The 141,423-nt window shown below is 39.6% G+C and overlaps 1 long non-coding RNA gene and 1 pseudogene across 1 annotated transcript; one reads left to right on the top strand and one right to left on the bottom strand.

Annotated features, from left to right (window-relative positions):
* The first annotated feature begins 37,325 nt into the window (after positions 1 to 37,325).
* LOC114106507 (uncharacterized) lies at positions 37,326 to 138,321 on the top strand. The gene is made up of 11 exons (XR_003585203.2): positions 37,326 to 37,464; positions 39,916 to 40,033; positions 44,376 to 44,530; positions 44,867 to 45,019; positions 70,970 to 71,046; positions 71,280 to 71,481; positions 73,104 to 73,131; positions 77,256 to 77,417; positions 90,932 to 91,030; positions 135,347 to 135,417; positions 135,753 to 138,321. It is a non-coding gene; the product is annotated as an uncharacterized lncRNA (long non-coding RNA).
* On the bottom strand, positions 46,641 to 56,980 carry LOC114106479 (ubiquitin-conjugating enzyme E2 variant 1-like; annotated as a pseudogene).
* Positions 138,322 to 141,423: the final 3,102 nt, after the last annotated feature.

Genomic DNA, 141,423 nt, shown 5'->3' with positions numbered 1-141,423 from the left:
AAATAAATCTAATCTAGAAAGTAAAATATTTCCACAGGAAAGTTACAGAACACTGAAAAAAGAAATAGAAGATGAGAAGTCCTCCCATGTTTATGGATAGGCAGAATATCGTTAAAATTGTCCATATTATTAAAAGCAACCTATGGATTCAATGCAATCCCCATCAAAATACCAAAGACATTCTTCACCAATTTAGGAAAAAAAGTTCTAAAATTTGTATGGAAGAACAGAAGACCTAGAAGAGCCAAAGCAATTTCAACTAAAAAAGAGCCATGCTGGAGGCATCACAATACCTGATATCAAATTATACTATGGAACTATGGTAACTAAAATACCATGGTACTGGCATAAAAACATACATGTAGAACAGTGTAATAGAATAGAAGAAACAGAGACAAACCCAGAGATATACAGTCATTCCAAACTTGAAAAAGATGCCAATTTTTTTAGTTCTTTGTATACTCTGGATATTAGGGCTCTATCTGAAGTGTGAGGAGTGAAAATTTGTTCACAGGATGTAGGCTCCCTATTTACCTCTCTTATTGTTTCTCTTGCTGAGAAAAAAACTTTTTAGTTTGAGTGAGTCCCATTTGTTGATTCTTGTTTTTAACTCTTGTGCTATGAGTGTCCTATTAAGGAATTTGGAGCCCGACCCCACAGTATGTAGATCGGAGCCAACTCTTTCTTCTATCAGACGCAGAGTCTCTGTTTTGATATCAAGCTCCTTGATCCATTTTGAGTTAACTTTTGTGCATGGCGAGAGAAAGGGATTGAGATTCATTTTGTTGCACATGGATTTCCAGTTTTCCCAGCACCATTTGTTGAAGATGCTATCCTTTCTCCATTGCATGCTTTTAGCACCTTTGTCAAATATAACATAGTTGTAATTTTGTGGATTGGTCTCTGTGTCCTCTATTCTGTACCATTGGTCCTCCCACCTGTTTTGGTACCAGTACCATGCTGTTTTTGTTACTATTGCTGTGTAGTATAGTTTGAAGTCTGGTATTGCTATACAGCCTGATTCACTCTTCCTGCTTAGAATTGCTTTTGCTATTCTGGCTTTTATTTTTCCATATGAATTTCATGATTGCTATATCTATTTCTACAAGAAATGCCATTGGGATTTTGATTGGCATTGCATTAAACCTATAGAGAACTTTTGGTAAAATCGCCATTTTGATGATGTTAGTTCTGCCTATCCATGAACAGGGTATATTTTTCCATCTTCTAAGATCTTCTTCTATTTCTCTCTTTAGGGTTCTGTAGTTTTCATTGTATAAATCTTTCACCTCTTTTGTTAGGTTGATTCCCAAGTATTTTATTTTTTTTTGAGGATATGTGAATGGGGTGGTTGTCCTCATTTCCATTTCAGAAGATTTGTCACTGATATACAGGAATGCCTTTGATTTATGTGTGTTGATTTTATATCCTGCCACTTTGCTGAATTCATTTATTAGCTCTAGTAGTTTCTTTGCAGACCCTTTTGGGTCTTCTAGGTATAGTATCATGTCATCCACAAATAGTGATAATTTAAGTTCTTCTTTTCCTATCTTTATGCCTTTAATTTCTTTCTTCTGTCTAATTGCTCTGGCCAGTATTTCAAGAACTATATTGAATAGAAGTGGTGAGAGAGGGCGTCCCTGTCTTGTTCTAGATTTTAGAGGGAATGACTTCAGTTTTTCTACATTCAGAATGATGCTAGCCTGAGGCTTAGCATATATAGCTTTTACAATGTTGAGGTAAGTTCCTGTTATCCCTAGTTTTTCTAGTGTTTTGAACATAAAGGGTTGCTGTACTTTGTCGAATGCTTTTTCTGCATCTATCGAGATGATCATATGGTTCTTATTTTTAAGTCTATTGATGTGGTGAATAACATTTATTGATTTCCGTATATTGAACCAGCCTTGCATCCCGGGGATGAATCCTACTTGATCATGGTGCACAATTTTTTTTATATGCTTTTGTATCCCATTCGCCAGAATTTTATTGAGGATTTTTGCATCTAGGTTCATTAGAGATATTGGTCTGTAGTTTTCTTTCTTTGAAGTGTCTTTGTCTGGTTTTGGAATCAGGGTGATGTTGACCTCATAGAATGAACTTGGGAGAGCTTCTTCTTTTTCTATTTCCTGAAATTACTTGAAAAGTATTGGTATCAACTCTACTTTAAAGGTTTTGTAAAACTCTGCTATATACCCATCCGGTCCTGGGCTTTTCTTGGTTGGTAGTCTTTTGATGGCTTCTTCTATTTCCTCCTTTGTTATTGGTCTGTTTAAATTGTGTGTATCTTCCTGACTCAATATGGGCAAATCATATGACTTAAGAAATTTATTGATATCTTCACTATCTTCTATTTTATTGGAATATAGGGTTTCAAAATAATTTCTAATTATCTTCTGTATTTCTGTAGTGTCTGTTGTGATATTACCTTTTTCATCCCGTATGTTAGTAATTTGAGTTCTCTCTCTTCTCTTCGTTAGCATGGCTAAGGGTCTGTCGATCTTATTTATTTTTTCGAAGAACCAACTTTTAGTTTTGTCAATTTTTTCCATGGTTTCTTTTGTTTCAATTTCATTGATTTCTGCTCTGATTTTAATATTTCTTGCCTTCTGCTACATTTGCTGTTGTTCCCTAAAGACCTTAAAAGAGCGTACTATAGGGATTCTGCTACAATGATGTTCATAGCAGCACAATTCACAATAGCTAGACTGTGGAACCAACCTACATGCCCTTCAATAGATGAATGGATAAAAAAATGTGGCATTTATACACAATGGAGTATTACTCAGCACTAAAAAATGACAAAATCATGGCATTTGCAGGGAAATGGATGGCACTAGAGAAGATTATGCTAAGTGAAGCTAGTCAATCCCTAAAAAACAAATGCCAAATGTCATCTTTGATATAAGGAGAGTAACTAAGAACAGAGCAGGGAGGAAGAGCATGAGAAGAAGATTAACATTAAACAGGGACGAGAGGTGGGAGGGAAAGGGAGAGAGAAGGGAAATTGCATGGAAATGGAAGGAGACCCTCATTGTTATACAAAATTACATATAAGAGGAAGTGAGGGGAAAGTGGAAAATAAAACAAGGGAGAGAAATGAAGTACAGTAGATGGGGTAGAGAGAGAAGATGGAAGGGGAGGGGAGGGGAGGGGAGGGGGGATAGTAGAGGATAGGAAAGGCAGCAGAATACAACAGACACTAGTATGGCAGTATGTAAAAACGTGGATGTGTAACCGATGTGATTCTGCAATCTGTATACGGGGGAAAAATGGGAGTTCATAACCTACTTGAATCAAATATATGAAATATGATATGTCAAGAGCTATGTAATGTTTTGAACAACTAATAAAAAAAAGAAAAAGAAAAAGATGCCAAAAAACTAAGTAGGAAAAAAGACATCCTTTAAAACAAATGGCACTGGGACACTGTATAGCCATGTGTAGAAGAATGAAACAAGACCCTTATCTCTTACCCTGAACAAAAAGGCAACTCAAAGTGGATTGAAGATGTAGGAACTAACTGAGAAATTTTGAAACTCCTAGAAGAAAACTTAGGCTCAAAACTCCAACTTACTGTCACAGACAACTTCCTCAGTAAGACTCCTGAAGCTCAGGAAATAATACCAAGAATTAATAAAAGGGGTGGCGTCGAATTAAGAAGCTCCTGTATGGCAAAGGAAGCAATTGATAGCATGAAAAGTGAGTCTACACAATTGGAGAAATCTTTATTCCTCTGACAGAGAACTAATATCCAGAAAATATGAACTCTAAACCTTTTTTTTTAATCAAGCAAAATTGATTTATTAAACTTACTGCAACCAGGAGCATCATCATCTTGTAAGAGTTTCAGTAGTATCTTATGAAAGTTATTAGGGAAATGAATTCATATATTTTGGGGTCCAGGTTAAATTAGGATTAAGAGGGGCTTTCAAGATGAAAACTGATTGGAACTGGGCAAAATTTATAATATTTTAAGATTGGTGGACTCAATGAAGCAAGGTTTTGTTTTGTTTTGTTTGGGGTTTTTGTTTTTTTTTTTTTTTTTTGAGTAATCTTGAAAAGTAAACTGGTAGATGGAACTCCAAATCTAAACACTTTCTCTCTCTCTCTCTCTCTCTCTCTCTCTCTCTCTCTCTCTCTCTCACACACACACACACACACACACACACACTCCAAACAATAAATGGACAAATAATTAAATAGACATTTCTCAAAAGAAGTACAAGTTGCCAAGGAATTTGTGAAAAAGTCTTCAACATCATTATAAATTAAAAAATGTGGGGTTGGGGGTGGTGAGATAAGATGATGGATTTGTGGGAAGTGCCTCTTCTCACAGCTCCATGACTCTACTTCTCTGGGATGTGAGTGAAAGAAAAAAGCACTCCACTGGTACTCAATGTTGGCCAGAGGGCCTTGAAGACTGGGAAATTTGGGGTACATAAGACAAAGCTAAGGAATGTCAGGGGTTTTAGCCTCCCCCCCCCCCGTCTCCTCCTGACCAGCGGGAGAAGCGGGGAAAGCACACCCCGATCAAGACTAGCCAAGAGAGGTAAAGGTTGACTGGCAGCCTGCACCCAGCCTTCCCTTGCAGGAGGACAATCAGATGCACCAGGGAGACAAGTCGAAGCAGGATCTCATTTAATGAGGAAGTACACACAGCTTATATACTGCACAGGAGCCAATCAGATATATATATATCAGCCATAAATAAGAATAAAATTATGGCATTTGCAGGTAAATGGATAGAACTGGAGACACTCATGCTAAGTGAGATAAGCCAATTAAAAAAAAACTAAAAGACAAATGTTCATTCTGATATACAGATTCTAACACATAATAAAGGTGGGGGAGGGAAGAATAGAAGTTCATTGGATTAGACAAAGGGAAATGAATAGAAAGGACAGGGGATAGGAATAGAAAAGTGAGTAGAATGAATTGGACATAACTTTTCTCTGTTCATATATGAATACATGACCAACAAAGCTCTACAACATGTACAATCACAAGAATGAAATCCTAATTAGAATAAGTTATACTTCATGTATGTATATGTCAAAATACACTGTTCTGTCATGTATATCTAAAAGAACAAATAATTTTAAAAAAATAAAAACAGAGTAATAGTCATTCGTCCTGTAGAAGACACTACCAGCCTGGAACAGACAAGCTGCCAATCTCCTAGGTGTATACATGATTCTTCCCTTATGAATAGACAAGGAGGTGTGTGCATAGTTCCAGCCCATTTGCTCCTTGGTTTGAGTTATTGCTCCTGGAAAATATTTCCAATATTGTGATCTTTGCAAGCTCTCCTGACAATGTCCATCCAAACATCCTCCTTTCCAAAGGCTTCTCTTTCAAGAGGCTGGTCAAATGTGCTCCTGGCTGCCACAATTTTCTGCTCAAGTCAGGATTCAGATAATTTCAGCTGAGCTTTGGTTCTTAGAGTCAAAAAAAGAGCAGTCTCTAGAAAAATAAGTCATGTGTCCAAAAATGAGGGGGAGTAGAGAGGAGAAAAGGATTTATAACCAGGGCAGGTAGTTGATTGGACTGGTGTTTGCCACCCGAGATCTGTGTATGGGCTTTATTAAATCTTAATCTAGGCAGAATTTTGCTTGTGTGTATGTTTCTGAGGCAACATTCTTTTATTAGCTTTCAACACCTTCTATGGTTGTTACAAATTTCATTCCATCAGCCTCCTTGTCCATCACTCCTTCTGCATGAAGTGAGTTTATTTTCCTTTTAAACCTGATATGACCTTATTACAGCTAATAATTCTGTCCAGTAACAGCTCTCAGAACTTTATGTTAGGATCTGGAAAGTTTCCCCTCAGTTTTTTCCCCAGTTATAATATAGAAATTTACTGTGTCATTTATTTAAGAGAGAAAGATCTATTATGTGTATTTATTGTGATGCTGGACTTGAAACTCAGTAACTTGAATGTTCTAGGCAAGTGTTCTCCCACTGAGCTATATCCCCACCCCAATCTATTGTCTTTAAATTGAGTTATCTGATGAACCCAGCCTAATTCCATTTTAAGATTGGGAGCCATCTCATCACAAAGTCATGAAAAGTAAATTTCTGTTTTACTATAAATTACTGTGATTTCTAAACTTGTTTGGAATTCCTGCCCATGCCTTGAACTCACCCATGCCTGGCCTTCCCTGACCAGATAACAACCCTCTCTAAAACTTAGTGGTGCCTGATAAATTCTGGCTCCCCCTGACCAGATAACAACCCTCTTTGAAAACTCAGTGGCACATCATAAATTCTGATGTTGGGATTTGAATTTTCTCCCTACCTTAAAATGTCATGCCATGTAGATCATTAACCTGTTATCTGCCTTTGTATTATGCTTATCAAAATCCTGTTATCTGTAAGTTCTCAAGACACCCTCCTTTGCAACTTTTTGTGCTATAAAATCGTGTTCCTGGAAAACTGGGGTGCTGATCTCTAGCCAGGAGATTTTAAGTGAGATAGTCGCTGGCCAGCCTTTGTGTACACAAATACAAGCTTGCTTAATTTGATTTAAATTTGAAGTCGGTGGTCTTTTCTTTGCGTTGGGATTCAACATATCTTCAATGTTTGGGTTTTTTCTCAGAGGTAAAAAAACATTATTCATATGAGAAAAGGGTCCTATGTATCATATATGACCTGTTCATTTTGTTTTGTTTTGTTTTTTGTGTGTTTCTATTGACATGTTCCTCTTTAATTAGCTATTAGTAGTAGAAAGTTGTTTTGAGATTTCTGACATTGAAACATGGTCCTCAATGGCTTCACCCTTTGTAACTCCCACTACCCCATCACTGTGATCCTGTGTTGCTGAGCTGAGAAGCTACAGGGGCATCAGGGTCACCGAAAGTAGCAGCCTTGAACCCAACTACATACCCTCTACTTCTCAACCTTTTCTTGATGGCTTTCTGGATATCAGGGTCAGGAAGGACTATAGAGTACCTACGTCCAAACCCTAACCTTGCTCCTTTTCCAAAGCACTCCTGGTTAGTGAGAGCTAGCTCCTCTTTGAAAACCCCTTTGACATGGCACTCGCTCCTAGGACCACCCACTTCATTATATGGTGGTTTTAGTAGTTGCACTGAGTTTCAGTCCCCTTCCTGGGATTATATTAATTCTCCTTCAATGACAGATCCCTTTAATAACATCCTAGCTCTTATCTGGGTGAAAGATGCTTAGTTTGCTCTTCCTCTGGGCTTGTATTTATCAGATTCCATATATCTATGTACCCAAGATGAATACATTGGTTTCCTTGGAACTTGAGGAATGACTTCACTGAAAGCTGCATCTCAGGTGCCTCACACCTTGTCAACACTGTAAACCTGCTGCATATATCCGTACTGTCAAATCTAACCCCTGAAGTATGAAAATAGTGATATCTTATGCATATAACCACTTGGCTGAATAGTGTACTCCCTTGGGGTTCATTCTTCACAAAAGAAACACTGAAGTTGCAGAAGTGTGAGCCATGAAGAGGAGCTTGTTCTTACCTCTTTTTTTAAGTATTCATCAGAAAATGAAACTGTAGCCAGTGTGCATGAATGAAGGAATGTGCCAATTACTATGCATGCCACAGCTCTGGAAGATTTGCTCCTTTGAAAGTACTTTGCTTTTCTAAAAGAAATTGGACATGACATTGTTTCTGTATTTTCCACCAAGTCAAAGGTTGGCATCAATAGCCACCTCCTGTGATTTTTGTTGGTCCCAATTTCAGAGGGACTTTTGTGCTGCCTAGTTACCTGCATGGTGATCCCCTTCAAGCCCAGCTCTTCATCCTGCTCAACATCAGCTGCATACTTAAAGAGGTCAGTAGCATCTGCCTGATGGTAAGAGCTACATCCCTCTGGAGGTTCCGTCTCAATGAGTAAGGCAACTCCCCCTAACAACAGCTCTGTGTGCATCTAATCAACATATACTAGTGAAAGAAGAGAGCCTTTCTACTATGGCCCCAAAGCATCTGAGTTTCCACACTAGTTCTTCACTTAGTGAATAAATAACCCTTAATATCTCTGAACCTTGAATTCTTTATTCCTACAACAGGATTGGCTAAAGCTTCTATGTTAACTTGAGAAGGCCATCTTAAGGCCTAAAGCCATGGATGGGAGCGGGCATCATGCACTGTAACTCTAGCTGCACTGCTGTCATCTCAGGTCATTCTTTTGTGTGCTCCAGCCTAACCAGTTTGGGCTGCAGGGATTTGAACCTCATGGGAAACTTGCATCTGCTATTCTGTGCAAAAATACCTGAAAGGGGGGTATTGAAAGCAAAACAGGAAACAGTATCCTATTGTGCAGAGCTGCATTATGTCAGCCCCTGGGATGCTGCATGTGGCTCAAATCCTACATCTCAAAGAAGACAAAGAAGAGCGGGGCAGAAGCTCAGAGGATAGCAGGACCCAGTTCAGCCCTTCCCTCTAGAACAGGGTTGTCCATCAGAAAGTGAGCACATGGAGCCCATCCCAACCTACCACTTGGCACTAGTCCTCCAGGTTTAAGACATATCAAAGGAGGAGCTCTACACAGCACACCACTGTTTATCACCACGCATTCATTGCAGGTGAACACATATGTAACTCCTAAAAATCTCCCCTGAGTTCACAGATGATTTTTTTCTAAAAATGAAAATCCAAAGTTGATGTCTTTGGATACAAAGTCAAGAGCCGTTGGATACAAAGATTATGAATGTGAAAGAAGTAACTTTTGATGTAAATGAAGGGAGATGCTCTTTCCTGTGCCCTTATAAGTCTGTGTCATGGTCAGTAGCAAAAAAAAAAAAAAAAAAAAAAAAAAAAAAAAAAAACCAGAGGATGAGGACATTTTACCAGGTGGAGCTGTCTAAGTTCAGCATTCCTGTATTTTTCATGAGTCAGGCTGCCCTATGCGAACAAACAGCTTTACTTCAGAAAGCCCAGCTCCATAAGACACTAACTAAAAAAAAAAAAAAAACTATACATAAATAGCAGAAAGATCAGTGGAGCAAAAAGAAGAGGAAGGGGAAGTGCTGGAGACTCAATTAGAAGAAATTATATCCCATGCTTTTGTAATTATGTCAAAACAAAACCTATTGTCATGTATAACTAAAAAGAACCAATAAAAAATAGGGCCTATTTGTGTATTTTTTCTTTATTGCCTAGAAGACATCTTTGTGTTCTAGGTGAGATTCACAGAAAATCCCTTCATGCTGGAGGCCATGGACTTTGAGATGTATAGAGTTTACAAATGCCCCTTCACAAAAAAATAGTTGTTATTGTTGTTGTGTCGTTCCTTAGAAGCATTTAAGTTTTGTATTTGTACTTTAATATGCACCTTTCAATTTTTGGCATAAAATGACATTACAGTTAGTCTTATGTTGAGTTCTGGCAGCTCACATTGGCTCCTGAGGACTCATTGCATATCTAGACCCTGCTATAGCTTAAGGGAAGGGATGATGAACACACTTCTGTCCTTTCAATGACCTTGGGATGGAGGCAGCTCTTTCCCCAAGCAGGTAATGTGGGAAAGCAGAGTATAGGCTCAGTGAGAAATAATTGCCAAGAGTAGTTAGGGGTGCAGAAGCCAAGTTTCAGGCAGAATTACAAACCTTATGATCACAAATCAGCCTGAATATTTTTTTTTTTCCTTTCAGGCTTAGAATCAGAAACTTTGGGATTGAAATGTACCTTTTTTCAGGAAGTCATTGCACACAGGTTTGTTAGCAAGAAGTAATAGTAGGAAGGAATCATTGTTTATTGGATAGGAATAGCAGCTAACAAAGTGAAACCCTATTTGTTTTGTTCCTGGGGAAAGGGATCTCTTCCACTGATGACAAATTAGCTGCTTATCTCCAACAGGATTCTTTGCCTTGGTTTCTGCCAGATTTTGTAGTTGTTTTTCAGACCTCATTGCTTTCTTCCCATTGAGGGAAGATTTTAGAGCTCTCTCCTTAGCCTCCAACAAGAGCCTGAGACAAACTATCCAGAAGATAATGTGAAATGAAAATTTGTAAATTTTGTCATGAGACCCTCTTCCATGTTGAAAAGACAATGAATGGTTAAAAAGCAATAGATGAACTTGTAGTTATTTCTTGACACCTAATGTGTGTGCCAGGAAAAGCCTTCCCTAAACTCAGCTGTCTCCCACAGACCAGAGCAGCAAACCACACTGTCTCCAGGTTTCACCAAGTCAGTATCCAGTTGCTACTTCATATTAACCATGGTGAAAACAAAGCCTCCTATTCATGCTTCAGTGGCCTTCTTGCTATACCTTCATCAATGTCATATCATCTTGTTCAGACATCTTCTACTGTTGTCATCTCTTACCCACACCCCAGCACTCACATATGAAATCCAGACTCTTCAGCCTCAGCCTCAGTCTAAACCTTGGCTCTGCCATGCTTTAGACCTTATGCTGACTACAGAGTCTAGACCTAGTTCAGGTGCTTAGAAAATGCTGTCAGATGAATGTTTCCCTGACTTCCACCTTCCCATAAGAGGGTATAGATTTGGGGCAGAGCAGAAGGAGCACAGTGGTCAGTGGAAAAGGGCCTTGAATTGGGAAGCAGACAGGCCTGGCCCATCCTCCTTTCCACCAGCATCTGATTGAGCTGTGGAAGTTCCACAGCAAGTCCTGGAACTGCAGAGCCTTCATTTTCACTCCCCCAAACAAAATTATTGGGTTCACCTGTGAGTCCATAGAGAACGTTAGTCATTAGGAAGACCCCAGCTCATTGAAGAGTTTGTAAGCAACTTGACACTGCTTGCCTGGTGCCTCATCAAGCAGTCATTGCACTACACTGATGATATCTCTGAGATGTGACCTCTGTGTGCCAAATCTGCCTCCCCCCCCGCCCCGCTTCACAGTATTCTCTTCTGGGTCTCCCTCAGCCCAGATTCTAGTCATATTTTCTCTAAGTTGTTGCCCTTTATTCTTCATCTTCATTGTCCCACCTCTGATTTTCCTATGTGTCTTCCAAGTTCCTTGTATCACTGTACCACTCTACTAGGTGTCACCTTCCACCTTGTAACCTGAGCCTCTGTTCCCTCAACACCTGTCAAAATCTTCCCTCACCAGGTTCCTCCCCTCTGAATTCCTCCTTTCATTTCTCCTGAACATTCTGTCAATCTATTACACTGATTTGGGGCCCCTAGAGAGCAAAGATATATATTTTTCTCATTTTTTGTTTCATTCTACAATGCTTAGCACAGTGCCTTGCCCAGAGTAGCTGTTTTTCTTGTCAGTTTTGCATGGAGTGGAACTCAGTGGAAATGTGGCTCTGAAAATATTCATTAGCCCATCCACAGATCTGAGGATGGAGACTGCCTACATCACTGACTTCCTTACATAAGCTTCTCATACACAGGTCCACCACAGACAAAGTAGAAGTGTCCATCTTCCCTGGATCCCCTCTGCTGTGACTACCAGCTCCTTCATCTTCATCTGGGTAAGTTGTGAGATAATGGGATAGCCCCTTCCCTGGCAGGAGCCTCTGGCTTTCACTGCAGAGCTGTCCTGCATTGGAAATGGAAAGGGAGACAGCCAGGGACCACATGATTAAAATTGTGAGGTCATTTGTTGTTGTTGTTTTTGTTGTTATTAGGACAAATGACAAAGGCAGGAAATGGGAAGCAAACCTCAGATCAGCAGGCTTTTCCTTATTCAGTATTTAGTAGTGGAGTCAATTAGCGGAATCTACCACAACTCATTTTCAGGGCAGATAATGGTGGCAGGCTGAAGCAAGGGTCTAGGTTATATAGGCTTCATTTAGGGTAAGACAGGGGCAATTTGGGGGTACACTATTTTGAGGTCCTCCTCACCCACTAGAGTAAGACAGGAATGTAAATATGGAATTTCCTGAGGCTTATTGGTTTGGCATTAGGGTGAGAGACCAGGTACCAGTCAGGTGCAAGTTCCTTTTGTGTTCTTTTGTTCTGCCTGAGGCCTGGGATTTTAAATGACAAATCTTAGGGAAAATGTCCTTGGACTCATTTTCCATATCCTTCAGCTGTTGTTTGTTTTTATTAAATTTTTATTTTAATTGTAGATGGACACAATAACTTTATTTATTTATTTATGTATTTATTTATTTTTATGTTCTTTTTTTTTTTAATTTTTTATTGTTGGCTGTTCAAAACATTACATAGTTCTTGATATATCATATTTCACACTTTGATTCAAGTGGGTTATGAGCTCCCATTTTTACCCCATATACAGATTGCAGAATTACATCAGTTACACATCCATTGATTTACATATTGCCATACTAGTGTCTATTGTGTTCTGCTGCCTTTCCTATCCTCTACTACCCCCCCTCCCCTCCCCTCCCCTCCCCTCTTCTCTCTCTGCCCCCTCTACTGACATTCATTTGTCCCCCTTGTATTATTTTTCCCTTTCCCCTCACTTCCTCTTGTATGTACTTTTGTATAACTCTGAGGGTCTCCTTCCATTTCCATGCAATTTCCCTTCTCTCTCCCTTTCCCTCCCACCTCTCATCCCTGTTTAATATTAATCTTCTTCTCATGCTCTTCGACCCTACTCTGTCCTTAGTTACTCTCCTTATATCAAAGAAGACATTTGGCATTTGTTTTTTAGGGATTGGCTAGCTTCACTTAGCATAATCTGCTCTAGTGCCATCCATTTCCCTGCAAATTCCATGGTTTTGTCATTTTTTAGTGCAGAGTAATACTCCATTGTGTATAAATGCCACATTTTTTTTATCCATTCATCTATTGAAGGGCATCTAGGTTGGTTCCACAGTCTTGCTATTGTGAATTGTGCTGCTATGAACATCGATGTAGCAGTGTCCCTGTAGCATGCTCTTTTTAGGTCTTTAGGGAATAGACTGAGAAGGGGAATAGCTGGGTCAAATGGTGGTTCCATTCCCAGCTTTCCAAGAAATCTCCATACTGCTTTCCAAATTGGCTGCACCAATTTGCAGTCCCACCAGCAATGTACAAGTGTACCCTTTTCCCCACATCCTCGCCAGCACTTGTTGTTGTTGGACTTCATAATGGCTGCCAATCTAACTGGAGTGAGATGGTATCTTAGGGTGGTTTTGATTTGCATTTCTCTGACTGCTAGAGATGGTGAGCATTTTTTCATGTACTTGTTGATTGATTGTATGTCCTCCTCTGAGAAGTGTCTGTTCAGGTCCTTGGCCCATTTGTTGATTGGGTTGTTTGTTCTCTTATTGTCTAATTTTTTGAGTTCTTTGTATACTCTGGATATTAGGGCTCTATCTGAAGTGTGAGGAGTAAAGATTTGTTCCCAGGATGTAGGCTCTCTATTTACCTCTCTTATTGTTTCTTTTGCTGAGAAAAAACTTTTTAGTTTGAGTAAGTCCCATTTGTTGATTCGAGTTATTAACTTTTGTGCTATGGGTGTCCTATTGAGGAATTTGGAGCCCGACCCCACAGTATGTAGATCATAGCCAACTTTTTCTTCTATCAGACGGCGTGTTTCTGATTTGATATCAAGCTCCTTGATCCATTTTGAATTAACTTTTGTGCATGGCGAGAGAAAGGGATTCAGTTTCATTTTGTTGCATATGGATTTCCAGTTTTCCCAGCACCATTTGTTGAAGATGCTATCCTTCCTCCATTGCATGCTTTTAGCCCCTTTATCAAATATAAGGTAGTTGTAGTTTTGTGGATTGGTTTCTGTGTCCTCTATTCTGTACCATTGGTCCACCCGCCTGTTTTGGTACCAGTACCATGCTGTTTTTGTTACTATTGCTCTGTAGTATAGTTTGAAGTCTGGTATCGCTATACCGCCTGATTCACACTTCCTGCTTAGAGTTGTTTTTGCTATTCTGGGTCGTTTATATTTCCATATGAATTTCATGATTGCTTTCTCTATTTCTACAAGAAATGCCTTTGGGATTTTGATTGGCATTGCATTAAACCTATAGAGAACTTTTGGTAATATCGCCATTTTGATGATGTTAGTTCTGCCTATCCATGAACAGGGTATATTTTTCCATCTTCTAAGATCTTCTTCTATTTCTCTCTTTAGGGTTCTGTAGTTTTCATTGTATAAGTCTTTCACCTCTTTTGTTAGGTTGATTCCCAAGTATTTTATTTTTTTTGAAGATATTGTGAATGGAGTGGTTGTCCTCATTTCCATTTCAGAGGATTTGTCCCTGATATACAGGAATGCCTTTGATTTATGCGTGTTGATTTTATATCCTGCCACTTTGCTGAATTCATTTATTAGCTCTAATAGTTTCTTTGTAGACCCTTTTGAGTCTGCTAGGTATAGAATCATGTCATCTGCAAATAGTGATAATTTAAGTTCTTCTTTTCCTATTTTTATGCCTTTAATTTCTTTCGTCTGTCTAATTGCTTTGGCCAGTGTTTCGAGAACTATGTTGAACAGAAGTGGTGAGAGAGGGCATCCCTGTCTTTTTCCAGATTTTAGAGGGAATGCCTTCAATTTTTCTCCATTCAGAATGATGCTAGCCTGAGGCTTAGCATAGATTGCTTTTACAATATTGAGGTATGTTCCTGTTATCCCTAGTTTTTCTAGAGTTTTGAACATACAGGGATGCTGTACTTTGTCGAATGCTTTTTCCGCATCTATCGAGATGATCATATGGTTCTTATTTTTAAGTCTATTGATGTGGTGAATAACATTTATTGATTTCCGTATATTGAACCAGCCTTGCATCCCAGGGATGAATCCTACTTGATCATGGTGCACAATTTTTTTGATATGTTTTTGTATCCGATTCGCCAGAATTTTATTGAGGATTTTAGCATCTATGTTCATTAGAGATATTGGTCTGTAGTTTTCTTTCTTTGAAGTGTCTTTGTCTGGTTTAGGTATCAGGGTGATGTTGGCCTCGTAGAATGAATTTGGAAGTTCTCCCTCTTTTTCTATTTCCCGAAGTAGCTTGAAAAGTATTGGTATTAGTTCCTCTTTAAAGGTTTTGTAAAACTCTGCTGTATACCCATCCGGTCCTGGGCTTTTCTTAGTTGGTAGTCTTTTGATGGTTTCTTCTATTTCCTCAATTGATATTGGTCTGTTTAGGTTGTCTATATCCTCCTGACTCAATCTGGGCAGATCATATGACTTAAGAAATTTATCGATGCCTTCACTATCTTCTAATTTATTGGAGTATAAGGATTCAAAATAATTTTTGATTATCTTCTGTATATCTGAAGTGTCTGTTGTGATATTGCCTTTTTCATCCTGTATGCTAGTAATTTGAGTTCTCTCTCTTCTTCTCTTTGCTAGCATGGCTAAGGGTCTGTCTATTTTGTTTATTTTTTCAAAGAACCAACTTTTAGTTTTGTCAATTTTTTCAATTGTTTCTTTTGTTTCGATTTCATTAATTTCAGCTCTGATTTTAATTATTTCTTGCCTTCTACTTCTTTTGCTGTTGTTTTGCTCTTCTTTTTCTAGGATTTTGAGATGAAGTATGAGATCATTTATTTGTTGGTTTTTTCTTTTTTTAAGGAATGAACTCCAAGCAATGAATTTTCCTCTTAGAACTGCTTTCAATGTGTCCCATAGATTCCGATATGTTGTGTCAGTGTTTTCATTAATCTCTAAGAATTTTTTAATTTCCTCCTTGATGTCTTCTATAACCCATTGATCATTCAGTAACCTATTGTTCATTCTCCAAGTGATGTATTCTTTTTCCTTCCTTCTTTTATCGTTGATTTTCAGTTCCATTCCATTATGATCAGATAGGATGCATGGTATTATCTCTACTCCTTTGTATTGTCTAAGAGTTTCGCTGTGACATAATATATAATCTATTTTTGAGAAGGATCCATGTGCTGCTGAGAAAAAAGTGTAACTGCTTGATGTTGGGTGGTATATTCTATATATGTCAATTAAGTCTAGGTTATTAATTGTGTTATTGAGTTCTATAGTTTCCTTATTCAACTTTTGTTTGGAAGATCTGTCCAGTGGCGAGAGAGGTGTGTTGAAGTCTCCCATGATTATTGTATGGTGGTCTATTAGACTCTTGAACTTGAGAAGAGTTTGTTTGATGAACATAGCTGCACCATTGTTTGGGGCATATATATTTATGATTGTTATGTCTTGTTGGTGTATGGTTCCCTTAAGCAGTATGTAGTGTCCCTCTTTATCCCTTTTGATTAACTTTGGCTTGAAATCTATTTTATTTGATATGAGTATGGACACTCCTGCTTGTTTCCGAAGTCCATATGAGTGATATGATTTTTCCCAACCTTTCACCTTCAGCCTATGTATGTCTTTTCCTATCAAATGCGCCTCCTGTAGGCAGCATATTGTTGGGTCTTGTTTTGTGATCCATTCTACTAGCCTGTGTCTCTTGATTGGTGAGTTTAAGCCATTAACATTTAGGGTTATTATTGAGATATGGGTTGTTCTTCCAGCCATATTAGTTTATTTATGTTACTAAACATGGTTTGTTTTCCTCTTTGATTATTTTTCCCCCCTTTACTGTCCTACCTCCCACTGTTGGTTTTCATTGTTATTTTCCATTTCCTCTTCCTGTAATGTTTTGCCAAGGATGTTTAGAAGAGATGGTTTTCTAGCTGCAAATTCTTTTAACTTTTGTTTATCGTGGAAGGTTTTAATTTCATCTTCCATCTTGAAGCTTAATTTCGCTGGAAACACAATTCTTGGTTGGAACCCATTTTCTTTCAGTGTTTGAAATATGTTATTCCAGGATCTTCTAGCTTTCAGAGTCTGTGTTGAAAGATCAGCTGTTATCCTGATTGGCTTACCCCTAAATGTGATCTGCTTCCTTTCTCTTGTAGCTTTTAAAATTCTCTCCTTATTCTGTATGTTGGGCATCTTCATTATAATGTGTCTAGGTGTGGGTCTCTTATGATTTTGCACATTCCGCGTCCTGTAGGCTTCTAGGATTTGGGATTCTGTCTCATTCTTCAAGTCTGGGAAGTTTTCTCGTATTATTTCATTGAATAGATTGCTCATTCCTTTGGTTTGAAACTCTGTCCCTTCCTGTATCCCAATGACTCTTAAATTTGGTCTCTTGATGTTATCCCATATTTCTTGGATGTTCTGCTCATGGTTTCTTAACATTCTTGCTGAGCTGTCTATGTTCTTTTCAAGTTGAAATACTTTATCTTCATTGTCTGATGTTCTATCTTCTAAGTGTTCTACTCTGCTAGTAGTATTCTCAATTGAGTTTTTAAGTTGGTTTATTGCTTCCTGCATTTCTAGGATTTCTGTTTGTTTGTTTTTTATAACCTTTATCTCCCTGTATAGTTGATCTTTTGCTTCTTGGATTTGTTTATGTAATTCATTGTTGACGTGATCTTTCATTGTCTGATTTTGCTGTCTGATGTCTTCCTTGAGACTCCAGATCATCTGAAGCATGTATATCCTGAATTCTTTCTCTGACATTCCATCTGCTGCAGCTATTACCTCTTCTAACGTTGAGTTGACCTGCATTGCTTGTGGTCCTTTCTTTCCTTGTCTCTTCATACTGTTCGCGTTCCTTTCTACTTGGTGAAACTGTAGTGCTATTGAATTATCCCCCTATATATTTATATTGGTCTTGTATAGTTGCAAAGTCTCCCTCACAGGCGTGGGCGGCGGCTCTGCCCCTCCTCCAATTGGGGCAATGTGCCTACCACGCCGGCAGGCCACTGGGCCTGCTCTGCCGGTCGGTAGCAGGTCCGCCTACCTTGCAGGCGCGGGCGGCGGCTCTGTCCCTCTGCGGGCCGCTAGGCTTGTTCTGTCGGTGGTCGCAGTTCTGCCTACTTTGCAGGCGCAGGCAGCAGCACTGCCCCTCTGCAGGCCTCTGGGGCTGTTCTGCCAGTGGGTCGCAGGTCTGCCTACCTTGCAGGTGCGGGGGGCGGGGGGGCTCTACCCTTCCTCAGGCCACTGGGCCTGTTCTGTCTGTCGGTTGCAGGACTGGCCTGTTCTGATGGTGGTCACAGTTCCGTCTACCTTGCAGGCGCGGGGGGAGGGGGCGGCTCTGCCTCTCAGCAGGCCGCTGGGCCTGCTCTGTGGGTGGTCACAGTTCTGTCTACCTTGCCGGTGCAGGGGGAGGGGGCGGCTCTGCCTCTCAGCAGGCCGCTGCTCCTCTTCTGCCGGTGGGTCGCAGGCCCGCCTACCTTGCAGGAGTGATTGGAAGCTCTGTCCCGCCGCAGGCCACTGGGCCTTTTCTGTCAGTGGTCACAGTTCCGCCTACCTGGCAGGCGCGGGGGGTGGGGGGCGGCTCTGCCCCTCAGCAGGCCGCTGGGCCTGCTCTGTGGGTGGTCACAGTTCTGTCTACCTTGCCGGTGCAGGGGGAGGGGGCGGCTCTGCCTCTCAGCAGGCCGCTGCTCCTCTTCTGCCGGTGGGTCGCAGGCCCGCCTACCTTGCAGGAGTGATTGGAAGCTCTGTCCCGCCGCGGGCCACTGGGCCTTTTCTGTTGGTGGTCACAGTTCCGCCTACCTGGCAGGCACGGGGGGTGGGGGGCGGCTCTGCCTCTCAGCAGGCCGCTGCTCCTCTTCTTCCAGTGGGTTGCAGGCCTGCCTACCTTGCAGGAGTGATTGGAAGCTCTGTCCCGCCGCGGGCCACTGGGCCTTTTCTGTTGGTGGTCACAGTTCCCCCTACCTGGCAGGCGCGGGGGGTGGGGGGCGGCTCTGCCCCTCAGCAGGCCGCTGGGCCTGCTCTGTGGGTGGTCACCATTCCCTCTACCTTGCCGGCGCAGGGGGAGGGGGCGGCTCTCTATTTTTATGTTCTGCTGAGAATTAAATCCAATGCCTGACAGATGCTAGACAAGCACTTTACCACTGAGCCAAAATCCCAGCCCTGTTTTTTTTTTTTTTTTTTTTAATAAAAGATTTTCCTGGTGGGCTGGGGCTGTAGCTCAGTGGTAGAGAGCTTGCCTAGCATGTGTGAAGCACTGGGTTTGATCCTCAGGCCCACCTAAAATTAAATTTCAAGAAAGGTATTGTGTTCATCTACAACTTAAAAAATTACCAAAAAAAAAAAAAATAAAAGTAAAAGACTTTCCTGGTGACCTAACAAAGAAATGAGGCAAGAATAGTCTGGTCAGGTTGATCATACTGAGTAAATCAGTAGGTTTGTCTAGAAAGTAGAGAGAAAATAGCAAGGATAAAGTCCAGACTATTCCTATACAGGATTGAAGCAAACTACAGATAAAGAAGTTCACAGTGCACATTTGCATATCCATTTTGTAAAGCAGACAGGGGCGGGTGAGATCAGGAACCATGGAACAAGAATGAGTCACCAAAAGAAGGCTCATTGGGGGGCACTCCCTGGCGAGGTTTACTGGTCAGTGGTCAGTGAAAAGGTGAGGGCCGGGGAAGTCATGGGTGGGAAAGGCAAGAACAATGCTAATAAGGGAAGCTGGAGGTAGGAGGGCCTAGGCCATCTAAATTGCAGCTACTGACAGCATGTTGGCCAAGCTGAGTTTAGGGGCATCGTATCTGTCCTGTTGCTGGTTGGTCAGGACTGATATAAATTGACAGGGTGATTGCTTCAGCCGGCAGAAACCCGTGGTGATTGGGGTCCACATGTCATCTTCTAATTGGCCATTTCGGGTCTCCTCAGCCAGGTAGAAACTCCCTGCCCATGGCTGCAATGGAAGGGGAGGGAGAAGGGAAGGCTGCTGGCCCAACACATTTAATTTGCACATTTGACTTCATGTACTATTTAGTAAATTCTTATGGAGTACCAGAGTAATGCCAGCAGCTTAGATAGAGGCTACAAAACATCCCCTCCTGGGGAGCTCAGCCCAAAACGGGCAGTTTACCTTCCTTAGCTCTTCTATATCACTGCCTTCCTTACATAAACCCCTCAGACTTTGAAGGCAGGAGCCACATCTGTTGGCAGGTCCTTGGTAGCTCTTAGCAGGTAGGGCTATAATAAATGTGCTTGATGGAAATTAAGAAACAGAAATAAAATAAACTATTGATGAGAAGGGGAACAGAACAAGTCATAGATGAATAATGGCTACTCCTGCCAATTTCCAGTATGCAGGAAATCAGAGAGTCCCAGACTGGTGTTCCTCACTTTTAAGAAAAATATTTCAATTAAGATATTTCATTCTATTTAAATTCAAGGACTTTATTGAGAAATTTCTACATGTTAGCCTGAGACATTGTGGAAAGGGAGAGAGGTGTAGTTAAGGTAAATTAAGATGAGGAATGTATGTGGGTTGATAGATTCCAGCAAGAGGCAGAGAGAAGGCCTGGGGTGACTTGGGGGAGAATGCACAGTAGGGAGTGCTGCTGGGGCATCTGGGGGATGTGGCAGGAGAGAGTTGGCTGGATGAAGAATACAACAGGTAAGAGGGCTTTTGTTGACTGAAGTGACATGGTTGACCTGGGAGATAAAAAGTGGTGGGGCACAGGACAGCAGGAGAGTCACAGTGTCAGAAGAGGTGAAGGTTGGGGAGGGTAGAGAACAAAAATAAGCAGTCTGCAGAGTCACTTTAATGAGATCATTCTCGGTTCTTCATCTCAGGCAGAGAGTCTTATTAGCCTAACCAGTGTGCCCTCCTGTCCTTCCCTTAGGATTGGATTTTTACAAGATAAATATTCTGCCTCTGCTTTTAACTTTATTGCTGCAAACAAGCCTCAGGACATCCACATTACAGGAAAGAAGCTTTCAGCAAAAAGTTGATTATGTGGGACCCTGTGGCAGATGCATGAGCCCTGGAGTACCTGGGCCCCTTCACAGAAGTCTCTTTTCCTTCATCAAGCCTGTGGTGGAAGAAGCACCTCAGCCATCTCCAGGTGCCCTCCTGGTGGCTTCCACACAGTCCTGCCCTTTCCCTTCAGGAGCACTGTTTCTGCCGCTGCCCTACTCCAAGTGTAGGTTTCCTGGGTCAGCCACAGTGGTGGGACTTCACCATCTACACCAACCAGAACATGTGATGTGAGAAAAGATCAGCTACAACTGAGCCTACAACATCATGCTCACCAAGATGTGCCCTTGTCACAGGAAAGCAGGGAGCTAAAACTCCAAACCTTGGATCTTACATTCTGAAGAAAGAAAATTTAAAGTCAGACACCAAAAGCCATGCAAGATAACTTTATTACAAGTGAAAATGAGATGAAAGTAAAGTGAAAGCAAAGTAAGGCTCAAGCAGGAAGCACTCTCCAGAGAGAGAGAAAGTAGGCCATCTCTGAGCAGATAATGACAAAGGAGACAACTCTGTCTCTAAATTTACTACTCTTTGACATTTACCAGGAGAATTGGGGTCCTCTTTCAGCAACCTTCACCAATCAGATATTCAACTCCTCCGTCACATGGGGCAGTGGAGTTTTTGACCTTAGTTGTTTCTCTCTCAACTGTCATGGTGGCCATCCTATTTAGGGGGCTTCATCTACAAGTCAATCCCATGTAAATGTGGGCACTGGGGTCAGTAGCCAGTCAGAAGATGCCTTAGTGTACCTGTGCTACTAAAAGAATCTTCCTTCCCAGACAAAGACACCTTTAGCCATAATTCCTAGCTTCACAGTGACCTCAATGGACCCTGGCAAGGGTTAGTCCCATTAATTCTTTTATTTTGACTTATTTTTCCATAAGCTCCTTTGCTTCTGTTTATTTTATACAAATTAACTACCACCCTTTACTTTCTCAGCCACTTTGAAAGTAGTTGAAAGACCCTAAACAAATTTAAAGAAGATTTGTGACCTTGCCATGCATTTCACTGCTCATTGCTAGCTATTTCCTAACACTCTAACACCACAGGGGATGAGAAGTTGGCTGACAGGCTGCTGAAGGAGTCTACAGACTTCTGTATCAACTGAGTCACCAGTTGGTCATGTTGTGGATGAGTTACCTGGAGAAGATGCACACTAGCACCCATGAAGCCAGGTATACCAGGCTCAAGATTGTGCACACGCTGGGGGCAGGGGATTCTAGTAAGATTCTGAGCATCAGGTATCAATTTGCCTCTGTGGTGAGAAGGGACCACTGCTTCTTTTTGGCCCTCCCACACGTATTCTATTCTTCTACTCAGGAAAAAGACTTGGGAAGCAGCTGCTGTTACTACCACTACCCAGGTCCTGTCCACAAATACCTAGAGCAGGTGGGAAGCACAGATTTTCTGTGGGAGGGCTTCAGTGTCTGAGAAAGAATACAGGCAGCTTCTATGGATATCCTTGAAGAAGGAATGTTCTCCAAGGTGTCCTTTTTCTCAAGTATTGTGGAATAAGAGCAGAATCTGCGGCTTCATGTCAAGGAGTGTCCACAGTATGAACAGAATTAAGTGAAATAATATAACATAGACTCACATCAATGGTATATACCTGTACTTATCAGAAGCTAATAAAGCTCCACTTACAGCCTCTGTCCCCAAACTCATTCCCAACCAAGCAGTTCCACTCTGGGGTGGGCATCATTCCAGGTCAATGCAGTAGATGCAGATTGTGAAGATGTCAGAATGTGCTGACTTGGAGAGTGGCTGTGAGCTGACTGAGAGATTTGATTTCACAGACCCTTGAGCAGTTCTAGCAGATCAACTTTTTCAGCTCCCACCTATGAGTAAGATTGTACAGTATTTTTTTCTGTATCTAACCTATTTCACCTGACATAGTGTCCTCTGGGACCATCCATGTTGTTGCAAATAACATAACTCTTCTCACCACAGTGAAATAAAAATTTAAGATGCTGGGTAGGATATTATTGCATAATGTGTACATGAATTGAAATATCATATTAAACCCCTAAATATTTACAAATATCAGGTGTCAATCAAAATAGTTTAAAATGTCTATCAATTAGTACTAGTGATCCTGTAACCTTCTGCCAGCAAGATGTCAACAGCTGCCATTTTTGTAACACACTTCCCAGGCTCTTACCTCCCAGATTGGGTTCTTCAGAAGTCAAGATATCCTAATGACTTCCACAATCTTTGGTCCAGAGGAATCGTCTCTAGCCACCCAACGGCGTGCTCCCTGCAGAACAATCTGACAAAGGTACTGAGGAAATTCAGTCATTGTGTTCATTCTTACAATAATGATTCTAGTTTATTCAGAGTTCCAATTCTTCTTTTGTTTGATGTGTACAAATCTGACCATGTTCATTATAGATAATGTATACAATTTCTTTTGTGGAGGAATAATAATTATAAGTCTATTACCACTGATGACTGATTCAAGATGGCATTAATGTATGACAGCAACAGTTGTCAACTGATGGTAGTGAGCATTGTCCTCAGTAGCACTTTTCCTTGGTTGAAAAAATATTTGTATGTGCCATGAAAATGTACCTGAGAAATATCCCATATAAAGCTCATATATTTTCTGCCAAGTGCCCTCTAGGCCTTATTTTGTGGCTATTACCTCAATCGTCATTTCCCATCAAGTTATCTGATGTCACCATAACCAACAGTAGACTTGTAAAAACAAAACTCAGCATGATCTCATGTTCATAGTGTTGTTCTTTCTGTAACTGCAGGTGGACACTGCAGCAAATGAAAACTGTACATATTCTCAGCTCCCTCACATGCTGAGGAAAAACCTTAGTACCGAGAAAGGTTGGACTTTCTTGCATGTTTTTATATGGAAAGTTATCCAGACTTCAGATTCCTGTTGGAAACCAGGATTGGGGTGTGGTGACAGAGAATCATAACCCAGTGAATAATTATGACCATCTACCATGGTCCTGACACAACTGTCATTCTGATGGTGTGGTTTGTGTGCATGAGGTTGGGGGAGTATCTGTGAGCATGTCCACATGTAATGGTTATCTATGTGTTTATGAGAGTGTGGGTACTTATTCAGAAAAATGTGTTCAAACACACAGCACAAGTGTCGATTTTCTAAAAACAAAACCCCATAACAATTCATACTTTGCATGAATCAATTTCTTCAACCCTCATCACAACCAAATCTGAAGATTAGTTTACTATGCCTATTGTATATAGAGATGATGCAGATTATCCAGGTTCTGGACTTTGTAAATGGAAGAGGTTAAAATTCAGAAATGGGCCTCAGGATTAATGCCCTTGGCAAGAGAACTGTATTCATCACTTAGCCAGTATCACCATGCCATGTCGCTCCAGTATACTTATGTATTCCTGGAGGATTGTAGCCTACAGAGATGTGAAACGATGTTTGTACTTGCAAGGTGGCCTCGGTGCTCTTTTCTGTAGAATACAATTCTCCCAGGAGTACAAAATGTAAAACATACATAGCCCAAATTGTTCTATTCAAGTTGGAAAGCCGAAATCTCTGCTTCTTGTTTCCTTCCTTTTCCTTGCTTTGGGATACGTTCTCACCACAGTCCACACCAAGAAATATCCTTAATAATTCATAAGCACAATGATCAGTATACTGATAGTCACTCTATGCCCTCCTAGTTTCCCCAAAGGACTTGATATAATCACTTTCTTATGGAAGGGTAGATCAGGAGGACCCATCAAATGCCCTGGTAAGTTTGTGTATCTTTTTCTGAATTATAAGTATTACTCTTTGGTTTCTCTCCTTTTCTATTGTATATGATAACCTGAATATTTTAGAGATAACATATCCAATGTCCTCAGTGGGGTCATCTCAGGCAAGAGTCTGTTGCCAACTGAGATCTCATTGAAGGCAACATTAATAAGTACCAGCATCAGCTACACATAATATGGTAGTAAGCTTTGCCCTCAGCAGCAGTTTTCCCTCCTGGCAAGAAAAAAAATTCTGTAATTGGACTGCTCCAACATTGGTTTTGGATGTTAACACCTATATTCAGAAAAGTTTGGCCTCTGATTCCCCTTTCATGGAATGCCTATTGCCATATTTAGTATAGGCTTCTTCAGATGGGATGAAAATAGTGTGGGTATCCTCCCACATTCCTATCTATTCACTCAAGGAGTGTGTAGGTAAAATTGACATTAGGAAATGCACATTTTACTAAATTTAGGGAAATCTTCATGGCTGGACAGAATAATAAATAATACAAACTGTGTGATAAAACAAAATCATGAAACCTAGCAGAACAGTTGGAGTGGTGACGGAGGTGAAAAGAATCAAGAGGAAAATATGTTAAGTAAAAGTTAGCTGCCCTTTGAAGAAACAGTCTTCAGAAGATCAACGTGAATATAATTTCACAGCAGCAATTCAGATTTTTCAACTGAGGACTCTAGGTAAGAACCTGAGAATGTCACAACTGCTCTCAAATTGGAACCTCTCAGCTCACAGACTGACAGTTGGAATGTGCATCCCCATGTTACTACGGCAACAGTTCATTGTAGAATTTTCAGAGTGAGCACAGGCCACATTATGGGGTACTGTGTTGTCTACCTAAGCTAGTATATTTTACATGTCCAAAGGTATTGTTTAAGAGTATGTTTTATTTCAACCATTTTTATTTCCTAGAACCACACATTATTATTCTGTTTATGAAAACAAATTAGCAAAAATTGACCTGCCCCCAAATATTTTAATTTATCATAAAAGCTCATAGGGTGAAAGGGAGCTGTAGTTAACATGTTGAGAATCAAAAGAGATTCCTTTCCTCTTTTGAAATACCAACCCTACCCACTTCCCACTATTCCTGAATCTTCAAACATTTCTAGATAAATGTTCTAGGTTAAGTTCTTCAATATATGCAAAGAAGCATCATTCAACATGACACATTTTTTGAGGGGGAAAATATTAGGACTACATACTACTTTTTTGAAAATTAATCTGTTTTATAAGCTCAGTACAAATTAATGTAATCACTTGAATTAACCTTGCCTCTTCCATGACTCTTGATGACAAATCAAGACCTCACTTTCCCTGTTATCTCATCCCAATCAAAACTGTTTTAAGTTATTACAAAAAGGTATGTAAAAAGATAAAATTGATTTAATATGTGATCCATTATGAAGAAGAGAAAATAATAAGATTATATTCAACTCATTCTAAATTTGTAAACTAAGTTGTGAAGATGCCAGTGCACAGAAGGGAATTAAAAGAAAAAGATTCTGACTTAAATGAAAAAAGCACAATTCACCTCTCTGTAAACAATTTATGTCTGATCACATGAGCACCCTGAGAAAATGTTCTCTGTGCTCCAACTCAGGGCACTGCACTCTGCAAAGTTCTTGAAACTCATCATGAGGCTAAATGACATTTTTGGTTATTCTTATAAATTCTATAATAATAATAATAATAATAATAATAATAACAATAATAAAATTCAGCATTATAGATAAACATGGAAATAAATAAAAACCATCTAAATTTTTCTCAATTGGATGTTTGCATCTATGACCTTTGGTTTTATACACACACACACAATACAAACACACATTATTAATTCATATTGAATAATCTAGGATTATGAACATAGCCTTAAAGAGGAATAATACCAACTCACAAATGATGAGAAAAATCTCTAAGATAAGCTTGTGAAATTAGTATGTTCTAATCTAATAAAAATTGAGGGCAATTTAATTTTATCTTCATAATGAAGACTGTCAGGATTAAGCATTTGACTAAGCATTTGTCAACAGGAGAAATACCACCAATCAAAACCTGTTTTCTGCTACAATTAAACTTTGAGTAGGCTAAAGTAGGCTAAGAAATGAGGGAAACTAACACAAAAAGGTGAGTCCCTCACATAAGACTTGATAGAAGCGGTTAGAGGTTGGGACATTTCTGCCAAAGGAGGTGAGTCCATTCTTGTAATAGTCTCATTTCTTTCACATCAGTTATGATGTCTTCTCTTTTACTTACAATTTTTCAGAGCGACCAAGAGATCTTTATTGCAGCAGTGCAAAAGAGGGGGGGGGCAAGAGAGAAGGAAAGCAAAAGAAGAAAGAGAGATCAAGAGAAGAAAGAGAGCAAGAGCAAGAGAGAGGGACCCAGCAGGAGGGAATTTTTATAGCCAGAATCTGATGGGGTCTCTGGGTCTGCAAGCTGCCTTGTTGGCGTACCATATGATTGGATCACACAGTAGTTGCTAAGGGTGTCATCTTCTGCCTTCAGGCAGATGGGGCAGGAGACAGATGTGGGTTTCTGTTGTACCAGACTGGTGGGGGTCAAGTGTTCAGCCTTGAGTGGGGTTGAGTGTTCAGACTTGATGCAAACATGTGATAAAGGACCAGACAGAGCGGGGTTTGAGTGCATGGGTTATCCTGCAGCTAACATTCGTTCAGCCTGCCCTGCACACAACTTAGTTCAGCCTGTCCTGCACCTAACAGTTTCTCTCATCTTAGTCTAAAGGGTTATTCATTTCTTTCTCATTTTATAAAGATCTGGCTTTTAGTTTCACTGATCTTTTCTATTATTCTTTAAGTCTCTGTTTCATGTATTTCTGCTCTAATCTTTATTATTTCTTTCCTTTGCTAACTTTGGGTTTAGCTTGTTTTTCCTTAATTCCTTGAGCTGTAGTTTGATTGTTATTTGAGATCTTTCTGTTTTGCTAATGCAATGTAAGCTTCCCTCTTACATATGCTGTGGCTGTATTTCATCAATTCTAATGTGGGGTTTCCCCCCTCATTTTTATAACCTTAAAAATTAAGGAAAAAAAAGAATATTTCTTCTTTGACCTGGCCAAGCCTAGGCTCCAGCATCTTGTCCAGTAGGAGGAATGTGACTAAGAGGAAAAGGAGGCCAGAGGATTTGTGGTGGGAGAATGTGAAGGGAGCAAGGCTTCAGAAGTCAGGGGCAGGGTTCATATTTTGAGATTTGAAGCTTTTATATGGGAAATAGGTGGGCTCCGAGAAACTCAGAATGGGATTTCACTTCCTTGAAATAGGGGTCAGGGTTTTGTGGTGCTAATGGACAAGTTTTAAGCAAGAGCTGGGAAGTTTATGGATTCAGGACGCTCCAAAACCAGAGTTTGGAGCTGCTGAGGGTGGGACTCAGAGAAACTAATGTTGAGGTACTGGGGAAATGTTTGTGTAGCTAGGGGAAGTGAACAGCACCACAAAGCCTAGTTCAGGGGGCAGAGTCAAGGATGGCTTAGGTTAGAAGAAGGACTGGGCATGGTTCTGGTCCCTTAGTATATGACCTTTCCACCAGTAGCAGTGGTGCCTGCGTTTGGACACTGCCTGCTCCAATCTCTCAGCCCTCTGGCTCCAGTTGGGCTAGGCAGGGCCTGGGGGTGGGGCCCGACAACAGGGGCGGGGCCAACAACTTGCAGTATTTGTCTGAGACACTCTCAGTCTGGTGAACCTGAGCGACACTGCTGTTGATTGCTTGGAGGCATAGTCGTAGTCGTGTAAACTGAGGAAAAAGAGTTTCTTCACATGTTTGGTCCTTTGACACCGGCCTGACTGGATAGAAAGAATCCTATCCCAAATCTTTCTTGGAGGAGGAGGTGAAGGTTTGTACTCAGTGTAGTTCAGTGGCTCCAGGCCTGGCCCCAGAGGAATACCAGGACAGGTATTCCTGGAGTGACTCCTGGAGCCCCAAAGATTTCATGAGTTTAGGAACCTTTTCTTTTTTCAGTGATGAAACCAGCACTTTAGTAAATGTAATTAGGGAAAATCAGAGGGATGAAAGTTTGTGTTGTTTGCACACAAACATTTTCTAAAGAGGTAGGATATTTGGAGCATAACAGTTATTTATTTTCTCATTGTAGTAAATATCAAGATAACTAGGAATCACACATTTGACAAACAAACATTAAGGAATGATTCTCAAGTCCTCACTAGGAAGAGACAGCTTCTGGATGTACAAAGCAGCTTCATGTACCTTGGTTGAATGATACACTTGCCCATAAGTGCCTATTTTGTACCCATTATTCTAATATTTATTAGTAATTCATTCTATCCTTGTGGACCATCAATTATTATTACATATTTAATCAACTTGCTTATGTATACAAGGTCTTCTCAAAAATGTTTGCTGGCAATGCCATATATCATAGACACAGCCTTGCTTATATTACATGTATTTGCTATATTTTTGTTTCTTGGTCTGTCTTCTTTATTTTTCCTCTTTTTCTCACTTGCTTCACTATGGTTATTATTTTTGCTGTCTTATCTTTTCTTGGTTTCCAGGTTGTGAATTCTCTTTCTATGTGGTTAATCTGCTGTCAAAACCTTTTTTCCAATATCTTTTGCTTCATTTTAGAGCTCAAGCACATCTATTTGGTACTTTTCAAAATTTCCTGTGTATTCGACTTGAGGAATTTGACAAGAATGAAATCAAGATAGAGTCGGGCAAATGGCAATCTCATCCTGGAGAAGTTCATTTATGCAATATTAACATTCAAGAAAGTGTAGGCATTGTTTTATATTTTAATAGTTATTGATGTTATGGTAAGTGGTCACAGAAAATAGTTGTTTTGTGATCGGATTCAAGTGTTTATATTACATCTGGTAATTTTAAATGATTGCTACAAACCATGAAAATAGTTGTTTTAAAGAATGTTAGGACAAACAAGAAAAAATGGTATGTTCTACTTTTATGAGGTACCTGAAATGGGCTGCTTTATAGAGGTAAAAGTTAGAACAGAAGTCACTGGTGATCTGGTGGTTGGGCACAGGGATGATAATGATTTATTATCTAATGGAATTTCTGTTTGGGATTATGAAAAAGTTCTGGAGTAGTGGTTATGGTCATACAATTTTGTGAATGCACTTAGTGCCCCTGAATTGTACATTTACATATAGTTTAAATAGTAAATTTTATGTTGTGGATGTTTTACCATAATAACAAATAAGAGAGATTATCAGATAAATATGATTTGAGGTTATATAAGAGATTTACCTAAGAGGATGCTCTAGCTGGGCATGATGGCATGTATCTGTTTCTTAGCTACTTGGAAGCTGAGGAAAGATGATCACTTAAGCCTAAAAAAGTTATTTAAAAACTCCTTCAAATGTGGAATTCGATGTGTCCTTTAGTCACTAGTTCAGTGAAAGAGTCAATATATTCATCATGATACTGAGGCAAAGACAAGAACCTGGTGCATACTCTAAGGAAGAGCCAGGCCTGGTGGCACATGCCTGTCATCCCAGTGACGCAGGAGGCTGAGGCAGGAGGATCGCAAGTTTGAGGCCAGCCTGGGAAACTTAGTAAGAAACTCAGCAACTTAGTGAGAACTTGTCTCAAAATAAAAAATAAAAAAGACAGGAGATCTAGATCAGTAGTAAGACACCCCTGGGTTCAATCCCCAGTACAAAAGAGAGGGGGAAGGAAAAGAAAAGAAATACTGAACACCCAGCAAGAGCACAATCATGGTAGTTTCTTTAAATACCTCTTCCTTTTGCCCTGCTATCTCCACCAGCAAAAGCCTTTTCTTGCAAAACAAAGAGAACTCTCTTTGCAAAATAAAGAATGGGACAGATGAACACATATCTGTTTCCTGTTGATTAGAAATTAGTGTTTATAAAGACGGATTCCAAATGCTTAGTTGTTGTTAGGAGTTAGTCCTTTAGTTTTAACACGAACTTTGAAAATTTTCAGTGCATAAAAGGAAGTATATTTACACAGAAAACTCTGAGCAGGGACACCTGTTCTGGAGTAGAATTGTGGCTTGGTATAGTCAAGCAACCCAACAAAATATGCAACTTTTGAAGTGCTCAAAGTAGATGTGCTCAAGTTGAGTGAGGGTAAAAGTTGTTGGGTTGATGATTTAAAATTAGAATGTTGATGTAACTAAATTTGACCATCTCAGACAAAAAGAAAATAAGCATGATTCTGTTTGAGAAATAATGAAAAAGACAACCTTTGTTATCAACAAAGGGGACAAATGGTACAGGAAAGGATAGCTGCTTTTCTACTCTACATGTAGGTGAAAATATAAATTTTGCAGCTATATTTTAAATATAGTATATTTAAATATAATGTTTTAAATATAGAACTTGTTTAGAAGCCAGTCTCTGTCATTTGACCCTCTCCTGAGGTTTTAACATTTTTAAAATGCAATCTCAAAAGCTCAAGTAAGACAAATGGACTAGAAGAACATAAAGGCTGTATGTAAAATTCCTGTCTCATATCAGCATGGTGGTAGAAGGAAAATCCAAATGCAGTGAAAAATTAAGGACATGAGGAGGGAAATGTTTAAAATGAAAGTGTCCTGTTTCAGCTGAAGAGAAAGCACAATCATTGAAACAATCAATTTCTTTGCTGAGATAGTTGGGGTCCCTCTTGTTCAAGTTTCTACAGATCTGTCATATCAGGATCTTTCAGGGTGATAATCATAGCCACCCAAATCAACTCATAAGCAAAAGTAAAACTGAAATTGATTGGCTTAAGTGACTGTAAAGACTAGCCCAGGAGTGTGAGTCTATATGCTGGGTGTCATCAGACTTTGTATCATTTCCATCTTTCTGATCCCTTGAACCTCCTTGCTTCTGTGTTGGCTTCATCTCAATGGGTGAAAAAGGTGGCCCTTTTTTTTTTTTTTAAAGATAGAGTGAGAGAGGGAGGGAGGGAGATAGAGAGAGAGAGAGAGAGAGAGAGAGAGAGAGAGAGAATTTTTAATATTTATGTTTTTTTAGTTCTCGGCGGACACAACATCTTTGTTTGTATGTGGTGCTGAGGATCGAACCTGGGCCGCACGCATGCCAGGCGAGCGCGCTACCGCTTGAGCCACATCCCCAGCCCGAAAAGGTGGCCCTTAACAATACAGAGAGGAGAAGTATCCTCGCCAAGAGCTGTGACAAAAGGCCTGGGCATAGCTTTCATTGGTCCAACTCAGGTCATATGCTCCATCCATACTGAACCAACACTGCTGTCAGAGGCATGGAAGATGTTGGCTGACCAGTTCAGATCATGTGCACACTCCTGAAGCAGTGGCATGAGGACCCCATAGTCTGGGAGGGAGGGGTACTTTTCCATTTATCACCAGTTATAACTGGAAGAGAAGGGAACAGATCTTGATTAACAAAAACCAGACAGTGTCTACTCTGTCATCATCACGGGATATCCATAGCTCTCACCAACATCGCCAAAGATTCTCCTGATAGTCACTTCATGCCTAAAAATTCTCCCATATCTTTTCTTGGCTCCCTGGTGGTTTCCTCTGCCACAGTCTGGCTGGGCAAAATAACCAGGGGGTGACAAGCAACTTGTGAAGGTTGAAACAGCGGGAGCCGCTTTATTGTAGGACAGCAGAGGTATATATACATAACTGAATACACAGCTTGACTCAATTTAGCATCATCCAGTTACAGCAATCAGTCATTAAGGAATCCTCATTATCTTAATAATTATACACAGCTTAACTTAATTGACATAATCTAGACACAGCAGTCAGTCATTAAGTAATCTCCATCATCTTAATGGCTCGCTGGCGTTACTTCTCAAACCACTCCTCCTGGCAATGTGCCAGGCGCCATCTTGACTTGTTTGTGGCCCTCAACATTCCTCAACATTCTTTAAGGCTGAAGTTTGCTCTCGAGCTCATTCACCCCAAACACAGACACAATTCCCCCCTTTATTCCCTAAAGCACTATTAATTTAAGGTGTTGTTGTGCATAATCTCTTTACTGAAATGTTGGGGATAGGATGGTTTTGGAATCAATAGCACAGCATAGGAAGCCACAGAAATCCAAATAGTAGGTATCACTGACTGACTATCTTGTGAGCCTCTTGATACTATAACGCTGGCAGCCCTTTTTCCCACCACTGGTATCATCCTACCATCTCAAGATCCCCACCACATGTCTCTCAGGTACCAAGTAAAAAGCAGAATTTTGTCAATTTTATATAGAGCAATTTAGCTCTTTGTCTTCAACCTCCTATTCCAGACTGTGCTCCATGCTTTGCTTCATAACTGAAAGGGTTGCTAAAATATTTTCTTAAACCACAGTAACAAACCACATCTTGCCTAAGTTAAAATTGTGCCTCCCAAAGCATATCAAAACCACAATTAAATACCACTTCATATCCACAAGGATAGCTATAATTTAAAAAATATACCAGAAAATAAGTGTTGACAAGGATGTGGAGAAATTAGAACATTCATGTGTTGCTGGAATGAGTGTAAAATGATATGGCCTCTGTGGAAAACAGTGTGGTGGTTTCTCCAAAGGTTAAACACAGAACTACTGTGTGACTCAACAATTACACTCCTAGGAATAGTTCTTGAAAACAAGAACTCAAACAGATATACACCAATGATCATAGCAGCATTATTGACAGTAACCAAAAGATGGAAACAACATAAGTGACCATCTGAAAATGACTGGATAGCCAAAGCATGTATGAACTCATAATGGGATATTATTTAGACACAAAAGTAACTTGAATGGAATTTGAAAACCTGGGGCTTAGTGAAATAAGCCAGGAATAGAAGGGTAAATATTATATGATTCCACTATAAATACAATTCTTAGAATAGTCAAATTCATAGAAACATAATAGAAGTAATTAGAGTTTGCAGGTGAGGAGGAAGGAGTTTACTAAGGAAGGTGAGGAGGAAGGAGTTTTCTTGTTTACTAAGTACAGAATTTTTCTTAGCGATATGAAAACGTTTTGAGCATATATAGCAGTGACAGTTACACAGCATTTGTGAATTTAATGCCAGTGAATTGTACACTAACAAATGATAAAAATGATAAATGTTATATTATACATGTATTTTACCATAAACCTAATTAATTAATCAATGGGGATTCTCAATTTTTCATTTTTTCCTTTGTTGCTGTTTCTATGAAAAAAAAAACTATGAATATGAGTTTGTCACCTGAAATTTTGTGACCTAGATATGCACAAATAAGTTCCTCACTCTGTAATCATGAAATATTCACTATACAAGCATTTATTGAGCACCTAGTGTATGTCAAGAACACACCATGCTAAAACCTGGCAAAAGAAAGGTACAAAGGTGATTGAGTTTTAGATTGTGCTCTGGATATAAGGGTGCCAAATTTATCAAATAAAAAATACAGATACCAAGTTATATTTCAATTTTAAATAAACAAGAATATGATAGCCCATGCAAAATTTGGGATGTACCTTTACTAAATATTACTTATTATTTATCTGAAATTCAAATCTTGGTGTCCTGCAACCCTGATATAAGAAGTTTAGAGTCCAGTTAGGGAGATAAGAGAAGTTCAGAAATCCCCGAAATGCAATGCAAAAGGTATTATGAACCAAGCATCAAAAGATCAGGAGCTATGAGAACTTTGTGGCAGAGATTATTATATTTAATTCCGAATGGTCTACCATGTTAGGAATGGAGAAATGTATGTGGAGTTATTAAGTGGAGAAAACAGTCTATTTTCAATATTTTTATTGTTTTTTCTTTCTCCTTCAGTCCTTTTTGACAAGCATGTTTCTTTTTTACTTCTTCTGCATTATTGCTTTACATCCAATCAACAGTGAGGACACTATTCTGTTCTAGATGTTGTTCTGGCATCAAGAACAAAATAGTGAACTGGACATTGTCTCTGCCTTCACAGAGTTCACAGTTCAGCAGGGAAGACAAACAACAACAGAAAGAACACAATGCAAACAATGATAAAAACTATTCATGAGGAAAGACAAGGACTATGAATAGGAATGATTGCAGGGGGTGCTTTGAGATATGAGAAATGGGTACTTTGAGGAGTAGACATTCAGGCTGAGCCTCAGTAGTGTGCAGAGGCCTGCCCTGTACAATTCCCAAGGAAGAGCACTGTAAGTAAAGGAGACAGCAAAAACCCTAAAGCAGGAACAGAAAAGTCATAATGCTCACAGTGTGTTTCCACACAACACGTTGTCTTTAAATAATTGCATACCCTTCTTTTGTCTCTCTTGCACTTCCTTTTATTGAAGAGATTTGAATGGGAATAAGTGAATGATAGGCAGTACAGGAAAGCAGAGAAATCCAGGCATCTCAACAAACCACAAACTATTTGAATATAAGATTTATAAGGTCTTTTCCAAACCCACTCTTTAGGACATATCTCCCAGAACAATAACATAGCTAATGTATAGATCACTTACAATGTCTGATGTCAGCTCTTCTTATTCAATCCTGTGACAACTCAGAAGTCAACTCTCTTTATCATCCCCATTTTCTAGATGCAGGTGCTGAGACTCAAGAGTGGTGATATTGAGGGGCAAAAAACGAATGGGATTGGAAGCCTTGTCCCTGTGCTCCACTGCCTACTTGTACTTGTAAACACATCAAAAACACAGGGATATTAGCATGAACTGATCGACCCATCAGGAAAAATGTCCAAGAGAAGTTAATGAGTCAGGGTCCTTAGCTTATCTAAAGAGAAACATTCTCCTTCCTCCTTTCAAATGGGGGTTCTTTTCATGCCCTACATTCCAACAGTTCCAAGGGCTAGATCTCCAGGAAGAAAATCTACAAACCTAATGAGAACATTCCTCTCTGATGTCTAAACTCTGTATCCCATTGTTATTATTTTTTCTTTATAGCATCTATCACAATTTTGAATTATATAATTCTCTCTTGGTGATTGTTGATTATCTGGCTAATGACTGGAAGTTACATGAGGACAGGGGCATGGTAGGCACTTAAACCTTTTTCGGTTTTGTTTGTTTTTATAATGCTGGAGATTGAACCCAGTGCTGGGGCATTGCTGCATGTTGGGTAAATGCTCTATCTCTGAGCTATGTTCCCAGCCCCAAATTTTTAAACAAATAAAAGACACTCCTCTTTGGGAATCTCATGTATTTGGGTATAACTATCTCGAGTATACAGAATGCTTGCCATATCTCCTTTGCATGGCTTGTTCATTGTGAGGTATATATTACCAATCCTATTACAAATTAAGCCTGAATGATTAAGTGACTCAGTATGTGACGAAGTAAAGCTCCAGATTGAGAATGAATTATACAGGAGTCAAGTTCTAGGTCTGCCACTTACTATACGTAGCATTGGGCCAAACACTCAACTAAGCTGCCTCCTCATTTATTCAGCAAACATCCATTGAATATAATATGCTACTCTGCAATAAAGCAGCCAGCAAGAACACAATTGCCACCTCCTATACTTTATAGAGTACTCAAAAGGTACTCTGAGGATGGCAGGCACTAAGATTACAAAATGTATTTTAAGGGCACTGGGAATTAAAGAACATGGGGGTGAGTGTGTATTTTGAAGGAGCAAAAGGGCTGCAGTTTTACAAAAGTATGTTCAGGTGAGAGTTCCTGAGGTGGCATTTGTAAAATGGGAATATAATGTCTTGGGCCTGTAGTGAAGATTTGTGTGTGTGTGTGTGTGTGTGTGTGTGTTGAAGATTTAGTATAAAAAAAAAAAAAGCATGGATTCATTTAAAAAAGAAGAAGAAAAAAAAAAAAAAAGGAGGAGGAGGAGAGAAAACTTAGGAGATCTCTTTGGAATGAGGCATTGTTTTAGTCAACTGTCAACTTTTGTGTCCCTGTGACCAAAAGACTTGACAAGAATAATAAGAGGAGGAAAAGTTTATTTTGGCTCAGGGTTTCTGAGGTTTAGTCAATGGTCGGACTCCACAGCTCTGGGCCTGAGGTGAGGCAGAAGGGCATGGTGGAGGAAAACAGCTCAGGTCACTGCGCTAGGAAGCACAGAGAAAGCTCCCTTACCAGGGACAAAATATAAACCCTAAAGATATACTTCCAATTGTTAGGTGCAGGACAGGCTGAGTAAGCTGTTGCCAAACAAAGTTAGTTTCAGGATGACCTGGCCTCTCAAACCCTCTGTCTGGTTCTTTATCAACTATTTGCTTCAAGCCCAAAGGCCCAAGCCCCCACTCAAGGCTGAGCGCTTTGCCCCCCTGCTCAAGGCTGAACACTCAGCCTGCAGCTCAAGGCAGAACACTTAACCCCCCTTGTGACAACAAGGCAGCTTGCAGACCCAAAGACCCTATTAGATTTGGGCTATAAAAACTCCCTCCTGCCGGGCCCCTCTCTCTTGCTCTCTCTCTTGCTATCTCTCTTGCTTTCTCTGTCTCTCTCTTGCGCTCTCTCTCTCTTTCTCTCTCTCTTCTCTTTCTCTCTTCTCCTCTGTTGCACTGCTGCAATAAAGATCTCTTGGTTGTTCTGAGTGTTGTGGTCACTTTTCTTTTACCAATGACCTACCTCCTCCAGCCACACCCCACCTGCCTACAATTACTGCCCAGTTAATGAACTGGATTAATTCACCGTTTGGATTAAGGCTCTCATAACCCAATTATTTCACCTCTAAACTTTCTTGCATTCTCTCACACGTGAGCCTTTGGGAGACACCTCCTGTCTAATCCACAAAGATCCTAGAGCACAAAGGATCAAAGGATGGGGCCATGTTGGTCACAGGGAATCAGTAATGGCGGTGGAACACTGCCAGGAAGGGCAGGTTGATGAAAGCAGAAAGTTAGCCTGAAAGGAACATTAATCCTGGACCAACCTTTACCCAGGCGAGAATTTTGGTTGGGCGAACGGTTACCCCAGCAACGACAGGAGCCCGGTGAGTGGAGGCGGCTGATAGCGGAGCGCGCAGGTGCAGCTGGGCGGAGTTTGCGACGGAAGTGGCCCCTTACCCACAACGAGCCGGGAGCTTTACTTGAGCGAACAGGGAAGAGTCTGTGTTCTGAATGACTGTGGCAGTACCTGGGCCCCTGGAGCCTTCTGGTGCGGCAGGCGGAGGCACCAAGCCTGGTTGAGCGGAACCTGCGGTTTGTAGTGCTGCTGGCGGAACTTGGGTGAGCAGGAGCGAAGGTGGGGTCAAGCCTGCACCAGCGCGGCATCCTGGCGTGGGCCGGTGGACCGGGAGACTGAGTGAGGGAACGTGAGACTGAGTGAGGGGCCTTTCTGGGAGCCCCGCGACCCCCTCTCGGAAGGCCTAAATTTTACTGCTCAGCACAAAGGCAGGGTAGTCAATTTGCCCTCCTTGAATGTTGGTTGTGCCTAAATGAACTGGAATCAGACAACCTGCATCCCAGCCTTGATCCTCTCCTGTGAAGTGGCATGGGCTTAGGCTAGGCAACAAGGTGCTTCAAGTACCTCATCCCCTCTTTTTTTTCCTCAAGAAGCCAGTACTTATAGTAATAATGGTAATTGAGAGTTATTGAGCATGTCCTGTATACCATCTGTTATTGCTAAGCACTTTGTATGTATGAATTTATTTTTGCCTCACAGTAACTAATGAGGAACAGTAGTGTTTCAGCCCTGTTACAGAGAAATAAAATGAAGCTCAGAGAGGTGATTTTTTTCTTTTTTTAAACCCAGGGTTACACTGAAAGTAGTGGGGCCAGTACTAGAACCTGAGTTTTGTGGGCTGTGAAACCTTTGAAAGAATCTAAAGTCACACACATCCGTACATGGAAGTGTGCATGACTATGGAAGGAGCCCTGAAGTTTAAAGCTTGGCAGACTTCACTGTGAATATGCCTCTTGTCCTGCCGAAGTCCACCATTTCCTCTGTTCCTGGCCTTTGTATGTACAAAGAGGCCACAAAGTATCATTTTTTGATTGTCTTGACTCTACATCAACTGGATATCCTTCTATCCTTTGTGTATTGACCACTTACTGTGTATCTAGCACTCTGCTAAGTAGTTTCCACAAGTTATCCTCTTTAACCATTTAGAAAAGGGTTTCTCAGTCTGTATATTTCTGAGATATATGATCAAATGATTCTTAGGCAGAGGGAGGCTACCCTGAGTATTGTAGGAGGTTTAACAGCACTCTCAGTTGAGAGAATCAAAATGTTTTCACCTATTGTCAGTGTCCTCTGATTGAAAGTTGCCATTGTTGAGACCAGTGCTGTGGAATTGTGCTACTTGGAAGGTGGTCTCAAAACTTTACAGTGTGATGATGTTACAACACCAAGCAAGTGGAGACCAGCTCTAGGTATTGCTGACCTGATGCTTTGTAGGTGAAGGGAGCTACTTCATAGTCATGCATAGTAGAGCTAGGTAGTGGTCAGAGACAGAAATGATAAAAAACTAGTCCTTTACTAGTTCAAGAAACATGGTTCTAGATAATCTCATGCCATGGGTATTTTAATCTCTTCTTACAAGACAAGGAAAAAGAAGTAGAGAGGTTGGTGGCTTGTGTAAGGTTACACAGCTTGTAAATGTACATGGAAGCCCAGGTTGTCTGACCCCAAACCCTGAACTCTTGACCACTGTGCCATGCTCCCTGACTTGACCATAGTAACAGTGCCTATTTTTATTGTGCTTATGATATACCCAGCACTTTGTTGAGCATTTTTTGAAAGTAACCATGTTTAGGCCTCAATTAATTCTTTTTAAGTGAGTTTCATTTGTCCTGTTTTCTAAATGTAGAAAATGAGCCTACCAGTTGGAGAACTGGTAATACATGCAAAGAGCAGGGAGAGGTAGAAAGATAAAGAGCAGGAGATGTTATTAAGCATCAAATGGATAGCTAGCTATTCCAATGGATATTTTATACCTAACAACATGATTTTTAAGCTGCTTTTTATTTAAGTAGATTTCTATCCCATAATTCCAGCCCTCAGAATTTTTGTTTTGGCAGTTTTAATTTTTACAGTGCCCTTCTGAAATGTAAGAAAATGGATGAAATAGAATAAGACAATTTTCAATCCAATTACTTTCAAAATTTAGAAACTTGGAATTCAAGACTTGAAAATTAGGGCAGGTAAATTAGTTAACAAAGGCTATTTTGAGGTATTTTGCATCTGTAAGCCCATTTAGTAGCAGCATCATAGACAGCCAGGGAAGCAAATCCTGCCACAAATTTTTAGGAACAGAATATGTTGTGTTGCATATGGGCCAATAGAGAAGTTAGAATTAGAACTTTCCTACTTGGAAAGTAGGACATTTGATAAATGCTAAATGATTTAGAAAAAAATCATCTACTAGCAGTGATTTTTTTCCCTAACATCATAATGCAAATAATTGGCTACTGAGTCTGCTTCTCAATGTTTCTTCTTTTGGTCTGGCTGTACTTGTTAAAAGACCTGAAGTTCCAAGGTTCAGTGTAAATATGGTATGTGTGAAAGAAAGAAAACGTGGTAACCCTATAAGTGCCTGTAAGAACCACATTGGAAAGAACTCACCACTAATGCTTGAAATAGTAATAAGAGGAAGGCTTAACATATAGACTTTCCCTGCTTTAGAGCCATCTGGTCACAGTGGATAAAGAATCACATATATGTTTTTTGTTATACAGAGTTGACTTAGAATGCTCTGGTTGCAAAGCAGCATCCACTGTGGGGAACTTAGTCCCATCACTTCTCCTCTGTATCCAGCTCTGCATGCTGTCCCCAGTGAAATCAAGGGCACATCAGGTAAGCTTGTTATCATGTGCACCCTTAGCATGGAAGGCTCTGAGATTGGGCTGGAAATGTTACTAGTTTACCCATCAGAAAAAGAACTCCGTCCTGCTCAAACATTGATCTCCTTTTTACAGACTTCAGTCTTTCCAGCCCATGGCCTAAAACTTATGGTAGCTTTTTAGATTGGGAATCTAAGAGAATTCAGCAGGAACCCCTTGTCAGCCTTGGATATAGAGGGCTCAACCAAGAAGTGCATTTCACCATGTGGTACTGTACATATTTACACAAATTTAATCTCAGGTTTGGAAATGCTGTTAGTTTGCCCTGCTGGTAAACTGGACTTTTTACTTGTATTGAAATACTTTTGTACTTAATAGTGATTATTAGTATTTCAGTTTTGTTTTGAAATTGAAATGCTTATCTTGGGTCTCACTGAAGTTCATCACTTGACTTTTTTTTTCCTTTTTTCTTTTTTTGGTACCAGGGATTGAACTCAGGGGCACTCGACCACTGAGCCACATCCCCAGACCTTTTTTTTGTATTTTATTTAGAGACAAGGTCTCACTGAGTTGCTTAGTGCCTCACCATTGCTGAGGCTGGCTTTGAACTCACAATCCTCCTGTCTCAGCCTCCCAAGCCGCTGGGATTACAGGCATGTGCCACCATGCTTGGCTCTTTTTCTTTTTTAAAAACCTTCATTTATGTGAAATAAGCAATGAGGAATACTGCAACTATTTGATCTAAGTATTTTGTTTGTAATCTCATAACATTGAGCTGTTAAAATGTTCATTGTTCTGTGCTTTTGAGGAAACTCAGTTAAAACTAAAGTCAACCCCTATGTTCTATTTTATGCTTGGTAATTATTTCCCACCTGTTTATAATGTAGGTGTATGTGTGTTTAAATCTGATCTAAATTTTTAAAGAAGCACTGTGAAGGAGAATTTTAAATTCATATGTGAAATAGCACTATTACCATTAAGCAAGGTATTGAATGTATCAAAAAACAGAGCCGTATGTATTAGGTTCAAGACCTCTTTAACAGTTGGGCAGGATGGCACATGCCTGTAATCCCAGCAGCTCTGGAGGCTGAGACAGGAGGAGATGAGTTCAAAGCCAGCCTCAGCAATTTAGAGAGGCCCTAAAGCCACTTAGTGAGACCCTGACTCTAAATAAAATATAAAAAAGGACTGGGGATGTGGCTTAGTGGCTAAGCACTCCTGAGTTCAATCCCTGGTACCAAAAAAGAAAAAAATCTTGTTAACAATTCCCATCTTTTAAATTTTGACTTCTACTTTGACTCTGCAGATATGTAAAAGGAATTTTAATGTTCAAAGGTATGCATTTATCCTAGGAATCATTTGTAATTGAATTCAAACTCTAATGACTCTGTGGTCTAACGACTCTGTGTGTCTTCCTCTTATTACTATTACTTACTTATTACCCTGAAATTACTGCTTCAGTACTAGAAAATTATAAAGTATACCCTGAATAATATTACTAATTTCTTTTTTTTTTTTTTTTTTGGTGTTGCTGAGGATTGAACCCAGGCCTTGTGCATGTAAGGCAAGCACTCTACCTACTGAGCTATATCCCCAGCCCTGAGTATTACCAATTTCTTAAAAAATAATTTGATTTAGTTTTGTGGTCTCTGATGTCAGTTTTGGAAAACCAATTTTAATACTCCATATTAAAATGTATATGAATATGTATTCTATATGTATCTAATGGATCAAACTTATTTATATTCTTTTGCTTTTCTTTTATCTTAGTGGGTTTTGTATGGACTTCATCAGCTTAATCTATTAATCACCAACTGTAGTTTCAAAGTATCACAAAATGGGAGACCATTTAACAGAGAAGTCTAGGGCCTGGATCTTTTAGGAGCTTCCCAAGGGGGAACATGCCTGCTCTGGAGTCTGACTGTTAGCCCAGCAGCTTAGAAAACTAAATGGGCCTATAAATCGGTCTGTGATGATGGCACAAGAAAACGAAGGAGGGGATTCACATTACTCAGGTTCTCAGACTTGAGGATAAAACCAGAAAACCAAAAGCCTGAGTAAGTTTAGATGCTGGAAAATGGGTACTATCCTCAAAGCTTAGCAGCCCCATGAGGATAGGGGCAGGGGCTACTTCACCAAAGAATTCCCAGTATTCTGCAAATACCTATTGAGTAAACTATGGAAAGAAAGAAGAAAGCAGTGGCCAGACAAAAGGATAGCCAGGAGCCCAGGACACATGAGAGTATGGAAAGCAGACTCGAACCATGTAGTAGAGCAGAAAGCCATAGAAAGAAGAGGACAGAAGGAGCTGATGATGAGAGAGGAGAATGTTAAGCCTTGGATTGTCACACTCGGGTGACGTCTGAAGGGACCCCCACATAAGATGCCAAAAGGCCTCTATTCTTAACCCAGGTCTATTCTGTCCTTAGCTGTACTTTTTGCTAGAGATGCATCATCCCCTTAAGTGGGGGATGGAATGCAATATTTGAGTGAAAGAATTTGTATACAGAATCAACAACCATTTCCACCACATACTTAGCAACTACCACACCAATGCATCATCTTCCTTGGGAAAGAAATTAGGACTAAAATCCCATCACCACCTTCATCTAAGACTACTTACCCATACATAATATTTCAAGAAAAATATGGTAGTATAAATTACCCTGAAATTACTGCTTCAGTACTAGAAAATTATAAAGCATACCCTGAAAAACTACATAATTATTAGCTACATGGTTGAACATAACAGGAAAATGAAAGTTTGTCTTGAGACATCTTATGAATAATGCTGACTGGAGTTATGTATGCTTTGATGATGTCTCACATAATGAGCTTTTGTAAAAGACTGGATAAATTAAATACAAAATGATCTATGTGAATACCACGAATATGCCAAACTTGATATTTAGGATAAGTTCTTTTTTTTTAATGGTCCAAAACGGTTTATAATACTAGAAATTGAGCCACCAGGAACAAACTCCATGAAAATGCTTACAGTGTTCTCTTCCAAACAAGTCCCCAAATAAGCCACAATGTTGACATGTTTCAGTGCTTTAAGTATTTAGGATAAGTTCTAAAGGTCAAACCAGAGGGTAACATTTCTGAAGCCTTGCCAGTTATCCTGACAAAAGCACATGACTCCTGCTGGACTCTGAGAGGCTCTGGTGCATGACAGATTGCATTACCTCATAATCTCCATCTTGGAAATGCACATTTCTGCCATTATCTTGAATGCAATAAGATTCAGTAATTTCAAACAGATTCAGCCTCAAAGTTTGTGACTCGGGAGACTAAAGCACAAAAGGTAACCATATAGTGTCTGGGTTAATCATAATAAATTTCTAGTTCAACTCAAAAAAAAAAAAAAAGCCAGGCGTGGTGACATATACCTGTAATCCTAGTTATCTCAGCAGCTCAGGAGGCTGATGCAGGAGGATCATGAGTTCAAAGCCAGCATCAGCAAAAGCAAGGCACTAAGCAACTCAGTGAGTCCCTCTCTCAAAATAAAATACAAAAGAGGGCTGGGGATGTGGCTCAGGGGCTGAGTGCCCCTGAGTTCAATTCCTGGTGCCCCCTACACCCCCAAAAAGCAGCTCTTTTGTTTGTTTTGTGTTTGAGCCGGTGTATCACTATGTTGCCCACACTGATCAGAAGCTCCTGGACTGGAGGAATATAACATAAACATAAGCCTCTGGAGTAGCTGAGACTATAGGTGCAAACCGCTATGCCAGGTTAAAATTATTCTTAAATTTTAAAAAAAAGAAAGGATCAAAATGGTAATAATCAAGATTTGCTATTATGTAAGAGATTTTGAGGAATGATAACAATAAAAAGTACTTTTTTCTTGGTACCTTGATATTTTAGGGGAAAAGATTAATGCATAGTCATTAAAAAAATACAGAAGACTACAAAATGAAAACCAAAAATTCCTCTCCTTACCCGTACATAATATTTTAGGAAAAATATGGTAGTATCTGAAGTTTCACTTAAGTCAAAGTTTGACATTAAAACAATGAATGTGTCACATTTTGATGCCTTTTTACATCTGTCAGCACCATCGTAAATAGAATGGATGGTTGAAGAGCTCCTCCTTTTGATATACAAAATGAACCTAGAACCATGGCATTTCTTTATATCAGATCAAGCCAGAGAAAATTCAAACTCCTCCATATGTTTATTGTATGTATACCTAATTTGTTGTACCTAATGTGCTGCAATTCTGGGAAGCACATTCTGTTACCCACAAAACTGAGTAGAACTTACAAGTGCTCCTCAGTTTTATTTAATGGTACCTATTTTGATAGAAAAGTCAGATGGAAATTACAGCTTGACAAATCTCTCACTCTCTTTAGTTCACAGGAGGTCAATGATGGGAATGACTTGCTCCACCAGGGAGGTGGGAAACCTCACACATCTGAAGTATAATTTTAACCTATAGGATTCAATGAAGAAAAGACTTGAAGCCATCTCCACCACATGGGAAGAACAGATTACGACCATACAGCAGGTTAACACCAGCCTCATTATTTTACACTTTTCCCTATTGTCTCTTAATTCAGAACTACTGAGGACTGGAACCATAAGGAATTCATATCTTCCTGAAATCTGGTAATGGGGAAAATGGCCTGCAACAGCCTTAATTGGTGCCAAGTATGAAGAAATCGATAGCTCATGGAAATAATTTTTTCATTCACTTGGTCAAGATTTGTTTGGGGTTAAAAACACTTTTTTTTTTTTTTTTTTTTTGTGTGTGTGTGTGTGTATGTTAGTGGGGCTCAAGCCCAGGGGTACTTTACCATTGAGCTACATTCCTAGCCCTTTTTATTTTTTTATTTTGATATAGTCTCACTACGTTGCCCCACATGGTCTCAAACTTACGATCCTAGTGCCTCAGCCTTCCAATAACTGGGATCACAGATGCCCAACAGGAAGAATTCTGTACTCTTGGAAAAGGACTAATCAGAGAGGAATCTACTGTCAACTTTCATCAGATAAGGTAATTTAAAAATTAATTTTAAAGGGAAGAAGCAGAGGAATGGCCAAAGCTAGCAACATAAATCACACAACTTCTGAGACAATTCCTGAATTGAAAATAGCATCAGAATTGCTCTTACTTTTGTATACTAATTGTCAGCTCTTTTGGCCTTTCAGTCCCTATCTTTCAGGTCAAAGTCTTCATTAAAATGCTTTTCAGGCTTACTGGCCATGAGGTTGTTTGCAATGGCCTACTCTGATGAGGTCCTGCTGAGGCAGAACTCAGGAGTCAGAAGTGCCAAATGATAGAGGTGCCAAATGATATGGCACTGGATCTCTGAGGTGGATGTAGGATATATTAATCAACTATGCACTAGGAGATTCTAGTCACTGACTTTTTTTTTTTCCTAACACCATGAATTGGCTTTATTTTGTATGATCCACATTTCAGCATTTAGTGGTCCTGAACAGGAAGTATGAAGATACAGTGATGTGCCAGGAGGCTAGCCCCACCAATTTGGGATCTGCTGTATATGTACCGTGGGTTCCTCCTCAGTCCTTGCTGAGCACCAAAAGCAGGGTTTGTGCCAGGTCTCTAGTTCCAGTTGTTAGATTCCACACTAGACCCACATGGATGGCAGGGCGACCCAACAAGAGCCCTGTTCATACCTTCTTTACTGTCTAAAAGCAAAGTCATTACAGGAAAAGGAAATAATCCAAAAGAACCCTATATGCTTACAAGTGTCTTTATGTGGCCTTTCTCCAGTCTAAGCAGTAGGGGCTATGAGTGCTAGAAGGTCTATGTAACTCTGGTAACTGCCCTGTTCACCTTATAAAAATATGAACCAAAGATGCATCAGTTGAGGGGGACAGGGCCCAGGATCCAATACTTATTTCTCAGTGAATTAACATGTTTTCAAAACTAAAGGAGGGAGCTCAGAGACTTTCCATCCTTACCTGATGGCGTCTGGCCAAAGCAAGGAAGGGTAGTTGAAAGTGTTGGGTGGTGACAGTGGGACAAAGGAGTTGAGGAGGAGGGGAAAAGCAGCACCCTCAATAAAGGTGGGGGAGAGGAGAGATAGGGAAAGCCATGAATTACTCATTGGAGGTCAATTTCTGAGGAGGCAGAGGGTTACAGTGTGCTTTGGCCAAGGATGAGAGTGAAGGAGAGTGGGGCAGGATGATGGCTTGGATGGAACATCATTTAAGACTTAAAAAAGAAACCAGGGTGCAGGCAAAGCACTCCCCACTGTCAGCAGTAGTCCCCAGGTTTGTGATATGAAACCTTTACTGTAGCAAGCCTCCCAGGAGAGGGCTCTCCCCAGAAGGGTGGAGCCCCCAGACCAAGTAATCAGCAGCAAGGTGATTATGACTTCACAGTTGAGTTAAATGTGCCCCACCTGCATGATGGGAATCAATTTAAATAGATTTTCTTGATCCTAGAAGTTCAACTAAATGAATAGTGGTTACACTTGACAAAACAATTTGTTATAACACAACTTATATATCAAATTAACAAAAAATTAGTGTCATTTACAGTATCTTAAGATAAATTGCCTTTGAATGGGAGCTTCCTTTCCAGTATTTTGAAGTCTATAAGATGTATCTAGAAAAGTTACTACATTGGAAAATGACTGCTTAAGTCAAATGGGGTGGGACTTGTGATTTATGATTAATTTTTCTTTTTTGATTAATTGCTGTAACCACTGTCCTAATGGCTGAGAGAGTTTCCTATTTTCTTTAGACATCATTAAGCACTGCAACTCTTGCAAAACAAATTTGATGCCATTTGAATTCTGCCATTTTGCTAGCACTGATGTGGCTCTTGGGTCCACCACTCCATTAGAACTATTATCTCCATTCATATTAATTTTTGTTACAAATCTTACAAAGGAGAGTGCTTCTGGTTATTTAGGTCCACATTTTATTTTAAGTCTGCATATTCAGTTTTCATAAATTGTTCTTGGAGGCCCAATTATCATCCCTGTCCATCTTGTGTCATGTCTTCATCATCTAGACCCCAGTTAACTGTGCCATCTCCTACTCCTTTTTGGCATTCTTTGAGTTCTTCCAGAAGTTGGAAATTGCAAGAGACTTTTACTCCTGAGCTTGGGGTGGCTGCTATCTTGTGTCCTAGTCACTGACTTTTTAAAATTAAATTACTACATGGCATAAGCAAGTCTTAAAAGATATTACCCAACTATATCACAAATCTATTGGGTTTTTGTGGAGGCATGCCTAAAATGGCTATAGTTAGGCTCCTTCTCTGGGGCTTCTGAAAGGATGTGTTATGTTTTTAGTGTATAATCAATGCCATGAATTCGTGGTGTTTTGGTCAGTGTGTAGGCAAGGTCAGAAACACTCTGTCAGCACATGTACTCAAGGTCATAAACAGTTGCTTGCGAGCATATGCACACTTACGTAACCTGTGCTTTCTTTGTTTGGCCTGGATATAAAAAAAAAAAGCCTATGGAAATGGATTGGGGAAGGCGGGGTGTTGGGGATAGCTGACTAGGGGTTTTTGCTACCTCCTAATAAAGGATGACCAATATTCCCACCATGCTTCCTAGCTTTCAACCATCAAATCCCTGAGCCTCATCCTCTGTGTGACAGTTTCCCTATATAAAAATGTTTCTCTGTTCTCCTTTGCAGTTGTATCTCCAGATAACAGAAAAGGAAGAAAAAAAAAGTATTTGAAAGTATGTGAGATGTGAAAGACTATCATTGTCTAATTTTGATACTGGAAAAGAAATTTCATATTTTTTGAACTTCAGTGACATCCTTTGTACCAACTGCATGTAGTTATTATGGATACCAAGTAAGAAAATGTTTTTTAAGATGCTCTGTTACAGTATATGAAGTCATGAGTCCTTTTTAAGTACTGTGTTCATAGAGAGGGCTCTAGTTCATAGTGGATGCGAGAGAGAGAAAATACCTGTTTTCTATATCTTACCCCTGCAGAAAAAAATCTTTATTTTCATAGACTCACTCATGTAATTATCCAAAAGAATACTTCAAATTCCAAATTAAGAGTTCTCTATAAACTTTTTCAAATAGAATGGCCTAACCAGGATCCAGTAAATGCCATCACAAGCCCACATAAATTGATTGTTTTCAATTTATACCTAGAGCACCAAACTGGTGTTCCACAGTTTTCAGCAGAGATTCCAGTTTGTTACAGAGGTGGTGGTAGGCATTTAATGTCGAATAATATATCTTGTAGCTATAAAAAAAGTTTCTCCTCATATTTTAAAGTTTCTCATCCATTTTATTTAGGAAATCCATTTATAGTCAGGCTGATAAAATCAGCAATAAAAGTTACTTTATCCTTTACAGTATACTTTTTATTATGATCTCTAAATTAGAGGAACAACCATAAGAATTCAGGCAGAATAGTGGGAAAAGTCTAGATTAGAATTGAGCCAGAGCTAGATTCTAATTCCACCTTGAGCACTTTAGTCAGTGTGTAGTCAAGGTCAGAAACACTCTGTTCTGCACATGTACTCAAGGTCATGAATAGTTGCTTTCGAGCATATGTACTACTATATCAAACTGGAATGATGTTAACAGTCCTAGTGATGATGGTGGTTAACAATAAGTGCATGCTTACCACATACTGCAGGAACCATACTAAAGGTTTGCATTTGGAAACTCATCTTTTCAATAATTCTAAAAAAGGTCCAGTATCACCTGTATTTCACTCCTGAGGGAACTGAGGCTCAGAGGGTAGGTGATTTTATAATGCCATTGAGCTGACAGAACCACAATAGGGTGACTATGTTTTGGCAGTGTTTTGACTCAGCCCAAGTTCCATCTTGATCTTTCATCTCAATAGTTTAAATCATTCATTCCAATGATAATATTCTCCAGTATACTTATATACATTTTCTGGTCAAATCCAATTATTGTTCATCATAACACATAAATAAACCCTCATGGATGACTTTTAATTACAACAGAGGCCAACTATGGGAAACACTCCAAGAATGAGTCAGTCTATAGAAATATTTATAAAAAAAAGTTAGGATTAATATTAACGTATCCTTTTATTTAAAGTAATTAGATTTTTTGATTTGCTTCCCAAAAGCCAGTTGGAGAATAGTTTAAAACAGAAAAGTTGGAGCATTCTATGTCCTACTTGTTTTCTAGCTTATCTCTGTGCTAGCCTTTTCTCAGCTACATCACAGAGCACTCCTTAGAATCCTCTCCTGGGTGATGACTATAATATTTCTCACTAAGTAAATCATGGGTTTATGTGATCTTGATTAACAACAGATGATAATGATTTGAATAGTTTCCTTGCTGTTTTCTCTTTAAATCTGTTAAGTTCTTTTTATGGCACTAAACTTTTTGTCCAGAGACTATGGGCTGGAAGAGTGGCTCAGTGGTAGAGCACTTGCCTAACGTATGCAATGCCCTTGCATCTGAGCCCCAGAACTGGGGGGGAGGGGGGCAGGGAAGGAGAGTGAAGAGAAAGTTTTGATATTTACTTAAAGCTTCTCTACGTGCACAGCACTTGCAATAATTTTCAGTCTATGGTGAAAAAATAAAAACATCTTGAAAGCCTTATTTCCATCACTATTCCCAAGTCTTATTCCCAACTCCCACAGACCTAACAGACCTACCTCCCTTTTTTGGCTCCCTTCATTTGTAGAAAAGTTCCCATGCCTCTTGTCTACATGGGACACTGTCTCAGTGCTCTTGCTGATTCCAGCTCAGGATGGCTTCTCTCAATTCTTCTGCCAAAGTCTTACTTGAAATCCCAGTATCTAAAAACAAGAAAGTATTAGTGTCCTCTCTGCTCTCACAGATTAGGCCCTGATATAGCACCAAGGAACCCCAGAGTTCTGGGCACAACTGTCTGCCAACCAATGCCTTAGTCCGATGTTGGTCATTTTTGTGAAAACCAAATTCTGTTGCCTTTTTCTCTGACTCCTCTTGCTGGCTTGACAAAGACTAAAACACTTGACATCTGTGGCCTCCTGTCCTACAATTTGCCCTCCTCTTTTTTTTTTTTTTTTCTTTTTTTAACATGGCAGATACCCACATCTCATTTTCATCTGAGTCTTTCTATCTACATGGCCTTTCTACCTGCCTTTCCCTATCAAATGTCTGTTTTTCCTCTGAAACCCACCTCCAATATACCTCTTCTGTGAGTCGTGTGAGTCCTTCCTGTACTGCCCCTAATAACAAGTAGTTGATTTTTTTCAGCTTCCAGAGCATTCTACCCTTTGTCTGTCTTACGCTGAAACTGATGAGGACCATACCACTTGACTTACCTTCTAAAGCTCAACAGAATCTTCCGTTTTGGCTTCTATTTAGTTGCAAATGTTAACTGGAGACCAGCTTGAAAACTCATCATAAATGTCGATTTTAGCCTCATAATATATCCATTATCTTTATTATAGGCTGTGTTGCCATCACTGTAGTAGTTGCTGCTGGTCAGCTGTAATTACTTTTCAATGAGGAACTAGGAATGAGCAAGGATTAGTTGGTTGGCTAGCTCTGTAAGGATGATGTGCTCATATCGTTGGGTTTTATACACCTTATTTGTTTACAGTTTGGGGTTCAAACACAGGACTTTTGGCAGGCTAGGCAAGCAGTCTGCCACTTGGCTACACCACCAGTTTCTGTAACTTAGCCATTCAGATTTATTTCTCAATTAAAATATAGCTACTGTTCAATTATACATTATATTTTATGGTTTTTTGAGTTTAGTTCAGGAAATAAGGTAAAAGTAACTACTGAATACACAAAATTATATATGAATTAGAATTTTACAGTTTTCTCAAATTTTAAAGTTTTCTGAATTATTACTTTATTTTTCATTCTAAATTGGTTCCTCTAGTGCTAATTAATTATGCAGGATTGAACCATGTGTGGGAGCCTTCTGAATCTAACAACTAGGGGACCCCTAGGCCTGCTTTTTACATTTCATTGTGAGCACTGCTTGCCCAAGTCATTTGGTTATGGTAACAAAGGGATAAAGAAGGACAGCTGTCCCCAGGAGCCATTGTTCTCCTCCTGTGAGCAAAGCCTCTTCAGAATTGGGCAACATGTTCTCACTAGAGTAAGGCCAAAGACCTTAGTAAGCATAAAAAATTGTGTTCAGTAAGACCTTAGTATTCCTAGAAGTATTTATTGACTGATGATGAAAATCACTGACAAATTAATATCAGATATATAAGAATTATAATAGTGGATATATGGGATATGAGAGAATATAACTGGGACCTATCTTGGAGATTGTATAAACCACTCTGTCACACTGTACAATGGAGAAAACTGTGTTCCAGAGAAGGGTAGTGGCTTGCCTGGGGTTGAACATGGTGTCCGTGACAAAGCTGCAGCTATTAGTTTCAGTCATTTGAAATCATGATACCCTCAAATATAGCAGTTTCTTACCTACTAGTTTCATTTAGTAGAAACCCATTCTTCTGATATTACCTTATCACTCAGATCTTGTACAGTTAGTGTCTAAGGAGAGTAGCAGCCTGCACTTGGTACTTTCCTTGATACCACTGGGACAGGCCAATGTTTGCTTGACCTTTACGTCTGACAGCAGGTGGCATTCTCATAGTATACTTACTATGCCACTAAGATTGCACCTTTTAATGATTTTATTTTTGCATATGGTCAGAGATTTGATGAAATGTGGACATAATTCCAAATCTTACCTACAGGTTAATGATAGATAAAAGAATATGAGAGATGCCAGAAAAATAGAAAAGTTTGGGTAGCATTCATTCACTCATTCATTCAACATACTTAGGGCAAAGTTAGTCTCCAGTTTTCTTGTGTGCCTGACATGACTATATAAGATTATTTTCAGAGGAATTGGAAGTTAATGATTTCTGTCATCTTTTCTTGAGTACTAACCTTTTTCCTTTCTTGCTTGGGTTATTCTAGTTTACTAAGTGCTGATTAATCAGTAAGTGAGAAGAACCTCCCTTAGGCCCAGCATCATGGCAGTCAGGTAAGAAATATCATGGTGTAAGTAGATTTAATTCCTGCTACCAGGAAGAGATTTTGATCTACTTAGGATTTAGAACTAGCACATGAAACAACTTCTAGGGAAAAAAAAAAAAAAAAGAACAGAACAACTAACAACGTAATAATTGTTTTGTAGTAATTGCAGAAGAAGTTAGAATTCGGCAGATCAGTGAAGCCTAAAACAACCATCACAGGAATGCAGATCCATGCTTAGGATTGTAACTGTGTCTTAAGGTTTAACTTAATGACCATGTTTATTTCTTTACATGGTTTTCACTTAACCAAAATAGTTTCACCCCACAAATAAAATAGGCAGGAAAGAAAGTAGATGCAACTAACCCACAGAACTTTCACAGACTGGCACAGATCCATATAATTCTTATGGTTCTGAGTTATACTCATCTCCCCACAGGGTTACAAATATGATTTAAGAAATTCCTATTAAAACTTTACAATTTTTGACTGAGTGTGGTGATGCACACCTGTAATCCCAGCTACTCGGGAAGTTAAGGCAGGTGAATTGCAAGTTCGAGGCCAGCCTTGACAATTTAGCAAGACTGGTCTCAAAATAAAATTTCAAAAAGGACTCAAATGATAGAGCATTTATCTGCCATGTGTGAGGCCCTGGGTTCAATCCCCAGTATGGGGGGGTGCAGTGAAGGAGCTTTACAATTTTTTATCATATATAAATATATGAGACAGGGCTTGGGTTCAATTCTCAGTACTGAAAGGGTTAAAAAAAGTCTAGCAGCTTTTTCCTCTACCATTATACTTCATTTAGGCAAACTGGACGATCTGTGGAATACTCAGCTCTGGGTGTAAGTAGATAAGTGGTGGTATCATGGTGAAGGGGGAAGCATGCAGGGTCCAAATCAGGTGGGACGTAATTCATAGTAGAAAAAAATCTAGCAGTAGGTTGACATAAGAATCTGAAAATCTGAGCATGGGTTTTGTCTTTGCCAGCTGTGAATTGTGTGACTTTGGGCAAGTTCCTTGTTCTCTATAGCATCGAATATCCTTTTCTATGAAATAGTGTTCATGCCTCCATTGGACGGGATGGTGAGAATAAATAAGACATAAGGTGGGATGTAAAGGACCTCGCAGGGCCTGACACTGGAAAATGAGCATCCGCTGTTAGCTCCTGCCTTCCCATCAGTTATAGAGAGGGTTAAGACATGGTCCCTGCCCTAGGGAGCAGCCGTATGCATACTATACATGGTGAGATGAACTATGGCAAAGGAGAAAATTATTAAATATCCATTTAATTTTATAGTCTGCCTCTGATAAAGTAAAAAATGGCCATGATAAATGTATTTTTGAGATCTTTTATTATTTTTAGAAAGAGCCAGCTAACTCATGACAAAATTATGTGAAGTTGATTAAGAATGTTCACCAAACACTTGAGACACCTAATTCCCTTTGAACCAGCTGTGGAAGGTTTAACAAACTGATGAATGGGTTGTTATCCCATTTTTTCGGGATATATGATGATCGTGAGCATCTATATGAAATGTGTTTGGGTAACAGTTTGTACTATTTGTGTATTTCAACTCTTGAAACTCCAAAAGAATCTGAGAACACCTTTCCCATCCAAGTAGATTATGATGCCTATGATGTTCAAGTAAATGTTCAGGCTGCCCAGCTCATCCTGGGATCAGCCCCTTGTCACCTGCTTGTTTTCACCTGATTTACTTGGGGGTGCATATAAGAATTGTTTATACAAAACCTGAGGTCCAATAAGGATCTTTATGAGCTGAACCTTAAAAATGTTTTAAATTAAGATTAGCCAAATGGAAGCCATGCCATGTAGAAAATTAAGAATCCTGTTTTCATGGGTTTTGCCCCAGACATTTTGTTTGCCATAAAGTAGTATCTTAAAATAGAGAGAGGGTGCTTAGGCTTTTTCTAAGAGAAGCAGTTTACAAATTTCATAATTTTCTCTCTGGGATGGCACTAATATAGATCCTCAGGCCCAAAATTTCTTTTCAGTTTGCAAAAGCTCACGCTCTTTCTTTTATTTAATTTCTGCTTATTAAATTTGTTCTGTGATGTTCTGGTCATGCAGTCATTTCTACTGTGATAGAGTTAGATATATCAACATGTTCATTCTACCCCAAATTATAGATAATTTTCTTCAAATACTTGATAATCTGGGCTTTTGTGCTTAGTTCTTTATATTTTTAAAATTAATGTGTATAATAGAAATTTAGCTTTTTTTTTTTTTTTTTTTGTGTGTGTGTGTGTGTGTGTGTGTGTTTTGGTTCCTCAGTTCACCAAATAATGAGTCCATTTTCCAGGTTTCTTTCCTCCTGTTTGGGGGGTTTTGTTTTTTTAATTTTTGTTTGTTTGGTTGGTTGTTTCAGTAGCACTGAGGAATCAGTGCTACCGAACCCAGGGCTTCGTGCCTACTAGGCAAGTGATTCACCCCTGAGTTATATCCACAACAATTTTTTATTATTTTTTGAGACAGTGTCTTACCAAGTTGTCCAAGGAGGGCAAGTGTGCCTCACCATGTCCAGTTATCCACACTGCGACTTAATTGGTTCTCTATCCCTTGTACTTGGCTACACATATGCTGGTGCTCAAATATTTACTTTTGAAACAGTAAATATGTAAGTGAGAACTTGGAATGTACTTTTAGGCTTTGTTAAAGCTCTGAATTAACAGAAAATCCTTCTTGAACGAAACAGTTCTGATTCCAGAAGGGCAGCCCTGTTGGTAGAGTAACTCTTTGATTCTGAGGGTTCACCTCCTCATAGTACTTCTCTTTTGCTCTTTCCTCTGACTTCTTCTTGAGATTTTCTACCCTAGGGAAATGTATGTTTTAATAAAAATACATTATTATTAAAACTTTAATTAAGGAAATGTTTAAACATGCTCAATTAAAGAGAGGATTTCCCTGAACATCTATTAACATGTTGCCAGACTTGTTTCATCAAATTTCCCACATTCTAAATTTTGACTGGAATATTTTAAAATAAAGTCCACACATCCTGTTTTTCTCCAGTCTGAACAGACTTTATTGTATGTTTCTAACAAATGAGAATTTTTAGAAAACACGTGACCACAGAACCATTACAACTATGAACAATACTAATTCCTTCATGTACTTTAATTTCGACATTCAAATTTCCCAAGTGTGTTTTTGTGCTGGGCACAGTGGCACACACCTGTAATCCCAGTGGCTCCGGAGGCTGAAGCAGGAGAATCGCAAGTTCAAAGCCAGCCTCAGCAACAGTGAGGCACTAAGCAACTTAGTGAGACACTGTCTCTAAGTAAAATACAAAAATGGGTTGGGGATGTGGCTGAGTGGTTAAGAGCCCTTAAGTTCAGTCTCTGCTTCCAAAAAAAAAAAGAAAAGAAAAGAAACTGTTTTTGTAGTTTATTTGTTTGAATTGGGATATAAACAAGATCCATATAATAACCATACCCATATTATGTTTGGATACGGTGTATTTTTTTTATGACAAGAGAATATTTTGTTATTTAGCTGATTTTTTAAATAATATTTAACTTCTCTATTCTCTGAATTTCTGTAAAGTCTGTAGATAGTTGATTAGATTTAGGTTTTATTTGGGGTACAAGAAGGCATCTGAAGTGGCACTGTATACTTTTTCTTGTATCACATGGCATCTTTTCTTGTTACTACTACATTTCTAGTGATATGAGAATTGTCATTGGGGACAGACTGAAGTAATCACTTCTTTACAGTTGTGATCCAAGAACTTTAGCTATTTGAGGACTGGCAGCCACATCTCCCCTTTCTTATATCATATCTCAAGTTTCTCAAGACAAACACTTTATAACCCTGCAGCAGCATGCTGAAAATGTTACCTGGCTGCCAGACCCTCTAAAGTTTCTTCAGAATATTATCAAAGTAATGTTTCTGTTGCTTTGCTAAACCAAGAAGCCATTTTTTGTAGGAACCTAGAGTTTGAGCTTCCTGGGCTGTTTGGGGTAGAGTTCCAATTCTCTGTTGCTTCCTGGACTATACCTTGAGCTAGTTTCTCTATTAGTGACCTGAAGTATGGAGCATTAATTACAGATTCAGATGGTAGCAGCAGCATCATCTGCCCAGGATAATGTGGTGGCCTCAGGTAGTCTTGGTAAACCAGATCGTTCTCTAGATGTGTGTTTGAGAATTTTAGTCTAGTCTCAGGAAAAGAAGAGAAAAGAATGACCTTTCAAAGAATCATTATTTGAGGATGGTTGTGGAAAATCCTCAGATGCCACCATCGTGGAGCCCTCTCAGCTAAGCCTATGCTGCTCCCTGGATCTCTGTTTCTGCCTTCTATCTCTTGGGCTCCTGAGTTGTAGATCTGCCTAACACCTCTGCTCTCCGATGCTTCATCCTCCTGTCAGCCTGCCAGGCTGATGAGATGAGCTGGATTTAAAGGAACTAGCTACAGCAAGAACTCAGAAAACAGTGAAGAAACCATGCAACACATGAACATGAGTTTTAAGGGTGGGACTGCTTTGCAGCCCCAAGGGTCAGCTCCATGTTGGGCAGTACTGAAAAAAGCAAGAGAATGAGCGCACCCAGAATCCCTCTATTTGTTGGGGAAAAGATATTCAATAGAATATTCCACCCAAATAAGGCAAGGGGTAATATTACAAGAAACAGGGAATTAGCACAATCCCATTGGATGACGCCTAAGCCCAGAGCTGAGGCTCTTCCTTGCTGAGCAAGGGTAAGGCCCACTTGCTTTACACAGTGTGCAATGCCAGTTCAATACCCTCATTATTCAAGGATCAAGGGGTGTGCTTAGCTGTGCAGGGCGGCCCCCAATATCATCCTTAATGTGTTACCAACAGAACTCACATCTAGCCATCCTCCAGTCCATCCTTCCTCCTCTGTTCCCTCTTCTGATGTTGCCTCTTCCTCTCCATTCTCACTGCTTTTGTTCAGATCCTTCGGTTTCTGGCCCAGATTATTGCAGTAGTCTTCTAAGTGAATCTTCCTGCTAAGTTCTTGTCCCTTCTGATTCATCTTCCATACTGTTATCAATAAGGTATTTTTAAATGCAGATTTGATTAGCTTCTCTTTCCTACTCAGTGTTGTTTTATTGTTGTTATCAGTTTGTTTTGTTGGTGCTGAGGATTGGACCCAGGCCCTCGTGCTAGTCAAGTTCTTTACCACCAAGCTACATCTCCACCACTTCCATGATTCTTCATGGCTTATAATGCTAGACGTCACCTTGCTTTTGCCTATATTTGTATCTTCACTAACTCCATTTCCACATAGCATTGAATGTGGAACAAGTGCAGGACCTAAAATCTTAGGACACGAGGCCCAACTCTACCTCTAATGAGCAATAACTCTTGAGTTACTTAACCTCTGTATTCTCAGTTTCTTCAGTATGGGGAGGAGACTCATAAATATTTAAGTGGAAATCCACATAACTGCTTATGACAGTGCCAGGAACACATGGTGTGTGTTCAACAAACAGACGCTATTATTGTTTTACTATATGAGCATATTTTATATTCTATCAATTGCTTATGACTCCTCAAAAGAATATGTCCTCATATTCCTTTGCATAGTATAGTCCCATTGTATAAAATATGCTTCTTCCCTGTCTTCAGCCCCTGATTCTACCTGAAAAATATCCACTAAGTCTATGTGCTCCCAGTTGTACAAGTTGAGACATCATGATCCCACTGTGTTCCCCAATAAACAGAAAGAGCTTATCTTTGCTCACCTTCTTCCCATAGTGTTTAGCACATTTATTGCAAATAAATGTATACTTCTAAAACTGAGCTGTCATTATCTGAGAAGAACTTGAACAATCCACAGAATTGCTTGATATTAGAGTACTTGATTATATATTTTTGTGTTCTAGAATGTTTAACTTGTTATAGAAGTTGTGGGCTCCCTTGGATTGTTTTTCTAGTCAGGATGATGTAATTAAGTGGGGTCACCCTTACCCTTGTCTAGTTCCCTCATGACCCGACCCATAACATGTTTTCAAAAGGGCAAGGGGTCTTCATTAGGGGGTGGGCTCTGGCCATGTGGAATTGAATTCTTTCTCATTTTGACCCTAATATACCTGATCAATTATGTTAAATAAAGCATTTAGGTACAATCATCCTAATTTTTATTGACATGTGCAATAACCAGTTAATATTAGATCTGTCCGACTGTATCCAGAACCTTACCGCCACCAATCCAACCCTATCCCACCAACTTTTACTTGGATGCAGTAGTACTTTTTTGTACTTTATTTTCAACATGACAATTCAGAGTGACCATTCTAAAATAGAAGTCAGATCATGAACCTTATCTAGCACAAAATTTTCCAAGTACTGCCACAGTCTGGCTGGGCACAATTCACAAGCCACTTATCAAGCAGAAACGAACTTTATTTTTAGAACACGCACGCCACACCACACGAGCTCTTCAGGAATTCCCTCAGAGCCCAACTGCCACCATCGGCTTCCCACAAGCCTCTCAACCCCCCCACTCCTCCTGCTCTTGAGGCCAATTGGCTGGGTCATGGGGACGGAGCCAAAAAAAGTCCCCCAATGAGCAGCTCCGTGGTCTGAAAGGGCAGGGAAACAGCCCAATGAGCATCACCACAGAGGAGCCAATCAGGTGGCAGCTAGAAGTTTGCTGGGGCCGCTGTGAGCCAATCATCAGCTGGCAGCTGGAAGTTTGCTGGGGCTACTGTGAGCCAATCATCAGCTGGCAGCTGGAAGTTTGCTGGCAGCTGGAAGTTTGCTGGGGCCCCTTCGGCTGTGGCTCTCAACATCTCCCCCTCTCTGTTTAAACAACAAGCATGTGGCTTAGGGACCGTGCCTGCCTTAGGTTGTCCAATACTACATGTTGTCCTTACCTGTCATCGGATGAGCTGACCACAAGGCGTCAGCCTCCTGTCTTAGGTTGGTACCATTGCAATTGGATCTTACCCGTCATTGACTACCGGTCCAGCATACAGCCACACCTGTGGATAGGTCTTTGTACCAGCGGGGGGGTGAGGTTCTTTGCCTCACCTCTGTTGGCCCCCAAATTTTAGCTGAACGACCATCACAAGCAGAAGGGAGGAGGATACACCAAGCCAATTGACGGCTCCTTTTGGGAAAATTGTACCACCGATGACACCATCAACAAAAATACCCCAACACTACCACAAGTCGCTGCACCAACAGATAGTTCACAATGCATACAAGTGATACATAGTCCAGGCAAGTTCTGCAAGCAGTTCAGTGATAGCTATTGCAGAAGCTGTAGATTGGTTTTATCTTTGTCTTCACCAGCACTGGGATGAAAATAGGAATTCTGGCAATAATGGCTAAGGAAAAAATTATGTAACATTCCAGAAGACACTAAAAGAAAACAATTTTCTGAACAATTTACATTATCTTGAACAGAATTATTAAATATAATGAAAAGGAAAGGTGAAAGTAAACAAACAGATTTGTTAACCTCCTTTTTTGTTCACATATTAAAACAATCCTCACAGCTGTTTACCCAATTTAAATTAAACCATTTGACGTGAATTAAAAAAAAATATTTGGATCCATTTTTTCATGAGCGCTCATCATATATGATATATGGACATACGTACATACAAACATACAACACAAAACACAAGTGTGCACACATAATACATACAACACATAATAGTAAAGGCCTTATAACTTTTTACAGGTGAAATCTCCATTGCAATGTTTAAAAACTGTATAGTCAAAAAATAGAACTGATCAGCAAAACATTAACCTAGGTCTGTATGAGCTCAAAAAAACAAAATAGAACTTCATGTTGTGGGAAAGGGCAATAGTAAAATAGATATTGAAAAAAGCATCCTGGTTCTGTCGCAGATGTAAGGATAGCCAAACTGGAGTTCTGGATATCAGCTGTTATGGATTTGAGCCAAATCATCTTCTTTTTGGTCTGTAGAAATCGCTTTAGTTAATCTCTCTGGAATCCAAATCTGCTGCTATTCTCCCTGTGGAAACACAAACAGACCCCCGACTCCAGACAATTACTGGGTCAGGACCTTTCCATTGTCCTGTTAGAATATCCTTCCAAAGTACCTTGGGCTTAAGTACATTTTTTGGACACATATGCCTTTCCGCAGCACTAAGCCCTGATGAATCCAAATTTTAAAAGTTTAGAGTAAAAAGGGTTATTTTAAGTTTTTATTTGGGGAATATATACCCCTTCTCAATTCCCTCTTTTTGCTTTAATAAGTACATTTTAATAGTTTGATGAGCTCTTTCAACTATGCCTTGTCCCTGTGGATTGTATGGGATTCCTGTTATATGAGTAATGCCAAATGATGAGCAAAATTGTTTAAAAGAGGTAGAAGTATAACCAGGGGCATTATCTGTTTTTAACTGTTTTGGAACGCCCACAGTGGCAAAATTTTGTAAGCAATGGGCTATAATATCTTTAGTTTTTTCTCTGGCATGAAAGGAGCCCATCAAAAATCCAGAAGAAGTATCAACTGTAACATGCAAATATTTTAATTTTCCAAATTCTGGCAAGTGTGTGACGTCCATCTACCAAATATGGTTAGGTATCAGTCCTCTAGGATTGACTCCAAGATTAACTTGTGGTAAAAAGGTCACACAATTTTGACATTCTTTTATTATTTGTCTAGCTTGTTCCTTGGTTATTTTAAAACACTTTTGTAAAGTATTAGCATTGACATGGAACCTTTTATGAAGATTTGCAGCTTCTTCTAGTGTAGAGAAAATATGTATGTCATGTGTAGTTTTATCTGCTAAATCATTGCCCAAACTAAGGGCTCCAGGCAATCCTGTATGTGCCCTGATATGTCCTATAAAGAATGGATCTTTTCTGTCCCAGATTAGACTTTGTATAGTGGAAAGCAAAGAGAAAACAGTAGAGGAAGGGGAAATCCTACCAGCATCTTCAAGGTATACTATAGCATTAACTATATACTGACTATCAGAAAATAAATACGGAATCTTTAGACATCACAAAAGCTTGTAATGCTGCATTAAGCTCTACCTTTTGAGCTGATTGTTTGGGTACTAAAAATGTAAAAGTTTGATCAGGTGTAACTATTGCTGCTGTACCATTATTTGACCCATCAGTGAATATATTTGGAGCATTCATGATAGGTGTTTTTCTTGTCATTTTTGGAAAAATTGCAGGATGCAATGACCAAAAAGACAATAAAGGATTAGATGGTAAGTGGTTATCAAATGAAACATTATGCACATGATTATTGCCCAAGTATTTAACTCATTAGCTAACTCGTCTATTTGATCCATAGTATATGGAGTAATAATTTTACTGGGAGAAATTCCAAACACTCCCTTTGTTGCTTTTATTCCTTTGAGTATTAATTGTCCTGCAGCCTCAGGATACCTAGTAAGAATAGTGTTAGGAGAATAAGATAAATGTATCCATAATAATGTTCTTGCCAAAATACTCCCATAGGAATATTTTTTGTTGGTAGTACAATAAATAATAAAGGCAAACTTATATCAATTCTATCCAAATGCATATTTTCCATATATGTTTCAATGATTTTTAATGCCTTTCTTGCTTCAGGCATTAACATTCGGGGTGAATTTGGATCTGATGGACCTTTTAGGATATCAAATAAAGGTCCTAACTCTCCTGTTGCTATGCCTAGATAAGGCCTTAACCAATTTATGTCTCCTAATAACTTTTGAAAGTCATTAAGTGATTTGAGTTGATCTACTCATATTTGAATTTTTGGTGGACGGACCATGGTTGAGGATAATAGAACTCCTAAATAATTAATTGGAAAATTTAATTGTACTTTATCTATTGCTATCTCTAGATTATAATTTTTTAATGTTTGTAAGTGTGACATAACATTCTAGCAATGTGTTTTTATCTTTGTGTGCTAATAATACATCATCCATATAGTGAAATATTTGTAGTTCAGGATTTTGATTTCTAAGTAGGTGGATTACTTTGTTTACATAAATTTGACACATAGTTGGGCTGTTAGCCATCCCTTGAGGGAGTACTTTCCATTCATATCTCTGATCAGGACCTTCATGATTCAGTGCAGGGATAGTAAATGCAAAACATGGACTATCCTCAGGATGAATTGGAATTGAAAAAAAAAACAATCTTTAATATCTATAACTAAAACATACCAGGTTTTTGGCAAAGCAGACAATTGAGGAATCCCCGATTGAGCAGGTCCCAGTATAGCCATCTCATTATTAATGGCTCTTAAATCTTGCAATAATCTCCATTTACCAGATTTCTTTTTGATGATAAAAATGGGAGTATTATGGGGAGATACAAAAGGTTGTATATGTCCTTCCGCTAATTGTTGTTTGACCAGGTCATGAGCTGCTTGTATCTTTTCTTTAGTCAGGGGCCACTGAGGAACCCATACTGGTCTTTCTGATTTCCAAGTAATTTTTATTGTCTCAGTGACCCCCTCCTGAAAATCCAATCCAGTTCTGTCTGTTCCTTGATCTATTTGTATTGGTGCTGCTATACCTTGTTCTTGTTCTCCTAATCTTTTTCCTTTCCTAAAACCTTGTCTAGCCATAATAATGGGTGCTTTTGGATTGATGTTATTTGTTAATGTTAGTCCTAATTGATCTAGGACATCTCGTCCCCATAAATTTACGGGAAGATGATCCAGTACATATGGCTGTATAGTTCCTTCACTTCCTTCAGGATCCTTCCAATCTAATACCATTGCACTTCTATGGGGATTAGTCGCCACTCCTAGGCCTCGAAGCATTTGAGTGGCTTGTTGTAACGGCCAATGTTTTGGCCATTCTTGACGAGAGATGATGCTAAGGTCTGCACCTGTATCCAGTAGCCCATTAAATTCATGTCCTTGAATATTTAGTTTTAGCATGGGGCAAGAATCTAAATTTAAAGAAAGCATAGCCCAATCTACACCTGTGGAGCCTTATCCCCTGGAACCTCTTTCTACAGTACGACTGGAAAATTTATCATGTAGGCTGGGTATTATTAGTAACTGTGCTATTCTATCTCCTGGTGAAATTACTGATATAACCTTTGGAGAACTGGCTATAATTTTTATTTCACCTTTATAATCGGGATCAATTACCCCAGGACTTATCATAAGTCCTTTTAGAGTAGAAAAACTGTGTCCCAATAATAAGCCTACTGTTCCTTTGGAAAGAGGTCCTTTTACCCCTGTGGGAATGATTTGAACTCCCATCTCTGGAGTTAGTACTGTTCTGGCGGAGGCGCAGATGTCCAATCCTGCGCTTCCTCTGGTTTGTCTAGTGAGGGATCTAATGGACAATGTGTCCTGGGCACTACCCTGATGCCCTGATGGGGTTGCTGGGTTCCTCCAGTGCCCTGTGTATTTGTGGTCTTGGGCCCCAGAGCATTGGGCCCCCCTGTCCATTTTTTGGCAATGGAGCCCGATGCCTTTCTCCATGATATCGTGGATAGACACCTGGTCCTTGTTTTTATAATGGAGTACCCTCTATGGTGGTTTGAGAACGGCATTCATTAACCCAATGTCTCCCTCTACGGCATCGTGGGCAAATACCCGGTATTCTATTCCTTTGATACCTAGTTTTGTTAAACCCTCCTCCTATGGGGCAATTCCTTTTAAAATGTCCTGTTTGTTCACAGTTGAAGCATGTTTTTGGCCTGGCATCTAAAACCTGTTGTACTGCAGCTGCCACGACTTGCCCTTGTTCATTAATGTCTCTACATAATTTAATATATGTGTTTAAATCTTCATGTTTCCATGGTCTAATGACTTCTCTGCACCAACGATTTGCTTGCTCATAAGCCAGTTATTTTATTAATGGCATTGCTTGTTCTGTATTCCCCAAAACTCTGGTAGCTGTTTGAATAAGCCTATCTACAAATTCAGCATAAGTTTCATTAGCTCCTTGTATTACCTTAGATAATTGACCTTGTAAACCTCCATGTCCTTGTAAAGTCTTCCATGCCCTAACCGCATCTGCAGCAGTTTGTGAGTATATGGCAGAATCATATGCAATTTGTTGCTGCTGATCCTCATAAGGTCCCTTTCCTAACAACATATCTAGATTTCTCTGAGGATAACCAGCTGCTGCATTTCGCCTAGCCGTCTCCTTGCAAAATTCTTCATTGGCAACCTTCCATAACAGGTATTGTCCTCCATTTAGCACAGCTGTATGCATACTAGCCCAATCTGCTGGTGTCATGTTCAAGTTGGTAATGGATTCAACCATGCTTACAGTGAAGGGTGCTTGAGGACCATAGGTTGTTACAGCCTCTTTTAGCTGCTTCACTGTTTTGAAATCTAAAGCATGGTGAGTTCGCTGCCCTCCTGCCTGCTCAAATACAGGGCATGTTAATATTTTAGGTCCTGTCTCAGGATCCCATCTATCAACTACGGGGGTTGGGGGCCTCCCAGCATATGGAGGTGGCGCTGTTGGTTGGACACTTACGCCCTCTGGTTATAGAAAGGTGTTAGTAGCAGTCTCCTGTTGTAACTTTTCCCCTGATGGCTTTTTCTGCTCTAAACTTTCTTCCTCTGTCTGACTAGCTCGAGAGACCTTCTCTTTTACTTGAATTTTTTCCTCTGTCTGACTAGCTCCAGAGACCTTCTCTTTTACTTGAATTTTTTCCTCTGTCTGACTAACTTGAGAGACCTTCTCTTTTACTTGAATCTTTTCCTCTGTCTGACTAACTTGAGAGACCTTCTCTTTTACTTGAATCAGTATGTCTTCTCCTTCCTCTACCATTGTCTGAACTGAAGGCTTTGGACTAAGCAAACAAGATACGAACTTCCACAATGGCAATGTGCCAACTGGCAGAGTCCCTGGGCTTTTCTTTTCTGTTCTATTCTTTTTAAATCTTCACCATGATGGTTCCATTGTGATATATTTAACAACTCCTCCTTAAAAAGCCATGGGCTACATTTTTGTATTGTATCAACATATGCCCTGACTGCTCTTGATTTTACTGGGATGCCTCCTTCCTCTGACAATTTACTTAACACTCTTTCGGTTTGTTTTTTACTAATTTCTGATCCATATTTCTACTATAATACAACCCAACAAGATAACAAAACCAAACTAGAATGGAACAACAAAAAATCATTATAATAGCCTTTCTATCCTCCTGAAATGTCCATCTGTCCTTTCTCCCTATCTGTTCCTAAGATGCAAATAGTTTTTCCTCAGATGTGAGAGGTTTTTCTTCCATCTTACATATCTACATCTCCAGGGACAGGCAACTTAAAACAAAAGCGAAACAAAACAAAAGAAGAATCTTAAAATGGCTACCCATCCTCTTGCCCTGCCCTCAGGGGCGAGCAGTTTACCTTATCACTTACCCTCAGTCATTCCCCATGCAGGCCACCAAATGCCGCAGTCTGGCTGGGCACAATTCACAAGCCACTTATCAAGCAGAAACGAACTTTATTTTTAGAACACACACGCCACACCACACGAGCTCTTCAGGAATTCCCTCAGAGCCCAACTGCCACCACCGGCTTCCCACAAGCCTCTCAACCCCCCCACTCCTCCTGCTCTTGAGGCCGATTGGCTGGGTCTCATGGGCAGAGCCAAAAAGAGTCCCCCAATGAGCAGCTCCGTGGTCTGAAAGGGCGGGGAAACAGCCCAATGAGCATCACCGCAGAGGAGCCAATCAGCTGGCAGCTGGAAGTTTGCTGGGGCCGCTGTGAGCCAATCATCAGCTGGCAGCTGGAAGTTTGCTGGGGCCCCTTTGGCTGTGGTGTTCTCTCTCTCTCTCTCTCTCTCTCTCTCTCTCTCTCTCTCTCTCTCTCTCTCTCTCTCTCTCTCTCCCCCTTTCCCTCCAACTCACTTGGAATAACAACTAAAGCATTATAGTAGCTGACAGAGCCTTGGAATCACATTTCCCCAGATTAGTCCTAGAACTCATCCTATGCTTTCCACTCCCACTTTGCTTTAGTGGCTCTCTAGATAGATCAGACATTCTCTGAATCTCTGGTCGTTTCTCGTGATCTCCTCCTTACTTTGCTCTTACTCCAGAGAACCTTATGGCTAAGGTCCATGTGTCTGAGTTTGCTTAGAACAGTCCTGGTTTGAACTTGTTGACCTGTATTATTATTAGTGTCCCCTTTCAATCTCAGTAGTGTCCTGGATTGGATGATAAATTATATTGACACCCCCTGTTTGCTGTCTCATGCTTTCAAGTCTTGGCTGAATTGCACATTCTTCCCCAGCACTCTCCATGCATCCTCCCTACCTAATATTTTCCCCATAGCATCATCTGATATTCTGTATTTTTTACCTTTGCATTCTTATTGCAAGTTTCCTGAGGGCAGAGATTTTTGTTTTGCAAATGGCTGTATCTCAAGAGCTTAAAACAGTTCTGACACACAGTAGATAATTAAGAGATACATGGTAAAGTAGATAGTTAATAGTTGAATGAATGCCAAAAGCCTTCTTAGGTAAGCTTTCTCTAACTGACGCATGATGTAATTTTTCTTCTGATGTTTTTCTTCTCTTATAACCTTGTTGAGCAATTAAACTGAATTTGTTTCTTCAAGGACTTGGGACTCTTTTTCTACCTCATTTGGTTTTTAAGTGACTTTCTTTACAAGCCATACTCATCTTTATGGAATATGTTTTGCCTCTTCAAACTCACTAAATGGTTACCCCTCTCAGAAGTGTTTATTGAACTCTAGGCACTGTGCTATGGCCTGAGAAGAAACAAAAACAACTAAAGACACCAACTTTCCTGACATTAGGGAACTCTGGCTCCTCATTCCTTTGGAATTCTACTTGTAGCAGCTCCCATGTAGTGTATCAGCCATGAAAGGAAAGCCCTCTGGAAGGGAGTTAGGCCATGAATGGTTCCAGTGATGCAGTGTGGTTTGTTCTCTACTAAATTGGGATATGTTAGATGGGAGAGTATGCTATGAGGAAAGCAACATGAATCTGGGTACTACCCCTGCTCCCCATTGGCCTTTGGAGTTTAGCCTTTAGCATTACCTGAGCCTCTGCTTCTTTTTGTTTTTGCTTTTGCTTTTGCTTTTGCTTTGCTTTCCTCCGCTGGAGATCAAATCCAAGGCCTCGAGATCAAATCCAAGGCCTCGAGCACTCTACCATTAACGATACAGGGAGCCTTAGGTTCTTCATCTCTGTAATGGGCACAGAGATTCTCTCTCAGCTCTCTACCTCACAGTTATTATGAGGATCAAAAGTGGTTGGGTTCATTTAGGACAAAGTTGTCATATAGAGTCCCTGTTTGAGGATGAGGTGGAGTCTGAGCACAAAACCAGTTAATGTTTCACTCATTTAAAAAAGAAGAAACCACAAAAAACATGGGAAAACCTCATGTGTGACCCTACCTTCACCTTCCAAGGCTTGACAGTTTTAACCATCCCAAGGTGCTCAGATTTTCTCCTGTATTTAGACATGATTCATGAGTCATGTCTCTCTGGATTGCCTTCCTGGCTCTGTAGAATTTCCCTTTGGACATTGTCTGTGGGTACCTCAGAGCCATGCTCTTCGCTTACTTTTTTTTTTTTGGTACCAGGGATTGAACTCAGGGACACTCAACCACACTGAGCCACATCCCCAGCCCTTTTTTGTATTTTTTATTTACAGACAAGTTCTCACTGAGTTGCTTAGTGCCTCACTGATGCTGAGGCTAGCTTTGAACTTGCAGTCCTCCTGTCTCAGCCTCCTGAGCTGCTGGGATTACAGGCATGCACCACCGCTCCCAGCTTCACTTACCTATAACAGGGACCAGGCAGTTGTGGTGGGTAGGATTAGGCATTTCAGTTTTATGGGGTTTTCTGTTTCTTTCTTTCTTTCTTTCTCTCTCTGTTTTTCAATTTCTCTCTCTCTCCCCCTTTCCCTCTCCCTCCTTCTGTCTCTCTCTCTCTCTCTCTCTCACACACACACACACACACACACACACACGCACACTCGTGCTTACCCCGTCCCTCCCTCCCTCTGCCTTTTCCCTTCCTTACATTGTTGTTGGGTTTTTTGTTTGTTTTTCTTTTTTTTTTTTTTTTTTTTTGCACTACCCATGATTGGACCCAGGAGTGACTCCTCAGTCCTGTTCATTTTTTATTCTAAGACAGAGTTTTGCTAAGGTACTGAGGTCGAGCTCAAACTTGCAATCCTCCTGCCTCAGCTGAGATTTCAGGCATATGCTCCTAACTGGGCAGATAGATTTTATTCTTTTCTCTTTTTGTTTTCTTTGTTTTTTTGGCACTAGGATTTGAACTCAGCCTTGAACATGCTAAGCACACATCTACCACTGAGCTACACCTGCAGCTTTTTATTCTTTTGTTTCTTTAAATAAATAATGTGTTAGGAGACTTGCTGATTAGGGTCATTTCCTTCATTAGAGGTGGATAATTTTGGAAAAGAAAATAAATGATGCTGTGCTTTCTTTCTATATAGTGTTGGGACTCAGAATCGGCATCTTGATATTTTGTTTTGCATATTTGGTGTGGGCAACAATCTTTGGCCTAAGAGCTAAAGTAAAAAGTAGATGGACAATGGAGAAAAAAATAACCTCTTCAACAAATGGTGCTGGAAAAGCTGGAAATGCATATGTAGCAGAATGAAATTTAATCCCTATCTCTCACTCTGCATAAAACTCAAAGTGGATAAAGGACCTAGACATTAGACCCGAGACCCTGCACCTACTAGAAGAAAATGTAGGCCCAGCTCCCCATCATGTTGGCTTCAAAACTAACTTCCTCAACAAGACTCTTAATGCAAAGAAGTAAAATTAAGAATCAATAAATGGGATGGTAACAAACTAAAAGCTTCTTCACAACAAAGGAAACAATCAAGAATGTGAAGAGAGAGCCTACAGAATGGGAGAAAAATCTTTGCCACCTGCGCCTCAGAGCATTAATTTCCAGGATATATAAAGGACATAGAAAACTTAACACCAAAAAACAAATAACCCAGTCAACAAATGGGCAAAGGAGCTAAACAGGTACTTTACAGAAGAAATACAGTCAATTAACAAATATATGAAAAAATGTTCAACATCTCTAGCAATTAGAGAAATGCAAATTAAAACTACACTGAGATTCTATCTCACTCCAGTCAGAATGGCAATTATCAAGGATACAAGGAACAACAGGTGTTGGCAAGGATGTGGGGGAAAAGGTACACTCGTGCATTGCTGGTGGCACTGCACATTGATGCAACCCCTGTGGAAAGCAGTACAGAGATTACACAGAAAACTTAGAATGGAACCACCATTTGACCCAGTTATCCCACTCCTTGGTATATATCCAAAGGACTTAAAAATCGACATACTGCAGTGACACTGCCACATCAGTGTTTATAGCAGCTCAATCTTCAATAGCTAAACCATGGATCCAACATGGGGGTGTCCTTCAACAGATGAATGGATGAAAAAAATTTGGTATATATACACAATGGAAGATTACTCAGCCAAAAAGAATAATGAAATTATGGCATTTTCTGGTAAATGGATGGAACTAGAGACTATTAAGCTAAGTGAAATAAGCCAATCCCCAAAAAACCAAAGGCCAAATGTTCAGATATGTGGATGCTAACACACAATAAGGGAGAAGAGATGAGGGAAGAATAGAAATTTATTGGATTAGACAAAGGGGAATGAAGGGAAGGGAAGGGGGATAGGAATAGGAAAGACAGTAGAATGAATTGGACCTAACTTTCCTTTGTTCATACATGAATACACAACCAGTGAAACTCTATAGTATATATAGTCATAAGATCCTAATTAGAATACATTATACTCCATGTATATATTATATGTCAAAACACTCTATTGTCATATATATCTAAAAAGACCAAATTTTTAAAAGAGTGAAAAAAATTAGATGATAACACACTGAGCCTCTGAGTCATTCATCTAGGCCAAGTCATGTTTTCTATGAGTAAGTGCCATCCCTGAATCCCAGAGAATAGAAATGACTTGCTCCAATCACTGGCTTCTAGATGTAGGCCTGGAACCAGTATCAGAGTTCCTGTACTGACTGTCCTTTTTGACCTTGAGGTTCACAATCATAGAACATGTTCACACTTCTCAACTCTGAACACATGTCAAAAGAGAACTGAAATGGCTTTTCTTGGCATCGACTGTTTGGCTTTGAACTTTGAGAGTGAGGCTTCATTCTCAAAAGTCAAATTGGAACAGAGCTGTCTGAACCATGTCTTAAAGACATCTCAGGTTGTTGGGGTTCTTCCTGTACAAGCAGAGCCAGCTTGAGAAACATTATCTTGGGCTTAGGCTGTAAGAAAATTGTAAAGCTTCCAAGAAGCCCTTAAAATATGTTTTTCTAAAACTTCCTTTTTAAGTAGTGTGTGTGTGTGTGTGTATTAAACACAGCATGGGTCAACTTTTTTTTTCACTCTTTATTGTTTTTAATTTTACAAGTTAGATTTTGACCTGGGAGCCAAAGCTGCTCTGATAGATTGAACTCTATTTATTTACAGTGCTGGGAATTGACTAGGACCTCACACATGCTAGGCAAGCATTCTTTCACCAAGCTACAGCCCCTGACCCATTTAAACTATTTATTAGTATAACAATTTCAGTTGCCTTATGCAAGTAGCTTGGTTGTATTTTCTTAAGTTTAAAAAAGAAGTGGTCTAGGAGCTGGGTTGTGGCTCAGTGGTAGAGCATGTGTAAGGCACTGGGTTTGATTCTCAGCACATCATATAAATAAATGAATAAAATAAAAGTCCATCAACAACTGAAAAATATTTTATTTAAAAAAAAGAAGTAGTCTAATGGTCAAATTCACCAACCAAACCTGGCAAGTGATTATTTAATAGTCTTCTTATTACCCAGAATTTTGGGAATGCCAATTTTATAATTGCCTCCATACTATTTCTTAGGTCAAACAAGAAAATCTACGTCATTGCTGCTGCTTTATTTACTTATTTATTTATTTATATTTTTATTTATTTATTTTTATATATAGGGGGCAGATACTGGGACTTGAACTCAGGAGCACTCTACCTCTGAGCTGTATCCTCAGTTCTTTTTATTTTATTTTTGAGACAGGGTCTTGCTAAGTTGCCAAAGCTGGCCTGGAACTTGGGATCCTTCTGCCTCAGCTTCCTGAGTCTCTAGAATTTCAGGTGTGTGCCACCATGCGAAACTTCTTTGTTTTAGTTTAGTCATGCTTTATGTTTATATGGAAATAGATGTTGTGTGGCTTTTGGCTCTTGACAAAAAACAAATAGCATTTTCTTGTGTGTGTGTGTGTGTGTGTGTGTATGTGTGTGTGTGTGGTACTGAGGCTTGAACCCAGAAGTGCTCTGCCACTGAACTACATTCTCATCCTTTTTTAAATTTTTTTATTTTGACACAGGGTCTTACTGTGCTGGTGAGACTGGCCTTGAACTTGCAATCCTCCTACCATAGTCTCCTGAGTCACTGGGATTACATGTGTTCAGCCAGACACTATAACATTCAGCAGCTAAAGCCTGGTGTTTCAGATGGTTAATAATGAAACAGAATATCTGTACAGTTGAGTAAACTGCAGGTCACACCTACTTACTGTGTGACTTTCGGTAAGTTACTTCACTTCTCTGAACCTAATTTTCTTTTTCTGAATTGTTTTTTCTTTTTATTGTGGTAATAAGGATTAAGCCCAGGGCTTTATGCATGCTAGGCAAGTGCTCTGCCACTAAAAGACTTGCCTGGCCCTTTAAAAAAAAAATCATTTGGGGACAAAAAGTCTCACTAAATTGCCTGGTCTGTTCTTGAATGATCCTCCTTCCTCAGCCTCCTGAATAGCTGACAGTACAGATGTGTACTACTTTACTAAGTGCTTTCATTTTCTTAATCTGTAGAAAATATTTAATATATATTTTATATTGATTCCATGATATGTGTTTGATGAAATGATATACTGTATTTGTCTGACAGTAAATATATCTTCAATGGCATAAAGTCTAATTTTTTTGGGCCAAGCAATATCACCTTTTAAATTTAGAGAAATTTATGTATTTTAAATTCACTCTTAGTATATAGTTCTATGAGTTTGACAGATTTAATAAAATCATATACTGATGAAAAAAATACATCAAAATGCAGAATATTTCCATCACCACTTAGAATACTCTCCTGGTGCCTCTTTTTATCTAATCCCTCTCTGATCCCCTAAAAACTACAGATCTGCTCTCTGTCCCTCTCATTTTATATTTTCCAGCATATACGTGGAACTATACAGTGTGTAGCCCTTTGAGTGTGGCTTTCACTCAGCTAATACATTTGAGATTCATCCAAATTGTGCGTGTATCAGTGGTTCATTACTTTTTATTACCCAGTCGTGTTCCATTGTGTGACTCCACTGCAGATTATCCCTTCACCAGATCATTTGTATTCAGGTTTTGGCAACTATGAATAAAGCTGCTTTAAACTTGGACATACTTTTTTATCAACAAACTTTTTTATGAGCATGAGTTTTCATTTCTTTTGTGTAAACTCCTAAAAGTGGGAATGGTAGGCCAAATGTTAAATGTTAAAAACAGTTTTCTAAAGTGGTATATCATTTAGTATTCCTACCAGCAATACATAAGAATTTCAGTTGCTCCACATCTTTGTCAGCACTTGCTATGATCAGTCATTTAATCATTCATTTAGGTGTGTAGTACTTTTAATTTGCTGTTTCTCTAATGACTAATGATGTTGAGCATCTTTTTATGTGCTCATTCACCTTCATCTGTTTGATGAAGTATCTGTTCAAATCTTTTGTCCTTTAACTCATTGGGTTGTTAGTTTTCTTGATCTTGAGTTTTGAGGGTTCTTTGTATATTCTGGATCCAAGTCCTTTGCCAGATAATGTGATTTACAACTGCTTTCTCCCAAGTCATAGCTTGTTTTTTCAAAGATTTCACAGACATTTGTGAATATTTGTTATTGATGTAAAAGATTCAAATGACAGGTGTAATTAGAGGTGGAAGCAAAGTTTTCTTTTACTTGCTACCCTCTCCAGCTTCATTCCTGGAGATAGCCACTGTTGACATTTTGCTGAGAATCATTGCAGTTCTTTTTATGGCATAATTTTCTAGTAAATATGTATGTTTTGTGAATGGCATTTAAAGTACTATTGTGTGTATTTTAAAATTAATTCTGTTACCTTTTTGTGAGTAAGTTGCATTTCAAAGAATGTTTCTCTTTTCATTTACAGGTAGAGTCATTGTTATTCTGTTAAAATGGTGAGTTTTGATGTCTTATGTCATATTCTAGAAAGCCATGATTTGGGGAAGAATAATTCTGATAGATAAAGATGAATTATGAGTGGACTAAATTTAAATAGGTCATTTTAAATTTGCTAAAGATTGTTCTAATTAGTTGAAATAACTTTGAATTTGTCTATTTTCTTAAAATAAGTAGCAGATTACTTTGCCAAAAGACTCATTGTGGAAATAACGGTATTAATAACCTCAGAGTAAAGTTGTGATTCATTCCCAAGTTTTAAATTGTTCATTTTGTCTTTGATTGATTCTTTTGTGCCATTTGAAATACTCAGCCTAGAATTGGCACTTGGTTCCAATTTATCATTTTAGTTTGAATTGGAGTTTTTTCATCCATACCTGTCAGAACTCTTTTGCAGAATGACCTTCATTCAGACAAGCTGTTTTTTGTTTTTGTTTTTTTGTCTTTCCATAGGTATGAATCCTAGGACTCAGAATAAGTTGTAGAAGACAGTTTTTCTACCTCCTCAGATCCAAATAAGAGGGGGCAACTGACTAGTAGGAGGGGGATGCTAGGGTGTATGAGATAGTCAAAGGATGAACGCAAGAGGAAGCCCTATGGTAAGAGATTTCCATAGAGGCTCTCATGTCAGTCTAGAGTTGGTATGAACCCTTAAATGCCTTATGATATCTCTGAAAAAAAAAAATGGAAAGAAATAATAGGCTTTTCCTGGAATCTATTACTCACTTATAATTGAAAATATTTGACTAGTTCGCACTCATTTTGACCATTTTTGTCTCTTTAATACCTGCAAAGTAAGAGAACATCTAAAATATCTACAATCACAAAATAGAAAAAAATCCTGCCACCTGATCAACTTTGTTTCACTTTCTGTGACCAATGGATACATCACTGAGTCTCTTTGTCCTCATTTATGATTAACTTAATCCTTTCACTATTTCTTTAGGACATGGTTAGTGATTTTTAATGGCTCTGTAGACACATTACATATTTTGATTTGAATAATGATTTCAAGTGATAGTGTATATGAATGGCAGTAGGTGTATTTCTTCTTTCCTTTCATATACCTGGAATATATTTTCCAAAGTAAGCAGTAGTAGGCAAATTGATTATTCTCCAGAAGGTAGAGCTATCTGTGAATAGATGACCCTGTTTTTCTATAATTTCAGCACTAGGTCTTATTACCTATTTAGTTTTTCTGAACTAGGAGTTCCTCGGGGGCCTTCTTTTTCAGAACTGGAATGTACTGGGTTTAGACAAGATACCATGTTTTCTTCCTCCCAGTACAGAAAGTAATTAAATTAAGAATCTGAAGGCTTTCTTATCGTGGGATTTTGGGACCAGACATTTGAGTTCTCTTTGTGCCCAGCAAAAAGAATTTCTCCAGATTTTTATAATATTCAGGAGGCTAATGAGGGCCAGCATTACCTACAAGGGCATGAAGATATAGTGGACTTCTGTTTCTAGCTTCCCTGCTATGGCTTTGATCAGGTCTTTTTGTTCTTTCCTTGGGTCAACCAGGAAGCAAAAATAAGTTTAGTTATTCTGTGCTATGTTTTGAATTCCCAAAAGTATTAATGAGTTAACAAGACCTGCGTAGACCATGAAGGTGATCCTAACCCAGTGTTTCTTGGGACAGTTTACTGTGACTTAGAACATACAGGTGTTCCTCATCCCTGTGAGGGTGACGTGAGGGCAAATGAGGCAACAGGGGTAACACCAGGTTGTGAGCTGTAATCACTATACAAATATAAGATGTATGCATGCCTCACTCAGGACTCAGAGGAAAAGGCATGGTGTTCCATATTGCTTCTCTTACAGAGATTTAAAAATAATCTTCATTTAAAGCTATCTATACTTAAAGATTAAAATAATCCTTGCTTAAATAGACAGCAGCCTGAATTAGCCTGTTTTTCATTACTATAATGAAGTACCTGAGGTGGAATAACTTAATGAAGATGTTTATTTAGTAATGATGGTGGAATGTGATGAACATCATTATCCAAAGTATATGTACGAAGACACGAATTGGTGTGAACATACTTTATATACAACCAGAGATATGAAAAATATGCTCTATATGTGTAATATGAATCGTAATGCATTCCGCTGTCATATATTTTTTAAAAATCAATTTTAAAAAAGTTGTTTATTTAGTTCACAGTTTGGAAGGCTGAAATTTCAAGCTGCATGATGCCAGCTCTGATGAATGCCCTCTGGATACATCATATGGTGGTGGGTGGCATAACAATGAAATAACCTGTGAAAGGGATAATCATGTGAAGAGACAAGAACCAGAGCATGGGGAGGGGCCAGAACTACCAAGAGCTGTTCGAGAACTACCTCAGAGTCCCACCTAATCCTTTCTAATCACTTCCCATTAGGAACCTCTTAAAGGTTCCACACTTCTCTCCCCACACTGAGGACCAACCCCCAACACACAAACCCTTGAAGGAAAACTTGCATCCAAATCATAGCACTGCTTTATAACTTTCAGTGATTCTTTTTTTTTTTTTTATTAGTTTCTCAAGACAGTACAATGATCTTGACATACATTTGTTTCAAATAGGGTATGAATTCTCATTTTTCCATGTGTACAAATTCCAAGATCACATTGGTTATACATCCATGTGTATATATACAGCAATCCTAGTGTCAGTTGTATTCTGCTGCCCTCCCTATCTCCCCCTGATTCTTATTAGGTAAAATTTTGCTCTCTGGGGACTTTATGGCAGTACCTGCAGACATTTCTCTTTTTTGCCACTAGAGGGAGGCACTGGCACTTAGTGAAGAGAAAACAGTGATGATGCTCAATATTGTACAATGTCCAGAACAGCCCTCCACAACCAAGAATTATCTGGTTCTAAATGTTAGCAATCTCCAAGATTCAGAAATGCTATTTAACTGAAGAGCAGACAATTCCAGTCAGACCCATGTGGTTGCTCCTACTCTGGTGATCACTTTTCATTTCTGGATTGTCAAACTCTGTCTCTTAATGCTCCAGTCTCATAATTTTCCTTCCTTGGATTTTCCTCCTGCCTCTTTAGATCTGTTACTTAGTCTTGAAGTTTTGAAAGTATTTCTTATTTCTGGTACTATGTGCTATTTTGCTCTCAAATCAGACTAAGCTTTTTCCCCACCCAACCACTCTGCAGTCCCCTTGAGAGACTCTGGCCTGAGCCTTTCATCTGTTTTCAGAATGTTGATTTGCTTGGACATGTAATCCTTCCTGCCCTACAATAACCTAACTGGCATTGTGACTATAGTTCATGATCAGCAGAAAATGAAAATATCAGCTGTGAATCCTACTTGCATGATGGGATTGGAGAAGCTTGTGCGCTGTTTCTTTCTCTTTCTCCCTCCATCACCATTTTCCTTTTTTCCCTCCCTATCCTGGCAATTTTATCACTTTTTACCATGAATAGTTTTTCCCATTCTTTTCCTGTCTCTTGCCTTCATATCCTAAACTTGCCATGGTGACCACACATACTCCTCCCAACCCAGTTTGCAAGGAAGTTCTGACACTGTCTGCTCCCCCTGTAGTGAGTGTCAGACTTCTGTTTCACAGTTGGAGTGGAATAAAAGTCTCTCAGTGCTCTGACATGCCCCCCTCACCACCAACTACTTTCCTACCCACCAGGACCTGCAGAATGACTACACGGAAGGCTGCTACAGTCTCCTTCTGGAACCAGACATGGGCAGGTTATGTCAAAGTAAAGGCACTCAGCTTTGTTTGACAGGGTTCAGGGCACATCCAAACATATGTATTTGAATACCAGAGTTTCAAACCTGTGTCCTCCTTTTACATTTGGGAACTTTCATGATATAAGAACTGTTCATTCTTTCAAGTCAGTTTCTCCTCATGTTTCCTATTGCATTTATTTTAGGCACACTTAATCTTTTCTAAGATTATTCTTTTGGGCATAGAAATATTATCTGCCTTCTATTTCCAGCCCTTTGATCTGATTGTTTGTCCCAAGGCTGATTTACAAATTGTTAATTTTATGAATTGCCATAGAATGATTATCCAGTATGAAGCAAAGGAGAAGACAGCAGAATGGACTCTCAAGTGTTACTGCCCCAGGCCAAGCACATTCATGTGTGCTTTCATTTGTTTTTTCAGGAGAGATGAAGACGGTGTGAGTCGATGACTGCCCAGCAAATGTGTGAAGTGTTCATTTGCCAGTGCCTCCTGTAGAGTTACCCAATCATAGTGCAGCCCAAAGCACAGAAACCCAACCTGACTATCCCACCCCACTGAGCAGTAGCCCACTCTATAGTGGAGGTGAGTGCTCTCCTTATATTTATTCTTTTCTCCTAAATTTGTGGGATTGGGTTTCCAAGATGATAGGGAATAGATAAATTTAGGAACAATAATTTTCAAGACAAATTATTTTTGTCAGTTTTATTCATATGAGGAATAAAATCTCTCAAGTACTAATTAAACTTAAACATTCTCTTTAAGTTACAGCTCTCCTTTCAAGGTAGATTCCAAAGTTTAGGAGTAGTATACGTGACTTGTATAGTACCTAGAAGTAGCAGGCAGCAAAGCCAATACTGAGCTGTCAAAAGTATATCATGAATATTCTAAACCAGAAATTGATATTTAATTATTTTTAGTGCAGTACCTATCACACTGTGGTTTCTAGATACTGCCTAAACCTCAATTTTTTTTCCTGTTTGTTTTTTTGTTTGTTTGTTTGTTTTCTATTCTGGGTTTATCTTTCTCTTCTTTGTTATTAAAGCTTGGTGACTTGAAGCAATAATAGGCCATTTGTTAGTGACAGAGGCTAAGAACAAAGGATCAGTAGCACTCTTAACTGAATATGAGCCAGACTATGAAGAGCTTTTCTAAAATAAGTCTAGCAGAGGAAATTAAGTGAGGATCCTAGGAATCAGAAAGCAGTGATCACTTCCTAGATCAGTCAATAAACTTTGTCTCTTACTTCCTCATTGTTGCTAAGGAGACCTCCACTCCCCTAACCACCCAATACAAAAACTCAGATCATTTTGGGCTTCATTAGTGCTGCTCTGATCACTGATCAGAGAAGTGTGACCTTGTTAGTGGGGCCTAGTGGTCATTTTAGGCCCCACTGTTTATAGCTAAAGCTTTGGACTCCCTCTGGATTTTTGTTGAAAGCTCCTTCGGACATCTATTGTACATTGTCTTCTATTCATATTTCAGACACGTTAGGCTTTTTGAGTGTCAAGACTATTTTCATCTTTTTATCCTCCACAATGGAAACTGTGTGCATAGAATGCAGCAATGTGGGTCAATAAGTATATGATTTCATTTATGCATTCATACATTTACTGTTCATTCAACTGTCTTTGAAGCTCCTACTCAGAGGGGGGATTTATAGCCCAATGAGGAAAAATAACTTAGTCAAGCTATGAAAAAAATTACATGTTGTGATATTCAAGAGTCTGTGAAACTTTAATTATCATCTGGTCTGGTCTGGAAAGTCAGGGACAGCTTTGTGGAGGAGGTGATGTTTGTAGACCTGAAGTATTGCAAAGGTTATTAGGAGAAACAGGTTGGGAGAGGAGGGTAGGAATTGAAGGGAAGAACATGGAGGCAGAAGGATCGGTATGTGCAAAGGCCCTGTTATGGGAGGCATTTTGACACTGGGAACCAAAAAGAAGGCTAGTGTGACGGAGCACAGGAGTGAGCTAGAGTACAGTCAAAAGTGTTAGGAGACTTAGGCCTCACCAGACTCTGAAAGGATTTTGTTCTCTAACCCAAGAACATGGAATGAACTCACCTGTGTTATGGCCCTATTGAGTCTGCCTATCAGCTGCTTTCTGGAATAGGTGGTCTATGTCCCCCATGGGTCTGTAATTACTCTTGTGTCCAGTGCTGATTCTCACTGATTCTTGAACCTTATGTCAAGTCTAGTTGACTAGAGGCAACTTGCCTGACTATACCCTTTCTGTTTATTTTCTCCTTAAATAAATGTAATCTCTCCTATTTCTGTAATAACAGAAATGGTGCCGTTATTATTATAATTTCTGGAAAAGTTGTCATCATAACTAAGTTTGGGCTGCTCACTTGTCACAGACTCCCCAGTGTGAGCCATGCCCTGTTCCACTAGAGAATAGAACAGCATTGGCCTTTCCCTTTGGGATCAGAGTCTATTGGGAAAGATTGATTTAAACTAATAAATCACAAGTATGTATTTAATCAGATTGTAAAGAGTGCTATGCAGGATAAAAACAAATAACTGAAGCACATCTAATTTATTTTTAATGTTTTTATTAATGCACTATTGTTATATATAATATTGGGGTTCATTTTGACATAAGCAGACATGTATGGAATATAATTTGTTCCACTTTAGGATGTGATATCACTATCTTCCTGGCAGCCCACAGGGTGTTTCTAGCATGAACACAGGAATTCCTAGATGGGGCATTGTCTCTTTCTAGTTGCAAAAACTGAGACTAGGAGAGGTTTGGTCCTTGAGATCATGCAGCTGCCAAAAGAAAGAGTTGAGGTCTAACTTTGAGTGACCTGAGTCAAAGTCTTGCCTCTTTCTAGCATGAAGCTGTTCTGCCATTCCCTCTGCATTATTCCTAATGAAGATCCTTTCAGCTTCTGCCATTATCATCTCCTCACCACTCCTGTGCTGCCTGCCACTATGTGACTGTCTCAGAGCTGAACAGTTCATTCATAGCACTGAATATCATTTTGAATTCAAGAGTATTGCCTTAGCTTTATGTCCTTTGCAGCACAATTTTTACTCTCTCGAATTCTTGTCTTTTTGATTCTTAATTATTTTCCTCTTTCCTGCATTCAATTCAACCTTGCACAGGCTAGCAAGCATTCTACCTCTGAGCTACAGCCTCAGCCCTCAGTTAATATATTTTGAATAACTGCTATGGGCATAGCATTTTACCAGGTGCAACTGAAAATATATGAACAAAATTCAGCCCTGGCCTCCTGGAACTTTTATTTTTTAATTTTAAGAAAACTTTATGTATACATGAGATGGGATTTCACATGTTGCCCTTGTACCAATCTCCCCTTATACCCGTCTACTACACTTGTTTCACTTGTCTATTAATTTGTACTTGATTGGTTCTTTATGTCATCTTATCCTTCCCTCCCCCCCTTTTTTAATTCTAACTTCCCCATATGAGAGAAAACATTCAACCTTTGAGTTTCTGAGTTTGGCTAATTTCAGCTAGCATAATATTTCCATTTCCATCCATATACCAGCAAATGCCGTAATTTCATTTTTTTAATGGCTGAGTATAACTCCACTGTATACATATATCACAATTTTTCAATCCATTCATCTGTTGACAGACATGTGGGTTGCTTCCATAATTTAGCTATTGTGAATTGTGCTGCTATAAACATTGATGTGGCTATGTTGCTATAGTATGACGATTCTGGATCTTTGGGGAAAATACCCAGGAGTGGGATAGGGTTCCATCCCTAATTTGTTGAGGACTCTCCAAACTTCTTTCCAGAGTGGTTGTACTAGCCTGCAGTACAAATGTGGTTGTACTAGCCCCCAACAATGTACAAATGTTTCCAGTCTCTCTTAACCTGTTAATACTTACTCCAGAATGTTCTTCCTCAAAGGATGAGGCATCAGGCTACTCAATGTGGCATGTAAAATCTAGGTGCTGTCAGCACCACTAGGGTCTAGTCTGCTGCTGTTTGGTTTGATAACAGAAAAATATGCTAACTTCTAGACTTTTTAACCAAGACTAGATTCTTCTATAAAACTTCCCCTCAAAAGAAAGCATTGCCTCTTCTGTTTCTCATTTTCTACATCTGTGTGGATGAAAAGCAAATGACTTTTGTAGGAATAAGCCTCAGCCAGATGGAGAAAGACTTACTATTTTTCCTTTTAAGCCTTGTGTCTCAAAACCACCCTGAGGATGAGGAGGACCGTGGTGGAGTATGGGCAGTACTCTTGACACAGTGACACTAAAGGACAAGAGGATCACAGTGATGCAATACCTTCTCACATGAATCCTTGGATATTTAAGATCCTCCTGTCCTGAATTATGTCTGCTTGCTAATTTGTGAATAGTTCTTAGTTCAAACCCTGAAAGTTTAGCCGTTGTTTTTTTTTCTTCAGAGTGTTTGTTTTGAAACTGCCCTGAGGTTATTTTAAGGTTATGGTTTACCTACTGAATCAAAGAGATTTGATTCAGCTTGTACTGTTTAGCATGATTAATATCAAGTCAATTAAAAATAAAGAACATAAGGGGAGAAGAATGAAAAAAATTAAGATCTGGAAAATTTCCATTACAGTCCCCTGGAATGAGTTGCTTACTATAGTCGAGGGTTGAATGCCAAGGACAGTGCTAAGTGCATAAGACAAAAAAGAGAACTGTGAGGAATGATCTTTTGAATGTCTAGTCATGCCCTGTATTCTTTAGGTACCCTGTGAATCTGTCCGGATCCACTGCACCTATAGCCTGTGCCCTTTGCCCTCATACTCAGAGTTTGTTTCCTATTGGGTTAAATTCTCTCACAAGCAGCTAGAACAGAACAAGTAGCATTACTTGTTCTGCTGGCTATGAGGATTTTAGGTTTGAGAGCAGTTTTTCATCTTTGTTGCTTAGGTATATGCATACGCTATCGTTTATGCCCTTTTTTTCTGATAACAAGATGATGTCTGTTTTGTTTTCCCCCAAAAAATGTAAGAATTAAAACACAATTGCATAGGTTAATTATAGTGATAAAGTATTTAGGGTGATGATTACACAACAGTGTGGATGTACCTAATGTTACTGACTTATACAATCAAAATTGGTTAAAGCAGTACATTTTGTTATGTATATTTTACTACAATTAAAAAAAAAAAAAAACAGCAATGGACTCGGTGATACTGCACCCTATGGTGCAAGTGTCAGTGCAGACTGTGTTCTTAATATTTTCTTGACTATATGACTGGAGCTTTGTGGTGTAATCAGTTTTAATTCTTTTATTTTTATGATGGTGCAAAGCTACAACCTTGCTGGGCCTGGGTGCTCACAAAGTTTCTGATTTATCTGAGATTAAAGCAAAAGCAACCTTCATGGTCTTCCTTCAGACTTATATCTTAAATGAAATCATGAACGTTAGTATCAGATGAAAACACACTCGTGGGGAGGTGGACCCTCATGCACCAACTCCAGAAAGAGTTCACCGTGCTCTGAGTATCTCTATTTTCTTGCCACCACCCTGTGTTTTCCTTTGCCTCTGCAGCTTCATTGAGTCTCTGAAATTCTGGAGGTCCTGCTTCCTGCTGCTGCCGCCAAGCACCTCACAAAGGAGGAGGTCCACCACAACATCCAAGGGGACAGGCTTCATGCAGAAAAAAAGCTCCTAGATGGCTTTATCTGCTTTATGGAGGGCTTGAACCTGATTTGCAAGCAGCATCACTCAGATCTCATGATTCAGTGAGGGTTCCTAGGGCTTCTTAGGGACTGTGCCTGGTTTGGGATGCAGAATCTGCCACCTCCTTTCTCAAGGGCCTCTCATTGGTTGGTTTATTTATCTCACAACTTTCCAATGTTTATTTTAAATCCCAGTTTATTTCTCTACTACACATGAAGAAAATGAAGGTTTTAGGGTATACCAATGATGAGATAATGTCCCATGATTTGAGCTACCCCTCTAACTGAGGACACAGTGCCTTTATCTGCTCCCTGAGTGGGATCCAGTGTTGACAGCTGCCTGTGTGGCATGGTGCTGAATTGCTGGCTACAGACTCTTAGAAGTTTAACAAGGGCAGTCCTTTCTTACTTACATCATTTTTAGAGTGTGCAGCATTCTTCGTCCTTCATTTCAATCACACACTACTACCCAGTGGGAAAACTGAGGCTCATGAGGATTATGGAATGTTTCTGAGGGCACCCTGCTAATAAGGGTTAGATCTAGGATTCAGCATTATTTTGTTTAAATTAACATAATGGACTTGGGTGTAATAGTGTGTTTGTGGGCACATTCATGCTTGCATACAGGTCTTCAAATTCTAGCAAATGTATAGATTCATGCAGCCACCACCATGATCAAGATATAGAATAATCTCATCTCCTCAAAAAAGCTCCATCATGTTGTCCCTTGTAGTCATATTCTCCTACATCCCTATCCCCTAGCAACCACTGCCTGGCCTGTTGACCATCACAGTACTTCTGTCTTTTCCAGATGTTACAAAAATGGAATCATATAATATGAAACCTTTTGGGACTTCCTTCTTTCACTTAGTATCATGCTTTGGGATTCATCGAAATTTTATCAGTAGTTCATTCATTTTAATTGTCTTCTAGTGTTCCATCACTACCCAGTTTCTATTTGTTTTTTAACCAGAAACAAAATTCACTAGTTTTTCTCCCACATCAGCTACTCTTATATGCAGCATCATCTATGATTAGGAACATTTCTAGGAGATCTTCTCTAATGGGAAGAGCTTTGGTTTTGAACTGAGCCAGCTCAAGTTTGAATTCCAGTTCCAGTGGGATTTGGAAGAAATTGTTTAACCTCTCTGAGCCTTTTTTCTTCTTTCATCTTCTATTGAACAGAAAGAACCTGTGTTCCTCTACTGTGTTAATTGTGTTCCCAGGGTTTCTAGGTGGAGCAGCCTATGCTGGACTGTGAGTGGCATCCACTGAGAATGTCTACTTGAGCCTTGTATGCTCTCCTCTGCTTTAGAAAGGAACTGCCATGGAAGGCTTCCAGATGACTAGGCCCATTTCCACAAACTCCCTTGTGTCTATAGGCCCCACGCTATAGAAGAAGAGAACCTCAACACTGTCTTCTCAGCTGGAGATGGAGGCCAGTTGAAAGTAACTGCTTGGTTTGGATTGCAAGACACATTTTGTTTGTCCCACAAAATGTTTTTATTTATTTATTTGAGAATGTGGTCTTGCTGTGTTTAGCTTTGGACTCCTGGGCTCAAGTAATCCTCTTGCCTCCACCTTTTAAATAGCTGGAACTATAAGAGGGCTCCACTGCATCCAACTCACAAAGTATTTTTTAAATCTTTCAACCAAATTTTTCCAATTTGAAGATTTCATACATCTTAATTTTATGTGAATTTTCATAGGTAAAATAAAGGTATACATAGCATGTAAAGTCCAGCTTTGCTTATATCCCCACACTATCCTAAAAATCACAATCCTGCCTCAGGCAGCTTTGCTTTATTTTTTTATTGATTTTTTAAAAAATAAATGACAGCAGAATGCATTATAATTCTTATTACACATATACAGCACAATTTTTCATATCTCTGGTTGTATATAAAGTATGTTGACACAAATTCATGTCTTCATATATTTTCTTTGGATGATGATGTCTATCACATTCCACCATTCTTGCTAATCCCCTGCCCCTCCGATCTCTCTGCCCTATCTAGAATTCATCTATTCCTCCCATGCTCCCCCTCTCTACCCCACTATGAGTCAGCCTCCTTATATCAGAGAAAACATTCAGCATTTGTTTTTTAGGGATTGGCTAACTTCACTTAGCATTATCTTCTCCAACACCATCCATTTACCTGCAAATGCCATGATTTTGTTCTCTTTTATTTCTGAGTAAAATTCCATTGTGTATATATGCCTCATTTTTTTTTTTATCTATTTATCCACTGAAGGGCATCTAGGTTGGCTCCATAGTTTAGCTATTGTGAATTGTACTGCTATAAACATTGATGTGGCTGTGTCCCTGTAGTATGCTGATTTTAAGTCTTTTGGGTATAGACCGAGGAGAAGGATAGTTGGGTCAAATGGTGGTTCCATTCCCAGATTTCCAAGGAATTTCCAAACTGCTTTCCATATATAGGCTGCACCAATTTGCAGTCCCACTAGCAATGTATGAGTGTACCTTTTTCCCCACATTCTTGCCAACACTTATTATTGTTTGTCTTCATAATAGCTGCCATTCTGGCAGGAGTGAGATGATATCTTAGAGTATTTTTTATTTGCATTTCTCTAATTGCTAGAGATGATGAACATTTTTTCATATATTTGTTGATTCATTGTATATCTTCTTCTGAGGAAGCTCAGTCCACATTTGTACCCAGCCATGGTGGGCTACACTTGAAAAGGGACATGTGTCTTTGGTTCTCTTCTAGTTTTGGACTTGTCTTGCACCCTCAGTCATGATACCTAACTGGTTTCTCTAGGCATTTGGGTGTTTGGATGTGGCTACAGTTGATGGGACACCAATGAGACCACACCTTGCATGGGAGGGGCAAGGAGAGCATCCCAGGAGGTAGGATTTGGGCCATGTAGGCAGTGAAGTATTCACACAAGGAGAGAGGTGGGATTCAGGGGAAGGAGACAACATTGCTGTGCACAAGTGGGACCTTCCTTGGGTAGCCTTTCCTGTCTTCCCATCTGCCTAGCTAGATCACATTCCCTTCTGCTTGCCCACATCCTAGGCCTGCATCCATCAGGGCATCTGTTTGCTCCTATTCCCTCTAACCTACTGCCAAAAAAGTTAAAATAAATAAGAAAAAAATAGTTATTTACCCTGTAAAGATGTGGGGTGTGTTAGGGGAGTCTGCACCTTATCTGTCAGCTATAAGGGTGGGTGTTATGCTCAGCAAGAGGCAGCACATATTAGACTTTCAGAAATCCATGTTAAAACAAATGGAAGAGCAGGAGGTATGATGGGAGGTGCAATTGGAGAGACAGCGGGAAGCTGGATGCCAGGCTGTCCTTACCTGGTCTCACAGCAGGAGGAATCCTTTGATTTTTTTTTTTTTTTAATACTAGGAATTACCACTGAGGGGCGCTTTAGCACTGAGTTACATCCCCACTCCTTTTTATTTTTAATTTTGAGACAGGGTCTCATGAGCAATCCTCCTTCCTCAGCCTCCTGAGTTGCTAGGATTACAGGCTTGTGCTATCATGCCCAGATCTGATTTTTTTTTAATGGAATTTTTTCAGACAGATGACCAAAAAATAGACTAGTATAATAAATTCCACTTTATTCATCCCTCAGTTTCATTGATCTTCAACTCATAGCCAGTCTTGTTTCATTTAAATTCTATTCCAGTTTCACCTTTCCTTTTATTTTTTTCTCAAATTCAGAACACATACATCTTCCATAGTATTTTAAAATATAAGTACCTAAAAAAAAAACAAACAAACAAAAAAAAAAAAAAAAAAACAGAACCCAAATAGTAATCTTCTAGTTTGCCTTTAAAAATTATATCCCTTAATATCACGAAATGTATGGTTGGTGTCTTTGGCAGAAGTGGTTTCTTCAGTGATGAGCCCCACGTATAAGAAGGCTTGGTGGGTGGGTGCAATAGGGCAGAGGTTAGGTAGAAGGTGATGATGAAATAGAAAGGAAAGAACGAGGGAGAGAGAACAGGGCAGGTTGCCTGGGAGATGGCAAATGAAAGATGGAAAGTAGGGTTAGGATAGGCTCTTTACTGAAGGCACTGTGTCCTCTTCCAAAAATATCTTTATCAGACCCAGGAAAGAGCCCAGAACTCTGCCTGGCAGCTTTTCCCTATAAACTAATCACAGACTTTTCCCACTGGAAAGGAGAACAAGGACCATATGTTGCTGGGAGGGTGTGAAGCTGGGGGTGAGGTATCTTATTTTAATTTGTCAGTGAGTCATCATTTAGTACACACCAAGGATCCTCTTTCTGCTCATACTGGGAGATAAAGGTTATCTTGGGGTAGTAGCATCCCCTAATGTAAAGGGTGATACTCACAGCAGGAGGCAGGACAAAGACCTGAGACTTTTTCCTTACCCCCAGATGACTTCTCATGGTGAACATGATATGTTTTCTCAAGGGTGAACATTGAGTAGATGGAACCAAACTTATATAAAATTTACTTATACAGCATTTTTTGTATGCTTTGCTTTTGCACTGAAGAGATTCTGTTGTACTTATTATGAAATAAGTGTTATAAACAAGTTCTACCTCCCCCCCTCAATTCAGTGCTGGAGATGATTGAACAGACAGGTAATCCACCACTAAGATACATCCTCCAACTCTTTAAAAAAAAAATTTTTTTTGAGACAGGATATTACTGAGTTGTCTGGGCTGGCCTTGAACTTGCGATCCTTCTGCCTCAGCCTCCTGAATAGCTAGGATTGCTGGCATGCACCACCATGCCTAGCCTATGTTTATTTCTTCCAGTTTCCTTCCAGTCTTTATCTGTAGGTGCAGGCATTTGGCCAGGTTCTTGTGGAAGGCAGAGGTCTCTGGAGTCTCAGGTCCCTGCTGATTAATAGCAGTGGAACCAACCTGGGTAATAGGTGTAGACCAACAAGCTCCTCTGCTTCTGTTAGATGGTTATAACTTGACAGCCAAGCTAGGCCAGGGGGGAGAGATAGACAGACTATGTTCTCATCCTATCCAGGGTAACTCTAGCTTTTTGCTTAGGACTCCATGTTGAAAGCAGGCCAGAAGTGTAATAAAGCATACCATTTACCTGTAAAGGCAGGTGAAGGGCATTTCCATACTTTTGTCTTTCTGCTTCTGTGCAGGCTCTCTTCCTTCTACACACCTTTTCAGGCCCACTCAGTGAATATGGCACTGCATCTATGGAGGCTTGGCTGCCCTGTCCCCTACCTGTTAGAATGCAGTGTGTCCTTGTGTATGTTCTCATGCAAATGTGTATGGCACTCATTATTTTGTGGCAGTTTTCTTCCCTGAGCAATTAGACAAGGAGCCTCTAAGGTCAAGGACAGGTTCTTTCTGATGTCTGAATCTCTAATTGCTACTTTGTGGGTCCGAATGTGGAAGGCAATTAAGTCAATGTGTATTGTTATACATAATAGTCAGTGCATCTGAAAGGGTACTGGGGGTAACTGAGGCTTCTTGCCACTGCTGTCCCAGTCATAACCCACTGCTGTATCTCTCAGGAAGTACCAAAGATTCTCAGTGTACATTTGTGGATGTGGCTTAGGAAAACATGCTGCAATGTGATGGTAAGAGAAACACACGTAGTCATTCAGTGTGATGTCAGTGGATGATGAAAAGAATCAAGCATGTATTTTGCTTTTCCTTTATGAATCATACCTCAGAGTCACCAAATAATTGGTGTGGGAAGTTTCTCTTTTAGAATATTTTGGGCAATAAGTACAGAAAAATAATAGAATATGTGTAGAATAAATGTAGAATATGTATACTCTCTAAAGAATTACAAGATCTAGCAAAAATCTGGTGGCAGCTAGCACTACCAGAAAGAAAGCCAGACACTATTTGCCTCCAGAGAGAAATGCACAGCTCCACTTGGCAAGAAGTCTTGCCCAAAATTGGGCCTAACTCTGCCCAAACCTCTAGGTGTAACTTCTAATTCTCAGGAAGTACAGGGCACAGAGGAACATGTTAAACAATAAAGGAATGAAAGCAACACATCTGGACTATATATTTTTTTATTATTTTCTTTTATTTTTAGTTGTTGTTGGACACAATACCTTTATTTTATTTATTTGGTTTTTGTGTGGTGCTGAGGATCGAACCCAGCGCTTCACACGTGCTAAGTGAGCACTCTACCGGTGAGCCACACCCCCAGCTCCCCCAGACTGTATCTTTACAGGAGAAATTAGCTATTTTCTTCAACAAATGAGTTGCAAGGACAAATAAAGAGGAGCTTATATCTTTAAAAAGACTTAAGGGACATAACAGTATAAAGTAGGGATAGTATTTGAATTTTGTTTTGGATAAATTGTAGGGGTCTTTTTTTTTTTTGAGACAGTTGGGGAAATTAAAAATATAAATTTGTACTTTTTTAAAATTATGGGTTTTTTAAAGTTATTTTCTTCTAAAGCTTCTTCAGGGTTTGTGGATAAAATCATACCTTATGTGGTATGAGAAGGTAGAAGATATAGATGAAACAAGATTGGTTCCAAGTATACAATTTTGGTGTCTGGGTATGTAGGGGTTCTTTATATTATATTCTTTAATTTTGTATGTTTGAGATTTCCTGTAATAAATTTTCAAAAAGAGTGCAACAGATTACCATTGACACATTTTTAATTGCTGATATGAGATTATTTCACATAAAATATCAGAATTTAAGCTGGGAAAGAGTCCAGATTTTGTGTTTCAGTGGTAGAGCTCTTGTCTAGCATGAGTGAAGCTCTGGATTCTTTTGCACACAAAAGAAAAGAAAAAAGTCAAAATTTAAGAGGAGAAGTGTTGCAGGTTGAGTTCCTGAGGAAGCAGACAAAGAGGGAATTTAGCATGTAGGCAGTTATTAACGTGAGTCCTTGGGCACAACATCTTTGGGAGGGAATAGGAAGAACTGGAGGGGGCACAGGGAGAAGCTGATCTGCAGCATCCAGTGACGGTGAGGTGAAGTGAGCACTGGATCTGTCACAGCTTTCAAAGACAAGCAGAATTGTGCCAAGATGGCTAGGCCTTCATACACACACACAGGCACACATAGCACACATGCACGGCATACACACAAACTCTCTCACTGATCATTAATTGGCCGTGACAGTCTCAGGGGTGGAACTCAGAGGAGGCTAATTGGCAGCCTCTAATTGGACAGCACTCCCAGCTACTAAGGCATCCAGGCCCCAGTGGAGGGATCTGAGTGGTGCCTCACAGAGTTCATTGCAACAATGTAGTTGGTACTCCATATCTGTGGTTATTGAATTTAGGAATTCAGCTGACCACAGATTGAAAAATATCACACCTGCATTTTATGCTAATTAGAAGCTCTGATCAGCAGCTTTAGATATCTTGATGGAAAACCTAAATAAATTAAGTTTAGGACATTCTTTCAGTAATAAAGGTGTTTTGGTGAAAAGATTGGAAACTATTCTTTGGTGCTTTGTGAAAATATTTTGGATTAATGTGTACACAAGATATTGTCATTTCTTTATATTAATTCAGAAGTTATTTTTCAAATAATAATTTTTCAATATTGAAATCTGTGAAGTTAGCCAATCCCAAAATAACAAATGCCTAATGTCTTCTCTGATATAAGGGAGGTGACTCAAAATGGGGTAGGGAGGAAGAGCATGGGAAGAAGATTACCTCTAGATAGGGAAGAGAGGTGGGAGGGAAAGGGAGGGGGAAAGGGAATTGCATGGATGGTGGAAGGAGACCCTAATTGTTATACAAAATACAAGTATGAAGATGTGAGAAAAAAAATAGCATCATCTTAGATTAGGTAGAAAGAAGTGGGAGGGGAGAGGAGGGGAGGGAATAGGGGGATAGGAAAGATAGTAGAATGAAACAGACATTATTATTACTGTGTGTATATATATATATGTGACTACATGATCAATATGATTCTGCAACCTGTACACTCAGAAAAATGAGAAATTATATCCCATCTGATTCAAATATATGATATATCAAAGTCATTGTACTGTCATGTATAACTAATTAAAACAAATAAAAATTTTTTAAAAAATTTGAGAAAAAGTTTTCCTAGAGGACTAAAATTATGGTGTTGATGGATGGATTCACTTTATCTTTTGCCCTTTTAAAGTAATATAAAAGCTTTTGTCAGCATCTTGCTTTGTTGCCTAGGCTGGCCTCAAACTCCCCAGTACAGGTGATCATCCTGCCTCAGCCTCTGAGCACCACACACAACCCAGAGTGCTTTTTAAATCAGGCTATTTACTAGTTTACTGTGGAGAACTTGCAACTGTTCAGGACAATTTAATGAAATTAAGGGTACCATTTAGGGTCTGAAGGAGAAAAGGCAGAAGTGTGTGTGTGTGTGTGTGTGTGTGTGTGTGTGTGTGTGTGTATGTGTTGAAGATACCAGTAACAGAGCAGTCCTCATCTTGGCTAATGTGGATCCTTCACCAGGGAGCTCTGTGCAAGTTTCAGTCACGTGCTTTTCATCCTTTCAGGTGCCTAGGAAAGCAGGCTCTTCCTGGGAAGAGCCCTGTCCAGCAGCTGAAAGCATCAGCATTGCCATGACTCCCATCTACATGGACAGCCCATGAAAGGTAAAGGAGGCCACACCAGTGGGGAGCTATCTAGTGTTCTCAGAGACCTAATGTGGAGAGTAGGATGGATAGCCCTTCCAATCCAGAATCGAATATGCTGAAACTTTGGATGAACCTTACCCCAAGCCCTTTTAAGTTTCTATTACTATTACTGTCTTTATTAAGCAGCTTTCTTATTCACAGTTGTATGGAAGCTAACTTCTAGTTAGTGCAGCCATAAAACAATTCAAATTTAATTCTTTTGGTCCAGGCACAAGATCTGGCTGAGCTTTGAAATTAGCCATATGATTCTCCTTCAACATCATAGTTAGTTTTCCCAGACAGGAGTAGAGTGCTTCTGAAAAATCTTCTACAAGAATTCACTCTTCTTTGATAATGGGATTTGTTTTTGCCAGCTTTTTCACTGCTGACTAAAGACCCTGACCAAAATAACTGTAGAGGAGGAAAAGTTTATTTGAGGGCTCACAGTTTTAGAGGTGTTAGTCCATAGAAGGCCAGCACCATTCCTCAGGGATTGAGGTGAGGCAGAACACCATGGTGGAAGAGTGTGGCAGAGAGAAGCAGCTCCCATGATGATCAGCAGGTAGAGAGAACAGACTCCACTCTTTAAATACAAAATATATATCCCATAGTCACACCCCCAATGAGCCACTTCCTCCAGCCGCACCCCACCTGCCTCCAGTTACCACTCAGTTAATCCCATCAGGAATTAATCCACCAGTTATGTTAAGGCTATAATCCAATCATTTCTCCTCTAAACTTTCTTGCATTGTCTCACATGTGAGCTTTTGGGGGATACCACATCTAAACCATAACAGGATTGTTCTGTTTTTTTAGACTCCTTAGAAATAACAGTCAAAACAGGAACATCCCAGGGTAGGAAGAACACAAACAAAAAATTCAGAATTTAGCCACCTATAAGGAATAGCTAATATAGTCAAAGGGGAGAAAACTCCATAGGTGTGACTTTTTGGCTTTTAAAAACGATAGACAACTCTGTCAGCTTCACCTCCTGGAAAATTCAGTTCTTATCAGATCTCTGCCACTGGGAAATGGAAATTTATCAGTGGACATTTTTTTTTTCAAAATTGTATATTTATTCCTAGATTCATTTATTTTACTTTCATGTTATAAAAGTTTTTCATGTCATTTTTATAAACCACTTTTTTTTTCAGTGCAAGGGATCAAATCCAGGTCCTTGCACATTCTACAAAAGTGATCTATTACTGAGCTAAACCCCCAGGTCCAAAAGTATGATTTTTAAAAATAGTTGTGGGCTAGAGATATAGCTTAGTGGTTTAACATGAGCTAGGCCCTAGTTTCAATTCCCCGACACCACACACACACACACACACACACGAAATGTAATATTTCATCATATGAATATATCTTCATTTAGAACCAGTATGTTAAAATTACAAATGGTTTCTGATTTATAAGATAAATTTTAGCAATTCTATAGATTTTTTATACTCTGGTGCAATACAATGATAAATAACATTATAAAGAATTTTCATACAATAATTATTTCACATATCTCTGATTATTTTCTTCACGTAATCCCTAGAATTATACTGTTTGGCTACTTGGATAGAGGGATTAAAATCAGAAAATCAGACTATAGGTAGCTTGTAGTTTCTATGGACCAGAGGCCAGCAAACCTAAATACATACTTCAATCTTTGTGGGTAAAAAAGCAAAATAAGGCTATTGTATAGATATTTCTATAACCATTTTAACTTTATAAAAATAGTTTTTGGCTCAAAGGCTATAAAAATACAGATGGCTAGCTAGACTTGGCCTGCAAGCTATAGTTTGCTGACTGCTGTTCTAAGGGGTAGCTTGAGGTCCCAAGGAGAATCTGTGATCAAATAATGTTCTGTTGGTCAATAAAGAGGTTTTGGACCTGTTCTTGCTCATGCAGCATCATCTCACTCTCAATATCATCATCACCTCTGCTGGTATAGTTCTGGCAAAGAGGGGACAGGAATGGAAAAATGAGATACATAAGTCCCCTGCTGCCCATTACCTTTTTTTTCCTTTTCTTAATATCTATTCATTGCTCTTTCAGGACTTTAAATAGTGCCAAGGATTAGACAGGAAAAAAAAAAATAAAGAAATTGTAGACTCACAAAAGTTAAGGTTGAACTGCACCAAATATTAGGTTGCTCTTTAGGACGCTCTTCTCATCTTCCCATTGAACATCGAGACTCCCAGGTTTAGAGAAGGAGATGCAAAACTGCTATGAAATGTCCTGCTGACATTCTCAGAAATTCTCACCAATGTCTCAAGGTAGCACCTCGTGTTAACTGCATGGTTGATACCTGCCTGTGCTTCTCCACAGCCACAGTTTTCTAAGGTTTGTGAATTTGAGTTTGCAGTGGATGAAAGGACATGGTAGCAATATTGATGAAAAGAACACACAAGTATCTCAGTTATTCTACCTTTCAAGTTGAAGAAAAGTTGTAGGAAGCAGGGACCTTAATAAATTGCCACTTCTGTTTTCATTGGTAATCAAACATAAAAATGTAAGAAGATTTTGAAGAGGTGGAGAATCTTTGGAAAAATCTTCTGTCATTTTTGTTTCAAATAACATGACTGGTTGCACTCAACATAAGTAGAATGGGGAGGGGAAGACAGCTTCAGAAAACCCCTCAAATGAGTGCTTGTGTACGTGAAGTATCAGCTTCTTCATGATTTTGTTACACAACTACTGGATTAGACGGTATGGCTGCTTCTGTACTGGCTATGTGCTCAGGAAGATTAATAGAGACTTCTTCCTGCATTGAGTCCTCTTCTCTCATCTGGCTGACACATTCAGTAATCAACAGAAGAAACTTCATATCTCAGTGTCCCTCCCAGAGGGCTGCTCATCACTGCCAAGAGGACAAGATATTGCCACTGTAGCATTTTCCTGCCATCCCCACCAGGCTGCTCTGTAGCCTTTTTCCCCTCCTTTTCGTAGATCTGAAGGAATTTTAGGGCAGAAGTCCAAGCCACACTCTTAGGAGACCTGAGGGACTTAAACCCAGGTGCTTTCTCCCACACAGATAGGGTAGTCTGCCCAGGAAGGTGTGAGTTCCTGCCCATGCTTTACATGTGGATATTGTCTTTCTAGATGACTCTCTCTCTTTCTTTCTCTCTCTCTCTCTCTCTCTCTCTCTCTCTCTCTCTCTCTCTCTCTCTCTTTCGCTCTGTCTCTCTCTTTCTCTTTCTTCTTATTCTCCCCTACTTCCCTTTTTCCTCATGAGTCCTTGTTTTTCTCTGTTCCTCCTTGTTTTTTTTATCTTTTTAAAATATTTGTTCTAATTAGTTATACATGACAATAGGATGCACGTCATACATAAATGGGGTATAATTTATCATTCTTCTGGTTGTACATGATGTAGAATCACACCAGTCATGTAGTCATATATGTACATAGGGTAATAATGTCAGATTCATTCTACTGTTCTTCCTACCCCCATACTCCTCCCCTCTCTTCACTCCCCTCTACCTAATCCAAAGTAACTCTGTTATTTTTATTTTTATTTTCTGTTTTCTATATATATATTCTTGCCTCAACAGTTAACCACTAGTATATACTCCATTTCTTTGCTTCCTTGCATCTGCTGCTATCATTGTTGCTGCTTTCTCCTCCTTTGACTTCAGGACAGTACCTTCTTTATGGAGCTTGTAGAAAGCATTGCCTGCCATCTACCCTCAGATTATTTAAATTTCAGGGTTCTGTAGCCCTTGCATGCCTGTCTCATCTGCAGAAGCCACAAGCTGGCCTGTTCAGCTCTGAACAGCTGAATCTGAGTTTGAGGGGCGGTTAAAATTGAATTTGGTCTCTGAGGGATACATCCTTTTCATGGTGTTCACTGCAATGCAGGGGATGAAAGAGATTCATGTAACAAATGATCCCACCAGTTTTAAGTCAAGTGCTTCTCATCACTGCCTTTCTGATTCAAATGAGTCTATGATTGTCACCATACTGTATCATCTTCCCTTTCAACTTTTATAAGCAGCAGGTGGGTGTGGTGGCACATGCCTGTAATCCCAGCTACCAGGGAGGCCAAAGCAAGAGGATTCCATGTTGAGGCCAGTCTAGGCAATTTAGTAAGACCCTGTCTCAAAAAATAAAAAAATTAAGAGGGCTGAGATGTATGATATGTAAGTCAGTGGTAAAGCACCCCTGGGTTCATTGCCTAATACAAAAAAGGAAAAAAATAAAGAGGAGAAAGAGGGCGGGGGGGGGGGGGTGGGGAGAGAGAGAAAATGAGAATGAATAAATAGAAGAAAAAGAAAGAGAAATATGCACATTTAAGGACACAACACTTATTTTTCTCCTCCCAGTATAGCCAGATAAATTTATAACAGTATGGCAGAAAGTGGTGAGAAAACAAAGTCAACATTTACAAAAAGGTATGTGCTATGTCATAGGCTAATGGTGTGTGACCCTAATGGTGTGTGACCCTGGGCAGCTCATCTACCCTCTGGGCTTCGCTGAACTCACTTATCAAACACAAAATTTGGAACAGATGTTTTAAGGGCCTTCCAGGCCTTAACATTCTTCTTATACTGCATGTCATGTACACATATTATCTCATTTTATTTCAAAATATAAACTTTACGAAGTAAAACTTTTATCCCATTTTTACAATGAAGAAATTGAGGGACAAAGAAGTTGCTTTATACAGCAGGGGGTGGAGCTGGGGTTTAAATACAGGAACCATAGTATAGTCTCAAGACCTTCTCTTTAATTAGCATTAGTAATTACTGTACTGATAGGTTCCTGTGAAGACAAATAGAACTCTACCCTTTATTGAGGCATCTAAGTAGTATAGGAAATTGACTTAGTTACAGAGAATCTGAAAAGAGTAAACAGAGTTCATGCTGAATGAGGCAGAGTAAGGAGGATGGAACTTGGAAGGTACAAGGGCAAAAGTTAAGTGTTCTATATTTATTAGAAGTCAAAGAACCAGCATTTATTGTATACCCACTTTGCCAGTGCTTTACAAACCTAATCTTCACAACAGCCTCTGAGGTTCAGGTATCATTACCCCATTTTCCAACTGAGGAAACCAAGACTTAAAGAAGTTAACTGGTTGGAGAGCACTCACCTAGCAAGTCGCTGGGCCCGTGCACCACATTGTGAGTAGAAGGATTTGGTTAACATTGGAATCTTGCCTTTCTTAGGCATGTCCTATCTGTGCAAGTCTTCAGATGTCTACACCTGCCTTTTCCCATGAACTTCATGGCCCGGAGCAGATTCCTCTCTGAACCTTAAGTCCTAATCTAAACATCTCTTATATCTGAGTGTGGGAGGCACACTGTGTTTTTGGTATAAAATAGGCTTAGATTGATCCATGTACTCTTTTGCTTTCTGCCAAGAGACTCCCTTGTAAACAGTTTTGGACTTAGATTAGAACTTATAGTAAGAAAAACCAACAGAGCTGCAAGATAGTTGATTCATAAATCCTACCATATAATAATTCTCATACTTCACATGGTGGAATTCGCCTGTAGAACAAAAGTAAATGATTCCTTACAGATGGGATTAGCACATAAAGATCAAACTTTAGGAGAGGCACATGAACAAAGTTTTTATTGCCCACCAGGTGTGTTGTTATATTAAAAAAACATGTAAATTCTTTAAAAATGTAATTCATATCAGAGGATGTAAGAGAGCTCTCTAAATATAGATAAAACTAAATTGCAACTTTTTCATTTTTATGTTTACTTTTTTTCTTTTTTGTGCTTGGGGTACTCTACCATTGAGCTATATCCCCATCCCTGTTTATTTTTTATTTTGAGACCAGGTCTCACTGTGTTGCAGAGGCTGGCCTTCAATTTGCAATCCTCCTACCTCAGCCTCCTGAGTCTCTGGGATTATAGGCCTATTTACTTTATTTTTTATTGTGGTAAAATATACATAATATGAAATTTATTTTATCTCTTTTTTCAGATACAGCATAGCTTTGGGGAAAGGGACTCATGAAGTGAGAGGGGTGCTTTTTTTATCTTCGCTGCAGTGCTATACCTAGGTGCTGCTTTTAGCACAGTGATTAAATATTTGAACTCCAGTTTCCTCATTTGTGAGAAAATTGAATGTTAGAAATAATATACATTAATACATGATGTACATTTTTCAATAAATTTCAAGGGAATAGAATCATAAAGAGAGTATTTCTGACTACATCGCAATTAAGTTATATGCAACAATTAAACAATTAACTAGGAAACCCCCATGTGTTTGGAAATCAAATAACACACTTCTAATTAATGTTGCAAGAATTATATATGTAAATGACTAGCATCAGCTGGGTATGTGATTTGTATTCAGTCAACACTAGCTCTGATTAGGATTAGTATAATCAGCTTTCTATATTCATCCAAAGATTCGACCAACGATGGATGAAAAATATTTGGGAGAAAAGTACACTGAATATATTTACAGACTTTTATTATCATCATTTATTATCAGCATAACAACTATTTACATAGCATTCATACTATATTATACATTATAAGTAATCTAGAGATGATTTGAAGTATACAAGTAGATGTATACAGACTATATGTAAGTATAATGCCATTTTATGAAAAGGAATTGAGCCTCCATGTTGTTTTTTGTTTGTTTGTTTGTTTAAACTAGGAATTGCATCCAGGGGGCCTTTACCACTGAGCTATGTCTTCTGTTCTTCCTATGTTTTATTTTAAGACAGAATAAATTTCTCAGGGTCTTACTAAGTTGTGCAGGCTGGCCTCCAACTTGCAGTCCTCCTGCCTTAGCCTCCCAAGTCGTTGGCATTGCAGGAATGTTCCACCACACCTGGCATCCGTGGAGTTTTGTATCCTGAGGGTGGTGGTGTCTTGGAACCAATCTCCCACAGATTCAGAGAAATAACAGTTCCTATGATGCCAGATTATTAATCTATCTCTGCCGATAGGGATTACTTCCTCTCCCTTCTGCCTCTTCTCTCCACTCTAATCCAGGACCAGAAAACACATAGTGTGTAGGGGCTACATGTTTCAAGACTGTCAGCTTTGTATGCTCTGGTGTCAGGCTGCTTACCACTCCATGGACTTGAACCACCTGTGCTCATCTCGCCCAGCCTTGGGTTTGTCATCTGTAGGGTTGCTATGAGAGCAAAGTGAGATGAAACATCTCTGTGGTTAACTCAGACCTAGCTCACAGTAATTCTCCACAGTGTATTATTATATGTGGATGAGGAAGACAGGGATAGGAAAGAAAACAGGGTAGAAGCCAGTAAATGAACTTGACTGAGCCAGTCAATTCTTTCTCCATGAGTATATGTGTAAAAATGGGATTGGACGAGGTGACCTTTCCCACCTCTTCTAGCTCTGTAATGATGCTGCTGGACCTCAGAAAGTGAAGTCCTCTAGCTCTGGGTAAGTTGCAAAGGTGATGCCATGCTGTTTGTTCCTCAGAGTGGCTCTTTGCTGAGAAGGGATTTTTTTTGACCAAGGGGAGGAGCTGTCACTGCAGTCCAACTTTGCCAAGGAAAAGAAGTACCTGTAAAATTAAAGCAGACAGCAGTACACCGAGGGTTCCAAATAACAGAACTGTGTGCCAGCCTTGGGAAATGGTCCTTTTTGCCACCAATTCATCATTCTGACAATAATGTTTGTCTCGCTATCTGTCTGATAAGTGGAATAGAGTTACACAGTATTCTTCTCTACATTCTGTTCTCTGGAAGTTGATTTTTATTTAACTTATATAAGATTTTGGAAGACATGAGAAGCACTTGGTCCTGGGACTTTGCTTAGGAACCTATCAAATGATGTCTTTTATCCAGAGCCTGAAAGGACATGGTGGCCAAGAGAGGATCCTGCCACATGAGACCTGAACCACTGTTAGGGCCTCTTCCCTCCCCTGGCTCCATGACCTCTAGCAGATACTCTCATAAGGAGGCTTGACTCTCAACAGCCCAGCCCAGGTTGCATTTCCATGGTAAATGTCTCTGGAGTCATCACTTTGCTCAATCACCTCCATCTCCGTGGACCACCCCGTCCCCAATGCAGAAGACCATTTCTCACCTGCATCCTGCAGCAGCCTCCTGCATAGTTTCTGCTGCCATTCAGTCCTGTTCAGTCTGTTTCTACCTTGCCTGGAGTCACTTTCTGCAGTGAAGTCTTATTGTATCATCCCTCATTAAATCTTTTTATGGCTCTTTTTCTCTTTAGGGTAAAAGCAGAAATCTTTACAATAGCCTGAAATGTCTTGCAAGATTGGGGCCCTACCTTCCTGTTCAGCTTCATTTTCTGCTTCATCCTCACCCTCACTCTTATACTCCAGTGACCTCTATAAGCACCAGATTTCCTACTGCAACTCTGCCTGGCATGTGCTGCCCCTTCTGATTATACCTGGTTAATTCCTCTTCACTGAATCAGATCCCATGTCAGGCACTTGCATAGCTCTGATGCCTCTTTTTTCAGCATCTCATTTTACACAACTCTCTTTTGCATTTGTATGACTGGGATTTCATAAATGCTCACGTTCCACACAAGACTGTGCTCCAAGAGGGCAGCAGCCATGTCTCTTTAGTGCACTGTTAATTCTTCCCCTAACCCAGCCTCTGGTTCAGACACAAAAAATAGTAGGGTCCTTCTCATTTAAAACATTGAGACCTTTTTTCCCGTTGCTAATTTATACCACACCCTGAAATCTAAGTCAAATTGGAACCATTAAGTATATAAGGAGAGCAGCCTGAGATGACACATAGCCCCAGACAGTTATACCCTGTGATGGCCCCAGAGATGCTAGGTTCTACTGAATACCCTTTGGGGCCACATCTGTTAGGGCAGCAGTTTTTAGTGTGTTCATGGGATCCTAGAGACAGTTCTGGGTAATCTTGTTATGTGTCCAAAAGTGGACATTTTCTCCCTTTCTCTGTTTCTTCTCCAAATATATGAATGAATAAAAGGCTTATATCCCCAAGGATCATTCCCTCCAGAGGACCTCTGAAACCTACTAATCAACTTTGCCCTAACCTAAACCTTCCACCATTATTCAGGCTCTTACCTGAAGTCTTTGTGCAAGGCTTCTGCAGGAATCAGGATTCAGTTCAGTCACAGATGTCTCCAAAATGTATTTGGCCTTTCGGTTTTGTTTGTTGTTGTTGTTTGGTTGGTTTTGTTTTGTTTTGTTTTGTTGATTGGGACTACTTAAAAATCTGTCGATTTTTTACAAAAATCCAAGTTTCTATCTTGTATTATAAATAGGCACTGGACCTGGGTTTCTGCCTGGCAAAAGTCACATGGAAATCTCTCACCACTCCTATTTAATAGAGAGCTAGAACTTCTACCTAGAGCAATTAGGCAATAGAAGGAAATAAAAGGGATAAAAGTAGGAAAGAAAGAAATCACATTAGCACTGTTTGCAGGTGATATGATCACCTGATATTATACCTAGAAGACCCAAAAACTCCACCAAAAGTCTGCTAGAGCTAAAAAACAAATTGGACAAAATAGCAGGTTACAAAATCAACATACAAGAATCAACAGCTTTCTGTATACTAACGATGAATCTGCTGATAAAGAAAATTAGGAAAACATTTTCATTTACACTAGCTTCAAAGAAAATAAGATACCAAGGAATAAATCTAGCCAAGGAGGTGAAAACTATAGAAAATTGAAGAAAGAAATCGAAGAAGACCTCTGAAGATGGAAAGAACTCCCATGTTCATGGATAGGGACAGTTATTTTGGTAAAATACCTCATACTACCAAAAGCATTATCCAGATTTAATGTAATCCCATCAAAATGCCAATGACACTCTTCACAGAACCAGAAAAAAAAAAAACAGTACTAAACTTCAATTGGAAAAATAAAAAACCCAGACTAGCCAAAGCAATTCTAAGCCAAAAAAGCAATGCTGGAGGCATCACAAACCTAACTTCAAATCATATAGTAAAAAAAAAACTGCATGGTACTGGCATAAAAACAGAAACTTAGACCAGTGGTATGGAATAGAACACTGAGACATATCCACACATGTACATTTATCTGACCCTTGACAAATGTGCCAAAAACACATTGGAGAAAAGACAAGTCTTTTTAATAAATGCTGCTTAGGACAACTGGTTATCTATATGTAAAAGAATGAAATTGAACTCACCCTGCTCAAAAAAAACAACTCAAAATGGATCATAGGCCTCAGAATTAGACCAGAAACTATTTATCCCAGAAGAATATGTAGGGTCAACACTCCAGCTTTTAGGCACAAGCAATGACTTTCTCAGTAGGACTGCTAAAGCTCAGGAAATAATGCCAAGAGTTAATAAATGGGGCAGCATCAAATTAAAAAGCATCTACCTGGCAAAGGAAACAATTACGAATGTGAAGACAGAACCCCACAGAATGGGAGAAAATCTTTGCTAGCTACTCTTCCAACAGAGGATTAATATCTAGAATATACCAAAAAGAAAAAAAAACTTTACATACACACACAAAAAACAAACAACCCTACTAATAAATGGGCAAATGAACTAAACAGACACTTCTCAAAAGAAAAAAAAAATGCTCAATATTTTAACAGTTAGGGGAATGCATATTAAAACTATACAGATTTCATCTCACTCTGATCAGAATGACATTCATCAAGAATGCAAATAATAAATGCTGGAGAGGATGTGGAGAAAAAGGAACACTTACACTGTTGGTTGAACTGTAAATTAGTACAACCACTATAGAAATCAATTTGGAGGGTCTTCCAAAAAATAAGCATGAAACCACCAGATGACCCAGCTATACTACTTTTAGGTATTTTCCTTGAAGAATTAAAGATCATCTTACTATCGTGATACACGCATATCCATGTTTATAGCAGCACAATTCACAATAACCAAACTATGGAACTAGCCTAGTTGTCCATCAGTGAATGAATGGATAAAGAAAATATAGTATATAAACACAAGAGAGTTTTATTTGGCCATAAAGAAAAATGAAATTATGTCATTTGCAGAAAAATGAATGGAACTAGAGACCATCGTGTTAAGTGAAGTCAAACTCAGAAAGTTAAGGGTCATATGTTTTTCCTTGTAATGTGGAAGCTAGAGAGGAAAAAGGAAAACAAAGGTGGAGGTGAATCTAAAATTCAAAAGGAGATCAGTAGAGGAAAGGGATCAAAGTGGGAGGTACAGACGGAGGTGGGGAAGTGCTAGGGATTTATATTGACCAAATTATATTGTTACATTGTGACATGTATGAATATGTAACAATAAATCCCATCAATATGTACAACTATAATGCACCAATTTTAAAAATGTGGAAAAAATCATGGATACTTAGCAGCCTATAGCCCATTCCTTTAAAATAAATAAATATAATATTTTTTTCAGCCAAGCCAGACATAATTGTGCACACCTGCTACTTGGGAGGATGAGGCAGGAGGATCACAAGTTCAGTGCCAGCCTGTTTATAAAACTAAACAAAGGTCTGAGGTATGAAACCCTAGCACACATGAGACTCTGAGTTTACAAAAAGAAACAAATAACAAAACAATAACCAAAAACATCCACAACTCAGACAGATTTTATCAATACATACTATCTACAGTCTCCACTATTTTTTTTTTCCCTTGGTGCTGGGGATTAAACCCAGGGTCTGTGCATGCTAAGCAAGTGCTCCTGTACTGAGCTATATCCCCAGCCCTATACACATTTTTTGCGGGCGGAGCAATCTTTGCTCTAGACCAGCTGTCCAAGAGAAATTTCTACAATGATGGAAATATTTTTTGTCCGTACCATCCAACACAGTAGCCCCTCCTCAAACATGGCTGTTGAGCTAATTGCAGTATGGCTAACATGATCCAGGAACTGAATGATTTTATTTCAGCAGATTTATATTTTAAAAACCACATTTAGCTAATAGCTTCTGTATTGCATGGCCCAATTCCAGACATTTATAATTGTTATCCTACATCAAAAAAAAATTGATTAGACTATTAATTCTACACTTTTCCTATATTCATTTACTCGGGGTTTTCTTGTGTATTTATTTCATATTTTTACTTATTGTTAGCCTCAGGTCTTATGGCATGATGTGAGATATAAAATTATAATAGCCATTCACAAAAAGGGAATTAGGATGAACATGTGGAGAGAGCAAAATACCAATCATCTGCTGGGTATACATCCATGTCAAATGCTATTGGAAATACGGGAATGAATGAAACTCTTTAAAAATGTTATTTAATGTGTATCATCTCCCTACCCCCGAATGGTAAGCTCCATGAGGACGGCGGGTGGGGGGGGGATTTTCATTTGGGATGATATTCTTTCCTTCCCAGAAATTATAAACCTTGGATAACACCCAGGCTATGAGTCTGAGAGTTTATTCCCAATCCTTCACTCTTGCTCTTCAAGGTATATGGTTTTCTGTTGTGGGTTCCTTTAGGGAGCCTATCTGACCTGAAGGAGCTGGGTGAGTGAAAGGAAGAAGCACCACTTAGCCCATTTGTTTCCAGGTAAAACAGAGCAGAGTGCTATCTCCAGCAGACTATTTGGATTTGGTTGCTTCCTGTTGTCTGATTATCATGCAATATGTGGGTGAAACAGGCAGAGGTGGTTAAGAGCCAGGGAAGTAGGGAGGGAGAAAGAGAAACAGTGTTTGAATTTAGGACCTTGCACACATTAAGTATGTGCTCTTATGACTAAGCTATACCCCAACTCCATTTTCTTGTTGTTTTTTTATGACCTTAATATTCTTGAAGAGTCTTGGCCAGGGTATCCTGTAGAATATCCCCAAATCTGGGTTCTTCTGGTGTTTTTCTTATAGTTAGAATGGAGATACTTCTGAAGTGAGGTGCCTTTCTCATCACATCATATTGGGATACATGAGATCAGCAGGACATGCCTGTGATGGTAACCTTCATCACTTTGTTAATGTTGTTATTTGCCACCTGCTTCCACTACGAAATTACTTTTTTGCCTTAATGAGTACCAAATTTAGTTCACTCTAAAGAGGATGAGGGAAGTTTCTACATATGTTAAGTGGAATCTTCTGTAAGGAAGATTTTGGACAAGATTGTTAAGAAGAAATGTATCATAACCACAGACTGGGATCCAAATTAGAATAAGGTATACTCCATGTTTGTATGAATATGTCAAAATATACTCTATTGTCATCTATATCTAAAAAGAATAAATAAAATTAAAAAAAAAAAAACAACAAATTCATCATAGACTAACACCTTCCTATTTGACTGCCATTCTGTGCATCCTGCCTTTTCTTTTTGTTTATCACTGATCTTATTCTAAAAAATTTCTGCAGGTGGATTGTAGAACTAAAATAAACTCCAGAAAGGTGGGGAAAATGTGTCCAGATGGGGAAAATTCAAGAAATGAAAAAATAAGATAGGACACAATATAAAGCCTTGTAAAGTTGCTAGAGTTTTGTGCTAAATTCAGCTCTGAAATTCTTGCTAGCCAAAGAAATTTGGGAAACATCTTCTGCAAGATTCAGAGCAATAAGAAGAAAAAAATTCTTCAGAAGAAGTGTAACTTTTCCTCTTATTAAGATCTGAGAAAAATATGCAGCCTCGTGAAAGGAACACTTTGTGTGATGCAGAACAGAGCAGAGATCAGGCAGCTGTGTGTCAAATCTGGCCTACCATCTTGCTTTTTAAGTAAAGTTTTACTGGGACAAAGCCATACCCATTGATGCACATACTGTCTATGGCTGCTTTGGTGCTTCCTTGTACAAAATTGAATAGTTGTAACAGAGACCAGGTGGCCCACAAAACCTAATATATTTACTAGCTGGTCCTTTATGGAAAATATTTGCCAACTCATGATTTAGAGAATAGTTCCTTAACCACCAAAAAAAAAAAAAAAAAAAAAGAATTATGTAATTTGTGGCAGTATTTCCCAGTTTAGGCTGGTAGAGCAATTCTCAGGATGCAGTAGAGAGAGATAACCCCTCTAGGGGGACCCAGAAGACAGGGCCTGTGAGTTGCTATATGTGCATAAGAGTTGGTTCTAGTCCCCCTCTGTTAGCTTGTTCTAATTTAATTTTTAGGGCATGGTACCTATTTCTAAGCCTTCCCAGTTGTGGGCTGCTGGTGGTCAGTAATTGCAAGATACCTATTTCTGTACTTCTCTGGGTGTTTATGTTGCCAGCAAAGCCTAACTTTTGGCTTGGGGATTTTTTTAAAGTCATTGCACCTGCTGTAGGAAAGCATGGTGGGTCTTTCATAACCAGGTGCAATTTATCTCTTAAGGGACATTTGATAATATTTAGGGATATTTCTGTCACTTCAGAGATGGGAGGATGATGGATGAAGGATTTCTGACAAGTAATGTGTAGGAACCAGGGATTCTGGTCAACATCCTACAGTACACAGGGCAGCCCCCCACAACAAAGTCTTATTTAATCCCCAGTGACAATAATACTGAGATTGAGAAGCCCTGTTTTAGGAAAAACCATATTTATATTATCTAACAAATAAAAGGATGCATCCTGGAAGTAGTACCCAAGAACCACAAATTAAGAGCCCTGGAAGTTTTCAGAGTACTCTAAAAGGCTTAGTGATTCTCTTCCAATGTTTGCTGTAGAATGCAACCTTTGGTTTATGTTGCAGGAATTCTAGATAAGCAGGGCATAATCCTGCCTTCCAAGATCTTTAAAGGAAATGAGGCAGATTTAACGCTAATTGTATAAAGCAAAACCTGGCACCTACCAGGAGAGATTCTTAGAGATCCAGTGTTTAGCGGGGGCAGGGGTTGATGAATCATTTTACTAAGGGGCCATAATTTGAAACGGCCTTTCAAGACAGCAGGGTTTTTAGCCAGTGATTACGGGGAGAGGAACCTCAGGGTAACAGAACACAGACAGAATTGTGCAAGCAGGGTTTGATTTGGCTGGAAATGTGGGTGAATAGTGGGTTATGGAGCAAAATCACAAGTTAGGCAAATGTTAGGCAGAACCCTCTATGCCCTGGGGGTCAGTTCACAATGGTATAGCTCATAGAGATATGCAAGATCTATAGTAACAGAATAATGGCATGGGATATGTTCTTTAGGAAGATGCAAATGGGAATGGCTCATAGGTAGAGTTTTCAAGAGAGAAGCTGAAATCATAGAGCCCCGGTTAGGAGACAGTTTCAGCCTTCCTTGGTCAGAGCAAGGCTGAGCACGACTTAGAAGTACATGTGAATCTATAAAGGGGAGATCACAGCTGGAGAAGGGAGCTGTCAGATGCCTCAGTTTTGAACCTGGACAATTGAAAGGGTAAGTCATAGTAGATAGAAGGTGCTCAATGTGAGGTTCACCCATTTGTCTCACAATGTCTTTTCTTCCCCTCCTCCAACTTGAATAAAGAATGATTTTTTACTTCTCTACTTTTGGGGGTTTTCTGTAGTGTCAATCTCATGGTTTGAATCTCGTGCTGAAGCAGATTCTTTGGTCCTTCGGGTTTATTGTGAAACTCTTCCTCAAATCTGCCTTGGTTTGGAGGATGGGAATCCCCAGTTTCTGTAGTATAAGGCAGTGCACACAAGACTGAGTGTGGTCTCTAGACTCCTTTAACTCTTCCATCAGGTCCCATTGGGGACTGGAAATGAGAGAAATGGAAAGGATCTTGTATGTAAGTAGCTTTAATGATTGTATGAGATGGAAACATATATGAACATAGTAAACTTATGTTCAATTTATTCTACTGTCTTTCCTATTCCCATCACCTCTCCCTTCCCTTCATTCCCCTTTGTCTAATCCAGTGAACTTCTATTCACCACCACTCCTTTATTATGTGTTAGCATCTGCATATTAGAGAGAGCTTTCAGCCTTTGGTTTGGGGGATTGGCTTATTTCACTTAGCATGATAATTACCAGTTCCATCCATTTACCAGCAAATGCCATAATTTCATTCTTCTTTATGGTTGAGTGAGTAACATTACATTGTGTATGTATACCACATTTTCTTTATCCATTCATCAGTTGAAGGGCACTTAGTTTGATTCCATAAACTTAGCTTTTGTGAATTGAGCAGCTATAAACATGGATGTGGCTGCATCACTGTAGTATGATGTTTTTGAATCCTTTGGGTATGTATATGCTGAGGAGTGAGATAACTGGATCAAATGTTGGTTCCATTCCAAATTTTCTAAGTAATCTACATACTGTTTTCAAGAGTGGTTGCACCAGTTTGCAATCCCACCAGCAATGTATAAATGTACCTTTTTCCCTACATTCTCACCAACATTTATTGTTACTTACATTCTTGATAATTGCCATTCTTACTGCAGTGAGATGGAATCTCAGTATAGTTTTAATTTGTATTTGTCTAACTGCTAGAGATGTTGAACATTTTTTTCATATATTTGTTGACCGATTATATTTCTTCTGTGAAGTGCCTGTTTGTTCCTTTGCCCATTCATTGATTTGGTTATTTGTTTGTTTGTTTCTTGGTATTAAGTTTTTTGAATTCGTTGTATATCCTGGAGAATAATGCCCTGAGGTGCAGGTGGCAAAGATTTTCTCCCATTCTATAGGCTCTCTGTTCATGTTCTTGATTGTTTCCTTTGTTGTGAAGAAGCTTTTTAGTTTGCTATCATCACATTTATTGATTCTTGATTTTACTTATTATGCTTTAAGAGTCTTATTGAGGAAGTTGGTTCTGAAGCCAACATGATGGAGAGTTGGGCCTACTTTTTCTTCTGTGAGGAGCAGGTTCTTTGGTCTCATACCTAGGTCCTTGATCTACTTTGAGTTGAGTTTTGTGCAGGGTGAGAGATAGGGATTAAATTTCTTTTTATTACTGTGAGAGGCCATCCTCAGACATGATTTGAGTTACCTCCCTGGCTGGGTGAGAGGCACTTAGACACAGCTGTGTCAGAGCTATTCCCCACCTTTCTCCAGGTCCGAGGGCTTGTCCATGCAGAGATGTGTCTGGCCACTACCCCGAAGACCCAATTGTCACCCCTGACCTTGGGATGCTGCCCCCCTTAACCTTCATTGGATGGGATTTTCCCTGGAATTTTTTGTTCCCCAATAAAAGCCCACTCCCTGGCATGTTCTCTCTCTCTAGCTTGTCTCTTCTATAAACCTCGCTACCACATTAGGTGGCTGGAGGCGGGAGCTAGGAGAAGCCGTCCCGGAGCTGGTATTAAAAGTAATAAGAGTTTTGTCTCTTTAATTTAAAACTCCCTAGCATTTACTCATGAATCGAACCTTCTTTCTTGAAGCCATCGCTGGTCGCGTGGCAAATATTACATTTGGATATCCAGTTTTCCCAGCACCATTTGTTGAATAGGCTCTCTTTACTCCAATGTATGTTTATGGCACCTTTGTTAGTAAGAGATAACTTGTACTTATATGGGTTTATCTCTGTGTCTTCTAGTCTGTATCATTGGTCCTCATGTCTGTTTTGGTGCCAATACCATGCCATTTTTGTTTTTATAACTCTGTAGTATAATTTAAGATCTGGTATTGTGATTCTTCCTGCTTCACTTTTCTCACTAAGAATTGCTTTGGCTATTCTGGGCCCCTTATTTTTCCAGATGATTTTTATGACGGCCTTTTCTATTTCTGTGAAGAGCATCATCACAACTTTAGTAGGAATTGCATTAATCTGTGTAGTGCTTTTAGTATTATGGCCAATTTGACAATATTCATTCTGCTTATCTAAGAACATGTAAGGTCTTTCCATCTTCTAAGGTCTTCTTCAATTTCTTTCTTTAGTGCTCTGTAGTTTTCATTGCAGAGGTCTTTCACCTCTTCCGTTAGATTGATTCAAGATATTTTTTTGAGGCTATTGTGAATGGGATAGTTTTCCTAATTTCTCTTTTAGTTGATTCATCACTGATGTATAGGAACGCAATTGATTTATGGGTGTTGATTTTATATCCTGCTACTTGTCTGAATTCATTTATGAAGTCCAGAATTTTCTCGTGGAGTTTTTTGGGTCTTATAAATATAGAATCATGTTGTCAAATAGGGATAATTTGAATTCTTCTCTTTTTTTTATTTGTTCTTTTTACATGACAGTAGAATACATTTTGACAAATTATACATATGTAGAATACAACTTATTTTAATTAGGATTCTATTCTTATGGTTGTATATGCTGTGGGTTTTCACTGGCCATGTATTCATATATGAACATAGAAACATTATGTCTGATTTATTCTACCCTCTTTCCTAAATCCATTCTCCCTCCCTTCCCTTCATTCCCCTATATCTAACCCAATGAACACATTCTCCCCCACACACTTTGCATGTTAGCTTCCACATATCAGAGAGAACATTCAACATTTGGTTTTTGGGATTGTGACTCTTCCACAATCTGTTATGTGGGATCTTGGGTGAGTCATTGCTTATCCACATCTATATGATCAAGGGCTAATGATCTGTGTCCTGCCTGTCAGGATAGCTGAGAGTTCCCTCAAAGACATAGAAACTAATCAGACACCATTCATAATTACAGGGCTGCAGGAAGAGGGTCCAGACCAAGTCTCTCTTGCTCACCCCAGCACTCATGGCATGATGCTTGCATGAGGATAACATGCAATCAGTAAGAAAATGAATACTTAGTGAATGTGTGTCACTCATTGTGGTTAAACATGAGTGTTCTTTTCCTAAGTATCTAGGAGGAAAAAAGCTGCCCATACCTTATTTCCTTGAGCAAATACTCCTGCTTTAAAAGAATAACTATTATTTTATGTATGTATGTGTTTTTTTGGGGTTTTTTTATTTGCAGTTCTAGGGATTGAACCCAGGGTCTTGTGCATGTGAGGCAAATACTCTACCATTGAACCACATCCCCAGCCCTTTTCATTTGTTATTTTGAGGCAGGGTCTTGCTAAATTGCCCAGTTCAGCCTTGAATTGAATATCTAGGATGACAGGTATGTGCCAATGCACTCATCTTAAAATATTTAAATAAATTTTAATCAACACATTATAATTGCACATATTTATGGATTTTAATGTTTTTTGAGAATTTGTTTCTTATTTTCTTCCCAGTTTTGTTTGTTTTATAACAATTCTGCCTAGCATGTTCTTGTTGCCTCACTATGCTGACTCTGCAGTCTTTAGGTAAATGATCTAAGAAATTTGACTTTTGCACTCCTTTCCCTAAAAGCAGAAGGTTCTCTCTGGTGGTTACTTGGCTGGCCTGGGACAGCAGTCACTCAGGTTTCTTTAATGTCATAAATTCTATGCTGGTTTTACCTCTGCCTCATTCATTGCAGCATTTTCGTTCTGGCCAGTAGAGGTGATGATCAGTTCAGTTCTGGATTTCTTTACTGTCTGTCTTCTCCCAGGCCAATATCCCTGACAAGCCTGGCTGGCTTTTGGCTCTGGTCATGTAGAAGATTGAAAGGACTGCCTACTACCTAAGGAGTACTCTCTGTGCTTCCTCATTGCTTACAAATGTAGAGCAGCAGTTTTTCTTGTGCTTTGGGGATAAAAGGAGGGATTGGGGATGTTTAGGCTAAAGGTGATAAGACCAAAAATGACATGGCTGGCAAAATAAGTACCAATGACTGAAAATTACAGACAACAGATTTCATTTCATAATAAGTAACTCACTAACAATGGATACTGCCACATGGAAATGTGCTACATTTGGAGGAGCCAAGTCTTCTGTCTTTGAAGGTGTTGTAGCAGGGAGGACAGCCACTTGTCTAGACTCTTGGACTCAGAGGAGACTCAGGTTTTGAAGGTGATCTGACTGTGACATCTGTCACCCATTGATCACAGGGGTTGATTTGGTTGATCTGGCTGGCTAGGCAGGTGTCCCCTTCCTCCCTCACCATTCAATGTGCATCCCTCCTGAAGCTGCATGCTCTTCAAAGAGGATGAGCTTCCCTGGTAGAGAAGGACCATTCTTCAATCAAGGGTATATGAGTAACTGCGCTCCTCTGCTAGAACCTCCAAACAAGCTCTCACGTTTTGCTTTGAAATACACTTTACCTCCACTTAAAAGTTTGGCAGAATTTATTTCTAAGATGAAATATTCTGTAAGGAATCTGTACTTTTGAACTTCAGAGGAATTTTTCTGTAAAAGATTTTAGGAGAACACTCTTCTCCTGAACTTAAGCCTCATCTCCCTAAGAATACTATTTCCTCCCTGAGAATTCCTAATTCCTGCTTATCCAAGATTTGAGTCTAAATTCAAAGCCCTGCTTCAGGAGCTTGAGTCTGGGTGTAATACTTTGTCAGAGCTCTTAGCATATCAGAGTGAATAACTTGTCTTCATCTCATTTGTCTCCTGCTTAGAGAGGTGCCACCTCTTATTGTCCTTCTGTATATCACAGACATGCTGAATTTAATTATACTGTTGAGAAATGGAACTAAATGGAGAGGAGAGAAATGGGTAAGGTGAAGTTGACTGAGCTGGTTCACGCCATCCTGTCCATATGGAGATCTCTACTAGAAATGGATAGTTGAGCAGCTGGATTGTCATCACTGAAATGTAAAATCAGTAAATTATTTGAATTAGCATATAATCCTCCGTTCTCTCTTTTATGGTCTCAATATTTTCCATAGCCTTTCCATGAAAACTTTATATTCTCCCATCTCCCTGAGAATACTATTTCCTTGTTCATAAAATAAAATATTTCTGTAACAGTTAAATAAAATGAACTGAAGGTATATGTGTCAGTAAGGGTAAATGCCAGAAACATGTTGATGAAAAATAATTCATAAAATTATATAGAAATATTCCTTTTATTTAAAATTTAAAATCCTATAATAACCTTATTCTCGAGTCACTATGTGTCTATATAATATTTTTAAAACATTCTGTGGTATATTTATACATGCACATAGCATGATTTTATGTAAGTTATTCCACATATCCTCACCTTTTCCATCCCTTCTCCCTCCCTTTCAATCTCCTTCTAATCCACTGATTTTCCATATGTCTTTGTGGTATCTGATACCCGCCTCCCATTTTTCCCTCATTTTGCTCTAGCTTCTGCATCCAAGAGAAAAATCATTCAATCCTTGATTTTCTGAGACTAAGTTATTTCTCTTAGTATGTTTGTCTTTGTATGTTTTTCCAATTCCATCCATTTACTAGAAAAAATGCCATAATTTTATTTTTCTTTATGGCTAAGTAATAATATTTTATGTATATATTCCACATTTTCTTAATCTATTTATTTATTGATGGGCATCTGGGCTGATTCCATAATTTAGCTGTTGCTGTAAACATTGAAGTGGCTGAGTTCCTATAGTATGCTGATTTTAGTATCTTTTGGAGATAGCTGGGTCATATGGTGGTTCTATTCTTAATTAAAAGAATCTCCACACTGTTTTCCAGAACCATTTCATTAATTTGTGGTCCTACCAACAATATATTAGTGTACATTTTCTCCCATATCTTCACCAGCATTTATTACTACTTGTACTCTTGATAATTGCTATTCTTACTGGAGTGAGATGAAATCTTAGTATAGTTTTGATCTACATTTCCCTGATTGCTAGAGATGTTGAACATATTTGCATATGTTTGTTGGTCATTTATGTTTCTTCTTTTGAGATGTCTGTTTAGTTCTTTTACCCACTTATAGATTGGTTTATTTGATGTTTGTTTAATGTTAAGCTTTTTGAGTTCTTTATATATTCTGGATACTAATTAATCCCCTGTCAGAAATAGCTGGCAAATATTTTCTCCCTTTGTGGAGGCCCTCTTTTCATGCTTTTAATCATTTCCTTTGCTTCTACAGAAAGAAACATTTAATTTGATGCCATCCCACTTATTTTTTTTTTAATTTTTTATTGTTGGCTGTTCAAAACATTACATAGTTCTTGATATATCATATTTCACACTTCCATCCCACTTATTGATTCTTGGTTTTATTTCTTGAGCTTTAGGAATCTTCTTAAGGAAATCAGATCCTGCATCAATATGATGGAGTGTTGGCTTTCTTTTTTTTTTTTTTTTTTCTTGCAGTTGCAAAATGTCTAGTCTAATTCTTAAGTCTTTGATCCACTTTGATTTGATTTTTGTAACAGCACAATCTTGATGTCTAGTGGGTAGGTGGAGGATACGGTCTCCTCAGTGCTCCTATCATTCTCTTGATTCCATTGCAAAACTAAGAGCTGCCCCTCTGAGGTGTCCCTCTGTAGGAATTTCAGAGTTTTATTGTCTTTCCTAGAAAATGATGGAAGAGCAGCTCATCACACACACATCTGGTAAAACCTGGCAGACCCTCATCTACAGCTTCTCTTTCTACAAGATAGTAAAGCATAAAGAGCCTGACATAGGTCACAGTTAAGGTAAATGCAGTTACCCAAAGGGCACATGTTTTTCCTCGTGACTTGCTATTTGACATGACAGGGCTTCTTTTTTTTTTTTCAGAAATTTTTGATTTTTAATTAAATATAATACAGTTATAATACATTTGATTTATGAAGCATTTTTGTAACAATATCAAAACCAAATAAAATGAAATAAAACAAAACAGCACCACCACCACCCTTTTTAAACTTTTAGATAGTAATTTATGGCTTTGTTCTTGGTACCTTCAGTTTACAATTCATTTAAAATGCTGCCGTCTTATGCTTGATCATTATAGAGGATGCTTGTGTCTTTGGAGAAGAGATGTGCTCCTCTAACCCCGTCAGTTCATTCTTTTTTTTTTTTTTAATTTTTATTGTTGATTATTCAAAACATTACATAGTTCTTGACATATCATATTTCACACTTTGATTCAAGTGGGTTATGAACTCCCATTTTTACCCCGTATACAGATTGCAGAATCACATCGGTTACACATCCACTGATTTACATATTGCCATACTAGTGTCTGTTGTATTCTGCTGCCTTTCCTATCCTCTACTATCCCCCCTTCCCTCCCCTCCCCTCCCCTCTTCTCTCTCTACCCCATCTACTGTAATTCATTTCTCCCCCTTGTTTTTTTTTCCCTTTCCCCTCACTTCCTCTTGTATGTAATTTTGTATAACCCTGAGGGTCTCCTTCCATTTCCATGCAATTTCCCTTCTCTCTCCCTTTCCCTCCCACCTCTCATCCCTGTTTAATGTTAATCTTCTTCTCATGCTCTCCCTCCCTACTCATGACAGGGCCTCTTGAGCTTTATGTGTGACTTTGTATTCTAAGTTGACAGACCTGTCTACTTCCTTGAACATTTATAGTTAATTTAGGCACAACAAGAATGACAAAGAATTCTTTTTTTTGTTTTCTGTTTAGGTTTTTATCCATTTATTTTCTTTCCACATTTTTATTGTCATATTATAGTTATACATAATGATGGTATTTATTACACCAAGTATAACTAAAATTTGGCCAATATCACTCCCTAGCACTTCCCTCCTCTCTCCTCACCTGCCAACCTCTGGAACATTTCCTCTACTAGATTCTCCTTTTGATTTTCATGAGATTCCCCACTTTCCTCACCCAACCTTTCTTTTCCTTTTTCCTTTCTGTAACTTCTACATATGAGAGAAAAGATAAGACCCTTGACTTTCTGAGTTTGACTTATTTTGTTTAACATAATGGTCTCTAGTTCCATCCATTTTCCTCCAAATGACATAATTTCATTTTTTTATTGCTGAATAAAAATTCATTGTGAAAATATACTACATTTCCTTTATTCATTCATCCATTGATGGACTTCTAGGCTGGTTCCAATTTGTGACTTGTGCTGCTATAAACTTGGTTATACATATTATCACTAAAGTATGATGACATTAATTCTTTAGGATAAATACCAAGGAGTAGTATACCTAGGTCACATGGTGGTTCCACCCCTAGTCTTTGGAGGAACCTCCATACTGATTTTCATAGCGATTATACTAATTTACAGTCCCCAAAAAAGTGTTCCTTTTTCTCCACATCCTTTCCAGCATTCCTAATCTGCTACATTTGTAGGTCTATGAGATTAGTCTCAAATTAACTCAGGACAAACTGTGACTCTAGAATCCTTTGTGATCATTATTATTAAGCACTCCCACACAAGAACCTTTCCTTTATAGCCTCCAGCTTTGCTTACTTTTTGTAGGGCTGACACAAGTGTACATCTTAAGTTATGTTTTTTTAAAAATTGTTTTTCCTTTTAAATATCTGTGTAGTATTGTGCTTAGGCTATGCTTTCCTGACAGGTGTTTCAGACCAAGTTGCTCAAAACTGACCCTGTTCCTATCTACTCTTAAGAGTCAGCTGAGATTCCTCAGAGATCACTCTTGGGAATGTGTGCCGTGCCTCTTGGCTCCTTTAGCTTTCCCCTACCAGTGGTGCCCTTTGCCAGGATGGGTCAGGGTCTTGTTGACCATTTGTGGCTTCTCTTGGAAGCATCAGGGACATTTCCCTCTATAAGACAGATTATATCCTAGATGGCTTATTATCTCAAATTAACTCAGGTGGTTTTATTAGAAGTCATACCTCTGTAAAACACTAATAGGCAACAGTTATAAAATTTACAATGAAAATACAAAATGCAATTAACAGAGCAAAACATATTTAATTTTTGTAATAGCTATGAACCAAGTAAATTATTTTTATAATCTTAAACCTTTACATAGTTATGTATCATATCCCGTTTTTATTTTGAGATCACAATAATCTTTTCAACAAAAATCAATCTTTTGAACAGAACTTTAAATAAGCTCAAGTCTAGCCTATTTTGTAGCCATTCTAACATGGAGTAAGATGAGAAGCAGGGCACTTTCCCAGGTAAGGTGGGGCTCTTGACAAATAATACATTACATCTGAAACAGGAATCAAAGTCTAAAAGAGTTTTTAACTTTCTTTTTTTTTTTCCCTTGTAAAAAGTGGCAGAATGCTTCCATGTTTTACAATGTTACCTATAAACAGATCAGACTGTCCTTATTACCTTCCAAAAATGCATTTAAATTCCTATTCCAGTGTAAAAAGTAAGACAAAATTATATATGTAACTTATTGACAACAGGTTACCTTTATCCAGCTATAAAACATCAAATGATATGAGTAAATACCAACCAAATTTGTTATTTCTATATAAATCTGAAGGAGACTATTGCTATAGATAATTTTAGTTTGGAGAACACCATCTTGGTAAAGTGCTCTCCCTTAAGCCCTAAACTTTACATTTAACTAAGCTTAACTTTTAAAGTACAATTTAGAATCCATAGTGTTTGGTAACAATAATCACAGGTCTGCATGGGTTAGCAGTACTAGCAAAAAATCAAAGGATACCCTTAAATCTCTTATACATTTAGGAAACAGTGTTAATGATCAGAATTGACTTATTCAAAGCAAACCAATACAGGACAAGTCTGCAAATGACTGTGTGACCCTTCTATGTCAGATACAGTGTATTGAAGAGAGCACTTATTGGTTACCTTGCCAGTAAACCTAGATAAATTTTTAATTTATAAACTTTTACATAACACTTAGAAACAAGGCTCAGATAGATATAGTTGTCAGATGTATAGATATATTAAGTCACATATATTTAAGGTGTCAACTATATTGTTATAACATAAAATAATATAACATAAAAACCAGTCACAAAGTAATCATTTACAAGACTTTAAAACAGGTACAACCCCTAATTCCTTTAAGACTAGTTTCCCTAAGTAATAAAACCTAAAAGATACAAGAAAATTATAGATAAGAGCAGATCAGTGTGTCAGACTTCACTACATATCAGTACATTACAGTTCAAATAACTTCGAATGACTGTGCTAATTATAGCCAATTTAATCACGAATACACTTGTGTTTTTTTAGATTTATTTTCCACAAACTTTCTGTGACTCAGACATTCACAACTTGTTTACATCCTTAGTTTTGTCCTCTTTCATCTTGGATTTTAGCACAAGAGTATTATTTTACCAGACAAAATACTTTCTTATCCAGAAACGTTCCTTTCACCTTCTAGTTTTCCATACAAAAATATATTTCCTTACCTGAGACTTTCTTTTATCTTTTCTAGTTTCAGGCCCTTTCTTAAATTTCTTAAATTCATACTCTGAAATAATCCTTGTGAATGTTATGTGTGCATGTAATTTACACAACAAATTTCATCCCAGGAGAGGGATCAGACAATCTGGCATATACAAAAACTGTGTCTTAATCTTTTTTTCTCTCAGGTATCATTCAAGGGATTGGAGCACAGCATATTTTTGAGCCTGACCTGTCTCCCTTATTTTCACAATGCCATCAACTTTAAGTGAGTTTCCTACTGTAAACTGGACCCAGAGACTTCTTTTGTACCTTTTTCTTACATTAGGCATATTGATATTCAGTGGTCCTTTTCATTCTTTTCTTTAGGCTTCCTTGAGGATCCTTTTGCAGAGACTGCCAGCAAAATACAAGTTAGTTACTTTCTGGATACAGTTGCTTATTTTCCAGACTCTCTAGGCATTTGGTTTGATGGGATACTGATAAAGCAAGAATTGCTTTGCCCCAGTGGTGAATATCCCCTAGCCAAATGGGGTATCCTGTCATACCTTAAAAGGGGAAACTATTCCTTTCACCAGGTCATAAACTGACAGTGCTGGCTGGAACTTACTGCACATCCTTGTGGCCAGCAGCCTCAACTCCCCATAGGCAAAAGGAGATGGAAGGCAGGGGAGAAGCCAGTTTCTCTTTGCCCATTTTTCTACAGCCCAGGCATCTTTTCTGGGACTTTTTTTTTTTTTTTCCAGCTTAGGGCTGGTGTACTTGACCCTCAGTGAGATGATCTAAGGCTGCCTGAGGCCAGGCTGAGAAACAGTGCTAGCACTGCTAGCACTGGCTTTAAAATATTTAAATATTTTTGACCCTTTCTTCTGGTGTCCTTTTATCCTTTCACACCAGAGGCAGTGCCTTTTGGCACCTTCAACTTAGTTCCTGGTGGTTCAGACCCCTTATCATGCAGTTGCCTAAATTCCTGTACATACAGAATCTCTTTCATATACTTTACCCCTGATAGACCAACTTCAGCTTCAAAATTGTATAATAATCCAGAAAAACTATTCAAAGGCCAGATTGTGTTACAGTAAACTATCTTTCTCTTAGACAGGCTTATACCTATAGGTGGCCCATTAAGCCTAGATCTCTCCACTCAAGAGACTACCGGTAAGATTAATGTAGCATGACCCATGTCTTAAAGGGCCAGTAACAGATACAAAAAGACAGACAAGAGAGGATCACCAAAACCAGGGCTGACAGACAGGAACCATTAAAACAGACAGACCTGCATGTACAAATTAATTCCACTTACTTTACCTTTGACAGACCAACTCCAACTGCAAGATTGTATAATAATCCAGAAAGCCAGATCATTACAAGAAAACATTATCTTAGACAGGCTTATACCTATAGGTATCCCTTTTTGTTTTTAATATTTTGTTTATTTTAGTTGTAGTTGGACACAATACCTTTATTTTATTTTTATGTGGTGCGGAGGATCAAACCCAGGGCCTCACATGCACTAGGCGAGCACTCTACCGCTGAGCCACAACCCCAGCCCCAGGTGTCCCTTTCTTAAACTCATTTACCTCTGTGAGACCAACTCCAATTGCAAGATTGTACAAAAAAGAAGCACAGAGACAGACAACTAGAGAGGAGACCCAAAATCATGGCCAACAGACAGGAACCTTTAAATTGACCAGGCAAGATCTTTCCCAGGAGACTATCTGTAGGATCAATGCAGTAGTGACCTTGTCTTAAAAGGGGCAGTAACAAATACAAACAAAACGAAAACACAGACAGACAACCAGAGAAAGTTCTCAAACCCAAAGCCAACAAATAGATGAGAACCTAGAACAGACCAGAAGGGAGTAATGTCCCTAGGTTCTCAAATCCTGCTTGACTGTGACACCTACACCAGTGGCACCACAGATGTCCCCACAAAGAGGGACTATATGTTCCCATGAAGAGGAACTAGAAGTATAGAATTAAGGTTCTTGGCATGAACACTGAAGGACTTAACCAGATGGCCAAGCATATCGCAACTTTACGGAGTTCAGTTTCCTTTTTCTCAAAGTGGACCATGATGGAGTAACCTGTTCTTTTCAGGGAGAGAAGGCAGGAGTTCCCCAAAGCAAAAGGAGCTGTGGCAGCTGCTGAGATGGTCCCTCAGTCCCTCCCTTTACTCACAGGAATAGCTCCTCTGGTTAGACCTGAGGCAAACTCATCTGTCTCCTAACTCTCCTACTGCTCTCAACAAGTTCACGAGCCATCTTGCATCCTCAGCATGGAAGTGGGGTTCTTTGGACAGCCAGGCCTGCTCAAGAAAGCTGAAACGAGGGCCGATCTTGGGTCCCATATGGAGTGCCACATTTGTTGGAAAAAGCTTGGTTCTTGTCTCCAATAACAGAACATGGTTTTGAGAAAAAGGAAAAAGGGTTATTGCTTTGCTAGCAAAGGAGAAACAGAGGGGACTCCTGTTTATATGTCTATGATTCTTAACCATCAGCAGTAGCGGGGCTTGTAAAGAGGTGATTCAAAGGCTATTTTCTCTGTGTTCTCTGGTGTATTGTTGATATTTTTTTCTTAAATTCTAAGTTTGACCAGTAAATACCTATTTTATCTTTGAAGTGGGGAGATTATATTCTCTGAAATTATGATTTTCAAATTGAATGATTTTTTTTCAAATTGAAGTTCATAATACATTAAATTAGGCATTTTAAGGAGAATTTGGTACATTTAGTACATGCACAACCACCACCTCTATCTAGTTTTAGACTATTTTCATCACCCCCAAAAGGAAAGGAAACTGCACTTTTAGCAGTCACTTCCAGGAAATCTCCTCCTCCAAGCCCTGGGCAAGCATTAATAGGCTTTCTGTCTAAAGATTTGTTTATTTTGGACATTTTATATAAATGGAGTCAAGTGGTACATGGCCTTTTATGTCTGGCTTTTACTTAGCATATGTTTTCAAGATTCATCCATGTTGTAGCATGCATCAGTGAGAAATCAGCATCTGTGCTGAGGGATCCTTCTCTTCCCTCTACTTTTTCTAGTGGCTGTGCAGCAACCCACTGCTACCTGGCACATAGCAGACATGGATGACTTTGCCATCTTCCAGCACAAGTGGTTTGAGGTGGCCTTTGTGTCAGAAGAGCTCTTGCACTCCAAGATTACTGCCTTCCTCCTGCCCTGGCTGCCCAGCTGGCCAGCCTCCTACACAAACAGGCATAGCTCCTTTAGTCACAGTTTTGGAGGATGGAGCCAAGTAGTCACTTTTGGTAATGCTTGGTCCAGCTGGATGTGGGGATGTATGAGGAGGTGCCTGGGAAAGGGTAGCAGCCAACCAAGGGAATGATGCCATGCAAACTGGGATTAGACTTTTTATATCTCCATACCTGCCACTGTGTTTTTTGGCACTTTGGACTCTTGTGCTCTCTTCACTGACTGAATTGATCCAACTTCATTGTTTTCCCAGCCAACAGACATATTTAGCATCTCTCAAATCAGAGCATGGTGCCAAATTGCAATTATAGAAGGCAATAGAAAATGTGACCCTTAGGATACAGGGATGTAAGCTGGTGCTCACTGCAGATTTAGTTCCTGCCAGATGCCTTCCCTTGAACTCTAGCATCTGAGGATCTCAGAAGAGGAAGGAACCTGAAAGGTCATCCAGTGGAGACACAGGATGCCTTCCTCCCCAGATGTACTTACCAAACTGAAAGATATCAGTCGGAAATATTTTCCCCTTTTCATGGTTCCTGAAACTCTTAAGATTTTAAGATAGAGGTGAATACCTGCTTATGAAAAGGAAATGATGATGACCTTTGATAGGAAATAGAGACTTCTACTCTGGAGGACCAGCCCAGTGGGTTGTTTAAAAATCAAATAAATAGTGTCCTCTGGGTAAAGCACCATAGGACTTACCTCTAGATTAGGTTGGAGAGATCCTGAGAACCTGGAAGGAAGAAAGTAGCCATAAAGATCGAACTCCAATGAAATGCCTTGTTCTGCTTTATTTGCCTATAAAGGCCCAGCTAGTGGAATTCTTATCTGGCTGCTAGAATGGAAATGTTAATAGCCATCACAATTTCCAGAGCTTTGGATTTGCTATGATCTGGGTGTAGCTCTGACCTTACCTCACAACATGCAAAGGGATAGGAAGACAGTGCACAGCCCTGAGAAAAGTAGCTCCTTCTCCTCTCACTCAGGCTGGCATGGCTTATCCTTCTCCCCTTTATTGTGTTTCTAATTCTCCATCTCTTAGAAATTATTTGGGATCAAAGAGAGGTTTATCCTGGGGAACTCATTTCATCAACCTAAACTACACTACGTAAAGCACTCTGAGAACTTGAGACCAAAGACCTGTGAGCACCTGGAACAGCAAGCAGCAGGCTGGTATGTTTTATCCCATGGAAGGGTCTATTAGAAGCAACAAGTTAAGAGGAGGAACCCTGATGTCAGTAGGAAACAAAGTCAATAGTCCAACAATAAAAAGGGAGGCAAGAAAACATAATGCAAATATAGCAAGTACAAGAACTTATTAAGTACAATTAGTCATTTATTTATAGCACTGGATTATATATGGGAAATGACTCAAGAAACCAGTTTTCATGCCGTTTTCCCATTAAATCAAGGTGATGGAGTCATGTTTTAAAGCCATTTTTTCTGTTTATATACAAGTTAAGAATTCTCATCTTCTCAGAAAAGCAAGAGTTAAGCTAGAAAGCTAGTTATTTTTGGACATATACCAAAGAGAATTGAAAATTCAACTTCCCACTGTCTTCAAGGTTACTTTCTGAAACAAAGACACAATGAGTTACTTTAAATAAATATTGGACCATGTTTGGTGACATTGTGTTTACCTAAGAGCTGAATGAAGCAAAAAAGTTTCTGAAGAGCCTAATAAAATAAAATGAGAGTCTCTCAACCAGCAAGAGCCTATTTACTGAGTTCCTTCAATTTTGGTTACAGGTAAGTTGATAATGCCCCAGATGATAGATAGAGAATTAGGGACAAATGATGGCAGCAGGAGTACTAATCCATTTTGGCAAAATGTTTTTCAAATTATATCTATTACATTTCAGTCCTTTGAAGGTGGGAGATAATTATCACTTATTTGGAAAATGTTCTTTTCTTGAACGTGATAAAATGAACTATTCCCATGTATATCTTCTCATGCAGGGCATACAAACCTTAGAGTAGGGTTTCTCAACTTTGGCACTACAATCAATTTGGACCAGATAATTCTTCATTCTTTTCTTTGTTTCTTTATTGTGCTGAGGCTAGAACCCAGGGCTTCATACATGCTAGGCAAATGTTCTACTGCTGAGCTATACCCAAAGCCCCAGATAATTCTTTATTGTGGATGGGGTAGAAGGCTGTCCTGAACATTATGGGATATTTAGCAACATCCCTGGCTTTCCCCACCTGGCTTCTGCCCACTGGATGCCAACAGCACCCACCCACTGTGATAGAATGTCTCCTGATATTGCCACAGTGTTGCATGGGGGTTTCAGGATTGCCTCCAGTTGAGAATCCCTGCCCTAGGGTAATTGGAGGATTCCATGGAGGAAGCATGATAGAGAGCTCAGGATACCTGAAAGCTTTGAAGCACATCAATAACTTCCCTAAGCAGGTATGTCAAGACAGCACATAATATGGGGGTGTTTTCAGAGCTTAAAAGTAGAATCAGAGCTGGGGCTATAGAAGGAAGCACTGTTCTCTGTTCCATCCTGGACTATGGGCTCTTCTTGTGTTTCCGTGGTGATATTTGTGGTTACTTCAGCCCTACCTGTAGGTAAATAGTAGTAACAGCACTAGTACCATATATATGTAAGTAAGTAAATCAGGCACTGTACCAAGCAGAAAATGATCTCATTTCAACTTCATCCCAGTTCTGTGACAGAAATTAGTGTGGTTTTGTTTAGAGTTTAAGGAACTGAGCCTTAGAAAGATGAAGTTGCTTGTCCATAATTCTATATCTATTAAGTACTAGAGCTGGAATTTATTCACAGGACTGCCTGGCCCTGAATCCTTAGCTTTAACTATACTGTATCTAGCCTCAGGAAGACAAAAGTCAAAGCCCATCTTTAGTAAAGCATCCTCATTAAGCATTCCTGTCAGTCTACAACAGGCAGACTCTGTCCTTTTGGTCAAAGCCAAGCAAGACAAAACAAAAATGAGAAGTTCAAATTAGGTTCCACTCTATCCCTTCCTCTGGGACAGCCCTTCTCAAGCTTACCAGGGAGCCCCACATTGCTTAGTGGATGGCAAGTCCTTGGTCCTAGTTCTTTTGTCCTGTGAGCAGCATTTGTCTGATAACACTTGACTCCTCCTTCATATGATGTCCCCACTTGGCTTTTAAGATAGTCACTGCTCCCTCTCAATTCTCCTTCTTGTCCAATCTCCTTTGCCGATTTCTTTTCAGTAACCTGATCTTTCAACATTGTAGCAAGCAAACCTCCTTCCATAGGCTGGTAAAGCCCTCTCTGGGCCTCTATCTCTATAGCCTAATATATCTTGTTCAGTCCAGTGTCCTTCATTACCCAGAGACTGACCACTCCTAAATTTCAATCTGTATCCCAGCCATGCCATCCAGTTTGAGACATCTTTCTCCTTGACTGTCAGTTATATGGTGGATGTACAGTGTTCAAAGCTCTGCTTTACTGCCCTACCGCCATACATCTTCTCCCTTAACATTCCCTTCTCATTCTGATTACTTAGGCCAGGAAGCTCAGTCATCTTCATGTTCTTCTTTATCTCCTACCCTGTATCCATTCCATCATCAAGTTCTATCTTCCTTTTATCTGCCTTCAATATAGACCCAGAATTGAACAGTTCTTTCCTTTGGTGTTTTACTAGAGCCAGCATCATCTCCTGCAGTCACCTCTTGACGTCTTCATTCCCCATATTCTACTTTCTACGCACGAGCCAGAGAGACCCCACATTATAAATGGGATCATGTGCCTCTTCTGGCATCATCCTCTTGTGGCTCCCATTTTACTAGGAATAAAAGCCAGTCTTAAGCAGCCCTCAGACTCTACCTCATGTGGGCTACTCACTCTGTCCCATCTCCTGTGGACCTCTCATGCACTTTGCTATTCACACTGACTTTTATGCACATGGGCCAACACACCAAGCACACTTCTGCTTCTAGCCCTTTCTTCTACTTGAGATACCATTCCCCTAGATGTCCTCAGGGCTCCCTCCCACCCTTCAAGCTCACATGTGAGACCTTCCATGACTCCACCCTATGCTCTTCAGGCCCCTGATACCCACCCTCTGTCTGTTTTGCTCTTATCAACTCTGGACATTGTGTATTTGTAAAGCTTGTGTGATTCTCTACTTCCACGAGGACTTAAGCTCTGTTATGATCTTTGTTTTATTCACTGGCTGTCCCTACTCCTAAAACAGTACTTGATGAATAGTCAGTTTCCATCAATACTTGTTGAATATATGAAAAAATATGAACAAATGTATTTTGTCAGAATTGGGGAAAATTGCATTTGGAATGTTAGGTTTAGAGTCTGCAAACCTTCTACATAAGCAATAAATTCTCAGTTTTTCATAAAGATAATAGTAGTTCTGTCATTCATTCTGTAGAAAACACTACCAGCCTGGGAATAGACAAGCTGCCTACCTCCTAGATGTATGCCTGGTCCTTTCCCTGTGAACAGATAAGTAGAGAGGTGCATGGTTCCAGCCTGTTTGCAGCACTTGCTCCTTGGTTAGAGTTATTGCTTCTGGGAAATGCTTCCAATATTGCCACCTTTGCATTATTTAGGTTCTGAAGGCTCTCTTGACAGTGTCCATCCAAACATCCTCCTTACCAAAGTCCTCTCCTTTTTAAAAAAAAATATTTATTTTTTAGTTTTAGGTTGACACAATATCTTTATATTTATGTAGTGTTAAGGATCGAACCTAGTGCCCCATGCGTCCTAGGCAAGCACTTTACCACTGAGCCACAACTCTAGCCCCCAAAGTCCTCTCCTTCTGTAGGCTAGAAAAGTCCTCTCCTGAGTGCCACAACCTTCTGCTCAAGACGGCATTCAGGTCATCTCAGATGAGCTTTGGTTCTTAGTGCTTAGAGAATGACAAAAAAATAAATAAATAAGTCACTATTCAAAACCAAGGGAGAGTAGGAAGGGAAAAGGATTTATCCATAGCAGTTAGTTGATTGGACAGGTATTGCTCACTGGGATCTGTCAGTGAATCTGAAACTAGGCAGGATTTTGCATGTGTGTATATTTTCTGGGGAAACATTCTTTTATTAGCTTTTCAACAGCTTCCATGGTTGTTACAGAGGAGTCTTATTCTATCAGCCTCCTATTGATCACCCTTCCCACAGGAAATAACTTTTTTTTTTCCTTTTAAACTTGATATGACCTTATTACAGCTAATTATGTCCAGTGACAGCTCTCTGATCTTTGTGTTAGGATTTGGGATGTTTCTCCTCAGTCTTTTTCCAGGTTAGAATATAGAGTTTACTTTGTCATTTACTTAAGTGAGAAAGATCTATTGTGTTTATTTATTTACTGTGATGCTGGGTTTGAAACTCAAAAGCTCACACATTAGGCAAGCACTCTCCCACTGAGCTATATCCCAGCCTAATCTATTGTCTTTAAATTGAGTTATCTTTCCTAGGGGAGGTGGGAAATAACATTATTCATGATAGGAAAACAGCCTATGTATCATATGTGACCTATTCATTTTTTTTCATGTGTGTTTATTTTTTATATCCTCCTTTTTAAATGCTTCTTATTCTCAGTCGGCTCTTACTAGTGGAAAGTTGTTTTGAAATTCTTGATGTCAGCACATGGTCATCTCTGACTTCACCTGTGGTAGCTCCCACTTCCCTACCACTATGACCCTGTGTTGCTGAGCTGAGAAGCTCCAGGGGCATCTGACTCTTGAAGAAGCAGTCACATGCCTTAAACCCACTCACGGGTCTTCTACTTCTCAATCTTTTCTTGATGACATGCTGGATATCAGGGTCAGGAAGGACTATAGAGTACCTATGTCCAAACCCTAACCTTGCTTCTTTTCCAAAGCACTCCAGGTTAGTGGGAGCTAGCTCCTCTTTGAAAACACCTTTGACATGGCACTCACTCCTAAGACCACCCACTTCATTATCTGGTGGTTCTAGCAGTTGTGCTGGGTTTCAGTCCCTTTCCCTGGATTATGTTCATTCTCCTTCAGTGACAGATCCTTTCCCTGAGTCATTAATAGCACCCTGGCTCTTACCTGGGTCTCAATCTGTTCTCCCCCCAAGTTTGCATATATTTATTGGACTCCATATATCTCTATGTCCCCAAGATGAATAAGTTGGTTTCCATGGAACTCGAGGAATGACTTCATCTCAGGTGGTCTCACACCTTTGTCAACCCTGCAAACTTTTTGGAAGCATCTGTACTGTCAGATCTGACCTCTGAAGTATGAAACCAGTGATATCTTAAACATATAACCACTTGGCTGATCAGTATACTGCCTTGGGCTTCTCTAGACCAGTCTGTGCTAAACTCAACATGCCAGATGAAAGAGAAGAGATATGTATGGTCACTGCTGATGATTATGGAGTACGCTTGTTTTTTATTGGTGCTTTTTACATAAGGAGGAATACAGTGTTCAAGACTAGAGAGCAAAGATTTCTGTGCTTTGAACTTGAAATAAAGGGATACTCCAACAGTGTCATGAATCAGAAATATAAAACAGAGACAGAGTTTAGCTTTGTTGAGCTTTTTAGGATCAGAGTGGCCAAGTAAATGTTCCAAGTGCCTTAAGTATAATGGATGGTATTCATGGAGTCATGAACAGGCCTCACTGTGAACATTGGCAAGCTCCTGGCTTAAACTAGGAGCAGAGATAGAAGTGAGGTGGCTGAAGGAGAAGGTAAGAGAGGACATCTCTAATCCCTTCTCTGCCATGTTTCACTTGGTCCTCACCCCTGCTCTGTGAAGCAACTGAGCTATCACCTCTTAGTTTGGAGACAAAGAAATAAATCAGAGCTACATTTTCAGAAACATATGCAAGTAATTGGCAGGATTTAGGTCTTCCAACTCCAAATCCAGATCTTTCCTCATTTTGTATGTTCTCCTGTACACCTGACACTGAATATAAGTTTGACTAGGTGCTGTTCAGTGCCTTAGGTGACACTCCTCTGCCTATCAGCAGCAGCTCATTGAAACTGCTGACTCAAGAGCTATTTTATCCTTGTCAGAGAGAATGCCATTCAGTGCTTCTACCTGCAAAACCCAGGTCTAAGATGAGTACTTCAGATGAGAGAAACCATTGAACACATGAGGATGGGGACAATGAGGGACAGACCTTCATTTATGTAAACCCTGGATGTGACAATGTCCTGGCAAGCAGAACAAAACCCTGGCCTTTTTTAACTTCTGACCTATTTCAGGACTTTACTCTTGTCAGGAAGTTGATTTTCTGTCTCATCTCCAAAATATCACTATCTTGGGTTGAGCAGAATTTCTGAGCAGGGATCCCAGATAGGAGAGCAAGTTTGGTACTGAGCCAGAATCCTTCAGTGACATGTGGATGATGGAACAGGGTGTTAAACTTCAATATAATGTTTTACTTATTGAGAAAAGATTTTAGAACTAATGCCTTTCTGGTTGAAACCAAAAAAGCAAGACTTCCTCCTCATCAAGGCCTGAACTGATTCTCCTTGTGTTCTCTTATGGCTAACTGGAATCAGAAGATCTGGGGTTCAGTTGACTGAGTTTCTGACTCCATATTTTGGCCAAGGGATCTCCCCTCTTGTACTGCCGTTTTCTTCCTGTAAATGAAGGGATTGCATTGGAGTAAGTAGAGGCAAACTACAGCTTAACTAGCCAAATTTGACTTACCATTTGTTCTATAATTGCTCATTTTTTAAAGATGAATTTTAAAGCCGCAGAAAATTTTCATATCTTTCCTACCTGCCTTCTTCCCTACAACCAGCTTCCCCGAATATCAACATCCCCCACCAGAGTGACATTCCTTACAATCATGAACCTACATTGACAAATCATTATCATCTGAAGTCCATGGTTTACATTAGGGTTCATTCTTGGTGTTGCACAATCTGCGGGTTTGGACAAATATATGACATTTATCTACCTTTATAATATCATAAAGAATGGTTTAAGTGCCCTAAAAAGCCATCTGATTTTATAAATAAAGTTGGTTTTATTCCTAGCCATACTGGGGATTGAACCCAGGGTCTGGTGCATTCTAGGTAAGTGCTCTGCCTCTGAGCTAAAGCCCCAGTCCTTTTTATTTTATGTAATCATTATCATTTTAATGCAATGTCCACATTTATTGTATATCAGGTTTTATAAAGATAAATATTTCCTAAAATAAAAACTTGTTTACTGTCTTAGAAATTAATTTGGCTAAATCAGAGATTTTGGTTTTGTTGTTATGGTTGTATGTTTTATATTAGGAGGGTTTCTGGGAGGAAGAAACTAAAAGTAAATCCCTTCAGTTATTTACATAATCATATTTAAGTCAAACTGCTTTTTTTGTTATTGCAGTGGTTCGGTTTGGTTTGGTTTGGTTCTTTCACAGATCTCACTATATTGCTCAGGCTAAGCTTCCAAATCCTGGCTCAAGTAATCCTCCTGCATCATACTGGGGACTGCAGTCATGAACTACTGTGCCTGCTTATGTCTGTTTAAAATAATGTTGTACTTGTAGTTGTGAGCTACTTGGAGTCTGAGGTGGGAGAATTATTTGTTCTTACATATTTGAGACCAACCTGAGTAGCAACACACCCAGACCCTGTCTGAAAAATAAATAAACAAACAAATAAAACAGTTGACATAAATCCCATCTGTATCCCAGAGCCATATCCATATTCATCACTTTTTTTTGCCAGTACTATGGATTGAACCAGGGTCTCCAGGATGCTAGGAAAGCACTCAGCTACTAAGCTATACCCACAGCCCCCACTTTTTCTTTTCTTTTTTAAAAATACATCAGTTTTTTATGTTATGTGCATGTACAAATATGGTATAATGAATTCAACTATTATGTACAATAATAATGCACCATTACAAAAAAACTATACATCAGCTTTATGTTTTAAAAAAGTATCTCAAAAACTAGAAAATTGCCACTCTTATGTAGAAAAATTATATTGATGGGAAGTTTGTCTTTAGGGGGGCCATTAAACTCTTGTTCCTGGTCTTCAGGCAGATGACTTTGGGAAGTTTCCTAAGAGTGACTCTCATTCTGAATGTCAGTGCTGGTCACTTGTGGCCAGAGGCCACCAGTCATCTTCCACCCTATATCATGTTCTTCTCAGCAAATCTGAGTGAATTGTTTTCCTATTTGATGCTTTGGACTTATTAAATTCCTGGTACAAGACAAAATTAGAAGGATGTAATCTGTATGCTATGATCTTCCTCCAACATCCCACAGAATATGAAGGGTTTCAGATTCTCTCCAGTACGTTCTTTGCACAAGAAACATTGAAGTTGCAGAAATATAGGCCAGGAGGAGGAGCTTGTGTTTACCTCACATTTTTCCAAATATTCATCAGGAAGTGAAACTGTATTTTTTTTCCTATCCAAGGCCTGTTTGGAGCCAGTGGATATGGATAAATGAATATGTCAATCACAATGCATGCCACTGCTCTCTAGGGTCTACTCCTTACAAAGTATTTCTCTTGTCTGAAAGAATTTAGAGGTGGCACTGTTTCTGTACTTTTCACCAAGTCAAAAGTTGACATCAAAAGCCACTTCTGGTGGCTTTTTGTTGGTCCCAATTTTGGAGGGTCCTTTTGCACTGCCCAGTTACCTATATGATAATTCTCTTCTAGCCCAGCTCTTCAGCTACTTGCTCAAGGAGGGCAACAAGCCTGTTAGATACTAAGAGCTACTTTCCTCTGGAGATTCTGTCTCAGTGAGTAAAATACTTCCCTCAAAGGACATCTCTCTGGGTATCTAATCAACACAGGCTAGTGAAAAGGGAGAGCCTTTGTATAAGGGCCCAGAGGCATCTGAATTTCCACTTTAGTTCTTCAATTGGTGGATAGGTAACCCCAGAAAAAAAATCACAATATTTCTGAGCCTCGAATTCCTTATTCCTACAGTGAAATTAGCTAGAGCTGCCTTCTTAACGCAGGAAGGCCATCTTAAGTCCTGGAGCCATGGGTGAGAGAGGGTGTTGTGCACTGTAACTCTGTAGCATTACTGCTGTCCTCCCACCCCCTCCCTTCATGTGCTCCAGCCTAACTGGTCTGGGCTGCAAGGATTTGAACCTCCTGAGAGGCTTGTATATGCTGTTCAGTGCAAAGGGACCAAAAATGGGGGTGTTGGGGGAAAAAAAAACAGAAAATAGTGTCTTATTGTGCAAAGCTGTGATGTGTCAGCCCCTGAAACCCTGTATGTGGTTCAATTCCTGCATCTCAAGGAATACAAAGCACAGCAGGGAGGAGGCTCAGAAGACAGCAGGATCCAGTTCAGAATCATTCCCTCTGGAGCAGGGTTGTCAATCAGAAAGGTGGCACATGGGGCCCATCCCAACCTATCATTCAGCCCTAGGACACCAGGTTTAGGACAGATCACAGGAGGAGCTCTGCTTTACACAGCACATCACTTTTTATATACATGCATTCATTGCAGGTGAGCATATATATAGCTCCTAAAAATCCTCCAATGAGTTCATAGATTATATTTTTCAGAATGAAAAGTGAGAGTTGATGCTAATACATCAGAAGCCCTCAGGTATAAAAATTATAAATTTGAAATAAGTAACTTTTGATGTAAGGGATATGCTTTCTTCCTGTGCCCATGTAAGTCTCTGTCATGACTGGTAGCAGAAAACCAGTCCAGAGAATGAAGAGGTCTTGCCAGGTGGTGCAGACCAAGTTAAGTATCCCTGTACTTTTCATGAGACAGACTGCCCTATAGGAGCAAACAGCTTTACTTCCAAAGGCCCATCTGTGTATATTCTTTGTTTACAACTTGGAAGACATTTTTGTATTCCAGGTGAGCCCCACAGACCCCTCCCTGCCAGAGACCATGAATTCTGAGATACATAGATTTACAGAATTTCCTTCACACACAAATTCTCATTTAGCTTCACAACATGGCTGAGAGAAAACCATTTATGCAGTCCTGAAATGCAGGATGATTGTGTTCCTGTTAGACAATTTTAAGCCAGGCAGCTCCTTGTAATGTTATTAATATATTAGGGGACAAAGGATCTTCCCCCTATAGACCCTGGAGCTTCTTCCCCCTATAGACCCTGGAGCTTTCCACACTCAGTGTAACAGCACAGAATTGCTCACAGGGCTGGCAATAGAGGACATTTTTGTGCAAGTTGATGTTTTTTCCTGCCAGTTGTAACCCAGTCTTTAAGATCAGAATCCTCTGTTAGTTGCCATGGTTACAGCTAAAGAAAGGAGTCCTAGTTTAAAGGAATAAGAACTCAAATCTAAAAATCAATTTTCTTGCTTCTATAACTCTAATTCTCTCTGTTTCCTGTAACAGTGAATTCAGAATTTTAAAAATCTGACAGGTTTGTGTTCTGTGTGTATGTGCTTTTCTATTAAATCTAAAGCCCTTTTCCTTTTATTCTTTACATGTCCAGAATCTTCAAATCTATATTAGATGGAAAGTTCCAAATATGGAAGAGTAATAGAGCCCCCAGAGGAACCCCTAGTCTTTGGGATGTCTGTGCAATAACCATCCCAGCCCACAGCAACTCCACCGCAAAGCAGCCCTGGCTCTGCTGCCTGTTGCTATGTGACAGTCTGCTCAGTCTTCTCACATCACTTAGCCCTTAGTCCATGGCAGCAGCCCTGCAGAAGGAGCAAGACAGAACAATGCAATGGGTGATGGGAGGAGACCAGCAAGCTCTGTTCCCTCCCAAAAAAATTTACTTGTCAAAAATTCATTTTGAAATTGAATTTGAATTTGAAACAAGTAAATTCGATTTGAAATTGAAACAAGTAAATTGTTTCAATTTCCCTATCCCTAAAGTGAAGCTTATAATATTTTTCCCTATAGGGAAATGAAAGATTGATAATATAAAAACATGCATAGTTGTTATTGTTGTTGCCGTTGTTCCTTAGAAGCATGTATTTGTACTTTAATATGCACCTTTCAGTTTTTGGCATAGAATAACATTACAGTTAGTCTTATATTGAGTTCTGGCAGCTCACATTGGCTCCTGAGGACTCATTGCATTTCTAGACCCTGCTATAGCTTAACGGAAGGGATAATGAACACACTTCTGTCCTTTCATTGACCTTGGGATGGAGGCTGCTCTTTCCCCAAACAGGTAGTGTGGGAAAGCAGAGCATAGGCTTAGTGAGAAATAATTGCCAAGAGTAGTGAGGGGTGCAGAAGCCCAGTTTCAGGCAGAATTACAAACCTTATGATCACAAATCAGCCTGAATATTTTTTTTTTCCTTTCAGGCTTAGAATCAGAAACTTTGGGATTGAAATGTACCTTTTTTCAGGAAGTCATTGCACACAGGTTTGTTAGCAAGAAGTAGTAGTAGGAAGGAATCATTGTTTATTGGATAGGAATAGCAGCTAACAAAGTGAAACCCTATTTGTTTTGTTCCTGGGGAAAGGGATCTCTTCTACTGATGACAAATTAGCTGCTTATCTCCAACAGGATTCTTTGCCTTGGTTTCTGCCAGATTCTGTAGTTGTTTTTCAGACCTCATTGCTTTCTTCCCATTGAGGGAAGATTTTAGAGCTTTCTCCTTGGCCTCCAACAAGAGCCTGAGCCAAACTATCCAGAAGATAATGTGAAATGAAAATTTGTAAATTTTGTCATGAGACCTTCAACCATATTGAAAAGACACTGAATGGTTAAAAAGCAATAGTTGAAGTTATTTCTTGACACCTAATGTGTGTGCCAGGGAAAGCCTTCCCTAAACTCAGCTGTCTCCCACAGACCAGAGCAGCAAACCACACTGTCTCCAGGTTTCACCAAGTCAGTATCCAGTTGCTACTTCATATTAACCATGGTGAAAACAAAGCCTCCTATTCTTCCTTTAGTAGCCTTCTTGCTATACCTTCATCAATATCATATCATCTTGTTCAGATATCTTCAACTGTTGTCACCCCTAACCCACACCCCTGCACTCACACAGCCACACAATGAAATCCAGACTCTTCAGCCTCAGCCTCAGTCTAAACCTTGGCTCTGGCATGCTTTAGACCTTATTCTGACTAGAATGTCTAGACCTAGTTCAGGTGCTTAGAAAAGACTGTGGGATGAATGTTTCCCTGACTTCCACCTTCCCATAAGAGGGTATAGATTTGGGGCAGAGCAGAAGGTGCATAGTGGTCAGTGGAAAAGGCCCTTGAATTGGGAAGCAGACAGGCCTGGCCCATCCTCCCTTCCACCAGCATCTGCTTGAGCTGTGGAAGTTCCATAGCAAGTTCTGGAATTCAGAGCCTTCATTTTCACTCCCTGAACAAAATTATTGGGCCCACCTGTGAGACCACAGAGAACATCAGTCATTAGGAAGACCCCAGCTCATTGAAGAGTTTGTAAGCAGCTTGCCTGGTGCCTCATCAGGCAATCGTTGCACTACATTGACGATATCTCTGAGATGTGACCTCTGTGTGCCAAATCTGCCTCCCCACCATCTTCACAGTATTCTCTTCTGGGTCTCCCTCAGCCCAGATTCTGGTCATATTTTCTCTAAATTGTTGCCCTTTACTCTTCATCTTCACTGACCCACCTCTGATTTCCCCATGTGTCTTCCAAGTTCCTTGTATCACTGTACCACTCTACTGGGTGTCACCTTGCACCTTGTAACCGAGCCCCTGTTCCTTCAACACCTGTCAGAATCTTCCCTCACCAGGTTCCTCCCCTCTGCATTCTTGCTTCCATTTCTCCCGGGCATTCTGTTAATCTATTACACTGACTTGAGACTCCTAGAGGGCAAAGGGATATATTTTTCTCATTTTTTTGTTTCATTCTACAATGCTTAGCACAGTGCCTTGCCCAGAGTAGCTGTTTTTTTTTTTTTTTTTTTTTTTTTTGACAGTTTTGCATGGAGTGGAACTCTTAGTGGGAATGTGGCTCTGAAATGACTCATTAGCCCATCCACAGATCTGAGGATGTAGACTGCCTACATCACTGACTTCCTTATATAAGCTCCTCATACACAGGTCCACCACCGACAAAGTAGAAGTGTCCATCTTCCCTGGATCCCCTCTGCTGTGACTCCCAGCTCCTTCATCTTCATCTGAGCAGTTGTGTTTGATTGCTATAGCCTCTTCCCTGGCAGGAGCCCCTGGCCTTCATTGCAATCCTGAATTGCATTCTTCTCAAGTGGAAAGGGAGACAGAAAGTAATGTGATTAAATTATGTTGTTGTTTGTTTGTTTGTTTGTTTAAAATAAAGATGTTCCTGATAATCTAACAAAGAAATGAGGGAAGAATACCCTGGTGAGGCTGATCCATGCTGAGTAAATCAGTAGGCTTGACTGGAAAATAGACAGAAAGCAGAGACAAAATCCAGACCATTCCTATAATGATGGAAGCAGCCTGTAGATGAAGAAGTTTGCAGTGCACATTTGCCTATCCATTTAATTTGCACATTTGACTTCATGTGTTCTTTGGTAAATTCTTATAGAATATCAGAGTAATGCCAGCAGCTTGGATAGAGGCTACAACACACCCCCTCTTAGGGAGCTCAGCCCAGGATAGGAGACAGGCAGTTTACCTCCTTTAGCTCTGCCTACATCACTGCCTTTGTTACATAAACTCCTCAGACTTAGAGGGCAGGAGCCACATCTGTTAGCAAGTCCTTTTTACAGCTCTTAGCAGGTAGGTCTATAATAAATGTGCTTTATGGAAATAGAAGAACCAGGAATAGTACAAGCCATAGATGAGCAGGAGAACAGAACAAGTCACAGATGAATAATGGCTCCTCTTGCCCATTTCCAGAACACAGCAAAACTAATAGCCTCAAGTTGTTCTTCCTCACTTTTAAAGAAAGGATTTCAATTAAGATACTTCATTTCATTTCAATTCAAGGCCTTTATTGAGAAACTTCTACATGTTAGCCTGAGAACACTGGGAAAAGGGAGAGAGGTGTAGTTAGGTAAATTAAGATGAGGAATGTATGTGGGTGGATAGATTCCAGCAAGAGGCAGAGGGAAGGCCCGGGGTGACACAGGGGAGAATGCACTGTAGGGAGTGCTGCTGGGGCATCTGGGGGATATGGCAGGAGAGATTTGGCTGGATGAAGAATAGAGCAGGTAGGAGGGCTTTCATTCACTGAAGTAACACGGAGGACCTGGGAGATGAAAGGTGGTGAGCAGGAGAGCAGAAGAGTCACAGTGTCAGAAGACGTAAAGGTTGGAGAGGGTAGAGGACAAAAATAAGCAGTCTGCAGAGTCATCTTAAATGAGATCATTCCAGATTCCTTTAACTCAGGCAGAGAGTCTGATTAGCCTATAATATGTGCCTTTCTGTCCTTCCTTTAGGACAAGATAAATATTCTACCTCTGCTTTTAACTTTCTGCTGAGAATAAGCCTTAGGACACCCATGTTACAGGTGAGGAACTATGGATAAAAAGTTGATTAGGTGGGACCCCGAGGCAGGGGCATGAGCCCTGGGGTGCCTGGGCCTCTTCACAGAAGTCTCTTCCCCTACACCAATCCTGTGGTGGAAGAAGCACCTCAGCCATCTGCAGGTGCCCTCCTGGTGTCCTTTCCCTTTAGGAACACCGTTTCTGCAGCTGCCCTACTCCAAATATAGGTTGCTTGGTTGAGCTGCAGTGGTGGGACTTCACCATCTGCACCAACCAGAATATGTTCCATGCGGATAGGTCAGTTACAGCTGGAACTACAGAACGATGCTCACCAAGACAAATTGTTTTTGCCCCACAGGGACCAAGAAGTTTGCTGATAAGCTACTGAAGGAGTTCACTGACTTCTGCACCAACTGCAATAACTGGCTGGTTATGTTATGAACAAGTTGCCTGAACAAGATGCACACCAGTGCCCCATGAATCCAGGCCACTCGGCCCAAAAGAATCCAGGCCATTCAAGGGCAGAGGATTCCTGTCAGGCTCTAAGGATCAGGTTATCAGTTTGCCTCTGCTAGTTAGTGGGAGCCCTTGCTTCTTTTTGGCTCTCCCACAAGTATTCTATTCTACTCAGGAGAAAGACTTGGGAAGCAGCTGCTGCTGCTACCACCACCCAGATTCTGTCAGCAAGTGCCCAGAGCAGGTGGGAGGCACAGATTTTCTGTGGGAGGGCTTCAGTGTCTGGGAAAGGGGGCAGGCAGCCCCCATGAATGTCTTTGGAGAAGGAATGGCTCCTGTCAGCATCCTTTTTCTCCACTGTCTGTGGAGTAATAAGAGCAGAATCTGCTGCTTCATGTCCAGGAGTGTGCACAGTATGAATAGAATTAAGTGAAATAATATAACATAGACTCATACAAACTGTATATACCTGTACTTATTAGAAGCCAATAAAGCTTCACTTACAGCCTCTGTCCCCAGACTCATTCCCAACCACAGCAGTTCCACTCTGGGCTCGGCATCATTCCAGGTCAATGCAGTAGATGCAGATCATGAAGATTTCAGAATGTACTGACTTTGAGAGTGGCTGTGAGCTGATAGAGATTTGATTTCACAGGCCCTCAAGCAGGAGCAAGGCTTCTTCCAGTCAGGACTAGTGAGCAGAAAGTACAACACACTAGGTAACTTACCATAGGCTTGTGCTGTCGGAGGTAGATCTTGCCGAATGGGTGAGCCCAGTTCTTTAATGCAGACATCATAACATTCTGAAAAATGATTAAGGAAAGCCTCTGTTTAACTCAACTTCGGTTTAGGTCCCACTGTTTCAATAGAGCATGACTCAGCATGATGCCTCAACATCAGCACTCTGCACTGATCTGCTCAGGTGATGAGGGTCACAGGCCAGAGGGGAGATGGTTGCATTTACAAACACTTCTCCCTCTTCCTCTCTTCACCTGGAGTTAAACGCATGCCCTGTTGATTTACCTCCTCAGTACCTTGCAAATCTATCCACTTCAAAGTCCAGCCTTCCTTTGCCTCTACTTTCACTTCAGATCACGTTCACTAGGAAATTGGAGGCATATTTTTAAAAACTACTCCAATTTTGCCTGCCACTTATTTAGGATTCTTTAATGACATGAACTTCAAAAATCTTAGATTCAGGGCTACAGTTGTAGCTAAGTTCTTGCCCAGCATGCTTGAGTCTCTGGGTTTGATCCCTAACTACTGCTAAAAACAAGAACTTAAGATGCAGCCCACATGCCCTGTGCAACCGGGTCCTATGGGCTCTTTCTATATCCATCCTTGCTATTGTTCAGTCCCTAGAACTTAACAGACTTTACCAACTCAGATCCTTTGCACACAAAATTCATCTGAACTTTTTTTGCAACTCCTAAGATGCAGCTATTGATGCTGCACATAGAGACTTCAAAGGAGTAGTTTTGTTAATATATATGAATATGGTCTTGGGTCATGGCTCAGTGGTAGAGCACTGGCCTGGCATGTGTGAGGCACAGGGTTCAATTCTCAGCACCGCATATAAGTAAATAAAGATCCTTTGACAACTAAAAATATATATATGAATATATAATGGTTGATTCCTGGCTTGCAGTCTTTTTACCATCCCTTCCCTCAGAAAAACCATTGCTCCTTTCTAAGTTTCAGTCTTCTCATCTATAAAATAGGAAACTCTATCCTGGGGTAATTGGAGGATCCAAAGCAGATGTATATGAAAGGATATACTAATAAGAGATAGTAACAGTTATTTACTCTCTGGTAGCTGTTCTCACATTCCTGACAGGAGTCTTCACCATGCTCTCAAGTCAGCCTCCTGAATGATAGGGCTGGCACAGACACTGCCTGCTATTCACACCATATAACATGGTCATTGGTGTTCCTCAGTGTCCAGTGTGTAAGGCCAGTGTTTGCCCTCACTTACTACTTACTACTCTTCCAGAAATGACCCAGCTGAACAAGGACCAGAGAGTGATCTGGGAGAATAACGGGCAGCTGGTGAGTTAGAATGCTGGGTCACATCTCTGTCAGAGCTGGACCCAAACTGAGTGTAGAACTCAGCCTCAGGGAATGGATGATTTGGCTGAACAGTGATATGATTTGAATGTATCCCCCCCAGAATTTTATGTGTTTGAAACTTAATCCTTAAACTCATATTTGTAGTATTTGGGAGGTAGGGCCTTAGGGATGTAAGGATTAAATGAGATCATGAGGGTGAGGTCCCAAAGATGGCATTGGTGACTTTGTAGGATATGCAAGTCAGACTCTGGAGAGCATGCTTGTTCTGTCTTGCCATGTGGTAATGCTCTTTGCCCTGTTGTAATGCAGCAAGAATGCCCTCACAAATTGCATGCCATGCTCTTGGACATCTCAGCCTCCAGAAACAGGAGCCAAATAAACTTCTATTCTTTATATTATTACCTGGTCTCAGGTATTTTGTTACAGCAACAGAACACAAACTCCAGAAGCTTGGGGGCCTGAGGCAGGAGGATTGAAAGTTCAGTGCCAGCCTGAACAACTTAGCAATTGCAACTCAATGAGACCCTGACTCTAAATAAAATATTAAAAAGAGCTAAAGAGCTAGGAACATGGCTCAATGGTTAAGCACCCCTAGGTTCAATCTCCGGTACCAAAAAAAAAGCACATACAGGCAGATGTGTGAATCAAAAAGTCCACCAAGCCATGCCTTGGTATAGGGGGAAGAGCAGTAGGATCAAGACCAAGAGCAGGGTTTAAATTCTAACCCTAACATTTGTTAGCTGTGAAAATTTGGGATGGCCTATCTCTTGAGTCTGTTTCCTCATCTGATAAAAAGAGATGACGTGGTCTGACCTGTTTCCTCAACCCGTGTACACACACACACACACACACACACACATACACCACACACACACGCCTCCTATTATTGGTCTTCTGTGCTGTGACACTGTATTTATCTTCTGCCTGTTTCAAGTCACTAGGCTGGGAATTCCTGAAGGCAGTTACCAGGCCTCCAGTTTTTGGCTAGCCACTTGCACTATACCTTCTCGCATATACTTCAGTCAATGTAAATTGAGTAAGTCAGTGAAGTCAAAGGAGCACGTGCACATGACAGGACCACTCATAAGGTACATAGGAGGGTCACATGAACTGTAAGAAGGACCTTAATGTGATCCCCCAATCTGACAACAGACCAGATACAACCTCCTGCAGTGAGAGTGGAAACAGATATATAAGGACTTCTGAAGGCTCGGGACTGCCAGAGGCTGGCCAGGACCTGCTAAGTACTGTACTGGTAAGTACAGTCAGCTAATGAAGTTCTAGTATCCCCTAAGGATCCCAAACTCCACAGATCTACACACTCATGGTATTTGCCTGTAACCTATGCATGTTTTCTCAACATACGTAAATCATTATATTACTCATAACAGCTAATAAAATGATAATGTTATATAAATAGTTGTTATGTATATTGGTTAGGGAATAATAACAATAGAAAAAGAATATGAATAGCTGTTCAGTACAAAAAAGAATTTCCCAAATACTGTCAATCTGAGGTTGGTTGGATCCAAGGATGTGGACCCCAGTGATACAGAGGGCCAACTGTACTATGATGGATAGGTACATAAACCTGCAACTCATTTGTAAGAAGAGACCCATTGAAATAATTAAAACAGAAGCTGAGGTTGAAGCTTAGTGGTAGGGTGCTAGCCTACCATGCATAATATCTTGGGTTCCATCCCCAGTTCCACCAAAAAAAGACACTTTGGGTATTAAATATATGGTATATGCCTGAGACACTAAGCAAATTTCTGAGGCTTTGTTGGAATGGATAGAAAATAGTGGGAGAGAAAGCTAAACAGAAGCCAATTTACAGGCCTCTCCATTTACTCACAAAACTTCAGATACATGCAATAACAATGGTCACTTCATTTTTTGATAGTTTTGCTCTGTCTGGGTAATGTGTCATACTTTACATAATCTTATCAACATAGCAGATGGGAGGCAGAGGCCTCAGGAAGTGGAACCAGGATGATATAGCTAACAAACAGCTGGGCTGCAAGTCAGCTTTGTGAGACCAAAGAGCCTAGGGCTTGCTCACCGTGCTGCCCCTTTTACCTCCTAGTGATGCTAAGTCAGTGAACAACCATCTGCTGCTATGTCCCAGGGCCTAGGCTTGGGGCCTTTGTTCTCAGATGATTATAATTATATGTATCTTGCAGTTCTCTGGGAGCACAGATGCTGTATAATATCTGGACATGGCCTCATATACAGATTATTGGCAGGGATTGGGCCGTGACTTCATTCAGGGGCCAGTCATCTTTCCCCTCCCACAGGCTCCTATCTGGAAGGCTTTATTTAGTTCTTCCCTTTGACTTGTAAGTGCTGGCTTCAGCTTGGCACATGCTTCAGGCAACTCCTGATGTTCAGGCCATGGCCACATACTTGCCCTAAACCTAGCCTAAAATGCTTAAGTTATAATATTTGTTTGTAGCAGAGCAAATGCCAAGAACTCAGTCCTAGCAACCTTCAGATTTGACCTCCATCTGATTCTCTGGCTGTGATAAGATTCCTGTTTCCTCACTGAATCAGAACATAGACCTTCCAAGAAGAAACACAGTAATGCGGGGAAGGGGGTTCATGAAGAGTCAATCTTCCCTAAACCCCTTTCTCTTTTAGCCTTGGAACTTTTACCTGAACTTGTCTGGGGGAAACCTTAGAGACCACAAGATTACAGACTTATGTCCTCTTTAACCAACAGGAAGACTGACTGCAGAGAGTGAATTCAGGTTTGTTATGGTTTAGATATTAAGTGTCCCCCAAAAGCTCATGTGAGAGACAATGCAAGAACACTCAGCAGTGAAATAATTGGGTTATGAAAGCCTTAACCCAGTCAATGAATTAATCCCCTGATGGGGATTAACTGAGTGGTAACTGAATGCAGGTAGGATATGGTTGGAGGAGGTGGGTGTTAGGGGTGTGGCTTTGGGTATATATATGTGGTGAGTGGAGCCTCTGTCTGCTTCCTGGTGTGATGTTTTGAACCACTTTCCTCTACCACCCTCTCCTACCATGCTGTTCACCCTCACCTCAAGCTCTGAAGAATGTAGCCAGACACCTCTGGACTGAAATCTTTTGAAACAGTGAGCCCTAAAATAAACTTTTCCTCTAATTGTTCTTGTGAGGTCCTTTAGTTAGAGCAGTGAAAAAGCTCACTAAAACAAGATCCCTTGGGAAGTTTATGGTGGTTTCAACTGGAACTGAGTCTCTCATCAACCCCTCTGTGCTCTTTGAATTATACCAGATTGCTTATCCAGACTCAATTCCTAGCTCCAACCCCCCAATATTCCTCAAATGTCTAAAGAGAGAAAAAAAATTGTTTTGAAACCCATGGCATCCTGAAAGACATTTTCCTAATGCCTTTGACATTTGTCCAGTTCTAGTAGCTCATGCTCTGGATCCTTTTCATCCTCCCTACAGTATGAAAGCATATTGTAGTCATGATCAGGTGCTGTCTTGGGAAAGTAGTCTGTTTTCAAGGT

Source organism: Marmota flaviventris, chromosome 1, assembly GCF_047511675.1.
Source record: "Marmota flaviventris isolate mMarFla1 chromosome 1, mMarFla1.hap1, whole genome shotgun sequence".
NCBI lineage: Eukaryota > Metazoa > Chordata > Mammalia > Rodentia > Sciuridae > Marmota > Marmota flaviventris.
The sequence above is the reverse complement of the archived record's forward strand: the minus strand, read 5'-3'. Positions and strand labels throughout refer to the sequence as shown.